Below are 144,179 nucleotides of genomic sequence, written 5' to 3' on the forward strand. Positions count from 1 at the left end.
GTCCCATCTACCTAAGCTCAGTAGGGAAGAGAAGAGCTCTTTCTGAAAGGGAGAATATTTACCAAAGAAAACTTAACTTTGTTTCAAAACCCTGGGTTCTTTGCAGTGATTCTCTATTTGTGACTTGCCACAGACTCCATGTAGTATCTAGTCAATCACAGGTACTTCAAGTTTAACTGGATCCATTGCCTCTTAATGGCTAGATGGCAGAGATGCTTTCTTCAAGTCTCCAGCTGGAGAGCCTTCTCTTGCTCAAGATCACTAAGAGCTGGCAGCCCAACGGATTCCTCAGTAAATAGTTTTTGGAGCAGCATGCTCAAATGTGGCATATGTTGCCTCCAAAACCCAAAGAAGCCCAACAACCACTCTTTCATCATAGCCCTTCCAGTTAGGAGATTATTTTCAGAAAAAGCAGATAGTCAATAAACATACAAAAAGATGCTCAATTTCATTAGCAATCACAGGAATGCAAAGCAAAGTCATAATGATATAAAATTACTCCCTTGTCAAGTTGGCAAAAATTTTAAAGTCTGAATAAAACAAGAATTGGAAAGGCTGTAGACTAGTGAGTATATTCATGCTTTGCTGGAGGGAGTATAAATTGGTAAATGACTTTGAAAACAGTATGTCATCACCTAGTGATGTTGGACACATACATAACCTATGAACAAGCAATTCTACTCCTGGTTACTTATCATAGAGAAACTCTTGCACAAGAAGTTTGTAACAAGACCTGTAAATAAGAATGTTCATCGTAACTTGTTTGTCATAATAAAAATCTAGACAATAACACAATTGTAAATCAACAGTAGAATGGTAAATGAATAATATAGATATAATGGAATAACACAGCAATTAAAATAAATGAAGTATAAATATCATTTAGTGCAATAGGCAGAATTCTAAGATAGCCCCAAGATTCCAAACCCCTAGTATACACACAATAGTCCCCTCCACTTGAGTGTTGATGGGACTTGTGAATATGATGGGATAGTCTCTCCCTTTATTATGGTATGTAATATGACTCCACTGTAGCAGACTGGTGAGAAATTCTCCTGCTGGCCTTGAAGAAATGAGTTGCCATGTTGTGAAAGGAGGGACCCACATGGCAGGGATGTAAAAACTGAGAGTTGTTTCCAGTTGGCAGCTAGTAAAAAAATGGGAACCTCAGTCCTATAACTGCAGTAAACTGGATTCTGCCAATAACCAGTGAGCTTGAAAGAGGATTCTGAATTTCAGATGAGACTGCAGCCCTGGTTGACACCTACATCTCAACCTGGTGAAACCATGAGCAGATGACTCAACTAACTCAGATGATCTGACCTATGAGATAATAAATGTGTGTTTTTAAGTTACTAAGTTTGTGGTAATTAGTTATAATGCAATAGAACACTAATACATTAAGGTAAAGAAAGAAATCACAAAGCAAAATATATAGTATGATTTTATTTATGTAGTGTTCAAAATACTATGTTCCCTGGAGGTACATATATGGAAAACAAACCTATAAAGAAAAGCAAAGGCATGATTGTCACTTAAGTCAGCATAATGATTCCCTCTAGGTTAGAGGGAAGGTTTACCATTAGAGAAGGACATGTGGGAAACTTCTAAGTTTCTAGCACTAGTTCATATACTATCTTGGGTAGTGTTTACATGGGGATACACTTTATTGTCACTGATGAAACAGTGCTTATAGAGTTTATACAATTCTCTGTAAGTATGATATATTCTACAATGTAAAATTTTAAAACGCGAGAGAAGGAATGGAGGAAAAAATGGGGTAGGAGAGAGAGAAGTGAGGGAGGCAGATAACCATTTTAGGAATGGCAACTGCAATTGAAATCACCATCTGATTAGATCTATTATAATTACAATGTGACTCCCCAATATCCATCTGATTTTTGCACAGGACATACAGGCAAGTTAAATGGGAGAGGTGGTAGAAATCAACACTTCTATATCCTTCAAGTTTTGGGTGGTAACACTAATCACCAACATTCCCATTGTAAAATGGCACTACTTTGGGTTTATGTTTTGAATCCAGGGTAGGTGCATATGTTTATATCACAATAGCCCCTCACTCCATGGGTCAGGGAGCTGATGTGAGAATCCTGCCAGATGACAAGCATGCTTATTACAACTGAGATTCAGAATCTGGAGAATTAATCTCAGGATGGCTTGTGGACCTACTGGAACCACTGAGAAATGATGCAGCATGGTGTCTTTCTAGGAAGTATGTTGTCTCTATTCAGATGGCATCAGTCAAGCTTTGGTTAACCAGAACTAACATTGTACTTACCAAAAAAGGCATAGTGGACTGCACAACTATTTCAGTCCTTGGTATTTTCTGACCAATTAGCCTCTGTTAAATATCCATGTAGGCCAAACCATTCAGGTTTCTATTCTAGCTCTTTTATGTAAGACTTCTTCTCTTAAGTTGGACTTTGTAAATGTCATCTAGGAGCCTTCTTAATGATACGGACAAAGAATCTCGGTTCATCAAAGTCTTTTTTTCAATACCCAATTTAGTCCAGTTGACTACAGGCTATTATTTAAGTAACTACTTGGTTACGAGCTGCTGTGGAGTACGGTCCCATTCTCTAACACTACCTAGTGTTCTTACTGCCTTCAGCCAACCATTTCAGACACTAGTCCCAGATTTCTATTTCTTTGAGGGTCTTTCTGGATCAATTCTGTGTCAGTAATAGTTCTTGATTGAAGACAACAGAATCCATTGTAACCAGTTTAGGCAGGTGTGTCAGAGCTTCCCTAGGCTACCCTCAGGCTCGATGATTTGCTACAAGGACTCACAGGACTCAGAAAAGCTGTTATATTCATGGTTACAGTTTATTGTAGCAAAAGAATACAGATTAAAAGCAGCAAAGAAAAAAGGAGATGGGACAAAGTCCAGGAGAAACCAGGCACAAACTTCCAGGTGTCCTCTCCCGTGTATTCACATGGAGATGTGCTTAATTCTCCCAGCAACGATGTGTGACAACACATATGAAATATTGCCAACCAGAGAAGCTCACCCAAGCCTTGGTGTTCAGATTTTTTATTCAGGGTCAGTCATGTAGACATGTAATGCCTTACAAGGCAGAGTGTTACAAGGGTTCAAAGATTATTTCCCAGGGTTCCAGTCAAGGGTTAGTCTTGAAGGCAGGCCCTTCTTTAGAATGTGCAGTGTTTGAAATACCCAGGCTTATTGAGTTAACCCATTCCTGCCCAGCAGTTAAAGATTTATAAAGAAATATTGCAAAGATCACAGTACAATCAGAAGGGACTGCCTCTAGGTTAGGTTTCTGAGAACATTTCTCAGAACCATATCATAGAAATGGCCTGCTAATGGAGATGCTGTCTCAGACAAGACTATTTTTGCTGCAAATGGAAGGCTACCACTATCTAATATGTACAGCCTAAGTCCCCCTGCACAGAAAGACAGAAGACTGGGGAATGTAAGATTGTTTCAATTCCACTTTGGGAGGTAGAATTCAAAATGTCGGAGCATATCAAAGTGACCGCAGGGAGTTCAAAAGAATTGGGGGCAGCCATTAATGATTAATGACAGTTGTTCTCTGAAGTGGGTTATGGTTGGGGAGATGAGTGGGGGAGGGGTGTCTGGATAATTACTATTGAAATCACCTAAAGCATTTGGCAACAATTCAGGTTCCTGGGATTCATCTAAAAGACCTACTGAATCCCAAACTATGGTGTTAAACTCCCCCATTCCCAAATATTTTAGTAAGTTAATCCAGTACTACAGTGCTTGAATTTCTGACTTCATTAATTCTCTGCTTTCACTCAGATAATTATTATAGCAAAATGATAAAGCAGAGGCAGAGTAGCAGCAACTCACTGCCAGAGACAAGGTGAGTGTGGAGCTACAGTACACAACAAGGCCAGAATGATAATTAGCAAGGCTTGCCCTACAGGGGCTCTTTGGTGTTGGGCAATCAGTCACAAGGTACATAAAAGCAAAATATAGGAGCAATCCATGAAGCAATTTAACTTAATCCATATTGCAAAAGGAATTCTTAGTTGGGGAACAAATACCATGAGGATTCAAAATCTTTCACCAAGTCCCAAGTTGTAGTTATTTCACAGACCCAGAGCCCCTTGAATTGCTTGAGGAAGCAATTTCTGATAATATCACGAGTACAAATGGTAAATATTCCTCCTAACATTTCCCAGTCTGAGTAGCAGACAATTACAAGGCCAATTGTGTGCTGAAGAAAGAGAAAAACCCAGGTCTTCTGTGGACACTTGGAATTAATTCTGTGGTTCACTAAACAGATAGGGAACACTAAGGGTCAAAAAAAAGAAAAAGACTTTGAGCCTGTGTCTAAGTCTCAGAGGATCATGAAAACAAGCTAACTATTATTTTCCTAGATCTTGAGAGTGTGATTGGACTAACCTTAGCACTTGACAGAATCCTCAACTGGCTCCCTAGTCAGTGGAGCAAAGCATATTATTGGATGAAAGACCAAAGGAAACTATGGAGCTGCCTCTCTAAAAAAACAGAAAAACACATGCCTGTGAAAATTTCAGAGATCATACCACATTCAAAGGCTTGAAATATATAGTAGTTGGTGATTCCTATCACATCTCTGGAGATCAAATTGTTAGGGGAACCACTGACTGAAACTGCCTACCCTGGCCAGGCCCACAGTAACCATCTGCGTGAGTTATCTTGTGACAGGAGGTCCTGGTAAGGAACGCGGAACTAAGAAGCCACTACCAACCGTAAGAATTCAGGAAAAGTCAAAAGGAGAGAGAAGAGGCCAGTCCATATGTCCTGCCAACCCCCCAGAATCCTTCTTGCTGGAATCCATCTTGCCTGAGTGATGTGCAGGTCACCAGGAAGGACCCTGAGTCAGAATGATTGGCCAGAGACAACCCGGAAACTAATCCCATCACCATAAAACCTGGGACTGCAAGCCATGTGACAGAGCAGTCCTCCTGGGTCCCCTTACCCTGCTGCTATCCACCTGGGTGCCCCTTCCCAACAAAGTCTCTTGCTTTGTCAGCACATGTGTCTCCTTGGACAATTCATTTCCGAGTGTTAGACAAGTGCCCACTCTCGGGCCCTGGAAGGTGTCCCCCTGCCTGCAACAAAATAGGTCTTGAAGAATGACAGCAGATTACTATAATGTCAATCAAATAGTGATTACAATTACAGTTGCTATCCCAGGTATATTTTCTTTACCAGAGCAAATAAATACAGTTCTTGGTTACTGGTACATAGTGATGAATCTGCAAGCTGACAAGTTCTGTGTCTCAATGACCAGAAAACATCTGAATGAATTCACTGTGTCTGGCAGGAGTAACCTCTACAATTCTGTGCCAGAACAATCTGCAGAGGATTTGCTTATCTTGTCATTCTACAGGAAATCATCTTTGTCTGCTACATTGATGACATTTTACTGAGAGACACTGGAAACCTGGGAGTGGCAGATACCAAAGATGCCTGGGTAAGACATAGAGATAATAGAGTAGATAAGTGAGATTTCATTTAAAAAGGAAGGCCTTTCCCAACATTTATCACCTTGGGAAGATGCATGTTCTCAGTCAGGAACTGTAAGCCATGGTGACTCTTGAGTAGACAGCAAATGATATTTATCCTATTCTGAAATTTTCCAATTAGCTTGCTACTTGGTTCTGAAAGAGACTAAATGCCTGATAAGGGGACATCAAGTGACTTCATGAACTGAAATTTGCATGGTGGACTATTATTTAATCTACCAAGCCATAAAGTTGGCCGTGCCCAGCTGCACTCCATCAGAAATTGGAAGCAATTTATATAAGATCAAAAGCCTGATACGGGCCTCCCTGGTGGCGCAAGTGGTTGAGAGTCCGCCTGCCGATGCAGGGGATACGGGTTCGTGCCCCGGTCTGGGAGGATCCCATATGCCGCGGAGCGGCTGGGCCCGTGAGCCATGGCCGCTGGGCCTGCGCGTCCGGAGCCTGTGCTCCGCAACGGGAGAGGCCACAACAGTGAGAGGCCCACATACCGCAAAAAGAAAAAAAAGAAAAAAAAAAAAAAAAAAAAAGCCTGATAAATTAATCTTCCTGCAAATAATAGCTATGAACAATAACAACAACAATACCAAAATGCCTGAGGGCTCTAGAGACTGAACAAATAGATTTGAGGAAAGAGCTGAAATTGGGAACAAGTGACATGAAGGGAGAGAGTTCCCACGTTTTCCAGCTTTGCCCCGAGGGCAGCCACAGTTAGGGAGATGACAATGTGGGGCAGGTTACATTTGATAGAAAGGTTGCTATCTTCTGGAGAGAGGAAACAATAAAAGGAGACCAAACTAATCAGGGTCATCAGAGAATAAGGGGGAACCCCATAAAGAAGAGAGAGAATGTGAACCGCAAATTCCATGTTTAAACTCAGCCAAACTTTCTTGCTGATCACTGAAACATGAATGGATGAAGCAAACTGAAAACAGTGTGCACATGCTCTTCACATCAGCTATGACAGCTTTCAGTTTGAGTATAACCAAGTTAAATGCCTGCATTATTCAGAACAATATAACATGAACCAGAGTCTCCATAACATAAGTCTTCCTGATGTCCAGGATATAATACAAAACTATTTGATACATGAAGTACCAGGAAAATATGACTTAGCCTCAGGGGAAAAGAAGTTGACAGATGCCAACCAGAGATGACCCAGATAATATCAAACAAGAATTTAAAAACAGCTGTTGTACCTTTGCTCAGTGAAGTAAAGGAAAATACACTTGCAATGAAAAAAAAATTTAATTTTTCTTTAGAAAAGAAAACTTTAGAACTGAAAAAGTATGGTATCTGAAATAAATTAACTACATGGGTTTAATAGCAGAATGGAGATGACATAGTAAAGAATCAGTGAACCTGAAGATAAATCAGTAGAAATCATCTAATATGAAGAAGAGAGATGAAAGAGATTGAAAAACAAATGGATAGAGTTTCAAAGAAATGAAGGGCAATTTCAAAAGGTTTAACAGAAATGGAAAGATATCTGGTGCTCTTGGATTGGAAGAATTAGTATTGTTAAAATGAACATTCTACCCAAAGCAATCTACAGATTTAATGCAATCCCTATCAAAATGACATTTTTCACAGAACTAGAACAAATAATTCTAAAATTTATTTTGAACCACAAAAGACTTTGAATTGTCAAAGCAATCTTTTTTTTTTTTTTTTTTTTGGAGCAGAAGGAATTCAGCAAGAGGCAAAGTGAAGGCAAGAAGTAGATATATTAATATAGGATGCTAGTGAGGGATAAAAGCAGGCAGGCGAGGGGGCTCTGCCTGCCAAAGCAACCTTGAGAAAAACAGAAGAAACCTTCCCAGACTTCAGACTATACTACAAAGCTACAGTAATCAAAACAGTATGGTATTGGCACAAAAAAGGACACAATGGAACAGAACAGAGAGCCCAGAAATAAACTCACACACCTATTGTCAATTAATCTATGACAAAGGAAGCAAGACTATACAATGGAGCAAAGACAGTCTCTTCAATGGTGCTGGGAAAACTGGACAGCCTCATGTAAAACAATGAGCAACCCAAGCACCCATCAACTGACGACTGGATTAAGAAAATGTGATATATATATGTGTGTGTGTGTGTGTGTGTGTGTGTGTGTGTGTGTGTGTATATATATATATATATATATATATATATATATATATGTATATATATAATCTCCAAATAAATATAGCTCTAGGCTGAGGCCATGAACCATTGAGATACAATCTCACTCTACTCTCAAAATGAAGGTTCTTTCTTACTAATCCAACCCTAATTATGTACCTGCTGGTGCCACTAGCAGTCTCAACTTCTCCTCTTGGTACTTGTTTCCAAATGCCAGTCCCTATGCATGTATCTTCTCAGCCCAACATTGTGGCTAAGATATTATGGTGTTTTCTCATACTATATCTCTTAGGAACCCAGACATGCCCAAATCCTGCCTTACCAATCTCCCTTGCCTGAATACTATTTTCCTACTGTGGTAATCAACAATGGAATCCTAACTAAAATAGAATCATAGTGTGTCTTTATTAACACACCAACATATTCCAAATAACTCTCAGTATAGATTCCAAAAAATGCTATATTAAAGCATGAAGCTTAGACTACCTATTGTCCTTTGTATTTAAACTCCTGTGACCAGTTTGGTCAGGCAATAAGCAAGCAAGTATAAAAGCAAGCATATATACAGAGTACGATGGCTGGGACCCCAGGGGATCCCCAAGTGAATGTATATACCCTGGCACATGGAATGAGACACAGAGAGAGAGAGAAAAAGAGAGAGAGAGAGAAGCAACTTTTAACATACAATGACCCTGGGACTTCCCTGGCAGTCCAGTTGTTAAGACTTCACCTTCCAATGCAGGGTGTGGAGGTTCGATCCCTGATTGGGGAGCTAAGATCCCACGTGCCTCGTGGCCAAAAAAACAAAACATAAAACAGAAGCAATATTGTAACAAATTTAATAAAGACTTTAAAAGTGGTCCACATCAAAAAAAATCTTTAAAAAGAAATACAAGGGCCTTGCCTACTAGTAGAAATAATCTAATGATTGTCAAATATTTTATGTTTTCATGTCTCTTTACTGAAGTATAATTTACATATGTGAAATTCACTCATAAGTGTCAGTTAAACAATTTTTAGTAAATGTATACAGTTCTGCAAACATCACCACAGTATAATTTTAAAACAATTCCATCACTCCATGAGGTTCTCTCATGTCCGTTTGCAACCAGTCCCTGCTCTCACTCCCAGCCCTAGGCAGCCTTTGATCATCTTTCTGTCTCTTCAGTTTTGTCTTTTCTAGAAACTTTATATAAATGGAATTCTATATAATTTATATAAATGGAATATACAGTGTTTTCTGTCTGGCTCCTTCCACTTTAGCATAATGTTTTGACATTCATCCATGTTGTATGTATCAGTAGTTTGATCCTTTTTATTGTTGATTAGCATTCTGTTGTACAGATATACCAACTGGGGGAGATTTGCACTGCTTCCAGTTTTTGCTATTATGAATAATGCTATAGAAGTCTTGGTGGGTATGTATGTTTTCATTCCTTGTGGATAGAAACTTAGGAGAAGTATTGCTGGGTTATATGACAAGCACATGATTAACTTTTCAAGAAAGTTCCAAGCTGCTTTCCAAAGTGACTGCACCATTTTATATATCCACCAGAAATTTTTCCACTTCCTGGGCAACAACCTTATATTATCAGCCTTTGTGATTGTAGTCATCCTAGTGGGCATGAAGTGATACCTCTTTGTGGTTTTAATTTGAATTTCCCTAGTAACTAATGATGTTGAATATCTTGTGTTAATTAGCAATTTGAATATTGTATTTGGTGAAAGGGCTATTCAAATATTTGGCCAATTTCAAATTGGATTGTCTGTCCTCTTATTGTTATTTATTTATTTTTTTGGCTGCACCACGGCATGTGGGATCTTAGTTCCCTGACCAGGGATCAAACCCGTGCCCCTTACATTGGAAGCGCAGAGTCTTAACCACTGAACCACCAAGGAAATCTCTCTGTCCTCTTATTTTTGATTTGTAAGAGTTCTTTATATGTTCTGAATATATCCTCTATTAGATAGATAATTTCCAAATATTGTCTCCAGTCTGTGGCTTTTCATTTTACTAATAGTGTATTTTGATAAAAAAATTTTAAATTTTGATGATGTTCAATCTGTTGTGTTCTTTTATGGATTGTGCTTTTGGTGTTGTCATATCAAAGAAATCTTTACCCATGCTGGGGACAAAAATTTTTCTCCTATGTTTTCTTCTAGAAGTTTTATAGTTTTAATTCTTACATTTAGGTCTATGATTCATTTTGAGTAAATTTTTGTATATGGTATAAGGTAAGAGTATAAGTTCATATTTTGCCTATGAATATCCAATTGACCCAGAATCCCCTTAGGTTAAAAGACTATGCTTTCCCCACTGAATTGCTCAGGCACTTTTGTTGAAAATCAGTTGACCATAAAAGTGAATTTATTTCTGGACTCTCTATCCTGATTCATCCATCTATAAATCTATCCTTCTATTAATACTAAACTGTCTTGTTTACTTTAGCTTTATCATAAAATTCAAAATCAGGTAGTTTACAAAAAAAACAAACAGAAGAACCATTTTTCAAGAAATTATTTTGGCTATTAGTTCCATACAAATTTTAGAATAATCTTGTTAATTCTACAAAAAAAAAGTTTCATTGCATCCATAGATTAATTTGAGAGAGACTTGACATCTTAGGAAGATTGAATCTTACAATCCATGAACATGATATATCTCTCCATTTATTTAGTTCTTGTTTAATTTCTTTTAGCAATGCTTTGTAGTTTTCAGTGTACATGTCTTGCACTCCTTTTGTTAAATTTATCCTAAATATTTTATTCTACGTGAATTTTAAAATCAGCTTGCTAATTTCCACAAAATAATGCTGAGATTTTAAAATCACACTTGCATTGAATCTGTACATTGATTTAAAGATAATTGACATCTTAAAAATAGTCAATTAATCTATAAAGATGGAATACATTTCTATTTATTTAGGTCTTTAATTTCTCCCAGCAATGTTTTGTACTTTTCTATGTTAAGGAGTAGTATATCGCTTATTACACTTATTACTAAGTATTTGTTGCTTTTTCAATGCTATAATCAATAACGTTTTCAAAATTTTTCATTTTCTAGTTTCTTGTTGCTAATGTTTTGGAAAAAAATTGATTTTTATGTATTGGCTTTGTTTCAAACAATCTTGCTAAATTCCTTACTAATTCTAAAGGTAGGCTTATAGATTCATTTGGATTCTCTTTATTATAGCAGAGTATATAATTTTGTCATCTATGAACAATAATAGTTTTACTTCTTCCTTTCTAATTTGTATGCTTTCTATTTCTTCATCTTGCCTTATTTCACTGGCTAGGACCTCCAGGAAAATATTGAATAGAAATAATGAGAGTGAAAATCCTTGTCTTAATTTAGAGGGAATGCTCTTAGTCTCTTGCTATTTAGAACAATTTTGTCTATAGCCCCTGCAATCAGCTAAGTCATTTGCTATTGCCCACGAGTCCAGGTGTATCTCTCTCCCCCAAAATGGATGACGTACCACCCAAAGCTCTACCCATTGAGAGGCTTTCCACTACCCTATACCACTGTTTTTCATTTTCTGATCATACCGACACCACTTGTTGACCCATAGTGAATCAAGCTCATGTCTTTTTCTTCTTTGTTAGCTGGCTATAGGGAATACTTTACTGGGTCAAAGGTGTGAGCTCAGGGAGTGGGAACAGTGCAACAGTGGTGAATAACATGGGGGTGAGAGACAGATGTTCTTTCAGCTTATTTGTGACGTTTGGATCTGCTTAAGACTGATCTTGGATGTATCACTTTCACTGTTCGATGAATTGATGCTAGTCCTATCTGATCCTATGACTACATTTCAAAAAAAATATTATGGAAATAAAAGATCTGAATCTGTATGTTGAAAAAGGCCTCACTGTGAACTTGGAAAACTGGTCATCTCCAAATCATATTTTAGTAAAACTTTTAGACATTAAAAATAAAGAAAAATCTGGACTCCACACTAAAAGACCAGACAAAGGACAGAAAATCCAGTTGCCATCAGATTTCTTAAAAGCAACAAAAGCTTAGAAGGAGTGGAGCAACATATGCATGAAGATCAAAGATAAAATGTGAACCAAGGAATTTTTTAGAGCCAACCAAGCTGTGCTTTGAATATCAAAGCTGTAGGAAAACAGTTTTAAACATAAACAAACTCAGGGAATACTGTATGCCTGATCTCTTCCTGAGGAATTTACTAAGAGACAGCCTTTATTAAACCAAGATATGACTGAGGAAACATCAGTAAAAGGACTGATTATAAGATTTAAATGTATTTAATTATCACTCTAACCCTAAAACAGTTTATTAGGTGAAAGAATAGTATGTAAAAATATGTTGTTACAAAGTAGAAATAACATCATTTTTAAAATAAGAAGAGAGGGGAGAGAGAACAGGGAAAGAAGAATATGCTCATTTATTGTTACATAGACAATAGGTAGAATTCAAAGGATATTGCATAGCTGTTGAATCAAATAGTAGAAATCTCAATAAAGGATCCTAAGGGGATTATATAAAGTATGAGTGTAAAGTTTTCTCTGTCATAATTTATGTTTCTTAGATACCAAAAGAGATAAACTTAGTAAATATAAAGGAAAAAGGGACAATAATTATAAGGATATATAATATATATTACATATACATATAAAAATGTGTGTGTTTGTAGGTTTATTTCTGTAAAAGGAAACTCAGGAAGGATAACCTTAAAAAATAAAAGTGGCTACTTATAGACAGTGGGTGGGAATGGAGTTGAAGGGGTGAGAATTAGAGTGAAACATCTCCAGGTGTATCTTTTATGTAGTTTTCATATTTGAAACATCAAAATGTTTTACATATTCAAAAACTAAAATTAAACTAATGTAGATGAAAGAATCAAGCCCTAAAATTCCTACAGACAGAAACAAAAAAATCTAATTATGTATCAAACTAATAAGAATTAATTCAAAAAACTTCTGAACATAATACTCTGAACATCTTTATGGGAATTTAGTTTAAGGACTAAAAGAATTGCAAAGAAATCTTGAACTTAGTAGATTTGTTGTTAATAGTGGTATTGGTAATTTGTGTGTATTGTAAGATACAGCATGTGATAAATATATTGGGTTCTTACTGTGGGAGAAGAGAAATAAATATGGAATGAGAGGAAATGCAAAAGAATCCAGCATTGGATATGAAATATCATTATGAATATATATATATATACTCCATAAGTATGGCCATTGAAGAAGTGACAAGTTAGATGCAATGACTAGTGCCCAGATTTACTAAAAGGAACCAGGTTTCTGAGAAATGACTGAAATGGGGCAGAATAAATCTGAACATTATATTGTGCCAAAATCAAAGAAACACTCAGGTGGATAGGGACATGTCAAAAGGATACACAGTTGGCTTAAGGGGCTCCAACTGGACAAATCTGGGACAATTTGAGCACCAAAAAGAATAATGATGTAATATATTATGTCATATGGATAAAAAGGGAAGCTATGAATCCATATTAATACTAAAGAAAAGTGGTGGTTAGGCGGAAAATTTCTTCTTTTCTGAAGAACACGACTAATAAACCTAGAAAGAATGGAGGAAAATTTATCATTGTACAATCACCAGTGTAAAGTTGATTTAGGCAATGATCACCCATGGATGCTAAAACTAGTGGGTAAAAATACTGAAATATTTACTCAATTCTCAAAGTATCACCACTCAGATTACTTATTAGTTACAAAATATACATACTAGTTGCCCATACTGGATGCTTGATTCATAATCCGCCCTTTATTGGTTGTATCCCTTACCTAACTTACTTCCTTACTTCCCTACTAATGGTTTTTTTGGGATCAGTTCCCAAATAAACTACTTGTATCCAAATCATTTTCTCAAGATCTGTTTCTGGGGCAATCCCCAACTGAGACAATTTCATCCATTCACCCATTTATTCATAAACATTTATTGAGCATTTATACTGTGCTAGGCACTGAGCCAAGTCATTAGCAGCACATTGTCTCTTTAATCATCACAATATCATCCCCTTTATAGATGAAGAAATTGAGGCTTAAAGAAGATAAGCAGCTGGCCCCAAATCACACAATTAGGACTGAGTACTGGAAGGGAGTGGTGGCAGTGCTGGCTGGCTGAGGCTCTCAGAAGCCCGGTTTTGAACTGAAGAGTATGGAAAAGGAGCTTTCTGTTCAGGTAACAATTCGAGAATATCGTTCTTATAATACTTTTAGAAAGCAATGAATAAAAGTGATGACTGGAAAATTGAGAAAACATTTCAATGAAACATATTTTTGAAATTCAAAAAACATATCTTTGTCTTCTGGGAAAGCAGCAACAAGCACACACCACCCCCCCACGCCCCGCCCACAGATTTATACCCTAGCTCTACTAGGTTTTAGGTGTGGGACATGGGCAAGTTACTTATTTTAAGCTCAATTTCCTAATCCATGAAATGCATAATAGCAAAGATTGTTGTCAGAATTAGTACAATTTATTTAAGCAACTAGCACTTAATTGGTGCAGAAATGCAATTTGTGGAAATGAATTCATTTTCAGGAACTTTGTGTTAAGTACTGAAATAAAGATGCAATCACTTTCATGCTTATCAGGGACTAAAAAAAGAAGCAATATAAAATATTTTATGTCAAGAATAATATCAGTGTTAGAATTTAAAAAAAAATTTGTCTTTTTATAGTATAATGATGGTTTACTGTCACAAAGAAAAAATAAAAACAACAAAAAGAAGGCAAGCTTTGTTTCAAGGAATACCAAAAAATTCCAATAGTAAATTTTATCATTTTGATAATTTTTTATTCTCTTGTGTCGAGCAAGAATAAAAAAATATTGCTTATCAATTGCAATCTATATTCATGATTCTTCCCTTGCTAGATATTTTTTTTTTTTTTTTTTTTTTTTTTTGCGGTATGCGGGCCTCTCACTGTTGTGGCCTCCCCCGTTGCGGAGCACAGGCTCCGGACGCGCAGGCTCCGGACGCGCAGGCTCAGCGGCCATGGCTCACGGGCCCAGCCGCTCCGCGGCATATGGGATCCTCCCAGACCGGGGCACGAACCCGTATCCCCTGCATCGGCAGGCGGACTCTCAACCACTTGCGCCACCAGGGAGGCCCTAGATATTTTTTTTTAGTTGAGGGATCCCAAAGAAAAACAGTAAGTATAGTTGTCTACACTATTTTTACTAACCAAGATTTTATTTAAACAACACACTTCCTTAGATTTAAAAAATTGTTAGAGTTCCTGTTAGGATCAGTATGATATGTCTTAAAAATGGTATTGGACGCATGAATTCCGTGTGAATGCAGCAACCGCTGTTCAATAAAACTCCTCTTTTCCATCTACCCTCCAGTTGGGTAAGGCAGGCACAAAGACTGAAATGACCATAGTCAAAGCATGATTTAATGACTTGCAGGTTTCTGCTTGAATGACTTTTTCTTTTTTTTTTTTGCGGTACGTGGGCCTCTCACTGTGGTGGCCTCTCCTGTTGCGGAGCACAGGCTCCGGACACGCAGGCTCAGCAGCCATGGCTCACGGGCCCAGCCTTTCCGCGGCATGTGGGATCTTCCCGGACCGGGCACGAACCCGTGTCCCCTGCATTGGCAGGCGGACTCTCAACCACTGCGCCACCAGGGAAGCCCTTGAATGACTTCTTAAGTAGTCTTGGATATATGTGCAATTAGTGACATTTAGTGGTTGAATAAGTTGTAGATTTAAGAGAATTTTGTAGGTTATCTTGCTCACTATCTTAATTTTATACATAATAATACTAGGGTCCCAAAAGATTAAAAGACATATTGTTGCTTACTTAGTTGCTGGAGTTCACAACAAGTTAAAATATCTTACTTTGATAATTTATCAAAACAGATTTATTTGCCTGATTTTTCTGTCCCCACTAAATTGTATAGGCAGGCACTTCTGCACCTTGTATCTCTGCTTGGCACAGTTGAAAAGTGAAATATCCAAAGATACACTACTTTACCATATATTAGCTCATTCATTCAAACCCTTTTTGAGGACTTGCCAGGTTTTAGCTACGGAGATAGATACTGGGAACAAAAAGCAAACCAAAGGCACTCTCCTCTCTTAAGGAACTTAAGGGGAGACAGAATTGTAAGCACAGCACATAAACCAACAGTATGTGCAAAGTGACATGATAGGAAGAAGTGGCATGAGCAACAAGCCTGCCTGGAAAGATTAGAGAGGCTTCTCAGAGGAGGTGCTTGAAGTTGTTTAAAAGACAGAACAAATTGCAGGCAAAAGGACTCCAAATGACTGTAAAGTACCACTCCAGGAAGGGATCCATGAGGGGAGTGGAAGGAAACGGGGCTGGGAGGCAGGGCCCACCTCCAATGGGCCTTGTTCTTGGAGTTTGAACATTTTCCAGAAAGCTATGAAGAGCCACTGCTATATTCAAGCAAGGGAGCAATGAGATTCACATTTGTTTCTTTAAAAAACATTCCATGATGAGATGCTTCAGTAGGAAAGTACTGGACCAGCATTGTGTCGGGTGTTGGGGATACAATACTGAGTAAGATAAAATGGCCCTGCCCTTCTGGAGCTTATCTGGTTCAAGTAAGAAAAACTAAGTGTCTAAATTATGGTAGCAGCAGTGGGATTATATAGAAGGAAATGGATGTTATAATAATAATGACAATAACAGCTACTAATAGTAATAGTATTGCCTATTCCCATCTATTGGACGCTTCCCATATGCCAGGCACTAAACACTTCACATGTACTGTCCCTGTTCACTCTCCACAGTAGCCAGATGAGGTCAGTACTATTATTTTTCCTGCTTCACTGACAAGGAAACAGAGAGATTAATTGAATATTTAATTGAAGTTTCTATGTCTGGTAAGCGGCAGAACTGGAATTTGCATGGGATTAAAAAAAAGCTTACCTTTACTGAGCTTGTACTACGTACGCAGCATTATTCTAAGTGCTTTTATGTACACTAACATGTAATCCTTACAACAACCCAATTTTACAGATGAGAAAACCAAATCACAGAGTTTATGATTTTGCCCAGCATTTTTGCAGTTGTTAATAAATTGTGAACCTATGCTCTTAACCACTTTGCTATGCTACCTAATTCTAAAATCAATTCTTTAAGGAATATGTAACTTTGCCTCCTAAGTGTCAGGAGAGTGAGGAAGAGGAAGAAATCTAGGATTACTAACATTATGACTGGGGACTGCCACAGATGGTACAGTCATCAATCAAGTCAAAGAATGTAGGGTGATTTGGCTTCATTCACCCCTAACTCCAGATGCCTACGTCCACCTGCTTCCTTGATTTCTTCATTTGGATATTAGGATACAAGGTCAGCTGCAGTGAAAGGTATCTAGAGTAACCATGGCAGATTATAGAAGTTAGTAGCTGTCTCACACCAAAGTTCACTGGTATACAAACTGTGACTCAGGAAGTGCTCAGGGACACATCTTATTGCTGTAGCTCACAACCCCACCACATTCCAATCATCAGAAAGGGACAAAGGGAAAGGAGCATCTCATTTCTTTTAGAGTATGATCTGGAAGTTGCTCACATCATTTCTGCTCACATCTCACTAGTCAGAACTTAGTGACATGGCCACACTTAGAGAGTTTATTACAGGCAACTGTGTATCTGGCTAGATATTCCATTATCATGGATGAAGAGTAGAGTAGAGTGCATATTAGGGGCCAACTAGCAATCATTCTGTACTACAGAGATATAGGCATCTCAAATTTAACATTTGCAAAAACCAATTCCTGCTTATTCTTCCAAAACCTGCTTCTCTCCACTATTATCCACATCTCAGTTAATGATGAAAAATGGGACACAGTCAGCAGTTCAATTTCAGACGTGGATGAATTTGAGGTGCCTGTAGGATATTCAATACAAATTTTCAATAAGGGGCTGAAGATACATGTCTCAAGTTTCTGAGTGAGGTCAGTGTTCAAGATTCAGATTTCATTCCTGACTTATATAAGTGATAGAGAAAGAGTATACATAAATAGTTCTGTGAGAGACTGTAATAATGGCGGGTGAAGAGAACCAAAAGCAGAGAGGACAAGCATTCTGTAAAGAAGACTTGAGAAAGAGTGGTCCAAGACACAGAAGATGGAGAATTCAGGGTGATGGAAGCCAAGGGAGCAGTTTCCAGTAGGTAGTGGTTAGCAGTGTGGAAGGCTGCAAAGTGGTCAGATACCATGAAAATTGAGAAGCAACTTTTAAATTTGATCATTATGCCATTACTGACACTAACACTAGCAATGTATATGTTGATAGTAAAATGGGGGCACATGCTAAATTTCAGTAGCTGAAGAGGGACTTGGAAGGAAATGGCAATCTGATAGCTTTTCCAAACAGAAAGGACAAAGTTAATAGGAGAATTAATGAACAGTAGGGGGAATGACTGAGGGATTAAGTCTTGAGGGGCACCTCTCCCCATATATACATAATATATATATTAGCTGTAGAAAGGAAGAAAGATGGCTCATACTTTAGGACAGGAGATCAGGGGGAGTACAGATTTGGGTAATCTGTAGGAATAAGGGTGAAGGTGTGGAGTTAATGCCTGAAGTCCGTAATGATAAACAATGATACAGATAATGCTAATATCACTACAGCTATTACTAAGCACTAACATTTACTGAGCACTTGTCATATGCCAGGCAATGTTTTTCATGGAATTAATTTTGCTACAACAGTATATCTTTTTTTTTTTTTTTTTTGCGGTACGTGGGCCTCTCACTGTTGTGGCCTCTCCCGTTGCAGAGCACAGGCTCCGGACGCGCAGGCCCAGCGGCCATGGCCCACGGGCCCAGCTGCTCCACGGCACTGGGATTCTCCCGGACCAGGGCACGAACCCGTGTCCCCTGCATCGGCAGGCGGACTCTCAACCAGTGCACCACCAGGGAAGCCCTTACAACAGTATATCTTAAATACTGAGAGCTACTCATATACTGAAAGCCTAGTCTTTTTCAATAGTTGAGTGTGTAACATTTTGATGCAACCTAAATATAGCAAAAGTAACTTTTATCCCACCATATCTGACCATTTTTTGTTCCATTCTTTAAGCTTCTTCCTGATCTCAGGGGCATGCTAGGTAATAAAAAATTGTGTTTTTGCATTTTGATTCATCTGTTGTGACTCACATCAAAAAGAAATCTTGAGCAACAAAACAGCCCTGTTGAAAAAACCAACTTCATCAGCAATTTGGGGCAAACTGTTCCATAAAAACTGTTGGGTTACTCTGAAATAAATTTCATTTTACTGGTGATTTCCTCTTGGACTGTGAGTTCTTGAGGGCAAGGATAGGGATTGTTGATCTTTTATTGTTTTCCAAAGCCTGGCACATTTCTGGGTAAATAGTAGAAGTTCAAAGTTTGTTAAAGGAATTAATGCACTATGCTAAAAAAAATTAAACTGCTCCTTTCACTTTATACCTGAAATGAGAAACTTAGAAACTACATTTTGCCTACAATAGTCTAACAAATTTACTACTTAACTTGGTAGCTACTAAGTTGTTTTTCTGGGAAAACGTACCTGAAGAAAAATATGGGTTTGACTTGGGAAAAAAATTATTCATAAAAACTAATATATATGGAGATGGATTATCATTAGTCCATCTATTAGTATTCTATTAGTATTCTAAGGATTCCTGACAATGTTCCATACTGGTAATTTTTACCAGCAAACATTTTGAAATTTGAACATGGACAAGGCAAACAACACAGTGGTTTCTTGAAACAAGTCTGACACTAGCATCACACATAAGAATGCCTATTTAATACTAACGAGCTAAAAGGGCTATGGGTAATTTCTCCAGATTTCAAGGAGGAATTGGGATCCTCTTTGATCTTAGTAAAGAACTGGCATTTAACTGACATTTAATTAAGAGGTTTATTTCTCATCTTTAATTTTCTTGGAACTCATGGTTTTCTGCCACATTTGATATACCAGGTTATTACAAAAAAAATTACATTTAATTATTCAGACAATTTTTACTTAAGAGGAAGTAGAATTGCTAAAAGAATCTTCATATGCTAGATATTGTAGTAATATTTTATTTTACTCTAATAAAGTCTTTAAAGATTTACACTTGCCTATTTTGATAATACGCAAAGGTAAATTCTTAAGAGACTGATGTTAACTAATCTTTCCCATAAAACATAACTGCAAAGTTTCCAAATGAGAATCTGTAAGAAAATGAAAAGAATAAGGAACTGAGTTAAAATTGGGCATGCTTTAATACTGTCATTTATCATCAGTTGTCCTAGAATAATTTAAATTCCACTAGCTTATTTTTTTAGTTGGGAAGCAGTATATATATATATGTATATATATATATATATATATGTATATATATATATATATATGTATATATATATATATATATATATGTATATATATATATATATATATATATATATATATATATATATATATATATCTCTGACTATATAGAAAAGATGTTCTAAGAATGACAGCTAATTTCACTGCTATGTATTATTGTTGATATAAAAAGTTTGAATACTAGATGAATGGTATCTCATACAGTATTCTATGGACTTATCAGCAAAAGCCGCAAACCGTAAGGATATGAATTGTTAGTGACCCCATTACAGCTTTGCTAGTAAGTGTTGCAGAGCCATAAAAAAATCCTTTTAAATAAGATGGTGACCTTGGTGCTAAATATGAAGGCGCACAGCTTTAAATGGATTCAGTCGTCATACGGATCAGAATTAGCCTGTATCCAGCTGGGGTCAACTAAGGGGCCACTTTCTCTTTATCGACAACCTACTGAAGGTCAAAATTGCAGGAGACAGGCTTTCACCTTCATGTAAACTAGTGACACATCGTGTGTTGGCAAAAGTCCTAAGCAGATGACCTTGGTCCCCTGAAAGCTGGTCTGCACTCTTGGGCTACCTCTGCAATGTTTACAAAGCAGCTCAGGGCGTAAAGGGGCTGGGATCGGAGACCTAGAATATGGAGCGCTCTGCCCCACCGCGGGGCTGGCAGCTATCAAAGCCCTCTTGGCGCAATTTCGGAGCCGATTCATTCCCCAACAAAATCGGGAGCGTACAAGTTCAGGCACGTTCCTCGGTTGGGTTGACCACGGGACTCGCCAACACTCCAGAGGGCTCCAGGGGGTTTCCGGAGTGTACCGCCTGCTTTCTGTCGGGCCACAGACCACGGTGGCTCAAAAGAGACATCGCCCCCTCTTCCCACTGCCAATATGGCGACCAACCTGGTGGGACTCCGAGGAGGCGCTAGCTACTTCCCCTTCCCAACAGCCCCTGCGCTGGCGACGACGGCAAGCAGGAGGGGAACGGAGCTGGCTGTGGAGGGCGGGCAGAGCGCGGCGCCCTCCCGCGCGCACACCGGCCCCGCCCCGCGTCCATGCGTCCAGGCCTGGAGCCCTCGCCCGGCCGGGTGGCGCGCGTTGCCTGCCGGGATACTCGGCCCGCCCAGCCAGTCCTCCCCGCTTGCGCCGCGGCCGCGAGATCCGCGTTTTTCCCAAGATGGTGGCACTGGGCTCGGGGTGACTGCAGGAGACGATAGAGCCTGACTCCCCATCGCCGGAACCTCGACACACCGCCCTTCTCTTGCTCGCGCACCCCGCCTCCGCGTAGCCTTCCGCCGGCTCGGGCGCCCGCCATCCGCCGCCGCGCCGACTTGAGCTTCACCTCTGCCGACCCGGCGCTCACGGCCGCGGGCGGCGGCGCCTCTCTCGGCTCCTCTTCAGGTCTGTGCTCGGACCACCTCGCACCTAGCCCCGGACTGGCGGGCCGCGTAGCCCCCCTGTGCGGACAGGCAGCGGCGGAGCGGCGGCTGGCGACGAGCGCGGGGTTTTCTGCGGCCCCTGCGCCTCCTTTCCCGGTCTCGGTCTCCGGAGAAGGAAGCGCGGGTCCCGCATGAGCGCCGGCGGTGGCGGCAACGAAAGAGAACGAGGCGGTGGCGGGCGGAGGCGGCGGGCGAGGGCTGCGACGACCAGTGAAGCGGCTGCTGCTGCGGGGGCCGCAGCCCAGGCGCGGGGGCGACGACAGGTCAGTGTGGCTGAGGACCGGGCCTGGGCCGGGGCGGCCGGGTGGCACCTCCCATCGTCTCCTCGGCCGCCCAAGTCCCCCTTCGGGGCAGGCTCCGGCGAGGGTAGGGACGCCCCCACCCCCGCCTGGCCGAGTGTTTCGGGGCGCGCGCGGTCTGGAGAGGCCGGTGCCAGAAGTAGGCCTCTGCTAGCAGCGGCTGCTGCTGCTCCTGCTCCTGCCGTGACTGTCAGTCCTGGCTGGGCGCCGCAGGGAGGGAGGGTTTTGTCGCCCGAGGGGACACGAGCGGGCCCGGGGCGGGGCGTGCTGGCGGTCGAGAGGTGGCCCTCCTTGGAGTGGGGCTCGCAGGGCCGGCCTGGGCCTCAGGCTGGGAAGGGCTGGCCTTTTCCTTCCAAGTGGAGCTCTTCCTCGCTGTTTTCGAGATTTTGGCCGCCTTGGTGAAGAAATATATAGAAGTGTGCTTTGGTGGGTTGGAGTTCTGGGGGTCGACTGATGGGGAGGGAGGACGGATGAAGTGGTAAATCAAGCCCAGGGGTTGTGTTCACAGATTACTCATCGCGATTCTGAAATTAAACGTGAGCTACTGGGTTTGCTGGAGACTATTAAATGCAAACCTGCAAACAGTTGGCCCTTTTTTTTTCCAGTTGAGAAAATGAAAAGGACTCGTCATGGTGTGGAGGATTTTGTTGATAAAGTCAGAATTTAATGCGACAGGCGTTTTGATCCATAAAATTGTTAAAAATAATTTTAATATGGACGCTGTTTGGTTAATCTTAGAATCCTTGAAAGATAATTTAGTTTCCGAATTTTTAAAAACGTTCTATGGATATGTTAAAAAACATTACAAAGCCTGTTTGTTATTATATTTATTAAGTGGCTAGGGTGCCGTCGAAAATGTCAGCTAATAGCATATGGGATTTACAGTCCGAAGTTAACATCCATCAATCAGAAAGGAATACAGGTATGACCCATAATTTCGGATCACTCCACTATCTGCAATATTGAGAGAAGCAGCAGATTACCCCAAAATTTTATCTGGGGGCAGGGGGGAGAAGGGGGATTGAAATGGAAACGACCTAAAGTTCAGAAGTACAACTGTTAAAAAGTTACTTGTGAAAGACACTTGAGATACCCAGTAAATGTTGTCAAGTGATTTGGACAAGAGGGCTGAGAAGTGTTATCTCACACCTCTGATGAGTAAGTACCCTTACTTAAGAGATTATTTTGTAAACCATGTAAAAAAGTTTAGAGTTTAGGAAGATAAAAAGAAGTGGAAATAACTTTGGAATTAGATCCTGCTTGTAAATCTGAACTGCTTATCACATTTTTAATGAAAAAATACAATATTAATGATGGTGCTGATAAGTCCAAAGAATGACCAGAAGCCCATTAAAGAAATTATTAATCATGACAAAAACAGAAACAAGAAGTAGCCTGAAGAAATAATGATTTCAGGACTTCCTTGGTGGTCCAGTGGTTAAGACGCTGGGCTCCCTATGCAGGGGTCGGGGTTTGACCCCTGGTCAGGGCACTAGATCCCGCATGCTACAACTAAGAGCCCGAATGCCGCAGCTGTAACCCGGCGTAGCCAAATAAATAAATATTAAAAAAAAAAAAAGACTTAAACTCCTGTGGCACGAAAGGAATGCTTTAAATAGCAAACCAAAAATAGTTAAAAAAATTAGAATGTAAACTATGAAAGTCTTATTGTGTCAGTATTTACTAAGTAGCATTAATGTGCCGAGTAACATGTACACCATCTTCTGACATTGCCGGGTTACTGAGGAGTTTACACAGAGACACAAATTACAATGTTCTGATTCCTTTTCACAGGTTTTATATGCTGCTTGTATTTCATATCTCTTAAATTTACACTTTTTTTCATGGCTTAAAAAAAAGCTTCTTAAGTCAGAAGTGAGAGAAAGACACATTCTCATCCCACTTGCCCAGTCCATTTAACAAGATTTGTTGGATACCTACAGTGTCTTTGACACATAACATTTAATGTTTTATTCCTTAAACCATAGGTCATTTCTAAATGACTCCTCCTCTCTCCCCTCCAAAAACAATCCTCTCTCCCCTTAAAAAAATATTTGGAATAATTTGCTGTTTCTCTCAATATGCAGTCAGTGGAATAATATAAAACTATGGATCATACCTAAATTTTTCAGCCCAAACACTTACAAGTAAGTGTCTGTTTTCTTAAATGATTACTGGTCACGTTCTTCAGTCATGTTGTGCCCTTTTGTTTAGACCTGTAGTTGTATAGGTCAAAATGTAGACACATGACATTGAGTATACATATGCAGCTGTTAAAAAATTAGTTTTATGATTTTTATGAGTGAAGACCAATTCTCAGAAGTGATTTTTCAAGTAAAATACTTGGGTAAAGTTTTAGATGCTCTTTTCATGATGATTCAGGACGACAAAGTTTTGGCTGATTTTGACAGTCCCTGCTCTCTCCCCACTGCAAGTGTAAAGGTAAAGTATAAAAACCAAAGACATTATGGTATGTATAGTGGAAATAGCTTTGGAGTTAGATCCTGCTTTTAATTCTGGCTTACCCTGGTTGTCTGACCCTTGGTAAGTTACTTAATCTCGAGCTGCAAGTTTTGTCATCTGTAAAATGGGGTGATGAGACTAACTTAGAGGTGTGAGGATTAAAGCATGTGAAATGCCTAACACATAGGCACTTAATAAGTATTATCCTTTGAAGTCTTCCTACCCAGTTTTTCTGAATGTTCTCAAAGCACCTTATAGACAGTGGACTCTAACATATTATCCTTTACATTGTTATTTTGCTTACTGGTTTTGAACTCACTTTTTAAGGACAAGGACTTATAGTGTTTACCAGAGAGTGTGTTACCAGAGTATGGATGACTTAGTTATCAGCTAACATTTATTAGGTATCTACTGTGGCTACTCTGAGCTGAGCTTGGTGTAAGGGCTATAAAGACAAGACTCATGTCTCTGTCTTTTGGAAGTGTATAGTCTAGTGACTTTCTCCATATAACACTTTTTGTGAAACCCTGTCAAATAATGGAGCCCTATTCTCCTGGTGCCCTTCCACTCCTCAGGCAGTTCTATGGACTCAACACCTCCTACTCCCATCTCCTGTTCTAAAGAATATTGTTTTACTGCTTCCTTTATACACTGTCTAGCACATGTTAGATACTTCATATCTTGGTCCCAATCCTCCACCCAATATCTGGCACATAATGTGTTATTGTTTGTGTGTATGTGTATGTATAAAAAAAATAAATTTACTTTGGCAAGTTGCCTGTAAATACTCTGGTATTTTTCTGGGACAGTCATCATTCTGTCTTCTGGTTATAAATTCACAGAAGTTGTGAGCCTGAGTAGGGCGATTCCTGTTTTACACATGAGGAAATTGAAGTGCAGAGCTTTAAGATGGTTTTCTTAAAGTCACCAGGTGGCAGAGCCAGGGCACATTTTGAGCCTCGACTCCAGGTCAGGACTCTGCACACAATGGTACATGTTCTGTCTTACCTGTTGGGAGGAGTGTTACTTTGCTTTGAGAATGCCCACCCACCTTATTGCAGTTAAGTGAGTGTTTTCTATGATATTAGTAGAAGGCAACCTTCAACAAGATGCCTTTTCTGACCATAGCAGTTACTGGAGGAAGTGGGGCTTTTTCTTCTAATAAAGAAAATAAAGTAAAATTACAGTAAGTGGAAATAGTGTTAATCTACAAGCCTATATCCTATGTCCAAAACATGAGATGTTTGAAATACTTAAAGACGCTACATAAATAGTTTTTTCTTTTTTCTTTCTTTTGGGCTGCACACGCAACGTGCGAGATCTTAGTTCTAGGGATTGAACCCGCGCCCCCTGCAGTGGAAGTGCAGCGTCTTAACCACTGGACCACCAGGGAAGTCCCTATAAATAGTTTTTTAATGAGATGACTTACAAATACATGATAAATTTCTTTGCCAACTTTTCATTTAATCTCAAAATTGTCACAGTGCTTTGATCTGAGTTATCTGTTACCTTTAACACATAAATACCATTATGGATAGTAAGTTAAAAAAAAGATCATTAAGTATAAGGTCTATCTGAAAATGAAATAAGGCTAGTACTTTTTTTTTTTTTACTGCTGTTTGCACATGAGATTTAGCTGACAGTTATTACTGTTTGATTCTAAGCCTTGTGACTGTGAACGCCCTAAAATTATATATAAAATTTTAAGTGCTTTAGAGTCTCAACAGGTTCTGTGAATGAAAGCCATGGAGAACCATTGATGTGGAGGAAGAAACACTAACTGTGGTGTCAGAAGATTGTGGGTTCATCCTCCTTCTCTAGCTTCCTAGCTAGGCATGCGTAGGCCATTTAGCTTTCTAAGCCTTGGCTCGGTTCCTTCTGTCAGGTAAAGGTGATACTTGCTTTGTTTCTGAGGAATGATTTTCAAATGAGATCATTCTTGAAAAAGTAAATTAATGGTACTCTATGAAGTGACCTTATAACTGATTTAGTGACTTGCCCAAGAAAACAGGTTGGTCGGGGTGGACAGACGGTTGGAACCTTGGTATATTTTCATGCTTTTCTCTACTAACATTTTTAACCTTTCCATAGAAATACTATTTTTGGAAATACTTAGTATGTGAATTTATTTTATATTTGGTAACTACATTTGAAATAAACAGTAGATCTTAATAGTTAGTGATGCATTATTCAGTATTATTAGTCCAAAGTCAAATCACTTCTGTAATTTGCTTTACTTTTGACCTCTCCTGTTAATGTGATAAAGGCAAGTGAATCATAAGGTTGACCTGAAAGGAAAAGAGGTTTTGGAGACTTAGAACCTTACTAGATAAAATTATTCCTGAAGTTCAATTTTAGGAAATCTTCTGGAATCTCACATAAGATGTCATATGTGGACTGGAAGAGAATCCTAAGTAAGACTTCATTAATTAAAGTCAACATCTGTGCTGCAAATAAAGCAAGGAGGTGGTGTACAAGCCCTGAACACTTAACCCAAGTAGGTTAAAAATCTTCTTTCAATGAAACTCTTGGCTTGCCAGTGTGGAGACTACTGTGGTGATTCTTTAACAGTTCATTGTGTTCCAGAAGTTGATCTTCTGTACCCTTTGGGAACAGATGAGGTTAGTCAAGCACAGATCCCTTTATGTTACAGAAATAAAACATGAAACTTTTTTTTTTTGACCTGTCTCTTTGTGGTATGCAGGCTTGTAGCTCTTTTTTAGGTCTTAGTAGGTGCCCATTTTTCATACTTTCAGTAATTCAGAATGTTCCTTTTCACATTTGAGACAAGTAGTGCTACACACAAATTACATAGCTAAGGGCTGAATGAAGATGCTACCAGTACTTTACACATATTCTTTTCATTTGTTGACTTTTGTCTCCTTGTATCAAAAAGAATGGCTTGATGTGGGAACAGATGTATATGTATGACTGATTCACTTTGTTATAAAGCAGAAACTAAAAAAAAAAAAAAGAAAAAAAAAAGAATGGCTTATCCATTTCAAGTCTCAGACTTCTACCTCAGCAGTCTCCTTCTTGAATGTGAGAAAGTAGTCTTAGGATTAATTGCCCTTGTGAGCTGTAGCCAATATGCTAACTCATTTATTTTTATATTCTTTGTGATGCAGCGTAAATTCTGAATTTTCCTTCCAAATTAAATATACAAACAGTAGAAAGAATAATATAACAACCGTGTGTGTACCACTCAGTATGGACAAATGTCACATTTTGTCACTTGTACTCTTTAGCACCCTCTCTAAAAGGGATGTTCTTTATTTTCTTCTGAGATGATAGCTCTAGCACTGCAGGTACCACTACAGCAATTTCTTCATACAACAAATACTTTCCTATCTTTTATCATATGTAAAGCATAATCCTGTTTTTTGGAAGGGAAAGGATGAGATGCCCAGCAGTGTTTTCTATATAAAGCTAATGGGTCACAGGGAGAAATCTGGGTTATTTCCAGCTTATTAATTACCTTAGTACTTTTTTCTTAGGAATTCTGCTTATTGTGCCTTGTGTGTGTATTTGCCAATATTGATAACCTTACAGTGTGCCATGAATAAGGATACTAAATATTTACCTTTGCTAAATAAAGTTTTTGTTTTGAGAATTAAAAAATACCTGTCTTTTGAACACCTATTTTATGTGACATGTATACTAATTGATAAATCCCATTTCACACAAAGAATATTTAGGTAAAATTTTTTCTAGTTTTCTGAAGTGAGCTGATAATGTGCCATATTCCATGTTGGTGATAGAAAACTATGCTGTTTAAGATAATCCAAATTTAGAGCTCCTAAGAAATGAAAAGCTTCCCTAATTAGTTAAGCTGCTTCATTCATATTCAATTTCTTACACATTTTGCTATGTCTGTAACATATTGTTATAGAATGTTTATGTCCCCCCAACCCCCAAATTCATATGTTGAAATCCTGACCCCCCCGCCATTGTGATGGCATTAGATGGTAGGGCCTTTGCGAGTTGATTAGGTCATGAGAATGGAGCCCTCGTGATGGAATTAGTGCCCTTTAAAAGATTCCAAAGAGCTCTCTCCTTCCCTTCTGCCACTGTGAGGATCTAGCCAGAGGGTGGCCATCTATGAAGCAGGAAGGTGATTCTCGCCAGACATCACATCTGCCGGTGCCTTGATTTTGGACTTCCTAGGCTCCAAAACTATGAGAAATTTTTGTTGTTTATACACCACCCAGTCTATGGTATTTTGTTATATAAGCAGCCTAAATGGACTAGGACACATATCAAACATGTTTAAAGAACAGAGAAGAAAAATAGGAAATTAAATGGATAAAGTTTGGTAGCTAATGTAGGGGTACATTGTGCTTGATAAAATGGAACTGTTTTTTTTGAATTTTATTTTACTTTTTATACAGCAGGTTCTTATTAGTTATCTGTTTTGTGCATATTAGTGTATATATGTCAATCCCAATCTCCCAGTTCATCCCACCACCACCACCGCCCCCGCCACTTTCCCCCCTTGGTGTCCATACATTTGTTCTCTACATCTGTCTCTATTTCTGCCCTGTAAACGGGTGGAAGTGCTTCTTAAAAGTTGACTTCAATGTTGACATGAAAACACTTAAGTATAATATATCAGAAAAGCTGAGCAAACATTAGACTTTCATATACATAAAACTAGATTTCTGTATTTAAAAATCATCTATTTCTTTAAATTTAATTATTACCCAATGTACTATATTTTATATTATCTTCAAAATAAAAAGTAAAATCTTAGGATTTCATTTAACTCAGTATGTGAGTCAGTCTCCTCCCTCCTCAAAATTCCTCTTCCATGTTTTGGGTAGATGAAGGGTAGGGAGGGGTGAACTTAAAAATAGATGGATCCCAGTTGTAAAATATTGATAGGTCACTTATCTCAGCTGAAATTAAACTATTTATTTACTCCTGGATTGAAGATTCTGTGTGAACACTAAATATTTGCTGTCTCTCTCTCTCTCTTTTTTTTTTTTCCCGTGTGCTGTTTTAGGTATTTATAAGTGCTGGATGAATGAGCTACTTTTTAGTTGGTTCAGGACTATTAGATATCTGCTGTGGTTTAATGAACTGTGATCAGGATATAATGAAGTATGATCAGGAACAATCCTCTAGGCCTCAGAACTTCAAGTAATTTTAAGTAAAGATGGACTAGGGGTCAGCCTGGACAGTGGGCCCGAGACCCACTTTACTGCCTATTCCTGTGCTGAATTTGACAAGGCACTCCTAGGAGAGTGTATGTGTGTGTGCGCGCGCGCATGTGCTCACACATGCCTTACTAGCTGACGCCAGATTTTGAGAAGATGGAGCTGATCGCTATTCAGTCTACCAAGGTTTTCTCTCCAGAGATCAAAGTCTAATCCCCTTAAGTGCTTTTTTTTTTTTCTTTTTTGCGGTATGTGGGCCTCTCACTGTTGTGGCCTCTCCCGTTGTGGAGCACAGGCTCCAGACACGCAGGCTCAATGGCCATGGCTCACGGGCCTAGCCACTCCGCGGCATGTGGGATCTTCCCGGACTGGGGCACGAACCCGTGTCCCCTGCATCGGCAGGCGGACTCTCAACCACTGCGCCACCAGGGAAGCCCCCCTTAAGTGCTTTTTTAGCTACATAGTATGTGCTTAAAATGGCGATGACTACAATAGTATTTATTTTGTGTTCTTATTTTGATACCTTTCCTTAGTTCTTTTATAAAGGAAGTAAGTTGGATTAGATGATCTCCAAAGTAATTTTCGGCTTGGATATTATATGCTCACTTTTTTCTTTTTAAAATATATGTATATATTTTAATTAAAAAAACATTTAAAACAATAAATAATATAGCAGGTACTTATTTACCCATCACTCAGAACTATAAATTATGCCAATTTTGATCCCTAGCGAACCAGATGCAATCTTACATATGCACTTGTAGCCACCTCACCCCCAAGTCCTATTACCTTCTCTCTTTACCCAAGGTAATAACTATCCCGAGGTTCTTGAATTTCATATCCTCGTTTATACTTTTACTGTATATGTGTACTTGTATCTGTAAATGCTATATATGGTGTTGGATTTTGTGTTTAAAAATTTTTACAAATGGTAATGTTATTGTACATATCTTTCATCAGCTTTTTTTTAACTTTTTTGGGATATGTATGTTGATGCATGTAGCTCTAGTTTATTTAGTTTAACTGCTGTATAGTACTCCATTGTATGATATATCAAATATATGTGTCCCACTACTAATGGATATTTTGAGTTGTTTCCTTTTTTGCTATTATAAACGATGCTGCAGTGATCATGTTGACACATTTCTTTGTGCACATATTTCTTTGGGAAGATTCATGGAAGTGAAACTGCTGGGAAATAGATTGTGAATAACTTTACTGGATGTTGCTAAATTCTCCTCTAAAATGGTTATGTCAGTATATACTTTATCAGCAGTGTACGGACATTTCTTTTTCCAGCATCCTAGCCCATACTTGAGATTGTCAGATTTAAAAACTTTTGCGAATTTGATGGGTGTGAAATTTTAGCAAAATATTACTCTCATTTTAGCATTTCCTTGATTGTTAATTCTGGGTGGTGGATATATGGATATGAATTTTATTATTTTCTGTATGTTTTAAATGTTCCATAAAGAAATGGTTTAAAAGAAAATAAGAGACACCGTGTTATACAACGTTTATATTGTAAAGGATCTTGGAGATCATCTCATCCAACATTCTTACCTTATAATGCAGCCGGGAAAGTTATCAGAATAAGAATAAAATATAAAACCCTACTTATTGTCCATTGTGATATTCTCTTTTGGGATATATCTCAGTTTCTGAAGTGAAGCTCACGAGTCTTTTCTTTTATGATTTCTGTTTTTTATTGAAGAAATCCCCTTTTAATATTGTCTGCAAATAGTTGAGAGGTTTTTGTTGTTTATTTTTTTGCATTTAGGTCCATCTGGGAGGGAATTAGGAATCAATTTTGTTTTTATATGAAAAACGAGTTATCCCAACATTAAGTATTGAATCTTTTCCCCATTAAATTTTTTTAAATATCACCTGTATCATCTGCCAAATGCTTAGGTTTGATTTTAATTTTTTTTTTTTAAACACTGGTAGTACATTGTTTTATTTCAAATAGCTTTATATTAAGCTTTGAAGTCTGAGTCAAAGCCTACTCCTTTATTCATTTTCAGAACTTCTATTCTTAGACTTTCACTCTTCCATAATAATTTAAAACCAGTGTATCAAGTTTTTTTGGGGATATTAATTGGAATTGCATTGAAACATAAATTAACTTGAGAATTGACATAGTTTATCTTGCCATTTATTCTGTATTTTACAGTTTTCTTCCTAAATTCCTTTTATACATACCTTGTTAAATTTATTCCTAGATATTTGATCTATACATATTTTTTTGCACTGTAAATAGGATCTTTTTTCTGTTACATTTGATCATTGCTGGTGTTAATTTTATATCCATTAACTTGGGTGAACTCCATCAGTTTTATTAGTTTATAATTCTTTTAGATTATTATAAACAACAATTCTGTCTTTTCCAGTGAACTTGTAAAAATACAAGTCTACCTTTGTTACTTTCCTTTTTTTAAAAAAATTTATTTATTTTATTTATGGCTGTGTTGGGTCTTCGTTTCTGTTCGAGGGCTTTCTCTAGTTGTGGCAAGCGGGGGTCACTCTTCATCGCCGTGTGCGGGCCTTTCACTATCGCGGCCTCTCTTGTTGCGGAGCACAGGCTCCAGAGCGCAGGCTCAGTAATTGTGGCTCACGGGCCCAGTTGCTCCGCGGCATGTGGGATCTTCCCAGACCAGGGCTCGAACCCGTGTCCCCTGCATTGGCAGGCGGATACTCAACCACTGCGCCACCAGGGAAGCCCCTGTTACTTTCTGTTTAAAATTATTCTTTGGCTTTCTGTGGCTTTCAGAATAAAATGCAGAATCCTTAATTGGTCTACAAGGTCACATCTGAACTGGATTCTCTCTGCCTCCTAAGATTTAATACACGCTCTCCTTTGTTCGGAACCACCTAACAATATTGGCCTTTTTTCAGTTTTTTGAACTATCCAGGCTCCTTGTTGCAAACCTTTTGCCCAGTGCATTTCAGTCTGCCTAGAACACAGTTAGTCAACAAATTTTATCCATCCTGTAGGGCTCAGCCTAAATATTACTCAGGGAAGCCTTCCTTTTAGAATCTCTTTGTACTTACTAGTATTAGGGCTTTCTTGTATGGTATGGTTATTGAATTCTGTGTTTCCTAAATAAGTACTTAGCTCAACTGATATTAAATAATTACTTTTGAATTGAAGATTCAATGAGAAAAATAAATGTCGGTCTCATTTTTTTTTTCATGTGCACTTCCAGGCATTTGTGAGTGTTGGATGTTTACTGATTGATCAGACTTGCATTTTTCTTCCAGTTAGAGAAATATTACTCTGGTTGGTAACTGCTCAAAAGAAAATTTGTAATTAGGCTACACTTTAGTATTTTACTAGACAGTAATAGAAAATTAAATGTTCTCAATGTTTAATATTTATGTCCTTTGAGTATGGATGGTCTTTAGAAAAACAATTTTCTGTCTTTTAACAGATGCAATCTAGTTCACTTAAAATTATGTTCTGAATTTTTTTTTTTTTTTGGCGGTACGCGGGCCTCTCACTGCTGTGGCCTCTCCCTTTGCGGAGCACAGGTTCCGGACGCACAGCCTCAGCGGCCATGGCTCACGGGCCCAGCTGCTCCACGGCATGTGGGATCTTCCCAGACCGGGGCACGAACCCGTGTCCCCTGCATCGGCAGGCGGACTCTCAACCACTGCGCTACCAGGGAAGCCCATATGTTGTGAATTTTTAAAAGCATTTTGAAGTTAAATTAGAAGCTAATTGTCTTTTATCCTTAATTCAGATTTTATGGCTTTAGATGCTACATTTGATAGACAGATGGAATGTAATAAATTAAACATAAAATAGTGTTCATGATTATTTCTAGGAAAACTCACCTACCTTTAGTTATTTTAGTATATTGAATTATAAATATTTTTTGTGTGTGCGCTGAATGCTAATGTAATTCTGTGTTTAATTTTAGATTAAGTTCTATGTAAGATTGAACTCAATTTAACTATTGTGCAGAAAGAACCCAGAGGAAAATTTCAGAATAATAAGTCATTGGGACTATGTGTGTGGCACATTGCTTCTGTTTTCAGATCATGGAATTGTTGATTGCAATAAGTGATTTATAATTAAAGTCCGGAAATTGAAATCTGGTAATTTGGAATTTTTAAAGGCTTTCCATAGATGACACTTGGGATCTACACTGAGATAAGATTTTCTCACTGCTAGTAAGTCACATAATAAACACTTAAGTAAACACTGGGGAAAGATAGCATTTTAGTGTTGGCAGATCATGCGTTTACCTTTTATAGTTTTTCAGACAGGTAAATAAGCATAGTTTGTTTACTTTTGAAAATGTTCACAGAACCCAGAGAGAGGGGAGGGCCAAGGGTCACATTAGAGAGTTCCGTTCTTTTCCAATGCACAGTGATTGTGATCCTAAAATTTTACTCCTGTATATAAACTGACCATACACCGAGATTTGCCAGCGTGGCCTCAATTTTAAATGTTAGGTTATTCCTGTAAATCATAAAACCAGAAATCCTAGAACTTTCATATTTCCAGAGAGCCTTTTATATGTCGTGGTTGGTTGCCCCTCCCCTTAAATATTGGTGTGTAGAATTAATTATTTTTGAGAATAAGGAAATACAGAAAAAATATGTATTTTTAAAGTATAAAAAGAAGTGAAAGTTTCCTCTTCCTTTCTTAGCCAATTCCAAAACTTAACGGTTGTTCAATTTAAATGTAGAAAAACAACACCTGGTGAATACCAAACAAATACATCTGTGTAAGTACCGATAGTTGTAGTTTTTTTTTTTGAGGTGGTTTATAAAAAATCATTCCATACACTTTTTATAATTTCCAACTTTATTGAGATATAATTCACATACCATAAAATCCACCATTTAAAGTGGGTTTTAGTATATTCAATTGGCAACCATCACCATTATCTAATTTTAGAACATTTTCATCATCCCCAAAAGAAACCCTGTACCTGTTAGCAGTCATTCTCCATTCTTTCCTTCTTCAGCCCCTGAAAAGTGGCAACCACTAATCTGCTTCCTTACTTTATGGGTTGCCTATTCTGGATGTTTCATATAAATGGAATCATAAAATATATGCCCTTTTGTGTATGTCTTCCTTTACTTAAATGATATTTTGGAGGTTCATATTACATTGTATGAGTATACACATACTGTTTGTTCAGTAATCAGTCGATAACTTTGGATTGTTTCCATTTTTTGGTTATTATGAATCATGTTATGAACATTCGTATATAAGCTCTTTTGTGGACATATATATTCATTCTCTTGGGTAAATACCTAGGAGTGAAACTGTTGGGTCTTAGCTAACTGTGTTTAACATTTTGAGGAACTGCCAAACTTTTTTTCCAAAGTGGCTGCACTATTTTACAGTTACATCAGCAGTATATTAGGGTTCTTTCTAATTACTTCCTTGCCAAACCCATTGTCTGTCCCTTTTATTTTAGCCATCTTGTGAACGTGAAGGTATTTTTGTGATTTTGATTTGCATTTGCTAAATGACTAATGATCATCATTTCATGCCCTGATTGTCCATCTTCAGAGATTTATTTAGATCCTTTGCTGTTTTAAAATTGGGTCATTTTTCTTTTTATTGTTGGCTTTTAAGCGTTTTTATATGTTCTGGATACAAGTCCCTTATCAGATGTATGATTTCCAAGTATTTTCCCCCCAAAAGGTTGTTTTTTCACTTTCATGATTGTTTCCTCTGAGGCACACAAGTTATAAATTTTGGTGAAGTCCTGTTTGTTTTTCTTTTGTTGTCTTTGGTGTTATTTATTGTGTTGGCCAAAAAGTTTGTTCAGGTTTTTCCATACATCTTACAGAAAAACCCAAATGAACTTTTTGGCCAACCCAATAAGAAACCATTGTCTGACCAGTTATATAGATTTATACCTGTTTGCTTCTAAGAGTATTGTAGTTTTAGCTCTTACATTTATGTTTGTCATCTGTTTTGAATTAATTTTTGCATATGGTGTTATATGAGGTAGGGGTCCAATTTTATTATTTTTACATACAGATATCCAGCTGTCTTAGAAACATTTGCTGAAAAGACTATTCTTTCCCATTGAATTGTCTTGGTACCCTTGTTGAAAATCAATTGGCCATAAATGTAAGAATTTATTTCTGGACTCTCAGTTCTCTTCCATTAATCTGTATGTCTGTTCTTCAGCCACTAATACACATTCTTGGTTACTGTAGATTTGCAGTAAGTTTTGAAATTGGAAAATGTGAATATTCAAACTTGGCTCTTCTTTTTTTGGCTGTCTGGGTTCCTTGAATTTCTGTGTGAATTTTAGGGTTAGCTTGTCAATTTCTGCAAAAAGGGCAGGTGGGATTTTGATAAGGTTTGTGTTGAATACTTAGGTCTATTTGAGGAGTATTGCTACCTTAGTATTACGTCTTTTGATCCATGAACATGGGATGTCTTTCTGTTTATTTAGGTCTTTAGTTTTTTTGTGTGTTGTGTAGTTTTCGTTGTACAGGTCTTACACTTCTTCTGTTCAAAAGAAATGTATTTTATATATTCCTATGATTCATTTTTTGATGTTATTGCTTATGGAATTTTTCTTAATTTTTTTTTTTTTTTTTTTGTGGTATGCGGGCCTCTCACTGCTGTGGCCTCCCCCCTTGCGGAGCACAGGCTCCGGACGCGCAGGCTCCGGACGCGCAGGCCCAGCGGCCATGGCCCACGGGCCCAGCCGCTCCGCGGCATATGGGATCCTTCCAGACCGGGGCACGAACCCGCATCCCCTGCATCGGCAGGCGGACTCTCAACCACCTGCGCCACCAGGGAGGCCCTTGAATTTTTCTTAATTTTATTTTCAGATTATTCATTGCTTGTGTGTAGATTTTTGTCCTGAACTTGTATTCTGTACAACTTGTTTTTTTTCCCTCTTAACTATTTGTTATAGAAATCTTTTCCATGTGAGTGGTTACATGTGCATCTATCTCATTCATTTAGCAAATATTTATTGAGCACCTACTATGTCATAGGCATTTTTCTAGGTGCTAGTGGAGACAGCAGTGTACAAAATCCGCCCAAACTCCTGTTTTCATGGAACTTATACTTAGTAGGGAAAGAGAGATCATAAACATCAAAAACAAGATATGTGGAATATATCGTATGTTGCATAGTACTTCTAAGGAGAAAAATAAAGGAAGTGGGATATGAAGTATTTGAGAGTGCAGGGGATGAGTGCAAATTTTAGTGTGGCCAGAGAAAACCTCACTGAGATGATAACTTGAGTAAAGAACTGAAGGAGATGTGAGAGCTAGCCATGTGGATGACTGGAGGAAGAGCATTTCAGGCAAAGGGTGTAGTGAATAAGGAAGCACTGAAGTGGGAGAGTGCCTGATGTGTTTGAGGAACAGTGAGGTGGCCTGTGGGGCTGTAGAAAAGTTAATGATGGAAATCGAGTCAGAAAGGGAATGTAGGATACAGATCATTTGGTCATAATAAAGAGTTTGACGTTTACCTTTGAGTCAGATGGGAAGCCATTGAAGGTTTTTGAGCAGAGTGGAAAGTTCTGACTTAGGTTTTAGCAAGATCACTCTGGCTGCCATGTTGATTGTAGATTGAAAGAGAAGGGCAGAATCAAGAGACCAGTTGGCAGACTATTACAGCAATACAGATAGGAGGTGATGATGGTGGGTTGGACAAGGTGAGGCCTATCAGGTTAGTGAGAAGTGGCTGAATTATTGATATGTGTTGAAATTGTAGTCTGTAGGATTTGGTAATAGGTCAGATGTAAGTGTGAAATAAAGGGAGGAGTAAAAGATGACACTGAGGTTTTGGCTAGAACAACTGAAAGTATGGAGTTGAACAGTACTTTTTAATTACTGCATTAAATCTATGTGTGGTATCACATGCCCACATAACTACAGGTAATTTTACCATATCAGCTTGATGGAAAGGGAAAAAAAAGAAAAAACCCAAGAAAGGAAAAGAATGCTAGATGTGGAACATATGTCCTGAAGTAAACTTGATAGAAGACTATCAATCTTTTGACTTCTATCAGTCTTTAGAACTGAACTAGGAAACTAACTCAAAGTTCATAATATATTTTGAAACTCTTTATTGTGGAATTTAGGTTGTTTTCAATTTTTTTTTTTTTCTTTTCGGTACGCAGGCCTCTCACTGTTGTGGCTTCTCCCGTTGCGGAGCATAGGCTCCGGATGCGCAGGCTCAGCGGCCATGGCTCACGGGCCCAGCCGCTCCACGGCATGTGGGATCTTCCCATACCGGGGCACGAACCCGTGTCCCCTGCATCGGCAGGCGGACTCTCAACCACTGCGCCACCAGGGAAGCCCTGTTTTCAATTTTTGATATTACATATAATGGTACATATTATTTCTGTAAGGTAGGTTTCTATAAAATGACTGTTAGACCATGAGGCTATGTCAGCTTAAAGATTTGATAGATACTGCCAATTACTCTTTAAAAAAATCTTTTTAAGCAAGTTTCATTCCCAACACATTGTGTAGGACTGCTGATTTACCATTGCTTATTATATAGTATCTAGTCATGAATTTAGAATTTTTTGATATAGGTAAATCTGTCTGTCCTTTACGGCGGCTTCTGAGTTTCACCATGCTTACAAAGGTGATAAAGAAATCTCATATTTTCTAGCCCTTCTATGTGGTTACTTTATAGGTTTAGATTTATAGATTTAGATCTGAATACATTCAGCAATTTTTTGAATATTGTATGATTTAGGTTTAGATTTGGATTGCATTTGGCATATGTTTGGATGTTGTGTGAAAATATCTAACTTTTCTAAGTTCTAATATCTAAATATCCCCACTTGGGCAGCTAATTCTCTAGACCAGCGGTTCCCAACCTTTTTGGCACCAGGGACCGGTTTTGTGGAAGACAGTTTTTCCACGGACAGGGGCTGGGGGTGGGTCGGATGGTTTAGGCGGTAACGCGAGCGATGGGGAGCTGCAGATGAAGCTTCTTCGCTTGCTCGCCTGCTGCTCACCTCCTGTTGTGTGGCCCTGTTCCTAACAGGCTGCAGACCAGTACCGGTCCGGGGGTTGGGGACCCCTGCTCTAGACCACGTAAGGGATCCTTTCCCCACTGATTTAAAATACCATCTTTTTATATATTGTTTTCATAAACTAAGAAAAAAATCATGTTTATTGAAGTACTGAATTTATAACCAGTAAAGTGCACCTATCTTTTTTATTTTTAAAATTTCTTTATTCATTTATTTAATTTATTTTTTTGGCTGCATTGGGTCTTCATTGCTGTGCGCGGGTTTTCTCTAGCTGCGGTGAGTGGGGGCTACTTTTCGTTGTGGTGGCTTCTCTTATTACAGGGCATGGGCTCTAGGTGCACGGGCTTCAGTGGTTGTGACACGCGAGCTTAGTAGTTGTGGCTCACAAGCTCTAGAGCGCAGGCTCAGTAGTTGTGGTGCATGGGCTGATTTGCTCCACGGCATGTAGCATCTTCCTGGACCAGGAATTGAACCCATGTTCCCTGCATTGGCAGGTAGATTCTTTTTTTTTTTTTTTTTTTGCGGTACTCGGGCCTCTCCCTGTTGTGGCCTCTCCCGTTGCGGAGCACAGGCTCCGGACGCGCAGGCTTAGCGGCCATGGCTCACGGGCCCAGCCGCCCTGCGGCATGTGTGATCCTCCCGGACTGGGGCATGAACCTGTGTCCCCTGCATCGGCAGGTGGACTCTCAACCACTGTGCCACCAGGGAAGCCTGGCAGGTAGATTCTAAACCACTATGTCACCAGGGAAGTGTGTGGTAGTTTTATGTTTAAATTTATAAGGAACTGATGAACTATTTTTCCCAATGGTTATCCATTTTGCATTCTTACCAGCAACGTATGAGAGTTCCATTTCTTCCAAATCCTTGTCAGCATTTGATACTCTCAAATAAATTGCAGACATTCTCATGGATGTGTAGTGGTATCCCACTGCAGTTTCTTTTTTTTTAATTGTAGTAAAATATGCATAACATAAAATTTACCATCTTAACCATTTTAACTGTACAGTTCAGTGGCATAAAGTATACTCACATTGTACAACCATCATTCTTAACCCATTTTTTTTTAAATGAAGGCAATTGTGCATAGGAAGATGCTGCCTTTTTTTAAATATTAATTAATTAATTTATTTTTGGCTGTGTTGGGTCTTCATTTCTGTGCGAGGGCTTTCTCTAGTTGTGGCAAGTGGGGACCACTCTTCATCGTGGTGCACAGGCCTCTCACTGTCGCGGCCTCTCTTGTTGTAGAGCACAGGCTCCAGACGTGCAGGCTCAGCAGTTGTGGCCCACGGGCCCAGCTGCTCCACGGCATGTGGGATCTTCCCAGACCAGGGCTCTGCATTGGCAGGCAGATTCTCAACCACTGCGCCACCAGGGAAGCCCCTTAACCCATTTTTGAAACTTGCTCGTCATCCCAAACTGAAACTCCCTCCCCATTAAACAGTAACCCCCCAATTTCTTCCTCCTCCCTCCAGCCTCTAATCTACTTTCTGACTCTACGAATTTGACTGTTCTAGGTGCTCATGTAAGTGGAATCATATGATGTTTGTCCTTTTGCTTTTGGCTTATTTCACTTAGCATAATGTCCTCAAGGTTCACCCATGTTACATCATATATCAGAATTTCCTTTTTAAAGCTGAATAATATTCTATTGTGTGTATATACCACATTTTGTTTAATCATTCTTTCATTGATGGAGACTTGAGTTGCTTCCTTCCTTTGGCTATTGTGAATAGTGCTGCTGTGAACATGGGTGTTAAAAATAGATCTCTTCAAGTCCCTGCTTTCAGTCCTTTTGGGTATATATCTAGGAATGTAATTTCTGGGTCTTATAGTAATTTTTGTGTTTAATTTTTGTTGAAAACCAATATACCATTTTCCATAGCAGCTGTACTGTTTTACCTTCCCACAAGGGTCCCAGTTTCTCCACGTCTTTGCTAATACCTTGCTAATATGTTGTTTTTATTTTTTAAAAAAATAATTGTCAGATAATGGGTGTGAAGTGTCATTGTGGTTTTAATTTACATTTCCGTGATGACTAATGATGTTGATGTTTTCATGTATTAATTGGTCACATGTATGTCTTCTTTTGTGAGCATCCAAATATTTTGCACATTCTTTTCAGGATACAGGTCCGTTTTTTAGACAGGCATGTATTCTGTATCATTACTGATTTTTTGGGGGACAATACTTAATTAATGAGAGGAGTGTTGAAATCTTTATAATTGTGAACCTACTATCTTTTCTTTCACTTCTCTTCATTTTTGCTTCCATGTATTTTCTTTATTTATTCTTTAATTTTTCGGCTGCGTTGGGTCTTCGTTGCTGCATGCGGACTTTCTCTAGTCGCGGCGAGTGGGGGCTACCCTTTGTTGTGGCACACGGGCTTTTCATTGCGGTGGCTTCTCTTGTTGCGGAGCACGGGCTCTAGGTGGGCTTCAGTAGTTGCAGCACACGGGCTCTGTAGTTGTGGTATATGGGTCCCTAGAGCGTGCAGGATGCAGTAGTTGCGGTGTGCGGGCTCTAGGGCGTGCGGGCTTCAGTAGTTGTGGCATGCAGGCTCAGTAGTTGTGGCTTGCGGGCTCTAGAGCTCAGGCTCAGTAGTTGTGGCTCATGGGCTTAGTTGCTCCACGGCATGTGGGATCTTCCTGGACCAGGGATCAAACCCATGTCCCCTGCATTGGCAGGCTGATTCTTTAACCACTGTGCCACCAGGGAAGTCCCCGTGCTTCATGTATTCTCAAGTTCTGTTATTAGACGCATTCACATTTAGGACTGGAAGATCTCCTTGATGAATTGATTCTTTATCATTAAGAAATGTCTCTGTTCTCTGGTAATGTTTCTTGTCCTAAAGGCTGCTTTGTCTGGTATCAATAGAGCTAATTCTCCTTTCTTACGATTCGTGTTTGCATGTTATATCTTTTGCTGTCTCTTTATTTTCAATTTATATGCCATTATGTTTAATAAGTCTTTTAGATAGTGTATAGTTGCATTTTTTGGATTTTTTACAATCTCTGCTTTTTAATTTGAGCATTCAGTCCACTTATATTTATTGTAATTTTCAATAGTAACACTACCAGGTTACTATTTGTTTTCTAGTTGTACCATTTATACTACTTTCTTTTTTTCTTCCTTTGCTGCTTTCTTTTGGATTGAGCATTTTTTCAGAAGTCTGTTTTATCTCCACTATTAGCTTACACCTACCTCTGTTTTTTCCCCAGTGGTTGCACTAGTATTTACAGTATGCACCTTAGTTTATCTCAGTCTGCCTTCAAAATTAGACCTCTTAGAGTATAATGTAAGAATTCTGATACATTATAAATTCGTTTACCTTTTTGCCATTGTAGTCTTCCATTAATTCCCCAGTAGAATTTCTGATTATTTCTTTAAACAGTCAATTGTTTTATAAAGAAATTTAAAAACGAAAAGCAGCATTCTTTGATGTTTTGCCCATATTTTCCATTTTCATTTCCTTTCCTTTGTGTAGATTTGTGTGGACTTTTTTCAGGGACCTAAGTTTCTATGTGGTGTTGTTTTCCTTCTACTTGAAGAATTAAAAAATTTCTAAAGCACCAGGTCTATTGGCCAAAAAAACATTTCAGCTTCTATTTGTATGAAAATGACTTTATTTCACTCTTCAACATTTTATTAGGAAAATTTTCAGACTTACATGGATGTGAAATAATTGCAGAATGTAATTCCACAATTAACATTTTACTATATTTACTGTCTTATATCTATCCATCTATTAATTTGTCTTTTTTTTGATGCTTTTCAAAGTAGGTTGTGGATGTTAGAATATCTCATCCTTAACTTCATCATATATAGTCAACTAAAACTTAGAAATTTAGTATTATTAACTGAATTTAGTATATTGTTCGGGTTATCTGTTGCTCCCTAACAGACCACTCCAAACTCAGTGTACCCCAAACATCAGCAGTCATTTATTTTGCTTATTAATCTGTACTTTTGGCAGAGACTGGCAAAGATAGCTTGTCTTGACTTCAAGCATGTCAGCTGGAGTTGTTTGATGACTGAGGTAACCTGATAAGTCGAGGCTGTTATCATCTAAAGGCTTGCTCACACGTCTGGATATTGATGCTGGCTGTCAGGACTTCAACTGGAGCTCTGGTCTAGAACACTTAGATGTTGCTTTTGTATATGGTTGCTTGGCTTCATTGTCAAGTGGCTGACTTCATGACTGTAGAGTGGCTACGTTCCAAGAGTGAGTATCTCAAGAGACCAAGGCAGAAGTGCATGGCATTTTTATAACCTAGCATCAAAAGTCTAGCTTATAAAAGAGCACACACTTCCACCGTACTTTCTTAATTGAAAGTCACCGAGGCTGCTCAAATTCAAGGAGAACGCACATAGACCCCACCAGCTGATGGGAGAATGCCAATGTTAAGCTTGTAAGAAGAACATGTGGGATGGGTTATATTGTGGCTGGCCATCTTTAGAAAATACAGTCTGCCACATATACCATTCCATGTGTTTTTGACAAATGCCTACATCTTTGCAACACGAAGTCCTATCAAGTTATGGAACCTGTACCCCTTCCTAGCCATTTCCTGCCCCCACGTTACCCACACCCCTAAGTCAATCATTGTTCTCATCACTTTAACATAGATTAGTTTAGCTTGCTCTAGAATTCCACATAAATATAAATCATGGTACTTATTTGTATAAGGTTTCCCTTAGCATAATGTTTATGAAATTCATCTATGGTACTGCATGTGTCAGTAGTTTGTAACTACATTCTTCTCTTAATAAGGACACCTGGGTTATTTTCAGTTTCTAGCTGTTATGAAAAGCCTTCAGTGAACAGTTGTGTGAAAGACTTTGTGTAGATATATATGGTTTCTTTGCTCTTGGGTAAATACCTAGGAGTGCAGTTTGGGTTATAGGATACTTGCCAGATCTTTTCCCCAAATTGTTTGTTTTTGTTTTATACTCTTAACAACAATTATATGAGAGTTTCCAGTTGCTCTACATTCTTGTCAGCATTTGGGACTGTCAGTCTTTTTGACATAGCCATTCTGGTAGATGTATAGAGGTTTATCTTCATATTTTGAAGGATATTTATCACTTGATATATAAGTGATATAACAAGTGATAAATATGTCTAGGTTGACAATTTTTTTTTTTTTCAGCATTTGTTTCTGATGAGAAGTCTGTGGTTATACTTATCTTTCTTCCCCTGTACTTAAAGTCTTTTTATTTACCTCTGGGTTTTCTTTAAGATTTTCTCTTCGTTGCCGGTTTTCTTTGTGATTATCCTGCTTAGGATTTATTGAGTTTTTGGTTTTGTTTTTTTGGTCTATGTTTATGTTTTCATCAAATTTGGAAAAGTGTCAGTCATTATTTCTTCACATGTATTTTTTAAAATTAGCTCTCTTCCTTGTACACTCTTTTTTCCAGGGTTACTCTGGTTATATGTATAATGTTAGACTATTTGACATTATCTTCAGGTCATTAACATTTTTTAGTTTTTTTGGTCTCTCTTGTGCTTTAGTTTACTTTGTCTTGTATTTCACTGTCCTTTTTTTTCCCCTGCAGGGTCAAATACTTTCAGATATTGTATATACTTATATAAATATGTATATATTTATTTACTTTTTGTATTTCTAGAAGTTCCGTTTGATTTGTTTTCATGTATTCCTTTGAATCCTTGAGCATATTTATAATAGCTGTTTGAAAGTTCTTGTCTGCTGATTCTATCAATTCTTTCATTTCAGGGTCTATTGATTGGTTTTTCTGTTGGTTATGGACTGTCTTTTCCTGCTTACATATTTAGTACTTTCCTATTGGATACTGAACATTGTTATAGTCTGTTGTTGAGTGGCTGAATTTTGTTGTCTTTTAAAGTGTTAAACTTTGTTTTGCCAGTGAGCTAAGTAACTTGCTGGTCAGCTTGATCCCTTCAAGGCTCTATTAGGGTGTATCTAGAGAAGGCTTTACTTTAAGGCTGGTAGCTACTACAAATGCATGGCCCTTCTTAGTTCTCTACTAAATGTCCCCAGTGTCAGCATATTCTCTTCACTCTGGTTGGGAGGAACTTAGGGATCTCCTAGTCCTGTATGAGCACTGGGGATATTTCAGCTCACAGCTCCTATTTCCCCAGCTTCATATAGTCTTTCCCTTTATTCATGCAGTTTTGTGTATAGTAGCAGACTCGAAAAGACCCCCAAGTGACAGATTTCTGGAGACTTTCCTCTGCATAGCTCCCCTCTCTGGCAGTCTGTCTTACTAAAAATTCCACCCACTTCAGCCTCAACTCTGACCTCTTGCTTCTTACTTCAGTGAGACTGCTGTCCTGTGATTGGGTTTCCCCTCCATTGACTCAGGTTGGAAAGCTGCCTCCATGAAGAAATTCAAGCATTGGAAGGGTTCACCTCATTTCTGTTCGTTCTCATGGATCAGTCTCACACTGCCTGTTATTCAGGGTCTGAAAACAGCTGTTTCATGTGTTGTCCAGTTTTCTTGTTTTTGACTAGAAGCAACTGTTAAATACTTTTGGATCTTTCTCTGGACTTAACTTTCTGTTCCACTTAAACATTTAGCTAATGCTCATACCGTACTGTGCTTTTTAAAATAAACTTTTGATTGAAGTATAATACACATACAAAAGTGTATAAATGTGCACGTGGCTTGTTTAACTTTCACACACTGAGCACACATGTTTAGCCAGCATTCAGATCAAGAAACAAGATCAGCTCTTCTGAAGCTCCTTGTGCTCTTTGTCACTACCTCTCTTTCCCCAAGAGTAACCACTATCCTGACTTCTACTAGCATAGATTAGATTTTCCTGTTTTTATATTTTATGTAATTGGAAACAGTCACATTTAGTTGTGTCTGGCTTCTCTCACATAACATATTTGTGAGATTCATCCACATTGTTGGTTGTAGTTGGTTGCTTATAATTTCTGTATAGTACACTTGACCCTTGAACTAGGTAGGGGGCTGGGGGTACCCATCCCCTGCATAGTCGAAAATCTGCATATATAACTTTACAGTAGGCCTTGAGAACTTTACATTTCTGTATCTGTGAATTCAACTAATTGCAGATAGTGTGGTACTGTATTAATGTATTTACTGGAAAAAAAAATCCACGTATAAGTAGACCTGCATGGGTCAAACCTGGGTTGTTTAAGGGCCAACTATATTTTGTTTTTCATTTTGCTGTTGATGGACATTTTAGTCATTTTTGGTTTGGGGCTACGAAGAATATTGTTACTCTCAACATTCCACTGAATGTCTTCTAGTGAACATATGTACTCATTTCTATTTGATGTGTACTTAGTGGAATTTTTAAGTCATAGGGTAAATGACTAAACTAAATGATTTAGTTTTAGTAGATACTGTCAAAGTTTTTTGAAGGGGTTGTATTGATTTTAATTATACTATTTAATATTTTATGCTTTAGTCCCTGGTAGCTGGTAGAACAAGTTCTTGGGAGAGAGACATTATTCTTTGAGAAAAATGAAAGTTTCATGGTTATTCTTACTTGTTTGAGCTTCAAAATAAACTTCTGTTAGATTGGCATTGGGTTAAATTTGTGTTAATTTGGAATTAAAGGATACCCTTGTTTGTGCATCCATGAATTACATTTGGAGCTAGTTTAGAATCCTTTGTCAGGCCATGATCCTTACTCCTTTTTTTTTTTTTTCCTTTTAGAGGGAGGTGTGGGGTCAAGGAAACAGTCCCCAGTACTATGAAAATAAACATATGGATGAGATGAGCACTACCCTCCACCAGCTTATAGCTAGAGGCACTGAGAAACGTATTCAGATAGCTATAATGTATAAAATAATAAATTTAGGGTGGAAATTAAGAAATTATAGTATTAGGAACATATAGTTCCCAGACAAGACAGTGGTTATTTACAGAAGAGCTTAGAGAACTCTGTGAGATACAGCCTTTAAAATGAGTAGAGTTTTTTTAAACAGGGCATAATAGGTGGGTGGGGGTGGAGGTTAGCAAAGGAGAGAGAAGTATTTCTGAGTGAAGTGTTGTGAGAAACAAAAACATTGAAATCAGAAATATAGATGGCCAGTATGTGATAGCCAGTAATCCAGTGATGGGACTAGGTCAAGTACTTGGTAATGATGTCATAGAGTGGGCAGTAAGGCTTGTATGAATGGGTGGAAGCCGGTGGCACGGACTTCATATGATGGTTTGAAATTTATCGTGTGGGCATTGGGAAAGTATAGATTTTGAGTATGAGAGTGATATGGCCAAATTTGGGTGTTTAGGAAGATAATTCTAGTGGCAGAGTCAAGGATAGAGGAAAAAGTAAAACTAGGTGAAGTAATGAGCATCTATAACATGACTATGCATGGGGAGAAAAGGATGCAAGTGATATTTCAAAGAGAAAATTTACAGGATTTGGGTATAAATTAGAAGTGTACAAGGGAAGGAGCATGGCCTTTACAATCAGAAAACTTGTTTTTAATCTTGTATTCACTAGTTAAATGACCTCTAAAGCAAGTCACGTAAAAGAAAACTTTCCTCTTCATAAGATGTTTACCCCGTGAAGTATATTTTGTGAACATTTTCAAGCACTGGAAGTGTAAAAATGAATGATACATATGTTCTCTAAAAGTGTGGTCTAGTCTGAGAGAAGAGGCTGGACTGGCAGGTTTTGGCCAAATTATGTATAGTTTCATCGGAAATGTTACTCTGGAACAAAGCCAACAAAGGAATAATTGGGGGCAATTTTGGAATGTGGGGGAATTTCTGAGGTAGAATTGATAGTACTGGGTGAACGGTTTGTTGTACTGCAAAGAGTGGGACCTTCTTTTTAGAATATGACTCAGAATTTTCTAATGGGTGACTGGACTGGTAGTGGTACCATTACCTTCCATGGTTTTTCTTAATATGTCTGGGATAAACCTTGCTCATGCCTCAAAGCTCAGTTTATATGTTACTTCATGAAGAACATCTTTCCTTTTTCCCCAGACTAAGTCAGAATACTGTATATGTACACTTACCATATCCTGGTTTCTTCTTCACAACACTTAACTATGCATTGCAGTTACCTAGTTTATTGTGGTTTTTATTGTGCGCATTTCCCCCATTACATGGGGATACAAGATTGTCTAGTTTCTTTACCACTATGTCTTCATCCACTTAGTAGACACTCAGACATATTTTTAAACTGAGTTATAATTGACATATAACATTGCATTAGTTTTAGCTAGTAGACATTCTTTGAATGACCTTTAGTATCAAACCATACATTGGTTAGGCTAAATAAAAATGAGGGGGAGAAAATAAAGAATGGCACCAATTTTTTCCATTCTGTAACTAGTAGGACAACAAGATTAGGCACATTCAGGGTGGAGTAAGTTTTTTGGGAATAATTGAGCTTGATTTTAGATGCTAATGAAACATCCAAGTGCATGTGTACTATTGGTAATTGAGAGCAGCAGGCTTATGACTCAAGAGAAGAAGGCTTAAAGATGTAGAGTTATAGGGATCCTAAGTATAGAGAGGTGCTTATAGGAATGGATGATGACATTGCACAGAAAATTAATTCTTAACCTACAAAAAGGGGCTATTGATAGAAACTTGGAGAGTGGCTATGATTGAGGGGTAGGAAGATGAACTAGCAGAAGACTTAGTTCCTGTCAGAGGTAGAAGAACACAGGCAGGTACAGCATTATGGAAGTCCAGGAGGGGTGAGAAATGGTTAGCAGTGTGAAATGCTGCAGAGAAAAAGTAGGATTAAGAGGCCATAGGATTTAGGACATATAAGAATGACGATGACTTTTGTAAGAAAACTTTCAGTATGTGGAAGGTTTTGTATGTTAGCATCTGAGCTAACGGTTTTCAGGCCTTTCTGGCAGTTAAAGGAAGGAGAGTAAGGAAATGGTACTGTAAAGAGGTAATGGAGTTGAGGGAATTATGTTGACAGTACTATATGAAAGCAGTGTTTTAAAATTTTAGTCTAACCGCAGAATGGACTAGAATGAGGAGAGCCTAAAGACAGGAAAATTTACACAAGAAAGTTATTGGAACAGTCTTTTGTTGTGAAATTTACAAATGTACAAAACTTAATGAGTTTCAACAAGTAGCTTTCCCATAAATTTAAGACACCATAAACATGGCATAAAGGAGAACATGATTGCTGAGTGGACACAATAAAAAAGAGATAGAAAAGGTAGTCTGAAATTAAGTTTGACCTAGGGTTACAAGGAGGTGAAGGAAATAGGCTGTTGGAGAGGAGATAAAGGACATGACAGATGTAATAATAATATGTATGCACCTGTGTAGAGAGGGAGAGAGAAAGAGTCAGAGCAGGCAGATGGACTATTTTAAGGATAAGTGAAAACATCACAGGGACAGGTGGATGTAGATTGGTATAGGCATTTCTTATTATTTGATCCATTTCTTATTCTTAGATTATTAGACTGAGCCCTCTGTTGGAGAGGAACACGGATATAAATAAAGGTACTAGGTCTGGTGTAAGAGTGCTAATGGTTAAATTTGCAAAGAGTGCAGGTAACATTTCTGGTGCTTACAGTTTCTGTTACTTATCCTATATCTTCGTAGATTTGGTACATTCTGTGATTATGTGTTCCTAATCTTCTAAGGCAAAGTTTCTCAAATTGAGGTATGCATATCACCTGAAATGTATGTTAAAAATACAGATTCACACACCCCCATTTTATGTACTGAATCACAGTCTCTGGAGGTTGATATCAAGTAAGTATCTGCATTTTTTTTTTTTTTTTTTGCGGTACGCGGGCCTCTCAGTGTTGTGGCCTCTCCCGTTGCGGAGCACAGGCTCCGGACGCGCAGGCTTAGTGACCATGGCTCACGGGCCTAGCCGCTCCGCGGCATGTGGAATCTTCCCAGACCTGGGCATGAACCCGTGTCCCCTTCATCGGCAGGTGGACTCTCAACCACTGCGCCACCAGGGAAGCCCAGTATCTGCATTTTTTACAGCTTCCTTAGGTGATTGTATTATAGAACAGAGTTTGAGACTCAGTCCTCTTAACACTTGGTTAATTAAAAAAAATATATTTATATGCAGTATAGTATATTCATTTTCTGCCATCAACCCGTAGGATGCTGGGTGAGTTTCCTGATTTGGTGGGAGACTTGGTTTCTTCATATGCAATAAAAGGAAATGTATTAAAAGACTTTAGTTCCTGTTCAACTGAGGAATGCTCTTATAATAGCTCTTATAATATACAGATGAGTTAAGAATTTACAGTGATTATTTGGATGCATGCTTTAAGCTTCAGAATTTGGTTTTTGATAAGAGTTAAGTTCTGATAGATATATTAAATGTTTGATTTAAGAAATAATATTTGCTACCATACACTGAGGCCCTATTATGCTCCAGGCGGCATTGTCCTACATACTTTAAAAATATTTTCTATAGGGCTTCCCTGGTGGCGCAGTGGTTGAGAGTCCGCCTGCCGATGCAGGGGACATGGGTTCGTGTCCCGGTCCGGGAAGATCCCACATGCCGCGGAGCGGCTGGGCCCGTGGGCATACCGCAAAAAAAAAAAAAAAAAAAAAAAAAAAAAAAATATATATATATATATATATATATATTTTCTCTATTACAACAACCTGACACCTAAGACTTACAGGTCAAGGGACCTGCCAAAGGCTGCTACTCCAGGAGGTAGTTGGGCAGATGCCCATATATATATACCTAATATAGCAGGTCCTCAGCATATGGAATTTAATTAAAAGCTTAATTGCTGTAGGTATCTGAAGGAATTAGAGGCATGTAGTTAAACAGTTTTCATATATTTTCAGCCCTTTTGGAGGGAGGGAAGAGTAGAGAAACGGCAAGCAGTAAGTTCTGTGGATGAAAATGGGTATCATGGTTCTGCCAGCTGAAAGCACTCAGACCACAGGACCTGCCTAACCACCTTTCCATGCATCCTGGCAACAGCATTAGGGGCATTTGTCTCTTAATATGTTTCTGGATATTCATAAGTATTACAAATGAATTTGCTTTTATAATAAATTTTAGAAAAAGTTTTTTCTGTAAAAGTTGTCCATCCAGTTGTCTGTGTAAAAAGAATTGAGTGAGGTGTTTTATATTTTAGGTTAAAAATCTGTAAGAGCCTGAGTTTAGAATTCACCAGCTCCTCAGAAGTTTGGCGAAATATGGTATGTTTCCGTTTTATTTTTTGGAATTCAAAATTGCATGTATATCTTAATGCCATGGTTAGAATAATGACAAATGTATTCAGCACATTTGGGTGTCTGCCATTTTTAAAGCATGTGCTAGGTGCTAGATCACTATGCTACCAGGTAGACTGTATGAGGAATCCAAGTGGGATTCTGAAGAATTTTAGAAGAGGTTAGTATGCTATGAGAAGTACAATAATTGCATAAGAAGGTTGAGAGGGTGAGTTTGGCTGTTAGGCTATGAGTTAATAATAGCTTCCATTTGTTGGACTCTTACTATGTGCCAGACACTGTTGTGAACAATATATATGTTTGTTCATCCTCATGACAGCCCTCTGAAATAGATACTACTGTTATATCTTAGTTCTGCATATCAGGATACTTAGGCTTGGAGAGGTTAAGTAACTTGCCCAAGATTTTCCATCTAGTGAGTGACCAAACAGGGACTTGAATCCAGACTGACTCTGGAACCTCTTTGCTCTTTGGAGCACTGGACCTCATGAAAACGGAGGTCTAGAAGAGAGGACTTGCCTCAGTAATTTTCACAATACACGTAGCTCTTTAATGAATTAATTCATCTCAGTTAATTAATTAATCAGTTAAAAGGTATTTTGACTTTCTCATTTTTATGTTTACAGGTTGGAAAGTTAGACTTGCATCTTTTAAATCCACATACACTATTAGTCTTATGAGGACCCCACAGGAACACTGTTCATTTCAGGGGCACCTTACCTCTTTCCCATATGACCTCCGGAATTTTCTAGGTTTTTATTAGAAAACATGCAACTATGATAGGAAAATCTGGGAAATTTGAATTATATCTTCCAGGGATTAAAAATCCCACTTATAGGCATACCTCAGAGGTATTTCAGGTTTAGTTCTAGACCACCGCAATAAGGCAAATAAAGCTAATCAGGTGAATTTTTTGGCTTTCCAGTGCATATCAAAATTTTGTCTACACTATACTACAGTCTATTAAGTGTGCCATAGCATTATGTCTAAAAATGTAATGTACATACCTTAATTACAAAATACTTTATTGCTAAAATATGCTAACCATCATCTGAGCCTTCAGCGAGTTGTTGTAGTAACATCAAAAGTTACTGATCACAGATCACCATAACAAATATAATAATGATGAAAAAGTTTGAAATATTGCAGGAATTACCGAAATGTGACACGGAGACATGAAGAGAGCAAATGCAGTTGGAAAGATGGCACCAATAGACACGCTTGATGCAGGGCTGCTACAAACCTTCAGTTTGTAAAAAACACAATATCTGTGAAGCACAATAAAATGAAGTATGCCTGTATTGGAGTCCCCTAAAGTTAATGTATTCTTAGGCAAACTCTCACACCCTTATCTGAATTTGAAGCCCAAGTTCATAGGCTGCAGAGGTATGGGCTCAAGCATTGATGTTTCATCCCTTCTCTTAGGGTTCTCAGATAACTTGCTATTTTATATAGGGCTCTGGATCCATGCTGTAAACCACCTTCTGTGGTTGTCTGTTGTCACTTGGAAGGTGTTAACTATCAAGGATCTTTTTTTTTCTTTCCTAATTTTCTCATCTTTCCTCAGTTCACTTTTCAGATTTGGCCTGGATATATAGTTTGGTAGGGAAGTCATCAGGGGAAAAACTAGTTGCAGGACATGAGCTCTTGATTCTGGGATATTTTGGATGTGTATCTTTACCTGAAAGTACAGTGTGATTAGGATGCCTGATAAATGTGAACCATGATAATCAGGAATCAGGAAAGTTCAGCTAGGGCCAAGTCAGAGGATCAAAAGATACTAGGTTGAAGGAGAAGGAAATGTTTTCATATTTTGCCATTCTCTCTCATAAAATTGAATATTAGTGGATTTATGGCTGATGTAGAGAACATGTTTTCATGAAATACCCAAGTAGTTTTGGCTAATGTTAGATTATCCTATTTAAATATGGAATAAGTAGGAATAGACTGAGGGGGGTGGTGTGTGTGTGTATCTGTGTGGGTGTGGGTGTATAACCATTCTATTAAGCATTTGACTACCTGGAAAACTCTACTACTATTAGTCTCATTTAAATTATTGTAATTGTGGGGTATCAATCCATATTTTAAATCTTTGTTCATATATTTAAATCATGAGACTCTATAGCAAAACTAAATGAAATCACAGAATACTAACTCTGGATAGGCAGTCAGTATATCTGGGTTTTTAATCCTAGTCCTGGCTTCAACGCTAATACTAAAATCTTGGGCAAGTCAATTAATCACTCTTAAGGCTGCTTGGTTTTTTCTTTTTCTTTTAAAAAATTCTTTCTATAGTATCTGCTCTGAATAGGTAGAGCCCAAATTGTCTTTAGACTTAAGATGCCGTTGACCAAAGTGCTTTGTAAACTGTAACACTTCATAAAAGTACAGGAGATTATTATATTTTCTCAAGTGAAGAAATCATTTAAGGAAAAAAAAATGCTGGAAAATAGTCCTTAAAAGCATTTCTGTAATTACTCTTCTGATGATTGTTGCATTGGCACCTAATTTGAACCTTTGAAGATTATTTTTGAACAATAAATTGGGTTTATATATTAAAGTGTTCTAACTAAAGATTTGTTTAATTTATTAGAGTTATTAAACCTACGCTCAGATCAAGTTAGCAGCTAGACTGGTGTGACAACCTGTTTTTAATCAGTGACTCAAAGCTGTGATCACCCTGATGTCACCGAATGGCCACAGCTTGTAAAAGGTAATTTTGAATGTTATTTTACAGCCTTTAAAAGGCTGTCATTGTAAAATACGTGCTGTAAAAAAATGAAGAAAATGTATAGTTGGCAGGAATACTGCCTGCTAAGAATAGTGGACCTAAGAGTTGACCTGTTTCTCCATTTAATCTCCATCCTAAAATATTTTGTGCCTTTTCCCCAGACCTATCTGTATGAATAAACAGGAAAGTATTTCTAAAAAGTTTCTAGTTTTTAAATAAACATTTTATTATGAACATTAAAAAAACTATGAAAAAAGTCTTAATATGCATTTTAAAGTGTGCTTTTTATGTGGTGAGAGTTTTAATAAATCTAGTATACTTGTCTCTCCTAGAGAGTTACAGTGGAAGGGCTTGCAGGCTAGATAGAGAAGCTGGACCTCATGGAAATCTCTTTTCTGATTTGTTATTCTGAGGAAATTTAGGTTAACCTAAGTCAATACTTTCTGGGGTTTTTTCTCCTTTGGTTACATGTCCTCAATTTGGTAAAATTACAATATGTACCAGATCCTTACTTCCAAGAACTTGAGAGTAAAGAATAAAGAGACTCTTCAGGGGCTAAATTAAAGCTTGGAAACTATTGTTAGATCTTAGGTATTTTATAATTTTGAGAGTTTGGATCCTAATTTTAGGATATTCTTTAGTAAATTATTTAGAAAATTAGTAAAATATTTAGAATAAATAATATTCTAATTATTTAGAATATTTAGAATAAAACAGACAGAATACAATAAGCAGAATGACTAGAAATTTATTCAGGCAGGTACTATTACTTATTGCTCACTGTAAGGTAAAAGGTGCTTCTATTCAGTGTATATTCACCTTTCTCTGATTAAAAAACAATTTTTGTTTTGAGTAAAAAACAATTATGCTAACTCTGTTTAAGAGACCTAGGATAGATTGTTTTAAGGTAATAATCTTCAGTCCTTATTCTTTTGTTCTTCTTGTTGACTGAATTGGTTTAAATTACTTGGTTTGACTTAAAGGTGGTTTTTGGTAGCTCACGTTAATATATGTTAATGTTAAATGATCTAGTTTATTTACAGTAATTTGATGACATTTTGGTGCTAATGTTTACATATCCTCTTGTTTAGAGAATAGACTTCGGAAAATAGAATGTAGTTACCATTTGATGTATTTAACCTCTATCCCATTTCAGAATCTCAAAACTTTGCAGCAGTTACAAATTGTGCTTCTGAGACTTGGATTTGTTTTTCCTCTTGCTTGTATCTTACCTTTTTGCAGTAGCAGTTTAATTTCCCTGTCATTGTGTCCTCATTTTTCCCCCTCTCTCTCTTTCCCTGTTAATTTTGAAAGTTTTGCCGCCTACATGTATGAAAGCTTCTAATCTGCCTCTCTTCCCTTAGTGCCAGCAGGTTTATTTTTTGTTTTGCAAGCCTGCTCTGCCTCCTTACAGTATGACATCTGATGCTGGAGGGTCGCACTTTCAAAAATGAGTCAGCTGGTACATGGGGTTATCATCACTTTTTAGCTCTTCTGTCTGAGAGATACAAGTTTGGAAGCAATCTTGGGGTACTTACCCACAAGGCTGGTGGAGACCAGGTGTGTCACAGAGGTGATTTGCTTGCTCCCTGGGGGAGAGGGTGGAGTGAAATTTTTGCATTTGTGTCACTGCCAAGTCACTGCCACCTCCAGCATGCCCCAGTTTTTAGTTCTAATATCATTTTGTGCAAAATTGAAAACGTAAATATACTGCAAAGAAGATCTAAAATAAATATTTGAGCTGCTGGATTTTTTTTTTTTTTTTTTTTTTTTTGCATTCTTGTCCTTGGACCACTGCAGTGAGGGGTAATTTTGAAAGTCTGATAAAGAAGTGAGTTTTTTTAAATCTAAGAAATACGGAAAACAGATTCTTTTCTTTTCTGGTGGCTCTGATTTTAAGATTCTCTTGTTAAAAGTTGTTTAGAATTTGAAGTCTCAAGTCAGTGATAAATTTACAAATCAAGTCCTTGTAATATCAGTTTGAAAATTTAACTTTTGACCTCTAAAAAATATTTTACCTGTTTTGTGAATTGAAAGTGTTAGAAATCAGTGTTATGTTGATTCACCTTAATACAATATATATTGACTGATGCTGGTTGTAAAAGTGAATAGAGTAACAGGAATTTATTTTTAACAGCATGATGGGGTAGGCAAAATTGGTTCATGCCCCAAAATGAAAGTAAAAGGCTTCTTAGTGTCTTAGAATTTTCAGTATTTCTACTTAAAATAGCAGCAGTATATTAAAAAAAAAAAAAAAGAAAATAACTGGCAACTATTTATAACTGAAGTCAATTCACAGTTATCCACAGCATAATTTTAATACCCTAGGATGGTACAATTTTGACAGGTAGTAAGTACATCCTGCCAGTGTATTTTCAGGGAAAGCTACTTTCATTGTTGAAATAAGGTAATCATGGTCAGAATGGTAAAACAGACTTAAGTGTCTCAAAATTCAGAAGGGTAATAGATTGAAATTTGAATTATCTACAGCAGAGGTTGGCAAACTTTTTCTTAAAGGGCTAGGTAATAAATATTTTAGGCTTTGTGAGCCACATGTCTCTGACAGAGTTTCTCAGCTCTGCTTTTGTAATGTAAAAGTGAGCATGATTCTGTGCCAGTACAACTTTACAAAAATAGGCGGCCAACCCAGGCCTTAGTTTGTCATCCCAGGCAGTAGTTTGCTGATCCCTCATCTAAAGTTTGGGACTGTTAATACCAGTGAATACTTTTGATATTGTGGATAACCAATACTTGGCTGTAGAAGGTTTCATAGTTGTGGGTTTTTATTATAAATATTTGCCTTTGTGAGTAATTATGGTTTATTACACTGGTTTGTATGTTGGTATCTAAATATAGTGTTTACAGTTTCCTTTCCTTAAAAAAAAAAAAGAGAGAACTGAGTTTTTATTAGTCTAGCCCTTACAATAAATGTGTTGTATGGCAATCTGATTTGATCACTTTTTTCTCATGTTGAACTTTTAAAACTGTTAACCATTAAATCTTGTTTTCAAATTTGTCTTTCAAAATAAAATGTTTGCCCCTTTTTGAAATATGGAATATTTTGCTTAACTTTACTGAATTGCATTTTGCAGATCATCAGGAGAACCTCAGTCTGACGACATTGAAGCTAGCCGAATGTAAGTATAACTTGGTTGAGGCTGTGGTATCTTTTAAGTTGAGCTAGATTGCTTTAAATGGTATCACATTATTTGAAAATAATTTCCAGTTAAAGAGAGTATAATGCTTTAAAAAGTAAATTGGAAGATAGAAATACGCATGTCTAATATTTTCCCTACCAAATAAATACCTCTAAATCTTGTTAACATGCTACTAGATTTCTACTTCTGGATAGATAATTGCATGCCCCTGGATTCTTATATATTTTTGTTCATGTAGCAGTTTTGGGGAAATAGATGGGGAAAGAGTTCAGCTTAACAATCATTTATTAAGTGCCTGCTGTGTATAAGATATTGGGTGCTGTGTTGTGGATACAGAGATGCATAAGATTAGTTCCTAACCTACAGAAATTTAGTCTACTCAGTGTGAAAGACCCAGAAGCAAATCATTTCAATCATTGTGGTAGAAGGATACCCAGGATGGAACATGAACATAAAGAAGTACCAGGGTACTCAAGTACCCTGATGCAGTAGGGCCCTAATCCAGATGGCAGGGAAATAGGGGTGATCAGGGAAGGCTGAGATAAGTCTTGAAGTGTGATTGGGAGTTAGGTAGCACATTCTAGGCAGAAGCAGGAGCAGAGTTATAAAGCAGCATAGTGAATGTAGGGAACAGTAGGCAGTTGAGGATTTTTAGATCATAGACTGACTGAAATGTAGGAAATTGAAGGAGATGAGACTTGAAAGAAAGGACTAGGTGCTTGCATGCTATGTAAAGGACCTTGGCCTGTCTCTCATAGGTATTTGGGAGTCAGTAAAGAATTTGCTAAGTAGGGGTAGTAACCTTGTTAGGTGTATATTTTTAATAACTTTGCCAACAAGGAAGCAGGATTGAGGAGAAATCATGTGGTGGTACGTTGACCAGGGCTTCAGTCAATGAGGGCCTAAATAAGGGCAGTGGTATATTAGGAATTCAAGATAAAGTTTGGATGAAAGAAAAATAGAAGGTGAAGTAGGTAAGACTTCAGTGATTAGTTGTGAGAATATAAGAAGTTTAAGATAATATGAGAAGTGGTAATTGTTGAAGCAAGGTTTTTAAGATAGTAAGGATTGGAATGAAGAATATAGGTGTAGGGATTTCTCTTGAATAAGAGCAAAGACCCTCATCTTACGAAACTAGAAGAAGGAGGTAAACATGGATATGTGATGTTAAATGTGTTGGTAGGTAAGAATGGGGAAGTCAAAGTCACTTGTGTCTGAACTGTCAATTTTCTTAGTAAATTAGGTCAGCTACACCACTACGTGCTTCTTGAAAAAGTGGTTGTGGATTAAGCTTGGGACATGCAGACTTAAACAGCAGATTTCTCTACCGAAAATGGTGGAAATCCTTTAAAATGCTGATGTACATTGTGCATCTCCAAGAAGGGACTATAAAATGTATTTCTCAAATTTATGTGTCCATGTAACCTTTAAAAAAAATTTTTTGTGGTAAAATGCACATAACAAAATTTACCATCTTTACTATTTTTAAGTATACAATTTAGTGGTATTAAGTACATCCATATTGTTGTGCAGTCATTGCCACCGTCATCTGCATAACTCTTTTCATCTTGCAAAACTGAAACTGTACCTGTTAAACAATCACTCCCCATTCACCCTTCTCCCTAGCCCCTGGCAACCACCATTCTACTTTCTGTCTTTACGATTTTAACGACTCTACCTCATTTACTGTGAGCGCCCACAATATTTGTCTTTTTGTGATTGGCTTATTTTACTAATGCAGCATGATGTCAAGGTTCATCCCTGTTGTAGCATATGTTGGAATTTTCTTCCTTTTTAAGGCTGAATAATCTGTTGTATGTATGTAACATATTTTGTTTATCCATTCATCTGTTGATGGACACAGGTTGCTTATGTTTTAGCTATTGTGAATAATGCTGCAATGTACAAATACCTCTTTGAGACCCTGCTTTTATTTCTTTGGGTGTATAACCAGAAGTGGGATTGCTGGATCATATGGTAGTCCTATTTTTAATTTTCTGAGGAACCTCTGTACTGTTTTCTACAGTGGCTGCACCAAATTAGCATTCTGACCTAGTAATGCACAAAGGTTATAATTTCTCCACATTCTCATCAGCATTTGTAATTATCTGTTTTTTTCATAGTAGCTATCCTAATGGGAGTAAGGTGATATTTCTTGGTAGTTTTGTGACCCTGTAACTTTTTTTTTGTAATAAATTTATCTATCTATCTATCTATGTATCTATTTATGGCTACGTTGGGTCTTCGTTGCTGCGTGTGGGCTTTCTCTAGTTGCGGCGAGCAGGGGCTATTCTTCGTTGTGGTGAGTGGGCTTTGCATTGCGGTGGCTTCTCTTGTTGCAGAGCACGGGCTCTAGGCACGTGGGCTTCAGTAGTTGTGGCATGCGGGCTCAGTAGTTGTGGCATGTGGGCTCTAGAGGGCAGGCTCAGTAGTTGTGGCACACTGGCTTAGTTGTTCGCAGCATGTAGGATCTTCCTGGACCAGGGCTTGAACCCATGTCCCCTGCATTGGCAGGAGGATTCTTAACCACTGCGCAACCAGGAAAGTCCTGACTATGTAACTTTTTAAGAAACACTTTCAAGTAGTTCTCGTGGAACATGGAGTTTGGTTAGGGGATTTGAGAAGACTGAAAACTTGGAAAGTTATTGGGGGAAATGGGTGAAGAAGTGGACCAAATATTATTGAGAGTCTCGTGCTACTGAGTGGCCAGCTAAGGTTAGCTTACTGCATACTTGCAGTTTAAAGACTTTTCTTTAATAGCTAGAAGAAGATGCATGGTATTTCAGGGTTGCCTGTTAGAGCATATGGGAAGTGGCATGTGTGTAGAGTGTTAACATTGGAGTAGTTGAACTTATATGTCATTGGCGATGGCCACTGTTGGAAAGGTTGTGATGCCAGGTGAAGATGTTGGGTTGGTTACAAAAAGCCTGATGGGTCAAAGAGATAGTTCAGTATAAGTGAAACTCTTACAAAGATAGATGATAATGATCAGAGCCTAAGGTAGTGATTGGCTGAAATTGAGAGGAGGTGAGGGACCCTCAAGTTAAGAAAGTCAAATATTTTGGGGGCTAGAGTGTTGGGATAGATCATGCACACAGACATTGAAGTCACAATGCCAGCAATATAACTCGGGAAAAATAGAGCCTTTAGTATATGGTTATAATTTACCAGACCAGAGAGGGAAGGAAGAAGGATTTCAGGTAGATACATGAGTTTCAAAGTTGTGTTTGTGCTGTGCTTTGTTTTGTTTGGGGGGATGGGCATTGTTTTTAATATAAGCAATTAGAATAATAATGGTGCACTTAGGGGTTTGAGTTGTCTGTGGAGCCCTCACCTAAAAGGATTGCAACATAAGAAAAGCCTTTGGGGGTAAATCAGGTTTTAGTGAAAGCTAAGAGATGGAGGAACTATTATATAAAGCAGTTGAAGATAGGTGACAGCCTATATCATAAATGTATTTCTAGAGATCTTGGTGGAGGAGGTTAGATGGATGAGTCAAGAGTAAAGAATGGAAAAGGAAAGTTGGAGGCTTGCGTTTTGTAGTAAAAACCAAGGATGGCAAGAATGTGAGGTTGATACAGTTTCTCAAATTCCTATACCTGTAGAAATTGTAACCAGGCATTAATTTAGTAAGATTTGTTCTACCTTAATCTTGTGGGTCTTGATTTACAAAATAGGTGATGAAGGAGTCTTGTTTTTACCTAAGAATTAGCTAGTGTGTTTTATTAATGGCAACATCTTAAATTTGTTAAAGCATGATTTTTTTTTTTTTAGCACTTTGAGATGCATTTGACATCCTTTAACTAGGGAACACCTTGAGTACATTTAAAATAGTAATATATATAAAATTAAAGAATATGCCTGTTTTTAGGAATTCCTAGTGTCACCCATTTCCTAGAGTGCAGAAAAACATAGTAAAAGTTTTTAAGAGCTGCATGCTAATTTATAGTTTAGCCTAGAAATAGAACTAACACAATAACCCAGATCTTTTTATTCAGTTATATGTATTATGTACTTGGATTTTGTTTAAATTTATATATACCATGTAGTAGTCTTTTTGCACATATTAGTTTAGACTCTTTAATTTTCTTAATGATTTCAAAGCAGGTTCTAGTAACTTCAGATTTCTTATCTTTGGTAGTTACTCCCCAACCCTATCTCTAACACTTAGGCTATGTTTTCAGGTATATAACTAATACAGTAAATGGAACCAAGGGTAAATGTATCAAGTGATTTATGGTTCAGTGTTTGGAAAGACTATTTTTTCTAAATGTTGGAATGACCAAGGACCTAGTTCTCAGGCCATCATTATCTATTCTCTCTAGGTAGGAACTTTAACATATATACTATGACAGCTTGCATATTTTCATCTTTAACTCCGACTTACCTTCTGAACTGTAGACATATATATCCAATAATTGGATGCCTGATTCTCACACTTAAGTCCAAAACAAAATGGAGCACTTGATTTTCATCCTCTCACATCTGCTTCTCTTGTAATCTTTTTGCCATTTTAATCAGTGGCAACTCTTTTTTTCTTCCAGTTCATCCAAAGTTTTGTTTTGGAAGCATCCTTGTTTTCTCTTTGTCTCACTCAACTCATCAGCAAATCCTATTGACTCCACCTTTAAAATTAATTGATACTTCAACAACTTTTTTTTTAAACACCATTTCCACCTCAACCACTCTGATTAAAGCCATCATTTGCCAAAAGAATGAAGGTGTTTCCCAGCAGTCTTGCTGCTTCCGTACTTACCCCTTACCAAGGTATTTTCTATGCAGCAGCCAGAGTGATCTTTTTTAAGATCGAAGTTAAACCATGTTACTTATACTCAAAACCTTTCAAAGGCTTCCCATCTCTCTCAGAGTAAAATCAAAGGATCTACAAGGCCCTGTATGAACTTCCTTTCACTTCTGTGACCTTTCCATTTTCTCTTGACCATTTTTGTCTACACTGGCTTTATGCTCTTGCCCTTAATGTTTTGGTGTTCTTAAGACTTGTGCCTGTTTTCTGTGACCCTTCTCTGTGATATCCACATGGCCTCCTTTCTTACTTGCTTTAGAGCTCTTAAATGATACCTTATCAGAGAGGCCTTCCTTGACCAACTTTCTTCAAAGAATGGTCATGCTCTATCTTCCCTATGCCCCTTCCTGTGCTGTATTTATCTTCATGGGATTTAATGTCATCTGACTGGTTTCATATTGATTTCTTTGTTGTCTGGCTCATTTAATACTGTCAGTAGCATGGAAGCCTAATGAGAGTGCCGGGCATACAAGAGGTAGTCAGTAAATATTTATTTATTTTTATTTATTTATTTATTTTTTTGAATATGCCATTTCTTTTTTTTTTTTATTTTACAAATTTAATCAGTTATACATATACATATGTTCCCATATCCCCTCCCTTTTGCGTCTCCCTCCCACCCTCCCTATCCCACCCCTCCAGGCGGTCACAAAGAACCGAGCTGATCTCCCTGTGCTATGTGGCTGCTTCCCACTAGCTATCTACCTTACGTTTGGTAGTGTATATATGTCCATGCCGCTCTTTCACTTTGTCACAGCTTACCCTTCCCCCTCCCCATATCCTCAAGTCCATGCTCTAGTAGGTCTGTGTCTTTATTCCTGTCTTACCCCTATGTTCTTCATGACATTTTTTTTTCTTAAATTCCATATATATGTGTCAGCATACAGTATTTGTCTTTCTCTTTCTGACTTACTTCACTCTGTATGACAGACTCTAGGTCCATCCACCTCATTACAAATAGCTCAATTTCGTTTCTTTTTATGGCTGAGTAATATTCCATTGTATATATGTGCCACATCTTCTTTACCCATTCATCTGATGATGCACACTTAGGTTGTTTCCATCTCCGGGCTATTGTAAATAGGGCTGCTATGAACATTTTGGTACATGTCTCTTTTTGAATTATAGTTTTCTCAGGGTATATGCCCAGTAGTGGGATTGCTGGGTCATATGGTAGTTCTATTTGTAGTTTTTTAAGGAACCTCCATACCGTTCTCCATAGTGGCTGTACCAATTCACATTCCCACCAGCAGTGCAAGAGTGTTCCCTTTTTTCCACACCCTCTCCAGCATTTATTGTTTCTAGATTTTTTGATGATGGCCATTCTGACTGGTGTGAGATGATATCTCATTGTAGTTTTGATTTGCATTTCTCTAATGAGTAAAGATGTTGAGCATCCTTTCATGTGTTTGTTGGCTGTCTGTATATCTTCTGTGGAGAAATGTCTATTTAGGTCTTCTGCCCATTTTTGGATTGGGTTGTTTGTTTTTTTGCTATTGAGCTGCATGAGCTGCTTATAAATTTTGGAGATTAATCCTTTGTCAGTTGCTTCATTTGCAAATATTTTCTCCCATTCTGAGGGTTGTCTTTTGGTCTTGTTTATGGTTTCCTTTGCTGTGCAAAAGCTTTGAAGTTTCATTAGGTCCCATGTGTTTATTTTTGTCTTTATTTCCATTTCTCTAGGAGGTGGGTCAAAAAGGATCTTGCTGTGATTTATGTCATAGAGTGTTCTGCCTATGTTTTCCTCTAGGAGTTTGATAGTGTCTGGCCTTACATTTAGGTCTTTAATCCATTTTGAGCTTATTTTTGTGTATGGTGTTAGGGAGTGATCTAATCTCATACTTTTACATGTCCCTGTCCAGTTTTCCCAGCACCACTTATTGAAGAGACTGTCCTTTCTCCACTGTACATTCCTGCCTCCTTTATCAAAGATAAGGTGGCCATATGTCCGTGGGTTTATCTCTGGGCTTTCTATCCTGTTCCATTGATCTATCTTTCTGTTTTTGTGCCAGTACCATACTGTCTTGATTACTGTAGCTTTGTAGTATAGTCTGAAGTCAGGGAGCCTGATTCCTCCAGCTCCATTTTTCGTTCTCAAGATTGCTTTGGCTATTCGGGGTCTTTTGTGTTTCCATACAAATTGTGAAATTTTTTGTTCTAGTTCTGTGAAAAATGCCATTGGTAGTTTGATAGGTATTGCATTGAATCTGTAGATTGCTTTGGGTAGTAGAGTCATTTTCACAATGTTGATTCTTCCAATCCAAGAACATGGTACATCTCTCCATCTATTTGTATCGTCTTTAATTTCTTTCATCAGTGTCTTATAATTTTCTGCATACAGGTCTATTGTCTCCTTAGGTAGGTTTATTCCTAGATATTTTATTCTTTTTGTTGCAATGGTAAATGGGAGTGTTTCCTTGATTTCACTTTCAGATTTTTCATCATTAGTATATAGGAATGCCAGAGATTTCTGTGCATTAATTTTGTATCCTGCAACTTTACCAAATTCATTGATTAGCTCTAGTAGTTTTCTGGTAGCATCTTTAGGATTCTCTATGTATAGTATCATGTCATCTGCAAACAGTGACAGCTTTACTTCTTCTTTTCCCATTTGGATTCCTTTTATTTCCTTTTCTTCTCTGATTGCTGTGGCTAAAACTTCCAAAACTGTGTTGAATAAGAGTGGTGAGAGTGGGCAACCTTGTCTTGTTCCTGATCTTAGTGGAAATGGTTTCAGTTTTTCACCATTGAGGGCGATGCTGGCTGTGGGTTTGTCATATATGGCCTTTATTATGTTGAGGAAAGTTCCCTCTATGCCTACTTTCTGCAGGGTTTTTATCATAAATGGGTGTTGAATTTTGTCAAAAGCTTTCTCTGCATCTATTGAGATGATCATATGGTTTTTCTCCTTCAGTTTGTTAATATGGTGTATCACATTGATTGATTTGCGTATATTGAAGAATCCTTGCATTCCTGGAATAAACCCCACTTGATCATGGTGTATGATCCTTTTAATGTGCTGTTGGATTCTGTTTGCTAGTATTTTGTTGAGGATTTTTGCATCTATGTTCATCAGTGATATTGGCCTGTAGTTTTCTTTCTTTGTGACATCCTTGTCTGGTTTTGGTATCAAGGTGATGGTGGCCTCGTAGAATGAGTTTGGGAGTGTTCCTCCCTCCGCTATATTTTGGAAGAGTTTGAGAAGGATAGGTGTTAGCTCTTCTCTAAATGCTTGATAGAATTCGCCTGTGAAGCCATCTGGTCCTGGGCTTTTGTTTGTTGGAAGATTTTTAATCACAGTTTCAATTTCAGTGCTTGTGATTGGTCTGTTCATATTTTCTATTTCTTCCTGATTCAGTCTTGGCAGGTTGTGCATTTCTAAGAATTTGTCCATTTCTTCCAGGTTGTGCATTTTATTGGCATAGAGTTGCGTATAGTAATCTCTCATGATCTTTTGTATTTCTGCAGTGTCAGTTGTTACTTCTCCTTTTTCATTTCTAATTCTATTGATTTGAGTCTTCTCCCTTTTTTTCTTGATGAGTCTGGCTAATGGTTTATCAATTTTGTTTATCTTCTCAAAGAACCAGCTTTTAGTTTTATTGATCTTTGCTATCGTTTCCTTCATTTCTTTTTCATTTATTTCTGATCTGATTTTTATGATTTCTTTCCTTCTGCTAACTTTGGGATGTTTTTGTTCTTCTTTCTCTAATTGCTTTAGGTGCAAGGTTAGGTTGTTTATTCGAGATATTTCCTGTTTCTTAAGGTGGGATTGTATTGCCATAAACTTCCCTCTTAGAACTGCTTTTGCTGCATCCCATAGGTTTTGGGTCGTCGTGTCTCCATTGTCATTTGTTTCTAGGTATTTTTTAATTTCCTCTTTGATTTCTTCAGTGATCACTTCGTTATTAAGTAGTGTATTGTTTAGCCTCCATGTGTTTGTATGTTTTACAGCTCTTTTCCTGTAATTGATATCTAGTCTCATAGCATTGTGGTCGGAAAAGATACTTGATACAATTTCATTTTTCTTAAATTTACCAAGGCTTGATTTGTGACCCAAGATATGATCTATCCTGGAGAATGTTCCATGAGCACTTGAGAAAAATGTGTATTCTGTTGTTTTTGGATGGAATGTCCTATAAATATCAATTAAGTCCATCTTGTTTAATGTATCATTTAAAGCTTGTGTTTCCTTATTTATTTTCATTTTGGATGACCTGTCCATTGGTGAAAGTGGGGTGTTAAAGTCCCCTACTATGATTGTGTTACTGTCGATTTCTCCTTTTATGGCTGTTAATATTTCCCTTATGTATTGAGGTGCTCCTATGTTTGGTGCATAAATATTTACAATTGTTATATCTTCTTCTTGGATTGATCCCTTGATCATTATGTAGTGTCCTTCTTTGTCTCTTCTAGTAGTCTTTATTTTAAAGTCTATTTTGTCTGATATGAGAATTGCTACTCCAGCTTTCTTTTGGTTTCCATTTGCATGGAATATCTTTTTCCATCCCCTTACTTTCAGTCTGTATGTGTCTCTAGGTCTGAAGTGGGTCTCTTGTAGACAGCATATATATGGGTCTTGTTTTTGTATCCATTCAGCCAGTCTGTGTCTTTTGGTGGGAGCATTTACTCCATTTACATTTAAGGTAATTATTGATATGTATGTTCCTATTCCCATTTTCTTAATTGTTTTGGGTTCTTTATTGTATTTCTTTTCCTTCTGTTGTGTTTCTTGCCTAGAGAAGTTCCTTTAGCATTTGTTGTAAAGCTGGTTTGGTGGTGCTGAACTCTCTCAGCTTTTGCTTGTCTGTAAAGGTTTTAATTTCTCCATCAAATCTGAATGAGATCCTTGCTGGGTAGAGTAATCTTGGTTGCAGGTTTTTCTCCTTCATCACTTTAAGTATGTCCTGCCACTCCCTTCTGGCTTGTAGAGTTTCTGCTGAGAGATCAGCTGTTATCCTGATGGGGATTCCCTTGTGTGTTATTTGTTGTTTTTGCCTTGCTGCTTTTAATATGATTTCTTTGTGTTTAATTTTTGACAGTTTGATTAATATGTGTCTTGGTGTATTTCTCCTTGGATTTATTCTGTATGGGACTCTCTGTGCCTCCTGGACTTGATTAACTATTTCCTTTCCCATATTAGGGAAGTTTTCAACTATAATCTCTTCAAATATTTTCTCAGTCCCTTTCTTTTTCTCTTCTTCTTCTGGAACCCCTATAATTCGAATGTTGGTGCGTTTAATGTTGTCCCAGAGGTCTCTGAGACTGTCCTCTGTTCTTTTCATTCTTTTTTCTTTATTTTGCTCTGCAGCAGTTATTTCCACTATTTTATCTTCCACCTCACTTATCCGTTCTTCTGCCTCAGTTATTCTGCTATTGATCCCATCTAGAGTATTTTTTATTTCATTTATTGTGTTTTTAATCGATGCTTGATTCGTCTTTAGTTCTTCTAGGTCCTTGTTAACTGTTTCTTGCATTTTGTCTATTCTATTTCCAAGATTTTGGATCATCTTTACCATCATTATTCTGAATTCTTTTTCAGATAGACTGCCTATTACCTCTTCATTTGTTAGGTCTGGTGGGTTTTTATCTTGCTCCTTCTCCTGCTGTGTGTTTTTCTGTCTTCTCATTTTGCTTATGTTACTGTGTTTGGGGTCTCCTTTTTGCAGGCTGCAGGTTCGTAGTTCCCGTTGTTTCTGGTGTCTGTCCCCAGTGGCTAAGGTTGGTTTAGTGGGTTGTGTAGGCTTCTTGGTGGAGGGGACTACTGCCTGTGTTCTGGTGGATGAGGCTGGATCTTGTCTTTCTGGTGGGCAGGTCCACGTCTGGTGGTGTGTTTTGGGGTGTTCGCGGACTTTTTATGATTTGAGGCAGCCTCTCTGCTAATGGGTGGCGTTGTGTTCCTGTCTTGCTAGTTGTTTGGCATAGGGTGTCCAGCACTGTAGCTTGCTGGTCGTTGAGTGAAGCTGGGTGCTGGTGTTGAGATGGAGATCTCTGGAAGATTTTCGCCGTTTGATATTATGTGGAGCTGGGAGGTCTCTTGTGGACCAGTGTCCTGAAGTTCGCTCTCCCACCTCAGAGACACAGCACTGACTCCTGGCTACTCAATTTGGGATGATTTGTTGTCTATTCATGTATTCCACAGATGCAGGGTACATGGAGTTGATTGTGGAGCTTTAATCCGCTGCTTCTGAGGCTGCTGGGAGAGGTTTCCCTTTCTCTTCTTTGTTCTCACAGCTCCTGGGTCTCAGCTTTGGATTTGGCCCCGCCTCTGCGTGTAGGTCGCCGGAGGGCGTCTGTTCTTCGCTCAGACAGGACAGGGTTAAAGGAGCAGCCTCTTCGGGGGCTCTGGCTCACTCAGGCCGGGCGGGAGGGAGGGGCACGGAGTGCGGGGCGAGCCTGCAGCGGCAGAGGTCGGCGTGACGTTGCACCAGCCCGAGGCGCGCCGTGCGTTCTCCCAGGGAAGCCGCCCCTGGATCCCGGGACCCCGGCAGTGGCAGGCTGCACAGGCTCCCGGAAGGGCGGTGTGGACAGTGACCTGCGCTCGCACACAGGCTTCTTGGCGGCGGCAGCAGCAGCCCCAGCGTCCCACGCCCGTCTCTGGGCTCCGCGCTTTCAGCCGCGACTCGCGCCCGTCTCTGGAGCTCCTTTACGCGGCGCTCTTAATCCCCTCTCCTCGCGCACCAGGAAACCAAGAGGGAAGAAAAAGTCTCCTGCCTCTTCGGCAGCTCCACAGTTTTCCCGGACTCCCTCCCGGCTAGCTGTGGCACATTAGCCCCCTTCAGGCTGAGTTCTCGCCGCCAGCCCCAGTCCTCTCCCTGCGCTCTGACCGAAGCCCGAGCCTCAGCTCCAGCGCCGCCCGCCCCGGCGGGGGAGCAGACAAGCCTCTCGGGCTGGTGAGTGCCGCTCGGCACCGCTCCTCTGTGCGGGAATCTCTCCGCTTTGCCCTACCCAGGTATGTGGGGAGTTTCTTGCCTTTTGGGAGGTCTGGGGTCTTCTGCCAGCGTTCAGTAGGTGTTCTGTAGGAGTTGTTCCACGTGTAGCTGTATTTCTGGTGTATCTGTGGGGAGGAAGGTGATCTCCGCGTCTTACTCTTCCGCCATCTTACCCGGAAGCCCAGTAAATATTTATTATGTGAAAGAGTGAAATGACTACATTTATGTAAAATGTTTATTTCTACCTTTTCAATTCCCTTGTAGAAATGTAGGAAGAATATTCTGGGATCAGTTAAATATTAATAAACTGATATATGTACATAGCCTACAGAACTTGGGTAATAACATCTTCTTGAGCACTTACCATATGACAAGCCATTGTGCTCAGTACTGTACATGCATTATATCATAGGAGAAGTAAGCCTTTTATCAGAGTAGACTATGGTGATATAACTTGTGTCCTCTGAAAGAGATTGTAGAGAATTGGTATAGTTTCTTCCTTAAATTTTTGTTAAACCCTTCTGGTAGTGGTGCTTTCTGTTTTGGAAGGTTTTTTTAAATTGATTTAATATCTTTAATAGATATAGGCCTACTCAGGTTGTCTGTTTCTTCTTGTGAGTTTTGGCAGATTGTGTCTTTCAAGGAATTGGTCCATTGCATCTAGGTTATCAAATTTGTGGGCATAGAATTGTTCATAGTATTCCTTTATTGTTTTTTTTAATGTCCATGTGATTTGTAGCAATGTGCCCTCTTTCATTTCTGATATTAATAATTTGTGTGCCTTCTCTTTTCCTTAATTAGCCTGGTTAGGGAATTACCAGTTTTATTATTGATCTTTTCAAAGAATCAGATGTTGATTTTTCTCTGTAGATTTCCTTTTTTCAATTTCATTGATTTCTGCTCTAATTTTTATTATTTCTTCAGCTTACTTTGGATTTAATTTGCTCTTTCTTCTAGTTTACTAAGGTGGGAACTTGGATGATTGATTTTTTTTTTTAAAGATCTTCTTTCCTAATAAATGCATTCAATGTTACGAGTTCCCTCTAAAGCACTGCTTTCACTGCATCTCACAAATTTTGATAAGTTGTGTTTATTTCAAAATATTTTTTAGTTTCTCGTGATTTTTTTTCTTTGACTTGTGTTACTTAGAAATGTGTTGTTTAATCTCCACGTATTTTGAGATTTTCCAGTTATATTTCTGTTACTGATTTCTAGTTTAATTCCATTGTAGTCTGAATGTAGACATTGTATGCTTTCTGCTCTTTTAAATGTGTTAAGGTGTGTTTTTTGGCCCAGAATGTGGTCTGTCTTGGTGAATGTTCCATGTGAGTTTGAGAAGAATGTGTAATCTGTTGTTGGATGAAGTAGTCCAGAGATGTCGATTATATCCAGTTGATTGATGGTGCTATTGACTTCATCTGTGTCCTTAATGATTTTCTGCCTGCTAGATCTGCCCATTCCTGATAGAGAGGTATTGAAGTCTCCAACTATGGTAGTGGATTCATCTGTTTTTCCTTGCAGTTCTATCACTTTTTGCCTCATGTAATTTCATGCTCTGTTGTTAGGTGCATACACATGAAGGATTATAATATCTTCTTGGAGAACTGACCCATTTCTCATTATGTAATGCCCTTTTTTTAACCCTGATAAGTACTTTGCTTTGAAATCTGCTCTGGTTGAAATTATTTATTTTATTTTAGTTTAGTTTTGGCTGCACTGAGTCTTTGTTGCTTGTTAAGGTGAGTGGGGGCTGCTCTTCGTTGCAGTGCACAGGATTCTCATTGTGGTGGCTTCTCTTGTTGCAGAGCACAGGCTCTAGGCGCACAGGCTTCAGTAGTTGCAGCACACGGGCTCAGTAGTTGTGGCTTGCGGGCTCTAGAGCACAGGCTCAGTAGTTGTGGCACACGGGCTTAGTGGCTCCGCAGCATGTGGGATCTTCCCAGACCAGGGATCGAGCCTGTGTCCCCTGCATCGGCAGGTGGATTCTTAACCACTGTGCTACCAGGGAAGCCCTCTGGCTGAAGTTAATATAGCTACTCCTGCTTTCTTTTGATTATTGTTAGCATGGTATATATTTTTTCTATCTTTTTAAATTTATATGTGTCTTTATATTTAAAGTATAGACAACATATAGTTGGGTCTTATTTTTTGATCCACTCTGACATCTCTTTTAATTGGTGCATTTAGACCGTTACTCTTTAAACTGATTATTGATACAGTTGGTTTAATATCTAACATGTTTGTTACTATTTCCTATTTGTTGCCCTTGTTTTTTGTTCCTATTTTTGTCTTCTTTTCTTTTTCTGCCTTTTGTGGTTTTTACTTGAGCATATTATATGATTCCATTTTCTCTCCTTTGTTAGCATATCAGTTATCCTACATTTTTGTTTTTTTTAGTGGACGTCATAGAGTTTGCATTTACATCTAATCTTAGTCCACTTTTAAATAATGCTATATCACATCACAGGGAGTGTGAGTACCTTGTAATAACAAAATAACCCTAATTCCTCCCTCCTACTCTTTGTATCATTGCTGTCATACATTTCACTTGGATAATAGCATATATACACATACATACATACATATATTAGTGTATATATACACATATATGAGCATATATGTACACACACATAAGTATTCGTAACCAAATACATGGTGGTATTATTTTGAACAAACTGTTACCTGATAGGTCAGTTAAGATTAAGGAAAATAAAAGGTTTTACTTTACTTTCCACTTAATTCTTTTTCAGTGCTCTTCTTTATGTAAATTTGAGGTTCTGATCTGTATCATTTTCCTTCTCTCTAGAGAACTTTTTTTAATAAGAAGGCTGGTCTACTGACAACAAATTCCCTGAATTTTTATCTGAGTCTTTATTTCTTCCTCACTTTTGAAGAAGAATTTCACAGGGTACAGAATTCTAAGTTGGTGTTTTTTTCTTTCTTTTTTCCCCCTTAATACTCTAAATATTTCATTTCACTCTCCTTTCATAGTTTCTGAGGAGAAGTCAGATGTAATTCTTATTTTTGATCTTCTGTAGGTAAGGAGTTTTCTTCCTCTGGCTTCTTTCAGAATTTTTTCTTTACCTTTGATTATCTGTAGTCTGAAAATGATATGCCTAAGTGTAGGGTTTTTTTGGGGGGCATTTATCCTGCTTGGTGTTTTCTGAGCTTCCTGGATCTGTTGTTTGGTGTCTGATATTAATTTGGGGACATTCTCAGTCATTGTTTCAGGTATTTCTGATGGTCTTTTCTCTTCTTTTTCTGGTATCCTCTGTATGTGTATGCTATGCTACACGTTTTATAGTTGTCCCACAGTCCTTAGATAGTCAGTTTTGTGTTTGTTAGTCTTTGCTCTCTTTGCTTTTCAGTTTTCGGTGATTGTATTGATATATCTTCAAGTTCAGAGAGTCTTTTCTCAGTCTACTGAGAAATGTTGTTTCCAGTCTACTATTAAGCCCATAAAAGACATTTTAAAATTCTGTTTCAATGTTTTTGATCTCTAGGTTTGTTTGTTTTAGTTCTTTCTTAGGATATCCATCTCTCTGTTTACATTGTTCATCTGTTCCTACATGCTGTCCACTTTATTCTTTAAAGCTAGTAAATTATATATTAACTAGCTCTTAGTTGGTTTAAAATTCTGGTGTGTTAATTCCAACATCCCTGCCATTTCTAGTTCTTATGCTTGCTCTGTGGTTGCAAATAGAGTTTTTTGCCTTTTAGTATGCTGTGTAATTTTTTCCTAATAGCTGGACATGATTTCCCAAGTAAAGGAATTGCTATAAATAGGGCTTTAGTAATGTGATAGTGAGCTATAAGGGGAAAGGAAGCATTTGATAATATCCCATCAGGGTAGGCTCTGGTAAACTAGTTTACCTGAGGACAGGCCTTGGTAAGAAGAATAGAGGGCTCTGGTGTGTCTCAAAATGGTTCCTTTCCTCCTACCCCTGCTGGAAGCATGAGGGGATTTTCCCCAGTACTTGCTTTGAGAACCTGCTTGAGCTTCTTGGGGTAAGTCTCATAAGAACTGTGGGGGCTCCCCTGTGACTGGGCCCCCCTAGAATTTTTAACTCTAGACTTACCTATGCTCAGTCTCCTGTCCTGTCACAGGTTCCTGCTTGTGGATCTCTGCTTCAGTAAAACTGTGACTCCCTGTATTTGTCTTTTCAGGATTAGGGACAACAGTTTGCAGTTTATGTTCTCCCTCCCTTAGGGATTCAAGAAGAGTTGTGGATTTTTTAGTCTCTTTAGATTTTTACTTGTTATTGGATTGGAGAAGTGACTTCCTAGCTCCTTACTTGTGGAACCAGAAATCAGAAGTTAAGATATAGCTTGGATGCTGTTTTCAGTATGGAGTGGGAGAAAATATTTCTATCCGACTTCCAACTCAAATATACTTACCTGTGTATAAAAACATTTATGGATTAAGTAACATCTTGAAATACATTCTGAAGTAAAAGATACAAATCTCTTCAACCAAATAAAGATAGCTCTTCTGTTTTCAGGTTTCTCTCCTCTGGGTTCTGATAGCATGTTCTTCTTCTTCAGACTGAGCCTTTGCATATTCCTTTGTGTGCATCTGATATACCTAAGAAACTGGAGGTATCCTGACATCTGTTTCCCTTTATGGTTAAGTTTAGAAAAAGATAGAGTTAATTGACACTGTTATCTAGACAATATCAGGAGAGAAATTCAAGACTCCTCATTGAGGCTCTGAAATTCACTAGGTTATTTATTAATTTATTAATAAATAAATTATCAGATCATGTGTCTCAGGGAGCTTACCATGTAATTAATAGGCAGTTATTATAAGGTGTACTGAGAATAGGTACAGGTTACTGTGGGAGCAGCAGTCGTGATCCTGGAAATGATAGCTAAGCTGAATCTTTGAGGACGATTAGTTATAAATGTAGAGATCATAGTATTCTAGGCAGGAAGAAAAACTTTTTTAAGACCTGGAGCCAAGGAAGACAGCAGAACAAATCCTCTGAACTGTTACGCTGGAATACAGAGTTACGAGACAAGAGAAGTGCTGAAAAATGTAGTTGGAATTAGAAAGCTAGAACCATATAGTGAAAGGCCTTGACACTACTGAAAAGTCCCTGGTTTTCTCCTGATAGACATAGGAACTAATGAAAGGTGTTAGGCATAGAAGTGACAAGAGTCATAGTCTGTCCACTTTTCTACCACAAAGCATTGTATAAACCTATACATTCTGTTTTAAATACAAGGAAACATGCTCCTGGTTCATGGTAGGGATGGATGAATAGATGAACTGCCTCTGACTGAGTATTCGCAGAAGGCAGAATGAGCAAAATTCTGCTATTCTGTTGAAATGCTCCAATGAAGCAGTTTTTAGAATCAATGTGAATTTTGTATTTTAATCATTATATCTTATGTGTCCTTAAAAAATTTTTAAGAAATGTTAGTGGGAATAGTTTACAGTCCTCGCTTCTAGGATAATTTGTGAGGATTAAAGGACATCATTTACAAAAACCACGCACTGTATGTTAATGAATGTTTATTGTTTTTGTTATCATTTCAGCTTGTAGCGCTACCTTCTACCCAGGTGCCCATCTTAGAAACCTAGGTATTCAGCTGTTCCAACTCATTTGCCCCTACATACTGCATCTTTTAAATGTTTCTTGCATCAGTTTCCTCTTCTTTCCTGCTACGTCTTCATTCTTTGCCTGGTGTATAATAGTAGTCATCACTTAACTGGATTGCCTGTCTCCAGTTTTGCCAACTTTGGTCCCAGTTTAGAAAATGGAATTATCATAAAGGCAGATTTGACTTAGTCACTGACCTGCTTAAAACCCTTTAGTGACTCCTGCTGCAAGTGTTCTTATCTAGTGGTTTATGAATAGTGTGTGAACATTCTGAAACTTTTTGCCAGATGGAGTATATGTGCATGAATTTTTATGTGGAGAAAGTTATTAGCCTTTGTAAGATTACTCCTCTGCTGGCTAAAATCTGAACTTCTTATCATATCTTATAAAATCTCCCATAATCTGGCTTCTCCTGCCTCTTCATATTTTTTGAGTCCTTCTTTGAACTTTTTACTGTTGAACTGCTTCCAGTTGTCATAAGACCATGTTCTTAGGCTCTTCTGCCTTCACTCACTCATTTCCGTCTTATCTGAACCCGTCTTCCCACCCTTTGTGTTGTCAGTTCCTAGCCATCCTTTGTGATTCATCTTGGCTAAATTGCCTCTCTTTATATTGCCATACCTCTTGAGTCCCTATGATGTTAAAATCTTCTGGCTTTTTCCCCCCCTTTAAACAGTAAGTTCCTTGAGGAAAGGGCCCATATAAAAATAGCCATAAGAGCTGGAATAGTACTAGGTTCTCAAGCAGAGTTTAAACTATACTGAAGGAGACATTTGGAAGTCATCAGGTATTTCTAAAGCCTTGAAAGATGAAACTGTCCGAAGAGAAATACAAAAGAAAAAGCGTCTAATGGCTGGTCCCTGGGGAATATAATAAGCATTTCTAGATTAGGAAGGGAAGTATCTGAAGAACAGCCAGAGAGAAAGGAGGAAATCAGGAAATAGTGTCCTGAAAGCCCACAGTCAACAATTTCCAAAAGGCCTACATTTCTCAGCAAGGTTAAGTAAAATAAGGAGTGAAAAGTGGTGACTTGGTGAGAACAGTCTCTACATTACTGGATACAGGGTGCTGTAAGCCTTGACTTTGTTTCCTACACACTGTTACTCTTTTTTTCCACTAATGCTTCTGGACTGTTTCTGTTATTTTCTCAGTATAAGAATCCCTGTTCCTTTGAGGCTGTGCTTTCTGGCTGTGTCATCTTCTGTCTTCATTATCTAGTTACCTCCCAGGCCTTTCTCAGTCTTTGAAGAACTCATACTTTTGTACTCTGCTGCAGATCCCCTGCTGTCTTTGTTTACATGGGTAACCTCTAACAACATCTCAGTTCCCCACCCATTTTATCTTCGAAAACCTTCACCTCTGCTTCCTGTTCCTTCCCATTCCCATAGGCATGTGGGTCTGAACTGTTTTACCCCTGAAACCTTTAATTAAAACACCCACCTCTGGTTGCAGACTTTGTGTGCTTTCTTACTTGCTTTCTCTCATCCCATCTGTCCTTCCTTGTCTTTAAGAGATGTCCCTTGGCCCCTCTACTATCTTCCACCCTTAACCCTCTGGTTCCTGTACTCCTGACCTAGACTGTTGAGCTCAGAAGATTGAATAGATTGTATTCCATAGGTTGCCTTTTCACTCTGTTGGTTGTTTCCTTTGATATTTCTTATTTTTAAGTTTGATATAGTCCCATTTGGCTGTTTTCACTTTCATTGCGTATGCTTTTGGTGTCATATCAAAGAATTCATTACCCAAATCCAGTGTCCTGAAACTATCCCACTATGTTTTCTTCTAGGAGTTTCATAGTTTCAGGTCATATATTTAGGTCTTTAATCCATCTTGGATTAACTTTTATATTGTATAGTATAAGGTAAGGGTCCAACTTCATTCTTTGCTTGAGGATATTCAGTTTTCTCAGCACCATTTGTTGAAGAGACTGTTCTTTCCCATGTGTACCCATGGCACCTTTGTTGAAGATCATTTGACCGTATGTGTAAGAGTTTATTTCTGTATTCTCTGTTGTGTTCCATTGGTCTGTATGACTTGTCTTTATACCAGTACCATACTGTTTTAATTACTGTAGCTTTGTAAAGATGTTTTGAAATCAGGAATTGTGAGGCCTCTGGCATTGTTTTTCTTTCTTAAGATTAGTTTTGCTATTTGGGGTCCTTTGAGATTCCATATGAATTTTAGGATTTCTTTTTCTGTTTCTGAGAAAATGCCATTGGGATTTCAATAGGGATTGAATTGAACCTGTAGATTGCTTTGGGTAGTATGGACCTTTTAACAACATTAACTAAGTCTTCCAGTCCATGAATACAGGCTGTCTTTCCATTTGTTTGTGTCTTCTTTAGCTTCTTTCAGAAATTTTTTGTCATTTTCACTGTAAAAGTCTTTTGCCTCCTTGGGTAAGTCTGTTCATAAGTATTTTATTTTTGATGCTGTTGCAAATGGGAATATTTTCTTAATTTCCTTTTCAGATTGTTTATTTTTAGTTTATAGAAGCACAACTGATTTTTGCAAGTTGATTTTTGTATCCTGCAACTTTACTGAATTCATTTATTCTAACATTTTTTTGTGGGATCTTTATGGTTTCCTGCATATTCATGTCATCTATGAACAAAGATAATTTTGTTTCTTCCTTTCCTATTTGGATGCCTTCATTTGTTTTTCTTGCCTGAGTGCTCTGACTAGGATTGCCAGTACTATGTTGAAAAGAAACGGTGAGAGTGTGCATCCTTCCCTTGTTCCTGATGTTAGAGGGAAGATTTTCAGTTTTACACCATTGGGTATAATATTGACTGTGGGCTTTGCTTATGTGGACTTTATTATGTTGAGGTAATTTCCTTTTGTGTCTAGTTTGACTTTTTGTTATGAAAGGGTGTTTGTCAAATGCTTTTTCTGCATCAGTTGAGATGATCATGTTATTTTTGTCCTTCATTTTGGTAATTTGGTGTATGACATTGATTGATTTTCATATGATGAGGCATCCTTACCTTCCAGGAATAAATCCCACCTGGCAATGGTGTATAATCCTTTTCAGGTGTTGTCAAATTCTACTTGCTAGTAATTTATTGATTTTTTGCATCCATATTCATCAGGGATATTGGCCTGTATTTTTCTTGTCTTGTAGCTCTGTCTCATTTCAGTATCAGGGTAATTAATGCTGGCCTCATAGGTAAGTTTGGAAGTGTATCCTTCTCTTCAGTTTTTGGAAAGAGTTTGAGAAGGATTGGTGTTAATTATTCTTTAAATCTTTGGTAGAATTCTCCAGTGAAGCTATCTTATCCTGGGCTTTTGTAGAAATATATTCATTTTTTTTCTAGGTTATTCAATTTGTTGGTGTATACTTGTTGTTAGTAGTCTCTTATGATTCTTTTTATTTTTGTGGCATCAATTATAATTTATCTTCTTTCATTTCTGATTTTGTTACTTGAGTCATTTCTCTTTTTTCTTGGTCTGGCAAATGATTTGTTGATTTTCTTGAAATTCTCCAAAAACAACTCTTACTGTCATTGATTATTTTTTCAGTTGTCTATGCTCTATTTCATTTCTCTATAATCTTTGTTTCCTTTCTTCTGAGTTAGTCTGTTTTTCTGGTTCCTTGAGGTCTAAAGTTAGGTTGTTGATTCGAGGTCTTTTTTCTTTTTTAATGTGGGTGTTTACCACTATAAACTTCCCCGATACTGCTTCTGCTGCATCCCATACATTTTGGTATGTTGTGTTTCATTGTTGTTTGTCTCAAGATATTTTCTAATTTTTCTTCTGATTTCTTCTTTGACCCATTGGTTGTTCAAGACTATATTGTTTAATTTCCATAAATTTGTGGATATTCAAGTTTTCCTTTTGATTTTGATTTTTAACTTCATTCCATTGTGGTTGGGAAAGATACTTGGTATGATCTCTGTCTTCTTAAATTTTGTTAAGACTCATTTTGTGGTACGACATGTGCTCTTTCCTGGAAAATGTTTTATGTGCAACTGAGAAAATGTAGATTCTGCTGTTGTTGTGTGGAGTGTCATTTATTTGTCTGTTAGGTCCATTTGGTCTATTACGATGTTCAAGTCCTCTGTTTCCCAAGTGATTTTCTGTCTGGTTGATATATCTACTATTGAAAGTGAGGTACTGAAATGTCTTACTGTAATTGTGTTGCTGTCTATTTCTCCCTTTGATTCTGTTAATGTTTGCTTAGTATGTTTCAGTGCTCTGCATATATATTTATAATTGTAGTGTCTTTCTGGTGAATTGACCCTTTTATTATTATATAATGTGTCTTTTGTTTCTTATGACAGTTTTTGACTTTATTTTCTTATATATAAATATTTTCTTTATTTTCTGATCATATGTATCTCTTCCCTCCTTCTGTTATATTTGCATAGAATGTTTTTTCTGTGCTTTCACTTTCTGCTTGTGTATGTCCTTGTATCTAAAGTAACTCTCTTGTAGACAACATATAGTTGAGTCTTTTCTTTTTAAAATCCATTTAGCTAATCTATGTCTTTAGATTGGGAGTTTAATCCATTAACATTTAAAGTAAGTACTGATAGGGAATGACTTACTGTTGCCATTTTGTTAATTGTTTTTTGTATATATTGTAGTTATTTTTTCCCCTCTTTTTCTCTGAGGTGCCTTCCTTTGTGTTTTGTTAATTTTTTTTCGTAGTGACATGCTTTGATTCCTTCCTTTCTTTTGTGCATCTTCTATAGGTATTTTCTTTGTGGTTACCATGGCAATTACATAAAACCTTACAGTTGTAATGAAGTATTTTAAACTGATAACAATTTCAGTTGCATACAAAAACTTCACTGCTTTACATCTCTCCCCTTTTTGTTGATGACACAAATCACACCTTTTTATATTTCATATACATTGACATATAGTTGAGTTTTTAAAATGTTTTTATATTTTAACTCTCTACCTGAATTAAAAGTGATTTACTCACCATTGTAATATTACAGGATTCTGTATTTGTCTACAAATTTACCTTTACCAGAAAGCTTTATATTTTCATATGCTTTTGTGTTGTGTTTTGTGTCCTTTTGTTTCAAGTTGTAGGACTCCCTTTTGCATTTCTTGTAAGGTGGGTTTAGTGGTGGTGAACTATCTCAGGTTTTGCTTATGCTAGGAGGTCATTGTATCTCCTTCACTTTTAAAGTCAGTTTGCCAGATAATAGTGTTTTGGTTGGAAGGTATTTTTTTCCAGCACTGTGAATATTTCATCCCACTCCTTTCTGGTGTGGAAGGTTTCTGCTGAGAAAACTACTGATAGTCTAGTGGTAGCTTCCTTGTACATGACCAGTAGTTTCCGTTTTGTTGCTTTCAAGATTTTCTCTTTACCTTTGGCTTTGGACAGTTTGATTATAATGCGTCTTAGTATGGGCCTCTTTGGGTTCTTCCTAGTTGGAGTCCTTTGAGCCTCTTAAAATTAGATACCATTTTTTTCTTCCTCATATTTGGAAGGCATTTGGCCATTATGTTTTCAAATAAGCTGTCTGCTTCATTCTCTCTTCTCTTGCTGGTATTCCCCTAATGCATATATTGGTCATCTTGATGATGTCCCATAAGTCCCTTAGGCTTTCTTCATTTTTCTTTTTCTTTTTTTTTCTTTTTTCCTTCTGACTCAAGAATTTCAAAGACCCGCCCATCAGGTTCATTGATTCTTTTCCTTTGCTTGATCAAATCTGCCATTACCTCTTGAGAATTTTTCAGTCCATTTATTGTATTCTTCAACTCTAGAATCTTTGGTTCTTTATATATATATATCTTTGATATTTTCATTTGTTCATGCATCATGATTTCATCTAGTTTTCTCTTTGTGTTCTCTTGTAGTACTGTGAGTTTCTTTAAAGCAATTAGGCTGAATTTTTTGTCATTTAATTCGTAGAGCTCTGTTTCTTTAGGTCATTTTCTAGAACTTTATTTTGTTCATTTGACTGGGTCATGGTTCCCTGTTTTTTTATGTGCCTTATTTTTTTTGTTGTTACTGATGTGGATTTTGCATTTGGAAAACAGCTTCTCTCCCGGTCTTTATGGTCTGGCTTTGTAGAGGGGAAGATCACCATCATTCAGCCTAGATAGAGATTCTTGGTACCTCTAAAACCTTTTAGGGAGTGCATCTTCTCTGGACTTGTGCTTGTAATTTTCCAGTTGAAGAGGTTTATTGGTTTTTTTTTCAAGAGCTTATAGTATTTTGCCTTCTCTTGTGTCTTTCTGTAGCACTTAAGGTTCTCTGAGGCTACAGCAAGCCAGATAACTGTCTTTTGTTTTCCCTAGGCATCCAGTGTATGCTAGTTCCATCAGTTTTCTGAGTTAGGCAAGACAGAAAGTAGTTCTTTGGGCAGCCCCCTTGAGAATGTTGGACATAATTCTTCTCTTTTTTTTTCTGTTCCCAAGGGTGATGCTGCAAGTTGGGCTTTTCATCACTATTGTGAACTGTGCCAGTTTGAGGAGGGGTTGAGGCAGTTGATATGAAACAACTTTTCTTACACATTTCTGGCTGGTTTAGGCTTTGAGCTTGCCTGAGGTACTGCAACTTTCTAATTGGTTTTGGAGGTTTCCTAAAAGGTTTTGGGATCACATATAAGTCAGAGTTTCTGTGGGGGAATCAGTTCTGGTGCTTCTTTTTTCTCCATCCTGCTGTCCTTTCTGGTTGGCTGGTTAGTTTTTTTATCTTTGTTCAGATAAATGTAGTAATTCTACAGTTCAGTTGATAGGAATGCACCTATAGGCTCATTTATCACCTATACAAAACTAACTTTGATGTGTATTGAATAATCTTTAGTATAAATTCAAAGTTAAGTCTTAAGAATTTTCTCACCCTAACACTGAAAGAACTCTAGGTGTTTCTGAACAATATATATAAAAGCTATTAAGTTTTTAAATAACTCCAAGGTTTTCTCAGCTCCCTAACCTCCTAGAAAAGATTATTTTATGAGTGATCCAGCTATCTAGAATGCAAAATAGTCAGCCAACTAGATCTTTATCGCAGAATTTACAGCATATTGCCTGATCCATGGTAGACACTCAAGTGTATAATTAGTCAAGGTACAAGTTTTGTCTTGATTGTCTTTGAATCAGAAATAAAAATCAAAGACCATTTTTCATGATCATCACAGAGAATTAGTAGTTGCTCTACACTAATGCCAACATGTACTTTGTATTCCTTTCCCTTTAGGATCTTAATTGGAGGGAGGTGGATGGATATATTTTGTATTTTGTTTATTCTTCACTCTAAAATGTCACACTGTTTTAAAAAACAAAGTTTTTTTAAGGTGAGTAATTTTTGTATAAATATTTAGTTCTACAGTTGTGTTTACTGTATAACAAACTCTCTAGGCACTGAGATTATAAGCCTCAATAAAAGAATACTCAGGAGTTACTACAGTAAACATTTCTAACAGTAAAAAAATACCAATTTAAATAAAAACTTCTTTGTGTGAAAACTGTATCTTATTCTATAGTTAATGGCTTGTTGCTTGGATCATGGTAATAATGAGTTCACAATTGAAATAATCTAATAATTCACTCAAATTGTAATAGACCCAACCTTAAACCTGATCGTGGCTGTGTCACAGATGTTTTTTTTGTCTGATCTATTTCTGTAAGGCCTAATACTATCTAGGATAACATTGGTCATTCTTAAAGTTTTTTTATGTTAAATAAAACTTTGGGGAAGGGGGTGGAGGATTTACAAAGGCAACATCCTAGAAGGAACAAAGGTATTCTACTTTCTTTGAGGCTAGTAAGCAGTGGTTATTAGCTTTATAGACTGATTATGTAAGCCTTGGGCCCTTTCTGTTTTATCTCTGGGTTCTTGATTCCTCACATCTTCATTTGACTTCATTTTCAATTAAAGCCCCTCTACTTAACGTTCACATGTTCTTCTGATCTTTGCCTTTTTATCTCCTTTCATTATTCTGTACTTCCTCCACCAATATAGTTCTTATGTTGCACATCACAGTTAATATTTCTTTTAAGTTCTGTCGTTTTGTATTATAATTACAGTCTTGTTTGCTCACTGTTCACTGATACATCTTCACTTTCTGATAGTTGCTTTTTTTTTTGGCCACACCATGCAACATGTGAGATCTTAGTTCCCCAACTAGGGATCAAACCTGTGCCCTCTGCGTTTGGAGCTCGGGGTCTTAGTCACTCGACTGCCAGGGAAGTCGCCTGACAGTTACTATTTTTATTTCTTCATTTTCTTCGTTCTTGTATTCATTGTTTATTTTCCAACTTCCTACTAAGTTCAATTTAAGATCATTTTCCACTTCCATCTCTTATGTTGTTGGCAGCTGTTTCAGTGGCTCTGATTCCAGTGATTTGCCATTGGTATAGGAACATTAAACATACTTTCCTAGTATTTGTTTCCTTGACAGGCAAATTAAGTTGCTGTACATAATGTGGTCAGAGTTTAACTCTTGTATTTATCATTATTATTATAGGGTTTTGTTTGTTTGCTTTTTTGTTTTTGTTAAGTACCAGACTGTTCCAAAAACAGAGTCGGCAAATGTGGTATTAGTGCCATTGATGATGTTGACATCAGTTTTCCTTTTCTTCCCCTGATGGCTGAAACCATTTCCTCTGCCATTTGATATGCTGTCTAAAAAGTTACAATACGGCAACAGTATTTTCCCCCAGTATTTTACTTTGAAAACTCCCAAACATGCAGGTAAATTGAAAGAATTGCACAGTTGATGCCATATGCCTGTCATCTAGATTCTACCTTTAATATTTACAGTGCTTTATCATATGTCCACCCTTCTATTTATCAATCCATCTCCCCCCCCCATACATTTCAAAGTTAATTGCTGACATGAGTACACTTCCCCCTAAGGTGAAACCATTTTTAAAAGATTTCCGCCAAGTTTTCTAGAGTAACTCTGGCTCTCTATATTATTATTCCACAGAACATTTATTTGTAGGACTGTCTCACTGATTCAGTCATAGAAATAAAATAAATCAATGGAAAGTATTACCTGTTTTCAATGTGTAAGTAATCTCAAGAGCGTTGAGAGTGTTATCACTAAATGTCACTTGACTTGATAAGAAAAAATCCCTTTATAAAAAATCAGTATATTATAAAGTATAATACTTGGTTTGTTTTTTACATAGAAGCAAAGGCAGTGAGATGTGAGGAAATTATAGAAAGTTAGCCATAGCCCCTCTTGGGGTAGTTTTGAACGACAGATAAGGTGTCACTAAAGGGGACCCCATTGGGAAAAGATGTCTCTTCATTTCTTTCCTTTTTTCTATTTCATTTTCTTCTTCTTTCCTCATCTCTTTATCTTTCTTTTTCCTTCTCTCCTTTGTTTTTTGAAATCATACTTGAGGGAGTTATACATTTTACTGCATAAAATGATTTGCTGAGGGAGAAGAAAGAGTAGGAGGCCATGTGATTGGATGGAAGTGTCACTGGAGGGCAGAAAGCACAGTCTCTAAATTAAGAGTTGGGAAATTTTTTCTGTGAAGGCCAGGTGGTATTTATTTTAGGCTCTGCAGGCTGTACAGTCTCTGCTAAAACTACTCAACTCTGCTGTTGTAATGTGAAAACAGCAGTAGACAATATGTAAATGAATGAGCTTGGCTGTGTTCTAGTAAGACTTCGTGGATGCTAAAATTTGAATTTCATGTAATTTTTACATGTCACAAAATGTTATTCTTTTACTGATTTTTTCAACCATTTAAAATTTAAAAACCAACAAGCTATAAAAAAAAATAGGTGGCATGGTAGATTTGGTCCATAAGCTATGATTTGGCAACTCAATGTATAGGGATTAATCTTGTACAGGTTATTTACCAAAATGTCATTATTAGTGTACATTGCCAATGTAGAGGCTTTTTTATGTGCTCTAAATTAGATGGGGATACAGAATTATAAACAGGTAATTCAAGGTGTCACTGAAGTGAGAAAAGAAAAAAAATGCTTGGTGTGGTTGATTCCACTAATAACACGGAGGTTCTGTCTTGGCCTCCTTTCAGTCCTGTTTCATCAGTCTAGCTGCCGTTTCTAAGTTTTGGGACAGCGAAGCAGGTCAAATAGAGGGGCCTACTTTTATATTAAATCTACCCTTAGTGGTATTAAAAGCCCAAGTTTTGAGTCAAACCTGGGTTCAGATCTCTTATTAGATATGTAACTTGTTAGGTAACAGCTCTGAGCATCAGCAGAATGCAGGTTAATATAGCTAATCATAGACTTGTGAGGATGCTAATAAAAATTGTAACAATAATGGTGGCTAACTATGTGCCATAAGTTAATGGTGCTTACTATGTGCCATGCAGTGTTCTAAGCACTTTTTATATATTAACTCATTTAATTCTCTCACAGCCATAATAATTCTTCTGTATGCCATCATTTTTAAGATGAGGAAACTGAGACACAGGAAGTTAAGTAAACTCATTCAAGGTCACATAGTTATTAAGTGGCAGAGCCAGCATGTGAACTTGGGCAATCTGGCCTCAGAGTGTGAGCTTTTAACTTCTAGGGTTTATTGTTGTCTAAAGTGAGAACATCTGTAAGCCTAGCACGTAGGTCTTCAACAAATTATAAATATATTAAATTTACAGAATATAGTGCTACCTGTTCCTCAAGAAACTTGTGTTCTTGTGTGATACCAGATATGCATAAATTTGAGATTCAAATTTTGATTTTTCAGAAGGCATTTTACTTTTTTCAATTACACATTATTTATGGGATTTTTTTTCCATAAAAGTTTTTAGTACTACTATTGTTAAGAATTATTTTGAAATGTATCACCTTCTGTAAGACAGTATAGTAGAAACGACTTAGACTCTGAAGCCGGAAGACCTCTGGACTCCTGCCGTCATCCTAGTTCTGCACTTTCCTTTGTGCGACCTTGGATACGTGATTTCACTCAGTTCTGTCTCCATTTTTGGCTGTGGACTGAAGATCATCCTCAAAGTCATGGGATTCAGATGAGATAACCTATGTCAAAGTCCCTTGCAGTGTGTCCAGTATGTTACCAGGCATTCAACAAATGATAGTTCCTTGCTCACCTCCCTATTAACAGATTTAGAACTGAAAGGAGTCTTAAAGATGGGAAACTGAAGCCCAGAGTTGTTCAGATAGTACAGCTACTTTGATTCTTAAAGCCGGTTTTCTGATTTCTCAGTCTTGTTCTGTTTTTAATGTTCACAGTTGTTTAATGTATTACATTCAGAAGCATTATATGTATGACCGGTATTTTTTGGTTTGTTTGTTTTTTTAGGACAATAAGTAAAATAGCTAGACTGTTTCTGTATTTTGATTTTTGAAACTAATCTTTAAAAACTCATACGGACAATTTAGTAAACCTTGAGGCCATTCAAATCATGTATATGAAGTTTTGAAACCACTAACATTTTCCCCTTTCATATTCATAAATTTTAGTATACAAGTAGCATGTTATAGAAAAAATAAATTGCAAGCAAAATGATATAATAATTTAAAAAGCTCATTCAGTCACATTATTCAGGGAAATGACTGTTAACACTTTATTGAAATAAAAATGGCTTCATATGACACTACTTTGTAACAGACTTTTACAATTAAAAGATCAATTAGTGATCTATGCCAAATTCAGATCTTGATAATTTTTGTTTATTCCATTGTGTGAATGGTTATCAGTTCATTTTAGTAATCTATTTTTGGGCGTGTCAGTTTTTTTCCAGGTTTTGTAGAAACAAAATTGTCCTATTATTTTCACCCAAAATGGGATCTTTGATTCATATGGTTCATCCTCTGATTCATTTTTAAGACTTTTGATAAATGTTCATAATTTTCTTCCAGAAAGGAAATACATACTTATTTACATTCTCACTAGGGAAAGCTATTGCATTTTGGAAGAAGAATAGCAGTGTATGGTATAAACCTTATAAATTCTGTATTTCTCTTTCTTTACATGTTGTCACTTTAGTATTTTGCACAGTGATATATCTGAAATAATATGTTTTAATTTTCAGGAGTGGAATTGTTTATAGCTACATATAATAAAATATCTAAGTGCATTTTGTGGGTTTTTCTTTTTTCTTTGTTGGCATGCATTGAGTGGTAAATTTGCATGGAACATATGAAAAAACAGAGCACCAGAGTGAATTGAATGTGTTTGAGTTATTACTGTTTGTCACTTACCTTGATAGTTTAGAGACAAAGTCCTACTTTTGAGACAAAATTGGACTTACTAGTGTATCCCTTATTTGTCTTGTTAGTTGTTCAGTTTCTCATGATTAACAAGATGTATCTCACGATTAACAAGATGTAAACTCTAATACCACTTGCCATTTAGTCCTACATGTTTGTGAGATCATTGTAGGAACATTTTGAGAATTAAATTAGGTAAATTATTTTTTAAATAGTTTTGATTATTTGTAGTTTTTAATTCCTGTATGTCTATTTGGAAACAAAAGGAATAGCTGTGAATTATGTTTTTTTGGATCCAGTAGACTACTCAAGTTATGGTGATCTCATATCATCAATAGTAGAAGTATAGATCTTAAGAGTTGGAATAAGCCATAGAGATAGAAATTAGTCCAGCTTCTTGCTTGATGAAATGACCCCTTCTTCAATATCCTTGCTAGGTCTGCTAGAACAGCCATAATGGAACATTAATTCACATACTTTATGTTCACAAAGTAAGAGTAATATAAGATTTTGCTCTAAAAGGAATTTAAAATATTCCATGTTCCTATGACATGGTATTAATGAGGAAGTTTAATGATACCTTTTGGGTTCAAAATTGTATGTTTTGAGCCACTTTCTTGTGATATAACACAAGGTTTGGATATTTTATTTATAAATTTCTTTTTAAATCTTCCGTATAGTAGATAATGGGGGGGGGCTCCTTCTTTGTTCCACATAGAAGTTCTATGTTAACTATAAGTCAAGTATTTACAGGCTGTTGAAACGAAATGGTGATTATATAAAGGAAAGCTGGATTGATACTTTAAATAGACTCTCATTTTCTTAATGTTAATTTTTAAAGTGATAAAATACTAAAACTCTTAGTCATAAAACTTGTGATTTTCAGCTGTGGTGCTAAACAATTGAAGCACATCAAACAAGCGCCCCCCCCCCCCCACTGTGCCCCAAACCAAAGGAAAGCATATTCTATTAAAACAATGATTTTTGACAAGAATTGATATTCTTTATCATATGTCTTAGGAAATAAGTATCAAATATTTCACCAGTTAAAAGTTTTGTGTAAATTGTGTATCTCCGTTTTCTATACCTCATCTTAATATGCAGGTTTATTACTTCAGCGCTTGACTAACTTCTGCCTTGTTGATGATCTGTTGAGCTTTGTACCTGAGAGCTCTACTAATCACTGTGCTTACTGTTTGAATGTTTGGTACAGGAAGCGAGCAGCTGCAAAACATCTAATAGAACGCTACTACCACCAGTTAACTGAGGGCTGTGGAAATGAGGCCTGCACGAATGAGTTTTGTGCTTCCTGTCCAACTTTTCGTCGTATGGATAACAATGCAGCAGCTATTAAAGCCCTTGAGCTTTATAAGATTAATGCAAAACTCTGTGATCCTCATCCCTCCAAGAAAGGAGCAAGCTCAGCTTACCTTGAAAACTCTAAAGGTGCCCCTAACAACTGCTCTGACATGAAAATGAACAAGAAGGATGGACAAGGAGCAAGAGATGATTTTAAAGGTAAGATGTTCTATTTTTAATTGATAATTTTGGACTGAAAACCACATTGGAGATTTTCAAAATGTGTGAGGGGGCCTCCCTGGTGGCGCAGTGGTTGAGAGTCCGCCTGCCGATGCAGGGGGTACGGGTTCGTGCCCCGATCTGGGAGGATCCCATATGCCGCGGAGCGGCTGGGCCCGTGAGCCATGGCCGCTGGGCCTGCGCATCCGGAGCCTGTGCTCCGCAACGGGAGAGGCCACAACAGTGAGAGGCCCGCATACCGCAAAAAGAAAAAAAAAAAAAATGTGTGAGGTGTTGATGTTTGCTTTTTTTGTCTCATTTTGTGACCTTAGGACATGTTAGTATAGTAGAATTGATTTTTTATCGTGATAGAGGACAGAACTAATAATTGAGTTAGTGATTTCACTCTATTTTACTGTTCCAATGATCTCTAATTAGAAGCAGATTATACTCCCAAAAGTTCCTTTGCTAATGGATTGATAAGAAATTTTAAATATTTTCCACTAGGAAAAATGTATTAAGTAGTAGTTAATAACCTAAACTAGGCCACAAAGTCATTTAGATGTTAAAATAGCTGGACTAAATATCTGGCATGCATTTTGGAACCCGAGCACTATATAGTGAAAGTAGCAGACTGATTAGTGGTCTTTTTCTGTTTCTGAAGGCAAGGCAAAATGTTGTTAATAGTTACCTGAGAAATAAATAATCAATTTTTCTTTCTAATGTATTCTTCCTGTATCCTGCTCACCTTCTCCCAGGCATTTGGCACTGCCAAGAATCATTACCTAACAATGGTAGTCTTACCCAAGCCTTATTTTTCTTTCTAAATGATCCTGTATTCCAAAACTTTTAAAACTTTTTTTCTTTTTAATAAACTTCAAGCTTTCTTTCTCCCAGTAAAGGCAAACCGGTATTAGAAATAAGTTAATCAGATTTTTGAATGACTGACAGTCCTGTATTTTAAAAGAGGAAGCTTTTTGTTCAGGATATATAGAAGTTAGATACTCCCTCTAAAGTTTTCAGTAACGTCATTTGAATCACGTTTAAATTAATTTAGTGAAATGGAATTGTGTTAATAGCTTCTACTCTCTTTCCATAATAAAGCTGTTTTCATAACTTTATTACAGCTTTATTGCATGAATATTTCTATTCCATGAATTAGCTCACACACTAGATAAATAAGTGAACGTTGTCAATATGTTAATGTGGAAGTTGCATTATACACATTTCCCCAGCAAGTGTGCACCATAAGAACAACCATTACTGTGAATGTATGATGTGCTGCCACAGTCGAAGGCAGCAAGCCATATGGGGGTTATAGTGCAGGATGGATGTACCCATCTTCTTTTTGGCTATGTGGTTCATTTTAGAGGTACTTATTGGGTGATTATCCCCAGTCTTTGTGTACTGTTTAAGCTCAAGTTTATATAATTTAGCAGTTCATTGTACTTTCTTCCAATATACTACACTCTTTCCCCCTGCCCCCTTTTTCCTGCAACATCTGTATTTACTATAGTATATTTTTACTAGGAATTATAAATATAGTAACTGCACTAGTACTTTTATTTTGAGTGTTAATTACATACGTTAGCTCTAGTTACAAAGTTTCAGGTGTTGAATAGTCTGCCCCAAACTCTCTTTTTGCATAAGAATTTAAGTTTAAAATTTTATAGATTATTTTTCAAATACATATATATCATAAAATATACAGGTATGTCATACAAAAATGTCTCATTTATTGTTTTCTCAGTAGAATACCTCCTTTTATTGATACCCAAACGTTAATGAATGTTTATATTTCAAAATGCAATGTTTTTTAACTAATTTACATTTATGTCTGAAAATTCAGGTTAACATTTTAAACAAAACACCATGTGAATAAAGTATTGGTACATTTTATGTAGAATTAGTAGAATGTCAGAATCACTTGAAGATGTTCTGAAGAGCATGTCATGCCAACAGAGGGTGCGTGGGTCTAGAACGCTGCTTATCCATAAGATAAGCCATATTTACTACATGCAAGGCAACTCTTTGTTAACAACTTTATTATTTGATGATTAGGAAACTAACTGGATAGTTATTTATAATAGATAGTTACTATGTTTTGGTTACATTTTAAGAAATTAGGTGTTTTTTGTTTTTGTTTTTGTTTTTTGGGCCTGGTCTCATAAGAACATATTATAATTTTTTCCAATTAAAATAGCGCGAAATAAGCTCCCAGTTAGCAGTTTCACACTCTTCAGGAAGAGGTTACTGAAGTTTAGCAGAATATGCCTAAATATCCTGAATAGAACAAACCTTAAGGATTCGTTCTTAAAGAGTTATGGCCCATAAAAGAAGGTGTTGACAGTCTGGTAACAAGGACCAAAGATTAGATTCGTGGTGTGATAAAATTTGGTATTTTTGTGGTTCAGTTTTTGGAAGCTGCTCATTCACTAACCATTTGCATTTTGTATTATCTTTTACTATGAAGCAAATATAAAAGCAGAGGTAGGAATCATATTAAGAAGTTTTATCTGTGTTCATTACAAGTATAAGGGTCCATTTGACACAATGAAGATAGGATTATCTACATGACTCTAAAATTATCCTCTGCTTAACTATTTGATGACAAGGCTGTCACTCTTTTGATTAAAGGGATTAAGGCTTTTGTCAGTAATATTGTTTTACTAGTACATCTTCTTAGAGTTAACAGACAAAATATATCATTTGTTCTCTTTCCTGTAAAATAACGTACCTGAAGTTAATTCAAAATGACAAAAGGTCTTTATTTGGGGTGCTATATTTTTATTTCTTCCACAGTTCGATAATTTTTACTGGCCTGTATGAAAAGAGGTCTCAAAATATTAGTAAACACTATTTTTTTTTTTTAATTTGAAGGACAGTTTTATAATTTGTAGAGACCTGTATAGTCTTTGCTTGGGTAATTTGAAAATGATACTAGTTAGCTTATTTTGTACATCTGCCAATAAGAATAAATGATCTTTTTTCTACTCAAAGTATGAGTCATATTTGTCTCATTTATCAGGAAAACAAATCCTCAGAAGTCCACCAATAGGCTCCACTTAGGTCACTGGCAGACCTGTGTCACATACTGTCCCCCAATGCAAGTGAGGATTGGAATACTAGTGTTTAGTTTTCAGTTTCTATCACAATGGCATGTCGGGGTAAAGGTGGTGAATAGATTTGGAGTTAGCCAGCCTAAAGTGTCTGCCCAGATACATTAGAGAGCTGGAGGTTAAGAGAGCAGTTTCAGAGGATCACATTTCAGATACAGAACAATGATAGCACTTGCTTTGGAGTTGAAGTAATCGCAATAGAAAATTTAAGTTGATATAGCCATGTAAACTAAACTGCTATCAATCAGGACACAAAAGTCTTGGGGTATTACCTAGCGTTACTCAACTTTCTGTTAGTTGAGAATGAGATCTTGTGGTTGGTCATTAGAGGTTTCATATCCTTTTGGTAATCGGTTAGTCTTACCTGTCAAACATTTGAGTACTTTGAGTAATGCCAGACATGTTTTATAGTCATTAGGGATCACACATGCACGCATGCGCGCGCGCACACACACACACACACACACACACACACACACACACACACACACACACACACACACACACACACACACACACACACACACACACACACACACACACACACACACACACACACACACACACTCCTAGCCACCCCCTTTCAGGGTTTTTGAATTATCTCTGCCCAGAGCATTCATTGTTTTCTTTGCTATTAGAATTGATTTATAAAGTGAAATTTGGTTATCTTCTGTTTAAAGGCTGTTTTCACTTCTTTTATTAATGTAGTTATTTGACTACAGGATTGAAATGTTTTTACTTCTGTATTTTCACTTAAAATACAATCGTTTATGCTCCTGTTTATTGTATGCAATAAATTGTTGACTGTTAAAACATTTTATTTTATATCTAGTAATCTAATATTCATGGAAGTCATAACAAAAAATAGTGTTATTGGGTTATATTTCTCAGCTTTGGTAGGTGAAATTTTGTGATTATATAGGTTTATCTCAGAAAATAAGTGAGAGAATGTAGGGTGGGTTTGGTTTTTTTGATAACATCATGAGGGTGAGTACATTATAGCTAAGCTAATTTTAATTTTAAAATTGATAGTTTTCTTCTTCTTTTTTTTTTTAGTTGAAACTCATGGTAAGTGCCAGGGAGTTTTATGGTATGAGGTGTTGAATCAACCCATTGCCTGTTGTATGATATTCCCAAGCATTGGGATTTACTGCTCTTTGTGTTTGAATGTTTTACATTGTTTTTCACTCCATTCATTGTACTCGGTAACTTCTTTGAAAAAAGTCAAACATTATGAAAGCTCATATTAAACTGCACAAAATAAATCAACATTTGAGTAAGATGAGAACTTGGAGTTTTAGAAAACAGCATGTTAAAATTCATTTTTGTGTGTATGCTTGTATTTTCTTCTCGAGTAAGGAAAGTGTAAGAGAAGGAACACATGGAGTTTTTCTTTCTTTTTCTAATGTATTTCATGCAGTGGCACTCACCTTAAGCACTCATGCATTCTGTAACCTCCAAACTTACTCTGTTCCTCTCAAGGGAGTATATGTATAGATTTAAATTTTGTTGTTAAAGAAAATGGGAGCTGTAGGTTTATCTGGTTTTGTCTGAAAGCGAATAGTAGCAAATGTAAAAAGTCTAATGGCAAAAGCTGACAGTGGAGGCCTAAGCCACTATATTTAAAGACAGATATGAGAAGGAAGTAAAATAACTTCCAGCAAACTGCAACAAACTCTTTCACCCCTGCAACTGTCCATGGCTCCAGAGATTTTTATCTCAAAAAGTCCTTGAAGTATTGTTTGTTTCTTCTGTGATTTCATTAGAATTTTAATTTGTTAACATTACAGTAACTCTGAAAATGTGTAGTAAGTTGATATTCAGTCTGGCCTTTCAGGGCCTGCTGTCATTTTTGCCTTTTATGATGTTATTTCTTTATGGGGAAGAATGGATATAATAGAAAATCATAATAAAACTCCCATGGATTTAAATACTACAGGCTGCAAAAACAGTGGTAATATATCAGCTCAGGGGGAGATGGTCATTACTTGTATTTTAAAGACTCTGAAGGCAAGATGGGGAAAATGAAAGGCTTCTCTACTTGTAAGGATCAGCTAGAATACAGTATTAAGTAGACCGCAGAAAGAACACTAGCTTATTACAAACAGTGGAAATTTGTTTCTAGCTCATCTAACAGCCATAATATTTTAGATTGGCAGAGAGTTCTTGTTCATGCAGTCATTCAGAGTTGCAGCTGTAATGGCACTCTTTTTTTTTTTTTTTTTTTTGAGGTACGCGGGCCTCTCACTGCCGTGGGCTCTCCCACTGTGGAGCACAGGCTCCGGATGCGCAGGCCCAGCGGCCATGGCTCACGGGTCCAGCCGCTCCGCGGCATGTGGGATCCTCCCAGACTGGGGCACGAACCCGTGCCCCCTGCATCGTCAGGCAGACCCTCAACCACTGTGCCACCAGGGAAGCCCAATGGCACTGTCTTTAACACACGATTTTCAGAACCATCCTGGAAGCATCATCCCATTAGCCAGAAGGAGAAAAGCATTAGCCTGAAAGTAACACTTGTCTCAAAAAGCTGGGAAAGCTGGAGAATGTGTCCAACTCTGTGCCCAGGAAGGAGAGGAAACAGATTTTGGTGACTGCGTAGTAGTCTGTTTCACTTGTCTGCTCATACGTTGCCTTCTTCCCACCCTATTGTTTTCACTGCTTTATAACTATTTCCTGTCACTGTGTAAGATTTATTCCAACCTGGCTGCAGATGGCAGTGTCTGTCAACTTCAGAGCTTATGGGAAATGATATATTAATCCTTCTTGGTCACCCACAGAATGGCCACCCTGAAAAAAAACTAAGACTTAGAAAGGAAGACTCAGAAAGGAACTAGTCTGGTTTTAGGACAAGGGCTGTTTCCAGAAGAGGACTCTGAAGAAATCTTTCTTAAAACCTTGCCTTCCTAGTCTTTTGAAACAGAGTAGTGAAATAAGGAAGAAACCTCTCAGAAAAATAGTGGTGTTTTCTGCTCTAAAGTAAAGCGAAGTTGTAAAAGGTATATTGTGATGAGTCGGCACATGATATCTTGGTTCATATTTACAGTTAAAACTGCACGTTAATATATACCATCACTGTGAAAAGAGCTTGAGCTCATTAAAAGCTATATATAAGAATACATATAGAATATTAAAAAATGAGTAAAGTTGTTAATATTAGTAGTACATTGAAAAAAATAGGTAAGCATATTTTGTTGGTTGAACCTAAGTATTAAGATACTTTTTAAAAGATTTGTAAATCATAAATGGTATTTATTACAAAATGTTTGGCAATTTTATTTTTCACTAGAACTTACTAAAAGAAAGCAAACATACATATATATTATGAAAATAAATGTTCTCTTTTTTCCTAATTTTCTAGATGTGACTTACCTAACAGAAGAGACGGTATATGAAATTCTAGAATTATGTAGAGAGAGGGAGGATTATTCCCCTTTAATTCGTGTTATTGGAAGAGTTTTTTCTAGTGCTGAGGCATTGGTACAGAGCTTTCGGAAAGTCAAACAACACACCAAGGAAGAACTGAAATCTCTTCAAGGAAAGGATGAAGACAAAGATGAAGATGAAAAGGAAAAAGCTGCATGTTCTGCTGCAGCTATGGAAGAAGATTCAGAAGCATCTTCCTCAAGGATAAGTGATAGCTCACAAGGAGATAACAACTTACAAAAACTAGGTCCTGACGATGTGTCTGTGGATATTGAGGCCATTAGAAGGGTCTACACCAGATTGCTCTCTAATGAAAAAATAGAAACTGCCTTTCTCAATGCACTTGTGTATTTGTCACCTAATGTGGAATGTGACTTGACGTATCATAATGTATACTCCCGAGATCCTAATTATCTGAATTTATTCATTATTGTCATGGAGAATAGAAATCTCCACAGTCCTGAATATCTGGAAATGGCTTTGCCACTGTTTTGCAAAGCCATGAGTAAGCTACCCCTTGCAGCCCAAGGAAAACTGGTCAGACTGTGGTCTAAATACAGTGCAGACCAGATTCGGAGAATGATGGAAACGTTTCAACAACTTATTACATACAAAGTCATAAGCACTGACTTTAACAATCGAAATTTAGTGAATGATGATGATGCTATTGTTGCTGCTTCCAAGTGCTTGAAAATGGTTTACTATGCAAATGTAGTGGGAGGGGAAGTGGACACAAATCATAATGAAGAAGATGATGAAGAGCCCATTCCTGAGTCCAGTGAATTGACACTTCAGGAGCTATTGGGAGAAGAAAGAAGGAACAAGAAAGGTCCTCGAGTGGACCCACTAGAAACTGAACTTGCTGTTAAAACTCTGGATTGTCGAAAACCACTTATCCCTTTTGAAGAGTTTATTAATGAACCACTGAATGATGTTCTAGAAATGGATAAAGATTATACTTTTTTCAAAGTAGAAACAGAGAACAAATTCTCTTTTATGACATGTCCCTTTATATTGAATGCTGTCACAAAGAATTTGGGATTGTATTATGACAATAGAATTCGCATGTACAGTGAACGAAGAATTACTGTTCTCTACAGCTTAGTTCAAGGACAGCAGTTGAATCCATATTTGAGACTCAAAGTCAGACGTGACCATATCATAGATGATGCACTCGTCCGGGTAAGTTGGGTTACTGTTTAAAAATTAGTACTAGATTGAATACCTAATGATGGGGAGACTGTGATACAGTTCAGTGAATTCATTTTATAAGTGACTCTTTGGGGGGAAAATGTATGTATATGATTATATAGTATAGGAACACATGGACTTTTTAATTGTAAATGTAAGTACTATATTTTTGTTGCTCCTGTCCAAGTTCATAAATGTTTCACAAAATATTGGTTGTCTTGTGTCATGATCACTCTCTCTTTGAAAAAGAATACATTTTCTAAATCTTGACAACTAACCCCCAAAGTTTTGTCATTCAGAAGAGAAATGGTTGTTGAAGAGCACAGAAGCAAGGGGGTTTTGGAGATACCCAATAATAAGTATGAATGTCAAGTCTTAATGGGAAGAAATGGTAGAATAAAACCACACCATGAAATAATAAGTGGTGTCTAAAAATGCCATCATGTGAAGTTGAGTATTGCATTATTGTGAAATTAATGAAGTGACCCGGGCAGGTGGTGCATGCTGCTGGTAGGAGTTCCTGCGGGGTCACGTGGAAGGTCCCTGTTTGGCACTGCCTGAGTGTGGTAGTTTCTTCCTACTTAAAATATACATATGGACTACACCAGGCCTTGGAGTTGGTTGGAACTTCTGGGAAAACAGTAACTATTCCAGGAATCTTGTAATTAGTGGTGCCTGTATTATCAACCCAATCCAGGGAGATTGAACTGGGAGAATACTGAGAACACAGGTACCCACCTTCTAGTTCCCTGTTTCTCCACATGGGTTGTTTTTTGTTCACTCCTTCCCTCCACAGAAAATAAGAATTTTAGTGCCCCCATTTAAGAATGTAAGCCTGGCCAGAAGACAGAAACCAATTGCCAATCACATTGTACCAACATTTACATTTGTTATAGGGTTCTTTATCACAGGATTTTATTGTATTTATAATATTAGATGTACCTGGCATTGCTAGTTCTTTTTCATCAACTTCAAGTAAAATTTAATGGCAACTAAAATTAAGATATAGTCAGTCTTCTATACTAATAAAGGAAAAGAACCCATGACACAGATAACTAGAAAGTAATGAAATTTATTTCAAAATATATTTTAGTTTTAGAATGGATTTATCTAAATCTGAGAATTTATAAAACTAAACCAGTGAAAAAGTTGTTTGACATCTTAGAAATTTAAAAGTTGCAGAGGTTCTGTGCTTTTCTTTGTTACTGTTTTTTTTTTTTTTTTTTTTTTTTTTTAATACCAAATAGGTTTCTGATGTTGAAAAAAGATTCTTCACTATTTAAGCAACTCAGGCAGTTTTTCACCAGAGACAGAAAGGGGCAGTAGTTGCTTGGAGTAATTATCATAGCTTGCTTGCTTTCTGGTGCCCTTTTAATTTTACTTTAGTAGTTTTGAGCTACATGAATAACTACTGACTTAATATACTTAATAACTGATCATCACGCAGCCAGCCAACTTATTTTCCATAGTTTAGCAGAATGATAGGTTATTGTATAAGGGTGTGATGATATTTTATGGAAAGCACGTTGAGGTCTATCTGAATTTCCATTGTTAGAGCAGAACTACAAATCCCCAAACTACACATTTTATCTTTGTCTTCTTGGGTTAGGATCTTTTCATCTGTTTCCAAGAGCTGTACCTGGCCTTTAAAAGCAATGAAATTACTCTCTCTGACATTCAATCCAGAGTTTTAAAAAATTATCTACCTTACTTAGCTGCCTTCTCAGAAATCTACTGAGCCTTACTGTCTTCCCCCACACCATCCTATTTTCCCCCGCCCAGTAAAGCAAGACTAAGAACCTACAAATGTTTAGGTGCTTCTTGTATACTTACTTTATTCTATTTTAAAAATTATCCTCTAGAATTTTGAGGAAACAACCATTTTAGTTTATAAGGATGTCCTTTGAGCAAGTGTTAGGGTAAAGTTAACTGTGAGCTTTTAAATTATGCTAACAAATTGTTTTTTTAGTGAGTTCAGCTTAATTATGTCAAAGCTAAATATTATCAATTGACCTGTGTATAAACTAGGATTCACTAGATAATATCTGTACCTGAATATTACCACTTCAGAAACCCTTTGTGTGAGGTACTTTGCTAAGCAATAGAGATGTAAAGATGAATTATGACCACTGAGGAGCTTCTTAGGGGTACACATTAAGCAGATTTTACTGCTAACTTTCTTCCTCCCTTCGTGTCCCTCCCTCCCTCCCTCCCCTTCTTTAATAACACAGTGAGAAAAGGTTAAAAATAAAAAGCATCAAAATAGGTCTTGGAAGTCAAATTGATAATCTGCCAATTTTTTTGGAAACATTCATAGCAGGTGATGATCATGATAAAGTTATAGTGTTTTAGTAATAAAAAGTAGTTTAAGGTGATCCTCTCAGGTACACTCTCAGAAGTACTAATGGATTTTCAACATCTTCTTCCCCAGTAAGATCTACTTTGCCTTTTTTTTTTTTTTGCGGTACGCGGGCCTCTCCCTGTTGTGGCCTCTCCCGTTGCGGAGCACAGGCTCCGGACGCGCAGGCTCAGCGGCCATGGCTCACGGGCCCAGCCGCTCCGCGGCATGTGGGATCTTCCCGGACTGGGGCACGAACCCATGTCCCCTGCATCGGCAGGCGGACTCTCAACCACTGTGCCACCAGGAAGCCCTACTTTGCCTTTTTTAAGCCTCATCTTTTTATATCACAGTTTGACAAACAAAATAAAGCCTATTGACCACTTTCTTATCACCTGCTAATTTTGAACTACAGAGTAGGGTCAGGAAGAGAAGAGGAAATGAGAAACATTGTGGTGTGCTCAGTATTAATAATTAAATAATCAAGGTTATAGGGCCTTAGACTTTAAGAGCTAAAAGGAGCCTTGGAGCTCATCTACTTGTTAGTTTATAAATGAGGCCTGGAAAATAGTGACTATTTCCTGGAAAATATGGCACTCTTTGAGTATTTCTGTTGGGTCTTATTTTTCAGTTATTAATTGTAAGACTGACTAGCTTGGAGGGAGCAGTAGTAACTTAATGATTATAGATTTTTTTTTTATTTAAAGAAAAATATATTCCTTGCTTTCATGTACCATATAATTCAAACCAGAGTAGCAAATTGTTTCCTAACTGGAGTTTTTAGAGGAACTGTTTTTGATGACAATAAGAGTATTAGTGTTTACAATATTTTATCAAACCTAAGATATCTTACTGGTTGTAGGACACACTATTATTTTATTACAGCTAAAAAGAACAAATGCTGCCAATTTAGTTTTGAGACGCTGTCAATTTTATGTTATATCCTGATTTCAGAGATGTTAAAATATGAAAACAGAAAAGCAAATTTTAAAAATCAATGAAGGGCCTCCCTGGTGGCGCAGTGGTTAAGAGTCCGCCTGCCGATGCAGGGGATATGGGTTCGTGCCCCGGTCTGGGAGGATCCCATATGCCGCGGAGCGGCTGGGCCCGTGAGCCATGGCCGCTGGGCCTGCGCATCCGGAGCCTGTGCTCCGCAACGGGAGAGGCCACAACAGTGAGAGGCCCGCATACCGCAAAAAGAAAAAAAAATAAAAAATAAAATAAAAATAAAAATCAATGAAATGTAATATATAAGTTGTCTTTCCACAAATAGATATCAGAATCGTTTAAAAACTACCCCTACACCCTTAAGTTACTGGAATATTTCTCCCTAGGACTTATTTTCACTACTTTTTGTTGTTCCGTAGGAAATAATACAGTGATAAACGGGCTCAGAACTCAGCTTTCATTTGAATGAGAACGATCCTAATGTGATGAGGTTTTTACAGTGTTTTGCTAATAACATTTATCTATTTGTGTGTTCTTTTAAATTATCTTTTAGATAATTTGTCATTTTTTTCTTAGACAAAACATCTTCAAGGTAAGAAGATGTAAAATTTTTTTAAATTACCTTTTATGTTAGGAAATTGAGTTGAGGGTATGAGTATTTTGGAAGACAGTATTGCTGTCTGTGAGGTGCCCCAAACTGCCTTCGTATCTGAATGAGAGATTTGTTTAAAAAAAAAAAAAAAATCCAAAGTTCTACCCTCTAGAGATTCAGATTAGGAGCTCTCGTGTATAGCCTAGGAATATATATTTCTGTTAGAAATATAGGTATTCTGATAAAGCCAGACTGGAAACCAGTATTTAGGAGATGGCTGTTGGTACAGTTTATATATACATATTTATTGAGGCCATTTTCATATACAATTACATGTTTAGGAACTGGCAGGCTTTAAGAGAGTGATGAGGATTGTAGGCATAGGGGTAAGGGGTGATGGTGGTATGAGACTTGGTTCAGATTAGTCAGGGTGTCCTAGAATTTTGAGTAGAGATCTAAAGACCAAAAGAAATGGCTGTGATGTAGAATTGGATAGGAAAGTCCAAAAATAAGAACTAGAACATATTAAAGGTGATAGGTACAAATGCAAGCCCTACTGCCAAGAGGTTATGCTCAATCTCTTCAAAAAATCACTCACTCATTGTTTTCTGGGCTCTGCTATACCAATACTGTCTAACCCAGTCCCCAGCATTTTCCTTGATAGACACCCTTAGTTATTATTGAAACAAAACTTGATTCCTTTACTTGTCAATTGAGCTACAGTGCTTTAGGAGTAAGATTATTCTGTGCTCCTTTAGGTATGTTTAATTGTATCGTCTACATTCACTTATATTGTGCTTAATGCAATGGCCATTATAGTTTCTTAAGATTTATTCTAATTGAATTGAAGAACTTCATACCTGATTTATGTCCTTTAAGTAGAACAAGAGAGTGAAGTAGATATACATAGATTCATCGTAAAATAATTTAAAACAATGAAACTTGTCAAACTCCTTAGTTGTTACATGTGAGGAAAATGAAACTCAGATTCTGACCTACAGAAATTAATAACAGAATTGGAAGTAGAACTCAGGGTTCCTGATCTCACAGGCAGATGTGATTATGTGATTTGGCTGTTACTCAGACATCTAAACTTTATATTTAACATAAACAACTTTTCCTCATCTCTTTATAGAGAAATGAAAAAAACTAAATATATCCAGGTAATCTAAAAATCTCATTCCAGTCAATAGTTTTAATGTACTCACTAGCAAAATATTTAAACGTAGATTCTAGTAAGTTGACTGAAGTAGTTTAAGCCAGCCATTCTTATGGATCCTAAGCATTCTTAAGTATTAGAGAGATCTGTTTTATCTGAATACTACTACTTCTACTTAAATATCCATACCATTAAGGTATTTTTTTTTCGACTATGAATCAGGATACATTTGACATAATCTGTCTTTTGCCAGTCTCCATATTAAATTAATACAAAGTGTACCCTACTTTAAGAAAACCTATATGTAAAAATCCAGGTCTGTGTACTAAATGAATTTAATTAAAGGATGCATGCAAATTCTCCTCTTTCAGACTGTTCATTGACATATTCTTCCAATTTCCAAATATTCTCCTGCCTTCAAGATAACTTTTGATTAAAAAAATTCAATTTTAAATGGTATGTGTCTATTACATAAAGTGATATGCCTTTACTATTTAATTCTTAAGTCTTCTCTAATTGAACAATGAATTAGAAGTGCTTGTTTTTAAGGAAAATAAAAATAAGTGCAGTCCGTTAATAATGGCCTTTGTCAAAATAATTATTGCTAAATTTTGTTATGTGTTTGTTACCACAAAAGTAATTTTTATAAAAGATAGGCTACTGATGTCATAAATTATACCATATTTTATAGAACCATGTAGTATATCTGAGAATGATAATCTAAAATAAATAATAATGGGAAATTTTCACCCACGGAATTTGGTTGCAGTCTATTTTTCAAATCATTCTTTCTACGAATATTTACATTTGAATATATCCTGATTCTAAAACTAATATATATTTATTGTAAAAAAAAAGATTGAAATATACAGAAGAGCATAACAATGAAAATCACTCAATATTTTAAAAAAGATTGTTGCTAGTCATTGAGGAGAGGCAGTAAAGCATAGTAAAGAGCTTGCTGCCTGGTCTAGAATTTCTGTTCTACCATTTACTGACTGACTTGAGCAAGTTTATGAATCTCATTACTTCAGGGTATGCATCTGTAAAATAGGGTTAATAATATTACCGACCTGATAAGATTCTTATGAAAATTAAGTGAGTTGATACGTGTAAAGTGTCCTGGCATATTAAGTGCTATATATTGTTTTGTTGTTAATACCGGAATATTTTTGTTCCATTATAGCTGAGTCGTTAAATTTTCAGCCAAGCCTGAAAAAAATTTGAGAGCCAATAAAATAAAAGTAATAATAAGAGCTAGTATTTATAAAGAATTGTTGTGCAGGGAATTCATCTTTGCTTCACATACATTAACTTACTGATATATTTTTATGCTCATTTTACAGATGAAACTAAAAGAGATAAAGTGACTTGTTTATAATTATAATAATAGAACATATTGCATTAAATTCTTTTGGCATTCAAGGTGTAGAATGGAGTGAAGATTGGTGGGAATGGACAGAAATGTAATATTTTATTAAGAGTGAAGATAAATTTGCTTCACTTGTGATACGAAGTGTCTTGTGTGGAGCTAAGACTAGAACACGGGGCCTCTGAATCCTTTAGAAACTACATCAGATCCTTTAAAAAGTATCAGTCACATTGACACAGAGTCAGCTCTCAGTTATGAATGTTAGTGAGGAAGAGATACAGGACACATAATTAAATAACAGATAATTATTTTTTTCCACCTTGGAATAGCTGTACCTGATAGAAGCAGGTTTGTCTTTGTGTTGTCAGGGTGTACATAAACATTGATGTACATTTCTATAACACCTAGGCAGGTGGAAACTGGGAGAAGGAAATTAGCAATGCGTTTCATGGCAATATGGGATATTGGCCTGATGGGTAAACCACATTTGAGCTAAGATGATAATTCTGACTTAGTCCTTGGAATTCTTTATAGCCAGTGACTTGATACAGGTTTCCAACTGGAACTATTTTTTTTCTCCTAAGTTATTTTCAAAATTTGAGACTAGGCTATAAAATCAAATTGATAATTTTTTGTTCAAAGAGCAGAGGTGTTTTAAAAGGTAACAATATGATGTGTTATCTTAACAATATCACCCACTCTAGAACTCTTCCTCATACATTCTTTCTTATTAAGCCTTCACAACTTTGCAGTGTGAAGAATACCATCCTAATTTTTTCCCCCTTTGCAGATGAGGAAACAGGCTCAACTGAATTCCTTGCTAAAATTTAAAGGTTAAAAAATTTTGTTAAGTGACAGTTGGGACTGACTCAATCTTTCCACAACGACACTGTCTCAAAGATAAATTATCTTAATGCAACTTGGCATAAAAATGATTTTGCAAATGGTAGATACCACTGTTATACGGGATAGACATTCCTTAAAGCTAAAGATTCTAAATTCACAGAATCATAGAATGCAAAAGTCGAAGATACCCAGGAGATCATTTTGACCTTTGTTCAAATGTTTTTGATTGCCCCTAGTAAGAGATATTTTACATAGCATTCCAGTACTCATATGCATATCTGCCTGTACATATAATTGAAGCAAAAGTTTCACAGAACAGTAGGTGCCAGTACTATGTGGAATGCATTCTGATTTTTTCCCTTATTTGGTTTGCATTAAATGGATTGGACTACCCACTAATGAATTGCAGTTGGCAGCTTGAAAAACATTGATCTAGGGCAACTGACCTGAATCATGAATTTGTGAGATTTTATTTTATTTTTTATAGACACACTAGAATGTACAAAACAGTGCTGTTACTTAAAGTAATTACTTTAGGACTGACTATAGTACACTTATTCTGATGATGTTTGCATTGCTCAAAACCATTCTAAAGATTCTAGTTGGAATAGTTGCAAAAACCTGAACACGCTTAAATATATTCTGTTTTGGCAGATTTAAAGTCACTTTAGCAAATAAGGTGGATCATCAGGCATGCTGTTAGTAAATTTCAGACACATAAGACAAATTGCAGTATAAATATTTCACATTAGAATACAGTGTTGATTTTATGATTAATCTCAATAACTGAGAGCAATCATATTATTCTATAGATACAAAAAGTATTTGGTAAAGATTTATAGTTGAAGAAATGTTGAAACTGGGGTTTGATAACTGTTAGTAAGAAGTTAAAGAGTAAGGATATAGGCAAGTATATGTCTCATCTGCTTTCAAAAAAAAGTGGATATAAAATATGTTCTAATCCATTAAAATGGTAATTTGTACCCAAGGTGCTATTAGGAGACCATAAACTGCTTCCCTAAATGTATTTTTCTTAATTGAAATTGTTTTATTTATGGTTTAATAGATATTAAGACTTAATTCTTGAGTTTCTATTCTAGTAAACATAAAGAACTACAAGTGAACAGTTTTGAAGTCAAACTTCTATATGCCGTTGTTTTCCCTGAAATAATTTGAGTAGTTACTTAGGCATTTTTGTTATCTTGACTTTTTTTTCCATGTCCTAATCTTACTGCCCAGGTTTGTTATATACATAATTAACAGAAAACCTAATTCTGATTTTCTACTGTATGTTAATTTCATTACAGATCAGTAGTTAGAAAGTAACCCTTTTAGAATTCTATGCCGGTTTTTCTTCTGTTCTATTTTTCCATTATCTATGAGACTGAATCTTTGCCTTCACTGGCTTTTTACCAGTTTGCTTTCTGTTTCCATTTAAAATATATCAAAAGTGTTATCTTTTATTTGCTCCCTACCCCTACACCTTATTTTTATTTTCTTTCATCCTAATACTGGCATTCACCTTTTCACTTTATCTTTTCACTCACTAGCTAGAGATGATCGCTATGGAAAATCCTGCAGACTTGAAGAAACAGTTGTATGTGGAATTTGAAGGAGAACAAGGAGTTGATGAGGGAGGTGTTTCCAAAGAATTTTTTCAGCTGGTTGTGGAGGAAATCTTCAATCCAGATATTGGTAAATATTTTAGTGATGTGATCATGGTGTCATATCTTTTTGAATTAAGAATTTATTTACCTAGGTTTATAAATATTTTCAGTTATGAAGAGCAACAGAAGGAGATTTTGGTATGGATTACCTAGAGTCACAGATAATGACTGAATTTGTGGACTTTGGGGATTGATCCTGCATCACTCATTTATTCAAGTTCTTATTTAGATAACTTAGACAAATATTTTATTTTCTAGTTTTTGGCCACATTGGGTCTTTGTTGCTGCGCCTGGGCTTTCCTCTAGTTGCGGCGAGCGGGGGCTACTCTTTGTTGCCGTGCGCAGGCTTCTCATTACAGTGGCTTCTCTTGTTGCAGAGCATGGGCTCTAGGTGCGTGGCCTTCAGTAGTTGCAGCATGCAGGCTCACTAGTTGTGGCACGCGGGCTCAGTAGTTGTGGCACACGGGCTTAGTTGCTCCATGGCATGTGGGATCTTCCCGGACCAGGGAGTGAACCCATGTCCCCTGCATTGACAGGTGGATTTTTAACCACTGTGCTGCCAGGGAAGCCCCTGGAAGGTGGATTCTTAACCACTGGACCACCGGGGAAGTCTGACCCATAGCATTTCTGAGACAAGAGTTCCATTGAATAATGGTCTGAAGACTGTTGAGATTGTCTCACAAGTGTATCATGCTTCAAAGTTTGGAAACACTGGCTGATATCAAATTAATTTGGTTTATTTGCTACAGGATTTCTTGGGCTTAATATTGTAATGTTTTTCCAAACTTTTGAACTCCAGAACCCTTCTTCCATCCTGCATCTAATAGTATTTGCTTCCCAGAAGAGTTTTCATTGAACACAGTTTGGGAAAGACTGATCTATAATATATCAGTCTAAAAGTGAAGAATTTGGGTTTCACTGATAGACAAAGTAATAGACAAACTTGGCAAAGTAGAACAGGAAAAAGACAACAGCTTCTTAGGTAGTATACTATTGTATAATTCTGATCTGATTCAATTTCTACAGTATAACTAGTTGATTACTGGGTTTGCTTACTTTTAAAATTGAATGCATGACAGTTACAGGAAAAGAATTTCTCAAAAGCTACCATCATAATTGTGAAGAATGTGGCAGAGAGTATACAGATCATTTCCCTTAAGCTTTGAGAATTGAACCATTAAAGTCTATTGATTCTCAGTATGTACAGTGAATTGACTTTTCTGTAATTGTTCTTAGTCTACTTGCAAATGAAAATAGACATTTTGAGTTCATGACATAAATATAATAGTTAAGACTTTGTATTTTAGCTAATGTTTGTTAATCAGAAAGCTATGCCATTTTGTATGTAATTCATTCAAGGTAAACCTAGACACATAGAACCATGCCCTTTTAGAGATAGAAAATTTATGAGCTTCATAAATTTGGTAAACTTTGGCTGTAGGTTCTGGTGTGTCTAAAAAAGTTAAACATTAGCTATAAAGTATATTTACATTATATGCAGAAATACTTTTAAGAAAAAACATACATTAAACAGTTCCACTTGATAGTAAAACAATTAAAATGATGACAATAGAAATATCAAAAAGGAATATTTTAGAAGAGCCACCCTTCATGGAGCTTTTCTTCCAGGGACCTGAAAATAAATGTGCCCCAAATGGTATCTCCTTGAACTTTAATATTATTATCTTTCACACAGAAAGATGAGAGTAGTGACCTGTGTAATTTACATTCTGATTAATTTGTAATTTATTGCCCTTGAGACCAAGGGCATGCATTTGTGATATTTCATCAAAGTTATTAATTGTAATTATTTTTAACTGTTCTGACTCTGTTAATACCATATTTATAATTAAATGAAGTTTTTAAGCACTTCAGTGGATGTTGTAACTTAGGCCTGTAGAAAAAGTTGGATGTAAACTGAAATTCAAGTATGAATTGGATAATTTATAAAATGTTATTTCATGAACATTAAATTGCATTAGAAAAATGTCTTAGTTTAATTCATGTTCTTATGATCAAGGGGACCGTTTAAATTTCCCTTTATATTTAACCTAAACTGAATGTGAAAATGAAGAAACATTTTCAAAGCTTTTAAAAAACTTATAAATTGATTTATATGCTCTGTTGATTTCTAAAGTTTGTTCTATTGGAACTTCCCCCTCTTTTCCAGACCTAATTCTTAAAATATTTTCATTCAGTTTCACAGTAGCAAGTGAAAAACATTTTTAGTAAAATGAAATTGTTAATTCAATTAAAATATCATTTAACTTTTATCTTAGATATTTCTTTAAAGGGAAGGAGATAAATCTACCTTGGTAATGGCTATTCAGATTCCTGTTTTTAAATGAGTGATATCAAAAAGGTTTCCAAGCTTGCGTTTAAAATAACGAAGACCATGTGAAACTGAAAGAAGACTACAAATACAAATTACTTTTGTTTTACTTGGCTCACAGTTAATGTGTGTATTAAATGGGTTTGGTTTTTGGGCATAATCTAAGTTTATCAAGTTTACCTGAGTTTAAGTACTTGGCATCTTTGTTAGAAAGGTGCTGGAAAAACTTCATGGAACCATTGTGCAATTTGGGGAAAACACAGACTTTTACTTAATGAAATTCAGAATTGTTTTTTAAAGCAGTATGTGTGGATTGAATATGTTTTTATAAGGGAAACATTTTCAAAGTATGATTAGCCTTTTTTCCTTTTGCATTTATTTTTCAACGATTGAGTGGATAAAGTGTGAATGCAGATTAACTCTCATTTGTGTTAGTAGAAGATGAAAGAACTTGAATTTAATGAACATTTTCCCTAACTTCTTAGAAAATGCCACCAAAATGCTTTATTACTTTATTTCTTTGGCTTCTTAAAAATATATGCTACCATTTGCCACAATTTATAACATTCATATGTATTTGAACTTTGTTTTCTCAAGTGCCAATGTAAGAGAAAAAATATTTCTATACGTAGTGCACATAAGCTTACATGTATAATTATTGTATATTTTTATATTTTATATGTATAAATATTTGTTCATCAGTCTGTAATAAAATGTGAAAGTAATGTATTTTTAAAAATCATTTCTTATAGGTATGTTCACATATGATGAATCTACAAAATTGTTTTGGTTTAATCCATCCTCTTTTGAAACTGAGGGTCAGTTCACTCTGATTGGCATAGTACTGGGTCTGGCTATTTACAATAACTGTATACTGGATGTACATTTTCCCATGGTTGTCTACAGGAAGCTAATGGGGAAAAAAGGAACTTTTCTTGACCTGGGAGACTCTCACCCTGTAAGTCTTTGGTCATTTTTTTCTTCTCTCTTTTAGATTTTATTTAAAAGCAAATATAGACTTTCATTTATATAAAAATTTTAAAGCTCTCATTTGGAACCTTTGTTAATATCTGTACCTAGTAAGATAAAGTTGCTTTAATCTGTCTGAAGTACCATGAACACTTAAAAAGTCGAAGGGGAACTTTTTTACATATTGCTGTCAGCAAGCTGGCTTTGTAAAGATTGATTCTGTAGGAAAGTGTTTTTAATTTTTTGTTTGTTTGTTTGTTTTTAATGAAATCATGAAATTGCCCAGTTAGAGCTGTGCTGAGTAAGGGGCTGGTGGCTACAGCCGCTCTTTAACCTTGAGACACCTCTAAAGTTTTCATAAGAGCGCAGTGTGAGATCCATTGCTAAGTAGCTGGTGTGGGATTTCTCAGCAGAGAATGGGACATCACCAATGACTGACAGCCTTTCTTTAGTTTCTACATATAAACTATTGGCAGGAATACTATCTATGCTTTAATTTTTATTGTTAAAGGTTTTTTTTTTTAAATCTTTTCCCAAGAAGAGTGATACAAACTGTTGTATTTTGTAGTTCTGTGGTAGGCTTAATTTTCCATTTCTGATTGTTAGGTGCTATATCAGAGTTTAAAAGACTTATTGGAGTATGAAGGGAATGTGGAAGATGATATGATGATCACTTTCCAGATATCTCAGACGGATCTTTTTGGTAATCCAATGATGTATGATCTAAAGGAAAATGGTGATAAAATTCCAATTACAAATGAAAACAGGAAGGTAATAAATGTTTTTATGTCATCCTTGTCTTTTCTCTTTATTAACAGAATTTTAAATCATATATGCTTGTAGTTTTTAAAGGAGTATCTAATACCATCCATACAGAGACGCAAGAAATCAAGTAACCACGTTATTATAAAGGAAATAACCACAGTTTCCTAAATTTTGGCTGTAAGCTGGTATGAGAGCACATGGTTGGGCACTAAGCCCCTTTTAGAGAAAGAAGGCATGCGTAGGAGGTAGTGAATGGCTTAGTGTGGCTGTGGTATAAAGCATGAAGTGGGGTGTTTCTCATATTAAGCTGTAGAGGGGAGGGAAACAGGGACCTTGTAATTAAGGTCCTTATAACCAAACAGATGATAATTGCATTCAATGTACTCGCACATATATGTGCCTTAAGTATACATCTGAAAAGTACTAAAGAATACTTTAAAGAAATCAGTTTCGTGTTTTCTGTTGACTAGAAAAGTATGCATCTGGAAACGGGAATAACCCAGAACATAACAGGGAAATTATGATATATATAAAACCTTTAGTAAGTGTGTGTTTATATTAATTTTTGATAAAATATTATATTCACTAAGGATACAAAAGTATATTTTCCATTTATGATTTGGTATAGTAGCTTGTGTATCAATGAAAACGCCAATATTTTTGTTGAACTGGATACAGTAGGCAGCTCCCCAAATATTCTAGAATAGAAAACATGAGACTTCCTTGTTTGCTTATACATATCCAGTACATTGCACTTTATTAAAAATGTTAGCTTTTATAAATTGATGTGTAAATGGTTTAAATGTCTCTTTGTTTGCATACCTAATTGAGAGAACTTTAAAATTGTATCAACTTACTTGTGCATGGCCTTTTTACAGTTCAGTATTGACTATAATAGAGAGCTGTGAAATTGTTAAAGGTATTTTATTAAAAGTATTTTCCTTTGTGTGTGTAAAGTTTGAATTTTAAAAAATATTCTTGAATGTTGTTTCTTTGGGAAAATAAAAACAGAAAAGTTATGCAGCCCTGTAGCTCGTTGTGTTTTGTTGTACTGCATATTATAAGATTCTCTTGTGGTTAATATTTTCTGCAGGAATTTGTCAATCTCTATTCTGACTACATTCTGAATAAATCAGTAGAAAAGCAGTTCAAGGCTTTTCGGAGAGGTTTTCATATGGTGACCAATGAATCTCCTTTAAAGTACTTATTCAGACCAGAGGAAATTGAATTGCTTATATGTGGAAGCCGGGTAAGAAAGCAAGGGTTTGCAAAAATATCTTCTGTTGATTAATTGTTTGTAATGGTGTGGTGTAGATGTTAAGACATGTTTTCTTGAATTTGCAGAATCTAGATTTCCAAGCACTAGAAGAAACTACAGAATATGACGGTGGCTATACCAGGGACTCTGTTGTGATTAGGTAAGGTTCTTAATTCTTAAAAGGAAGATTTAATTCACCAAAGGGATGTGTGCTTTATGCTTTAGACCTTTGTCTCCAGGTTTTACTGCCCAAATAAGCAAACTCACAAATTCTCAATCTATAAAATTGGAGGTATATTTGTAATATAATCAATCACCAGTTCTTATTGTTAATCTTGTGATTTATTTCCTGACTGATGTGTTTTATGTAAGTGGGATGTTTTTTTCTGCATTGGGGGTATAAAGTATCTAATATTCCTAGTAATTCTGGTTAGAATGTGCTTACTGCCAGTTACATGATGAGGAAAATAGAACTATCACTTCCGAGTATTTCTCCTTTCTTTTGAACTCTGTGAAATGTTACTTACCTACCCTATATGAAGCATCTTTTGTGTGAAATGGTACATTCTTTGATTTAATCCTTACAACATGGCAAGAGGTACATACTAGAATTGTTATTGTACATCTGAAGACTCCAAATTCTCACAGAAAGAAGCAGAGATTCCCAGTCTTAACTGCTTCCAAGCAAATGCTATTGTCTTCTTTTCTTTACTACTGTCCAGTCCTGAAAGATACAGATAGGCTTCTTCCTTTCCTGCTAAGGTGGGTTTAAGGGGACAAAGATGCCCTTCTAGCAGTCACTGGTGGAGTGAGGTGGGAAGGCATTCCTGGAGGTTGTCTCTGAAGGTTATTACTCTAAGACTCAAGTGTGTGAAAGCCATAATGAATATCAGTTGTATCTAGAAATAAATAATATTTTATGTTATTTTATGTTCTGTTATTTTCTTTTGTTCTGTTATTTTATTCTTCATTCTGGTTCGTGGGAGGTTACTGATATTTCTTCTATTTAGCACACCCTTGGTCGTTTCTAGCAGCAGTCGTGAGCTTTTTTACTTTTAGCAACCACGGTTCTGCTGTTTACTTGAAGTTCAAAGGTGACCCATAAAAGGGTTGAGATAACATGATGAAAGGATAACCTCACTTGTGAGTATTATCACAGCAGTATCTCTGTTAGTGATATTATTGATCACAGATAGTTATGACTGTGTAGCATCTTAATGTTTCCCTTAGAATAGTTGAAGATATCTTGTGCTCCTCCTTATGGAGAAATTACTTTTTAAGTTAAGGTCTTAATTTTATTTCTATCTTTTATAATAACATAATTCCTACTTGATACATATCTTAAGATCATATGTGAATGCTTTAAAAATTTTTTTTGAAGTATAGTTGATTTGCAGTATTGCAATGTTGTGTTAGTTTCAGGTGTACAACATAGTGATTTTTTTTTGCAGATTATATTTCATTATAGGTTATTATAAGATTGGATATAATTCCCTGTGCTGTACAGTAAATGCTTGTTGCTTATCTATTTTATGTATAGTAGTTTGTATCTGTTAATCCCATACTTCTAATTTGACTCCCCACTCCCACCCCCATCATTATGTAAGGTCTCTCTTTTTTTTTTTTTTTTTTTTTTTTTAAATAGTTTCTGCTTTATAACAAAGTGAATCAGTCACACATATACATCTGTTCCCACATCCCTTCCCTCCTGCGTCTCCCTCCCTTGTAAGGTCTCTCTTTATGTCTTGTAATTTTCTTTGCTCTGAATCTGATATGACTGTAACCATTCCTGGTTTTGTATTGCTTTGCTTTTTTGTTTGCATGATACATCTTTTTACTTTTCAACTTATCTATGTTGCTGAATTTGAAATGAGTTTCTTAAAAATAGCTGAGTCATATCTGTCAATCTTTGCCTTTAATTGGTATATTTAGGCCATTTGTATTCAAGGTAATTATTGATATGTTAGGGCTCAAGTCTGCCATTTTATTTGTTTTCTGTTTCTTTCTTCTTTATGGTTCCTTGTTGATATCTTTTTGCCTTCTGTGGGATACTTAGTTATTTAAACATTTTTAAGGATTTCATGATTTTAGTGTTCTTTTTGTGTGTGTGTTGCTTAGTATAGTGTTCTTCATGGTTGCTGTTGGTATTACATTATACATATGTGATATTGCTATCAAAATCTCTTCCTGTGAAGTATGGAAACCCCACTTTTAAATATCGTTGTCTTGAATATTAATGCTGTTATAATTTTTGTAGCAGTCATCACATATGATTTATAAAATTCATGAGGAGGATGGTAGTCTGTTGTATGTACCTGTATTTCTACTATTTCTATTCTTTCTTCTTTTTGCCTCAGAGTCCATCTTTTGTCACTTCCTTTAGTTAGTCTTCAAAGGCAGATTTGCTAATGACAAATTCTTTTAGTTTTCCTTTGCCTGAGGGTGACTTCCCCTTTATTTCTGAAGAACAGTTTTGTTTGTGCTATTTGGGGTTTCTTAGCTTCTTAAGTCTGGTTTTGTGTCTTTTTCCAAACACGGGATGTTTTCAGCCATGATTTCTTGAAATACTTTTTCAGTACCACTCTGTTTTTCCTTTTTTTTTTTTTTTAAATATTCCTTTATTTATTTATTTTGGCTGCACCGACTCTTAGTTGTGGCATGCGGGATCTTCATTGTGGATGTGGGATCTTTAGTTGCGGCTTGTGAACTCTTAGTTGCGAGATGCATGCGGGATCTAGTTCTCTGATCAGGGATCAAACCCAGGCCCCCTGCATTGAGACTACGGAGTCTTACCCACTGGACCACCAGAGAAATCCCTCTTTTTCCTTTCTTTCTATGCCTCTAATGATACTAATGTTCAGTCATTTGTCATAGTTCCACATGTACCTGAGGCTCTATTTATCTTTTTTCAGTCTGTTTTCTCTTTTGTTCAGATTTTTATCCTTGGTCATCTTGACTCTACTATTGAGCCCATCTCGTATTTTTCTCTTACTCTGTTTTTTAGATCTGTAATTTCCATTTGGCTCTTTTTTATTATAACTTCTAATTTTTGCTGAGAGTTTCTGATGTTTCAGTTTTGAAACACTAGAACTTGTAATTGCTTGTAGAATCATTTTTATGACGACCTCATTAAAATCTTTGTCCAGTATCTTATTCATCCGAGTGTTGACATTGATTGATTCTCTTTCTTTCATGTGATTTTCCTGGTGCTTGGTTTGACAGGTGATTTTGGATTGTATGCTGGACATTTTGGCTGTTTTATTAGGAGACCCTGGGCCCTATTACGTTTTTTACTTTAGCAGTAAAAAAAAAAAAGTGTGGCTGAATACTGTCGTATTGTGTAGACACACATGTTGGTTATTTCCAACCCTGTTAGGAGAATGTCACAGTGAATCATCTTACATACGGATTATTCCATACATATGTAGAGACATCATTAAATTGGGAATTGGTGCTAAAAGTGGGATTGGTGAACCAAATGGTAGATACATATGTAATTTTGCTAAATACTGCCAAATTCTCCTTCACAGAAATTGTGACATTTTGCACTCCCACCAGTAATATATGAGTATCTCGTTTCTTACAATTTCCCCAAACCCAGTGTGTTGTTAAACTCAGCTGTTTACCTGTCTGTTAGTTGAGAAATGGCATTTCAGTGTAATTATAATTTGTGGTTTTCTCATTATGAATGAGGGAGGTTGGGCATCTTTTCTTATACTTAAGAGCTGTTAGTAATTTTTATAGTTCTGCTCATTTTGCTGTTCATTTTGATTTTTAGAAACTTTATATTTATATTAGGGACATTAGCACTTGAATAAATTGGCAGATATTTTTTCCTAGTTTGTCATTTGTCTTTTGACTTTGCTTCCAGGGATTTTTTGCAAATGAAAACTATTATGTTTATGCAGTTAAATACTTTGTATTTCTTTAGTTTTTTTAAAATACTTTTTATTTTTGCTTTTCTGTTTCTGACCTCCTATGTCCATAGTAGAAATTTTAGTCATACTGTTTCTCCTTTAGTTACCACATAAATTAGCTTTATTTCCAAGTTTATTTTGCATATTTCTTGAGTACTTTAGAGACTTCTAATTTCTATTTCAGATTTGTCCCATCTGTCACTGAGTTCCATGTGTGTTTATGTGGCCCAGTGCCTTCTACCTGACTAGGGCCAATTTTCATCAGCTGCTTTCATCCCTTTACAACCAGAGGCTACCAAGGGATACCTCTGCTTTCCAGGGTGCCCCCTGTCCCTTTCAGGCATGATGTCTTCCTAAGACTGCCATATTTGGTCCAAGATACTTTCCTCTTGCCAGTGCTCTTACCTGCCCTTAGTAGTTCACTCTTGGGGTGGGGCTCTGCCCTTTTGGGGTGAACCCTAGCCCATGTTATTCTGCACACCCCATTCTTCCACATAGCTCCTGCTGGACTCTGCTAGTGTGGACTCAGGTGTATATAAACTCCAGTTTACATGTCAGTTTGAGTTTTCCACTCTGTTTTTCTAGTTAACTTAGGCATAGATTATGGGTGTTTTTATTGGACTTTGTCTCCTTTATGTACTGGATGGGTTTTAGAAGATGTGAGTGGGATGCAATCCATACAGCTACCACTTTAATGTAGAAACAGAAAAGCTTCTTTTTTTCATTTTCAGTTTTCTAAATAGTTGCATTCTTAGTTCACAGTTTTAATGTAGAACTTAACACTTACAGGAAAAGAAGAATTTTGTTTAGTAAGTGTTTTCATTATATAAATTGATAGTAGTAACCCTAATATTTTAAGTTCTAATTTTTTAGAAAGAACCAAAAAAACAGCTAAACTCATCACAGTGACCACTGCTGGTCTGCTACTTCCTTTAGGGTTTGTCTCCTCTACTCAAGGGCACCCGTTGGTCTGCCTCTTCAGGTGTGGCTAATTCAGTTTGGCTTTAGAACACTCCTGAAGGGTGAGGAAGCTTTTCTGCCCTGACAAAGGGCTCTGGGTTACAGCAGACTTGCTTTTTCTTGCCAGCCACCCAAAAGGAATGACCTAAACTGTGGTATGATTTCTCTCCTTCCTGAGAGATGTGCCTGTACGTTCCATGTCCAGTTTACTGTTGTGTAGTTTTTTTTTAAATTCTTTTCTCTAGGTGAATGGGGGGTTTGCAAGAACTGAAGGGTGGGGAGGATATTAGAGTGTCAGGGCAGGGAAGTGGAGAGAGCCAAGAATTTTAATAAAGCTGCTAAGCTATGTTAGAAATAATGGCATTGCACCAACAAAAATACTAGCATTTTGGTAATAGAAATTGTATACTGAAATACTAGAATATCAAAAACTATAATTGTAATTATGGACGTAGGAAGTATGACATTCTCTGCCAAATTTCTGGAAGGAACTTTCAAATAAATATTAAAATGCATTCTTCAGAAAACTAGAGCTTATCAATGAATTCGGTCAAGTTGCAGAATACAAAATTAATATATAGAAATCTCTTGCATTTCTATACACTAACAATGAAAGATCAGAAAGGGAAATTAAGGAAACAATCCCATTTGCCTTCGCATAAAAAAGAATAAAATACCTAGGAATAAATCTACCTAAGGAGAAAAAAGACCTGTGCTCCGCAAACTATAAGATGCTGATGAAAGAAATCAACGACAACACAAACAGATGGAAAGATATACCATGTCCTTGGATTGAAAGATTCAATATTGTCAAAATGACTATACTACCCAAGGTAACCTACAGATAATCCAATTCCTATCAAATTATCAGTGGCATTTTCTAGAACAAAATTTTTAAAATTTGTACAGAAACAGAAAAGACCCCAAATAGCCAAAGCAGTCCTGAGAAAGAAAAATGGAGCTGGAGGAATCAGGTTCCCTGACTTCAGACTATACTACAAAGCTACAGTAATCAAAACAGTTTGGTACTGGCACAAAAATAGAAATACAGATCAATGGAACAGGATAGAAAGCTCAGATACAAACCCATACACCTATGGTCAATTAATCTATGACAGAGGAGGCAAGAATATACAGTGGAGAAAAGACAGTCTCTTCAGTAAGTGGTGCTGGGAAAACTGGACAGCTATATGGAAAAGAATGAAATTAGAACATTCTCTAACACTAAAATAAATTCAAAATGGATTAAAGACCTAAATGTAAGACTATACTATAAAACTCTTAGAGGAGAACATAGGCAGAACACTCTGTGACATAAATTGCATCAATATCTTTCTGAAATAATGAAAATAAAAACAAAAATAAACAAATGGGACCTAATGAAACTTAAAAGCTTTTTGCACAGCAAATGAAACCATAAACAAAACAAAAAGACAACCTACAGAATGGGAGAATATATTTGCAAACGAAATGACCAACAAGGGATTAATCTCCAAAATATGCAAACAGCTCATGCAGCTGATGATCAGAACACAAGCTAGTCAGAAAATGGGCAGAAGCTCTAAATAGACATTCCTTTGAAGAAGACATACAGATGACCAAAAAGTGCATGAAAAAATGCTCAACATCGCTAATTATTAGAGAAATGCAAATAGGAAGTGCGACGAGGTATCACCTCACACTGGTCAGAATGGCCATCATCAAAAGATCTACAAAAAATAAGTGCTGGAGAGGGTGTGGAGAAAAGGGAATCCTCCCACACTGTTGGTAGGAATGTAAATTGATACAGCCACTATGGAGAATAGTATGGAAGTTCCTTAAAAATTAAAAATAGAAGTAACATATGATCCAGCAATCCCACTCCTGGGCATATATCTGGAGGAAAGGATAATTCGAAAGGATACATGCACCCCAGTGTTCATTGCAGCACTGTTTACAATAGCCAAGACATGGAAGCAACCTAAATGTTCATCAGCAAAGGAATGGATAAAGAAGATGTGGTACATATGTACAATGGATATTACTTAGCCATAAAAAAGAATGAAATAATGCCATTTGCAGCAACATGGATGGACCTGTAGATGATCATACTAAGTGCAGTAAATCAGATAGAGAAAGACAAATACCATATGATATCACTTATATGTGGAATCTAAAAAAAATGATACAAGTGCACTTATTTACAAAATAGAAACAGACTCAGACTTCTGAAACCAACTTAATGGTTACCAAAGGGGACAGGTGGGAGGAGAGATAAATTAGGAGTTTGGGACTAACATATACACACTACTGTATATAAAATAGATAATCAACAAGGACCTACTCTATAGCACAGAGAACTCAGTATTTTGTAATAACCTATATGGGAAAAGAATTTGAAAAAGAATGAATATATGTATAACTGAATCACTTTGCTGTATACCTGAAACTAACACAATATTGTAAATCAACTATGCTCCAATATAAAATAAAAATTAAATTTAAAAAATGCATTCTTTCACCAATTAAAAATGTTTTTAATTATTTTCCAAAATCTTAAAAATTTTTATCTGAGAAGTAGTATGTTTTTTAAATTTATGGATTATTATTCAAACAAGCATGCCAGGATTGCTCTTAATGTGCTTGCATTTTGTTTTTAGAGTAAGTTTAACAAGCATCATTATAACACGACTTTTATCACATAGGTTTTAGGAATGCCAGGGATTAAATTATTCTCTTAAAATAACTGCAGATGACAGATATATCAGAATAATACCCCATCTCCCCTTCCACAGCACACACTATTGATATTGATTATATAATAATTGTATACTTTTATATTAGTACTTTTAAGTGTGTGGGTTTTTTTTTTTTTTCTTTTCCTATTCTTTTGTCTCTAATCTGTATCACCTTCTCCCCCAAAGTTGTGTAAGGTATGAGCAGACAAAGGAAACAAAGGAGGGGTAAATAAAATGTATATACACACGTAGGCAAAGAAAATAAAGAAGGTGGGGTAAATAAAATACACACACACACACACACCCGAAGACATCTGGAGTTAAGTTTTCACAGTACACACATTTTGTCTTTTGTTTGTTACTGATTATATATTTACAGTTTACATAATTGTTTCCTTTTGTTGGACACTTAGGTTTACCAGTTATTACTGTTGTAGATAATGTAGTGATGAACAAAAGCTTTTATATTTTTAAAAACCGTTTCCTTAAGATAAATTTGTGTAGTGGAATTCCTAGGTCCTAGATGACCAGAAAAGAATCTTCAGGGTACTTGATATTAACTTCCAGGTTATCTCCTATTATGGTTTTAATGCAAATCATAAACTTACATTAGTGCTCATTATAATGAATGCCAAACTAAAATCAGTGTTTTATGTTTTCTCATTAGGGAGTTCTGGGAAATCGTTCATTCATTTACAGATGAGCAGAAAAGACTCTTCTTGCAGTTTACAACGGGCACAGACAGGGCACCTGTGGGCGGACTAGGAAAATTAAAGATGATTATAGCCAAAAATGGCCCAGACACAGAAAGGTAATTATTAAATTGTGACTGTATACTGAAAACCTTGCATTTCACATTACACATGTGTGATGTATCTGGAAGCTTCTGAGCACTTTTGCAATTTTATATAGAAATCTCCAAATCACATGAAACATTAGTTCAGAGAATATTTTGCTGTTAATGTTTGAGAAAATTTTTAAACACTGGCCAGGTTAAAAATTATTATGGAGTTCACTTGATTTGAAATTTTAAAAATTGGTGTGATTAGTTTTTGATTGAGAATTTTTTAATTGAAAGCCATATTATGTCATCTATTTAGAATGGTAAAGTTTGAGGCTCAGGAGATTGTCTATTCAGCCCTATATTACGCTAGAATCACCAATTTCATAGTCCTTACATTGTGTTTCCTCTCCATTGTGTAAGTTAACATTTGGTGCATAGCGACCGTATGTGAGCAGTAGTATATTTAATAGCTTGAATTATTAGTTTTCTATTAGTTTTCTACATTATTTGGTATTGTCTGTATTATTTGGCATTAATGTAAATTTATTGGTTATCAAATGAATTACATAATCATACAGAAATATTTCTAATAAGCATTAAAGAGCCCAGACTTTGAAATTTTGGAAACGAGGTTTGAATATATTACCTCCACCTTTGAGTAAGTTACATAACTTCTCAGTTACTTCAACTCTACAGTGGGGAAACTGACACGCAGTCTGTAGGTTTATTGTGAGAAAATTTAGTTAAACGAGCTCTCAGGGTTAAGTACCTAAAACAATATCCGGTATGTAGTAATAATTTTGTGGATGCAGTATGTTATCATCAACCATCATCATTATTAGCATTGAGTAATTTATGAGATAGAGACAAACTGCTGTTTAGTAGTTGTATGTCAAGAGCAGAAAGTTTATCCATGACTTCTATTAATGTATAGTCTGCATTGCAAACCATCTCAACATATATACCATCTAAAGTAGGATCATTTAATACTGAGCGTATTTCCCATGACTTATTTTCCTATTTTTCCCCTTTCTCTCTATATAGGTTACCTACATCTCATACTTGCTTTAATGTCCTTTTACTTCCGGAATATTCAAGCAAAGAAAAACTTAAAGAGAGATTGTTGAAGGCCATCACTTATGCCAAAGGATTTGGCATGCTGTAAAAAACAAAAAACAGGGGGGGGAGAAAAAAATTTAAAATTTTAATAAATATAACAAGAGGGATAAAATTGGTGGTGATAGTGACCCAGTACAAAAAGGCTGTAAAATAGTGAACCACAGTAGTCACCTATGTCTGTGCCTCCCTTCTTTATTGGGGATACGTGGGCTGGAACAGCAGATTTCAGCTACTTATATGAACAAATCCTTTATTATTATTATTATTATTTTTTTTTGCGTGAAAGTGTTACTTTTTCTTTCACTTGTATGTACAGAGAGGTTTTTCTGAATATTTATTTTAAGGGTTAAATCACTTTTGCTTGTGTTTATTACTGCTTGAGGTTGAGCCTTTTTGCATATTTAAAAAATATATACCAACAAACTACTCTCCCAAGGAAAATATTGCCACCATTTGTAGACCATGTAACCTTCAGGTATGTGCTATTTTTTTGTCCCTGTATCTAACTCAAATCAGGAGCTGTATTTTTTTTTTAAACAATTTGCTTTTGAAACTTGAAGTCTTGAAAACAGTGTGATGCAATTGCTGCTGTTCTAGTCCCCAAAGAGTTTTCTGTGCAAAATCTTAAAATCAATAAAGATGGAAGGGAGAACTTGGAATGTTTAACTGCAGCCCTCAGAACTTTACTTTAGTAACAGCACAACAAATTAAAAACAACTCATGCCACAGTATGTCGTCTTCATGTGTCTTGCAATGAACTGTTTCAGTAGCCAATCCTCTTTCTTAGTATATGGAAGGACAGGGATTTGTTGTTGTCGTCACTGTTGTTGTTGTTTTAAGTTTACTGGGGAAAAGTGCATTTGGCCAAAAGAAATGGTAGTCAAACCCTTTGCAAGAAAGGTAGGAAGTTTGTTGTTTATTATAAACATAAAGCATGTGAAAGTGCACTTAAAATAAATTTTTTATTAATTGCTTATTACCCGCATTTTAAATAGACAATCCAAAGTCTTCCCTTCATGTTGCCATCATCTTATCTAATCAGCCATTTTATCAAGGCACATGATCAGTGTTGGAACATAATGGAAAGGATGGCTACTGTGCCTTGTTTTACCTAATCATACAGTAAGCAGAGACCTGGAAGTGAATGGAACTATTACTCTTAAGTCCTATTTACATTGTTTATCCCCAAAGATTAATGTTTATTTCAAAAAGTAAGTGTTAAATAATACTTTCATGTACTATGGAAAAGTACAGGTTGGTTTAAATTACTGGACATTCAGAAGTAAGTAGTTTCTTCCCCTTTCTAGTCTTCTGTGTCTGTGTTGTTAATTTCTTTTATTGCAATATAAAATAAAAGGGTTATGTATTTTTAACTGAGAAGAGACATATTGTTATATCCTTTTACTACAAGTTACAGCTAATGTGCTGAGCTTGTGCCTCAATGATTCTTTTAACTATGACAGATCAATTTGATGATTTGTTTGAAATTGGCAGGAAAAATACAGCTTTCAAATCATTGGAGGGGGAAAGAGGATGTCTTTAAGAATTATTTTAATTCTTTTAGTAATTGAGACTTAACTGTTATGTACCATAATGCTAAATAAAAGTGACATTTTTCACCATAATTTAGTGGAAAAAGAAGACATTGCTTTCCATATTGTGATAAAGTAACATGGGGTTTTTCTGGGCCAGCCTTTAGAACACTGTTAAGGTATGTACACTACCTTGATGCAAGGGACCCTCATGCTACTACAGTCATCTTAAAAGGCCTCTCATTCCTGTGCTTCTTGTGTATAATGAAAGTGAGAATAAGAGAAATCAAATACTCTGGGGGTGTTTTGTATAATAAATTCATGAAGAAATTTGTGTTCTTTGGTTCTCAAGTTTTATTATCACTACAGTATTGAAGTTCTACAGTTGAAATAATATCTGTGTGAAGTTTTTGAATAGTAATTGAGTGTAGGTTATCAGACATAGAATTCACATCAAATAGACTTTTAACAAACAGTTGAAAATAAACCTACCCTTGAAAATATTTTAAGAGAAAAATTCATTGGTTGTCTAGACTAATTGCTCTCACTTGCTTAGTAACTAATTATCCTGGGCATGTTACCACTTCTTTTTATCATTGTCTCCTTTTCACTACTGTTTACAAAACTGTCACAGAACAATATCTTTAGGAAGAGGAAAAAAATAGAAATTTTGACTATAGTAGATATCTACCCCAGATGTCGTGTTATAAAGTACTCTTTTGCCTGGATCAGCAGGAAGCTCTGGAGGAAATAAAGAACCATAAACTAAAGTAATTGGTTTTCCAGATAAAATACAAACTTTCTCTTACATACCATTGTTACTGAATATTTCAAGCATACAATAAAAACACGGCCTGTAGCCAAACTTTTCTGGAGCCTGGCCGCTTCAGCAAATTGAGTTGGATTTCCTCCCCTATATACTTTCCTGGGCTGTGCTTAGTTGTGTGATAAAATCCAATGACAACTTCCGTAGCTTTATTTTGGGATACATACCTAAGCAGGGAGATACACGAAACGAGGCTTCAAACAGAACTTGTTGATGGTATTCATTTCCCCATTGGCACAGGTCCATCTTATTACAAAAGACATGATTGTAACCTGGCAACATGACTCCCTGTTCCCATAATACCATGACTGTGCTGGGATTTCAGGCCCCTTTAAGGGGTTTTCTCAAGAATTTCTTGCAAACTGTCATTGGAAGGAGTGTCTTCCCAAGGCTGCTCTATCTGTAGTCATGCTCCCCTTACCTGTTTACCTTAAATTTCTTTTTTGACCTTCCACTGGGTTCTAAGGACCATCTTTACCCTCCCTACCCCTTCCCTGAGCCACCAGAGAATTCAAAGCACAGCTTCCTCTGGCTCCCTTTCTTGTCTTCTTTTACCCACAGTGTTAGTGTATAATTTCCTGGGGAGGCTAGAGAGTGTTACTAGTGCAGAGTCTCAAAACTTTTTCTTTTCCCCTATTCAGATCCAGTAGTTGACTTTTGTTAACTAACCACTGTAGGAAGATTTTGGTGCAGATGTGTCCCTGTGAGAAATGCTGCTAAACTATTGCTGTGCCACTAAAAATGCTCTCCTGGAAGATGCTCATAGCCTCCTACTTGCCAGTGAGAACTCTAATAACCTTGGCAGCACCCTGAACTTGGTTCAGCTGCTACTGTCCTTTTTTCAGTTGGATGGATACTACTATAATTGTAAAGTTCTGGCGTGTACCTGCCCAATTCTGTCCGGTATTCCTCCACCACTCAAAAAGATCTTCCTCAAATCCATGTCTTTTGCTCAGTCTCTATCCCCAGAATATCTTTCTGGTACCTCAAAATCAATGCACTTAAAAATGAAACTCTTATGTCTGTACCTACCATTGTTTCTTCCTTAAAAGCATCATTTTCAACTCAGAATCCCTCATCCCTCAGTTATCACAGCTTGTATCATTTCTTTCCCCCTGCATCCTTCGGCATACTTCCTTTCAGCCCCTGATCCTCTGACTCACTTGGATGCTGTTAGTAGCTTCCTAACTCATCTGCCTGACTAACGTCCTCTTGCATTCTTTTTTCTGCCAAAACACAATTTTGCTAATTTAAATATCCTTTGCTTCAGAACTTGTGCCCCTTTGAATAAATCTGCAAGCCTGCATCCAAAACCCTCCATAGGCTCAGCCCCACCTCCTTTTCCAATTTTACCATCAGTTACAGGCATGTCTCCCTGCGTCCCCACCCACATCTTAACATGCTGTGCTTAATTATTTCATATTTCTCAAGTAACCTTGAAGGCCAAAATTTTAAAAGCCCCTCACCCATAAAGACTTCATCAACCCTCAGAGTGCCTCTGTAACCTAACAGCAACCCAAACTTCCATGGTAGTACATGCATGGTTGGGCACATCGAACAGTGAGGAATCACTGGGATTTTTCTTTTTTTCCCATAATCATTACCTGATGTGGGCAGATTAATGGGGAAGATTGTTTATCTTTGTGCCTCTGCCATGTAGTAGTTGCATAATAACTGTTAAAGGATTAGCTCTATTTTTCCACTAGCTTGTCAATCACTACCTGATGAATGGTTGAAAATGACTCAGCGTGCCGTAGAATGTTCAACGAAGCTTCTCTTTTTTCCACTAAAGATGGCCTCAGTCTCCTATCTCCTCTCCCTCCTCCCCCAAAAAGGTTTTTATTTTTAAATATTTGAATATTTAGTGGCTAAAGAACTTGCTTTTGGAGGAAGTGGCTCCCCAGAATAACCGACTCTGTCATTTCAGCCTGTGAAACTAGATTACTAAGAGGGGAAGGATGAAAAGAACAAAGTCCTTGAAGGCAAGATTTTCCTGCTTTATGGATGTGCTCTGGCAACCAGGAGCCTCTGTGCAGCCAGCCTCTGTGGCTACACTCCTATCCCAGTGGAGATGGGAGCGGGTGTCTTACACCATCCTGCTGTTGCCAAACCCTCACATCAAGGAGCTATCTTTGCTAAATACTGTGTTTTTTATACTAAATGAAGCACTCACCATGATGAATACCTGTTTTGCCAGAACCTTTTAACCATTGCTACAAATTGACCCTTAAATCAGGATTCTTAACGTTCAGCTGAACAGGATCTGGAATAATTATCCTATCTTCCAGTCTCCAGGAAACCATAGAAAATGTGATGGGCATGTGTCTAGTAAATAGTGCACAGATTGAGGGCACAACCTTCAGAGTTGGATGACTGGGTCTCAGTCCTGGCCCTGCCCTTCCTTCAGCTTGGATTATCATACAAGACTCAGTGAAGTTGAGATACAGATGCTAGGCAACCTGTTGCAAGACAGAAGAGGGAATCCATTGAGAGGTTGGAGATACTTTCAGTGATTTCTTTTGCAGGACTTGACCCTTCCTCATCTACCTCAAAATGGAGGAGGGGTGTTTTCCCTCATCTTTTTTTAATTAAGATAATTCACATAATAAAATTCACCCCTTTAAGGTATATAATTAGTGGCTATTAGAATATTCACAAAATTGTGCAATCATCACATAATTCCAGAGCATCTTCATCACTGCAAAAAAAGAAAAACTTGTACCCATTAAAAGTGACTCTCCCTGCTCTCCCAAGTGCTAACCACTACTCTACTCATCTACTTTTTGTCTATAGATTTGCCAGTTTTGGACATTCCATATCAATAGAATCATACAACATGTGGCCTTTTGTGTCTAGCTTTTTTCACTTAGAACAATGTTTTCAAGGTGCATCTATGTTGCAGCATGTATCAGTACTTCGTTTCTTTTTATAGCTGAATAATATTGTATTGCTATACCATATTTTTATTCATTTCGTAGATATTTGTGTAATTTTCACTGTTTGGCTATTATAAGTACCACAACCATGAACATTGTGTACAAGTTTTTATGTGGACATAAGCTTTCATTTCTTTTGGCTATGTACACAGGAGTGAATTCCTGGGTCATATGCCCAATCCTTTCAAGGAACTGCCAACTGTTTTCCAACGTGGCTGCACTATTTTACATTCCCACCATCAACTTGTGAGTTCTTATTCCTCCACATCCTGGCCAACACTTATTATCTGACTTTGATTCCAGCCGTCCTAGTGGGAGTGAAGCGGTATCTCAGTTTTGCTTTGCATTTTCCTAATGACTAATGATGTTGAGCATCTTTTCATGTGCTTTTGGCCATTTTTATCATCTTTAGAGACATGTTTATTCAGAACATTTCCCCATTTTTTGGTTGAGTTGTCTTTTTATTATTGAGTTGTTTAATTCTGATGCAAGTCCCTTACCAGATAAGTTATTTGCAAATATTTTATCCCATCCTTTGGATAGTATTTTCACTTTATTGATTGTGTTCTTTGAAGTACAAAAGACTTCAATTTTGGTGATGTCCAATTTATCTATTTTTTCTTTTGTTGCTTGTGCTTTTGGTGTCATATCTTAAAAAATCATATGTGTCTTGTAGTTTTAGCTCCTATATTTAGATCTTTAATACATTTTTGCATATGGTGTCTTGTAGGAGTCCAGCTTCATTTTTTGGCATATGGATATCCGTTGTCCAAGCACCAGTTGTTGAAAGACTTACTTCCCTGTGAATAGTGTTGGCACCCTTATGGAGAAATAATTAACCGTAAATATAAGACTTTATTTCTGGACTCTCAATTTCATTCCATTGACCTATATGTCAGTCCTTATGCCGGTACTACATTGTCTTGATTACTGTAGCTTTGTAGTAAGTTTTGAATTTGGGATGTGTGAATCTTCTAACTTTGTTCTTTTTCAAGGTCATTTTGGCTATTCTGGGTGCCTTGCAGTTCCATGTGAATTTTAGGGTCAGCTTACCAGTTTCTACAAAACAGGCAGCTAGGATTTTGATAGGGATTGTATTTAATCTGTAAATAAATATGGGGAATATTGCTAATTTGACAATATAAAGGTATTCAATTCATGAACATGGATGTCTTTGCATTTATTTAGGTCTTTAATTTTTTCATTGATGTTTCATAGATTTCAGTGTACAAGTCTTGGTTTCTTTGGTTAAATATTTTCCTAAGTATTTTATTCTTTTTGTTCTTTTGGACTTTCTATATGCAAGATCATGCATCTGCCAAATAGAAATAGTTTGACTTCTTCCCTTTCACTCTGGGTTCTTTTTATTTCTTTTTCTTTTCTAAGTGCCCTGGCCAGCACCTCTAGTACAATATTGAATAGAAGTGGCAAGAACAGATATCTTTATCTTAGTCCTGATTTTATGAGGAAAGCATTTAATCTTTCACCATTGAGTGTGATGCTAACAATAGGTTTTTCATAGCTGCTTCAGGTTGAGGAAATTTTCCTTCCCTTTCTAGTTTGTGGAGTGTTTTTTCTCAAGAAAGGATATTAGATTTTGTCAGATGCTTCTTCTGCTTCTGTTAAGATGGTCATGTGGGTTTTGTCCTTTATCACATTGATGGATTTTGGTATGTTGTACCAACCCTGCGTTCATGGGGTTATCCTACAGGTCCATGGTACACAAACCTTCTAATATGCTGCTGGGTTTGGTTTGTTTGTATTTTGTTTAGAATATTGCCGAATAAAGGGCACATTTACCAATGATGAGGCTGAAGTGTATGTTTCCTATAGGCCACATGGGGTCGTTGTAGGAGACTGGTCACGAGCCGTCTTGAAAATTACCCTGCACAAGTGGGCTTCCTGCTCTGGAGCAAGGCATCCAACATCTGAGTACCATCAAATGTAGAAGCTGTGCGAGGAGAAGAAATTGGAAGCTACCAGCTAAGCCAGAGGTTCTCATTTGGGGTTCCCTGTAGAGTCTACTTCATGAAAGAAAGACATCAACCCCCACCTCTGCCTGAAGGCTCAGTATCCTATTATAATTGCACCAACTGGATAAGGCAGGATTCTTTTCTCATTCCCTCCCTTCCAGAAGGGCCAGAAAAAGCTTTTGAGTGAGAAGGAAGGTAAAGTGAGGAAGAGCCTATCTTCAGGCTTCCCACCCAGAAGAAGGCCTGAGCAAGAGTTATGTTTTCAGGTAGGAGAGGGAGTGGCCTTTTGATGTTTTACTAGTGTGGACTTCATACCCAGAAAAATAGATGCTTTGTTTATTACCTGAAAGTGACCAGAAAAACTACATGACCTGAGATTTCATTCCTAGAAAAACAAATCCAGAGCCAGAGAGCAGACTTGCAAAAAGAAAAAAAGTTGTGTTCTGCTGCACCATCCCCTTTACTGTCTTCCTTCCTGACACACACGTTCCTCATTATGTAGTAAATCAGACCTATAGAAAGGGCTTAGGCACACTTAGGATGGTGCTAAGGAAAGATGTCCAAGGGAGATTTCAAACCTACCTCTAGTCCTATTCCAAATGAAGTGTGAAGTTTTTTTCTGTTCACTAACATTTACATGGCAAATACCAGTTGAATGCTAATCATGTTACAGGTTTGCTGAGGTTTCAGATTGATTTCAGAGCTGCTTTGTTCAATCAAGGAATCTTTTATGGGGAGACAATCTAGTGGGCCAGACATACATATAAACCACTAAGCCTAATAGAAGTATGTAGAAATACAGTTTGGACAGAGGATTCAGATCCAAAAAAATTTCAATTAGGAGGTGAAGGATTAGCTGAATCTTAACGGATGGGTAGGTGTATACTAGGCAGACAAGTGGAGGGTGTTCAGTATGCCTGAGTGTAGGGCTCAAAGGGGTCAAGACAGGATTGGAAAGGAAGGTCAGATCATGAAAGACCTTGTAGACTGTACCAAGGATTTTGGACTTTTATTTTGCAGATACTGTAATACAAAGATAATTCATTTTGCATTTTATATGTATTATAACATGGACTGGAGGAGCATAAGTGCCACATGGTCTTTGTAGTTAGGAGACCATTGCCATAATTCTAGAATGGTATATAGGAGACTGAGGATAGAAGGGAGGGTACAGTCTAAGATATATTAGGAACTGGGACTGGGTGACTGATTAGATATTCCTGGGAGAGAGTAGTCAAAGATAACTCCCACATTTCTGGTTTGGGTTAATGGGTTGGTAGTGGTGGTGTGGGGTCTACAGGGAAGAGAAGCAGGTTTTGGAGGGAACATTAATACTCTTGGGTCATGTTTCAATTGAAGTGTCTGAGAGATACACAAGTAGAGCTGTTCAGAGGCAGTTAAAAAATAAGGGTTTAAAGAAAAGCCCACACAAGATTAAAATGTATGGCTCTTCAGTATAGATGAACCCTTAGGTAATCACCAGGGAAAGGGAATAAAGGGAGGAAGAAAGAACATGGACAGAATCCCTGGAAAATGCTAGCATTTTAGGGTTACACAAGGAAAGTAAAGTAAAAAGCAGTTCACTTATCTGCTCATTTTTATCTGTGCTCCACTACAAACCAAGCCTGATGAGGCCAGGGACCTTGTCTTTTTTTTTTTTTTTTTTTTTTTTCTGTACGCGGGCCTCTCACTGTTGTGGCCTCTCCTGTTGCGGAGCACAGGCTCCGGACGCGCACGTTCAGCGGCCATGGCTCACGGGCCCAGCCGCTCCGCGGCATGTGGGATCTTCCCGGACCGGGGCATGAACCCACGTCCCCTGCATCGGCAGGCGGACTCTCAACCACTGCGCCACCAGGGAAGCCCAGGGACCTTGTCTTAATCATGGCTGTGCCCCCAGTGCCTAGAGCAGAATGTAAACAAGCTTTGTAGAACTACAGAGCAACCAGGTTGCCTCAGAAACCCCTTCCCATCCTCTTCCCTTCTGTCCCTCGCACACTTCTGGCTGATACCCTCCCCCACCTCAATTCTTACCACAGTTTTTAAGAAGGTCATCCCAGGAAATATATCAGCTCTGTGAAAATATTTCAAAACTTTTGAAATGTGACATAAACTTGAAAATCATCAATTACAGCAAACGTCCAGCTTTCAGGACTGATCATTGCCTAACACTGCTGGGTTCGGCCCACTTACCAGTGGGTCAAAAAGTTCACAGTAGTGAGATCAAGTCAGTTTCTTGAGGCAACTAAGAAGGCAGCCTTGCTCTGGAGGTAATTACCAAGGGCAGGAAAATAACCTCCAATGCTTCAAGCTGAGATTGAGCCGGAGAATCCCAGCTCACCACAACTACAGTGTATACTTGGGTCTGTCAAATGGAAGTTAGCCTATTACCTAAAAATGCATTTCAGAATTGCCCCCATGTGCTTGCATCCTGTACCCAGACCCAAAGAAAATGCCATTTGCTTTCAATATGTATTGTTAAAAGGACTGAAATATTTTTCAGATTGAAACTATAGTCCGTAAAATATTCATAATTCCAAAATGCCTTTCACAGTGTATTGTTTTGCTTACTTCATTATTGCCTAACTCTTTCCTTAAATTTTACTCCATGAAAGTAGGAATGTGTCTGTTTTTTTCACCCCAACGTTCAGAACGTATTTGTTGAGTGAATGAAATTATGCTTGTATGAATTAAATTATGCTTGTAAAACCAAAGGGCCTTATTTGTCAACTGGACTTCCAGATCTCCACAGAAGCTACCAGTAAAAGTAGTGTAAGAGCTGTCCCTGCATGTGAAGAGGGGGTCCTGGATGGAGCTTTTCTGGCATTCAGGTGCTCCTCACACGTTCCACTGTTCAGGGATAGGACAACCTTATACTGCTTCTATATATGTAGTGGTTTTGGAAAGCAATAAGAGGGAAACCAGTTTTCCATATATTCCTAAGAAGATGGTGAGTAAACAATCATGTTTTCCTAAGTAACTTTTTTATGTTTTTTAAGTTTTAACTTTTTTAAGTTTTATGAGCTTCTTTCTCTCTACTGCAGGTCTCCACCCCACTCCCCACTCTAAAATCATGCTTGTAATCCCATTATTTATATAAGGGTGGCTTTTTGTTTCTCATCACAACCACCTGTGTGCTTTCAATACATCTATGCAAGTAACCCATAAAGGAAATTAGTAAAATTCCCACTGAATCCACATGAAGTGGATGCAGTCATTTGGGACAGTGCAGACCACTGCAGTGGACAGGAGTAGCCTCTGACTGCAGATCTGATTTCAGGTGACATTAGCCTGCAATTATTTAGCCATGTGCTTTATAACATGAATTCCACTTAGGTTGCTGTCATCATGGGACTTAAGTATTTAGGAAATACAGAGAAATAACATTTAAAGAGAGCCCTACCATTATTCATTTTAATGTAAAATTGCCACTTCTCTATATGTTTACTTCATGACCATCTAATTGATAATGAAGACTTTAACTTCCTTATATTACCTCAGAAAAATGTCTGACATGTTAACCAACCACTGGACTGACCACTGGAAGGAAAAAAGACTGAAGATGTTTTATTTTGCTCAAGGGCAGTGACAAGTTAAAGTAATTGTAGAGGTGTAAGGGTAAAAATGACCTAAAAAATCATCTTCTTCAACCCTTGTTTTATAGATGAGGAAACTTAGGTCTCAAGCTGTGAAGCACTTTGCCCAAGATTACTCTGGTCATTACAGTTATATGAATTTATATGAAGCTAGAAAGTAGAACCTCTGCCTCCCGTTTGGTGCTCTTATCACATCATCAGGCCACTTGCTTGCTTAAGTCATCATTTCTTTGCTTAACTAAATGTAAGGAGGCTCCCCGTAGGGCTTGCCTGCTGAGGATGGGGTGCAGAGGGAGAGTAAAAGAGCTCTCCTAGTTTTCAAGTCGACTAGTTTTCATTGGTTTGATTTTATTGAAAAAGATCAAAAATTAGAGCCAGGTTCCTATTCCTGTTCCCTCCCCAAGCCACTGAAGAAACAAATTTGCTAACATTCCCCAAATTATTGTCTTTTACTCTCTTTTTACAGTAAGAGCATTACTGGCAAAAAGTTTCCCAGAATCATGTTCCTCTTAGATATTCCTCCTTGCTGTGGATATGAAGGCTTGCGTGGGAAGCTCCAGATGCGGGCCCAGCCCAGCCTGCTCTGCCTCTGCTGCTCGTGCTCGCTGCTTGTCTCCGTGTCTCCATTTGAAGGGCTGCAGGGCGAGTCGTGACCCAGGTCCACTTTCTTACTGTTAAATCCTGCCTTGGTTGTCATGTTTTTATAGAAGAGGAAAAGCATTTTCTCCCTGAGTTCCGGAGCAGTCTTGAGGTCAGGGGTAAGATTTTTCTTGGTAAGTATTAAGTAGTTGCTGAATGATAAAGGGGTGGAAAGGGGAAGGGTGCCTTAGGAAAAAGGTGTTCTTCTCGGTGATGGGATTGCTTCCAGTTTGTTTTCCAATCTCTTCAGGAATGATTTTCTGCCCTCTTCCTGCACCCTGTGTTCTGATTGCTGGAGCATGCAGTACTCCTTCACTTCCTTTCTCCCAGGGGCTGTTAGAAGAGTAACCTTGAAAGAGAAAACATGTGGGCTGTGGTAGACTTTGGATTCTGTCCTCCAGATACTTGGCTCTTTCACTCATGAGAAACTCCTGCCTTAGGCTGACTTGGATCTGGGTTAGCAGTGCCCAGTCCATTTGCACATCCTCTGGGCCATGTGGGCTGTTCTGGGGTCTTGACCTTTTCTTCTTGGGGTGATCCCCACTTCTGTTGCTATAGACTATGTAAGAAGCTTGCCTTTCAATTTCCTGCCAATGGCTGGATCTTGGAAATGACTCTGCACAGTGCTCAAGGGCCTGCTAGGGGAGTCTCTAAGGATCACTTCTCCCCTGAATGGTGGCCTGCTGTCCACAGGAAGCTTTCTCTGTTTTTCTCCCTGCTCTGGACTATCCAAAGACTCTAAAGATAAAACCAGAGCTGGTTTGCCCTCCCCTCTGGAAGGAGACCCCCTTATTTTTACAGTTGCCCTCCCATTCTTATCTTTAGAGTCTGCCTTTAGGGTTGCTCTGGAAGCTGTGGGTGGGTAGAGTCTGTCCTTGTCCAGGCTAAGTCTGAAGAGCATCTAATTCTTCTCCCCCTCTCTCCTGTTCTGGATTATTGCCTTCACTGCTGCCTCACTCTCGTCCACCAAGGTGATGGTGTAGTTACACAACATATTCTTGGAGGTGAGCTGTTTGACCAGGTCCTTGTAGCCTAGCAACCAAGCATGCACCAGCTCTGACTTTCAGAGCTTCGAGTGGCATCGTTTATAAAAGGCTTTCTGCTCCATTAGCCAGGCATTAGCTTCGTATTTCTTCATGGAGTCCAGAAAACTGAGTTTCTTTTTCAGGAGATTCTCTTCTTTCCAGTTGAAGGACAGAAATGAGTAGGACTTCTCTGTTTCCATAAGCTTTATGTTCTCTCCTAATATGGAATAGCACCTACGTCCTTGATTTTTGGTGCTAACAACTCTGATGGTCACTCTATTGGTGGCTTTTCCAGGAGATGCCCTGTTGGGTCTGGGGATCTGACATTTCTCTGCCCACTTGGAGACCTGGCAGCCAGTGTTCTGTCAGCAGACCTGTGAAGGAGCTTAGTGACGTGTGGGCACTATGACCAGAGGGTGCTATTCCAGGCTCCAGTGTTTGTTGTTAAGAACTCTGGATCATCAAGAGCAAGTTCTTCTCCCAAGGACAGAGGTCCTGGGAGGCTTCTTCATTGACCTGTTTAGCACAGGCCCAGCTTCTACCTGAGAACTGTCCCCATTCCAAGGGGAAGGAGACTTAAACGCCATCTGCCATCTCTGAGTGATAGGACCTGAATTGGCAATATCTCCCTGGCAGTTGGTAATGGGGAAGTATTTAATAAGATTAACAGCAGAGATGTGAGATTTAGAAGTATAATCTAATAGGAGAACTTTTATGTAGGTGGTTGAAAAAGATACTTTTCATAGTTTTATTGTATGAATATCTCAAGGATAGAGTTGGTCAATTGGTTAAAGTTGGGCCCTTTCTTTAATTGTGTTATATAAGAATTTTATTCAAAGATGAGACCTCCAAAAAGTTGAAAAGGGGGGCGGTGGGGAGGAGGGAGGTAGAGGAGGAGGAAGAAGAGAAGATAATAAATGAGGATACCTTTGCTGAGGGTGCATCAGCTGTTGACAGACTGTCCCTGGATCCTAAGCTCAAGAAATGTGGCCCTAATTGTAGACCTTCTCTAGATAGACTCAGAGAGGGCGACAACAGGGTGGTTCACAGAGCCTGCTAGAAGGTGCTTCTGCCAGCCTGCAGAAGTCCCAAATTTCCTAATCCTGGCTCTGTTATTCCTCAAACCATAGCTCCATTTACCTAAGCACCTTCAAATAAACTGCTGCGTTTGTTGTACCAGGAATTTAGTGCGTTAGTGACCCAGCCACTTTGCAACTCAGAATGTTACTTGTTATGGTTTCTTTTTTTTAACAACTGACCTTTTATCAACTATTATCTTCCTCTCCTTAGGGGTCCATTGATTGTTGCCCATGTAGTATGTAAATCATCTGTCCTCTTCCTCTTCCTCCTAGCCCTTTTACTCCTGTTTCCCAGTCTATCCTCAACTCTCCTCAAGAGCAGCAGACCCCAACCTCTTTTATGTAAACATTGTATTCCTGAAACAGTGCTGAGCCTTCCTTCAGCATACCAAACCTTCTCTAAATCTTAGACTTCCTCTGTGTTTGTTCCCCTTAAGAGTTACTCTTTGCCAAACCCTGCCATGTAAAATCACAAAGCTTTGATAGCTCCCACACCTACCTGGACCTTATCCTTTACTTATATTTAGGGTAAAAGTGGTATTTTTATTAGTAAAATTAAATTCTATAAAAGTGATTTCTAAATTAGAAAATATTATGTAAATCTAAATGAGTTTTCATGAATTCAGGTTGCCTCCCAAATATCCAGGCCATGTTTCTCCAACTGAATGGCTATCATGCAGTTTGGAGGGCAGGTGCAGCCACAGGGGTAGATAGGTCCATCTAAGCCAATCAGAATAATGCCACCTGCCTTGCCACAGTGATTGGCTTGGATTGGGTCCGACCAAAACCACTATGACAGAATGTTTACTATGGCTTGAGGAAAAGAGCATGCTTCTCTTACGTGGGTTTTAAGAAGCAACAAGCTGCCTGAACAAGGAAGCATATTGTTCCAGTTGCTATTAACGCCAGGTGCTGTCATGCCTTCCTACCAACATGCACACCCAGCCTTGAGATGATGCTGACCCATGGATGGTTGTGTGGTGGGACAAAACCCAGATTTTAAATCACATGGCTGAGCCATTTCATCAAATCATCCTGGAAGTCTTCAGCTAACGGTATTTTAACTGACATAAGAAAATTTTACTTCTTAGCAAAGTATCAGAACCCCTTTGTAGAGGTAAGTGGCTGTGGGAGAATAATGTTGACCCATTGCACACTGTACAGGAAGGTCCCTCTTTCACTTCACTGACTTTAAATAGCAGGACAACCATCACAATGGTTTTGGTGGTTTGGTTGTGTTATTGCAACTGGTGAAGGAGCTGAATTAACCCAGTTACTCGTTTATTGACTGTCTTTCCCTTCTCCATCAGAGTTGTTTTCCCTACTTTGGGCCCCTACAAATTAGAAGTGCTAGTTTGTTTTATAGTCAACAGAGCCCATCCAGGGATAATCTTCAAATATTTAACAATGTGGCACCAACCAATTGGAACAGATGGCAGCTGTAAACAACCATTGAAGCTGAGAACACTTCTGTACCTGAAACACTACTGCCTTTAATTATACATGTTTTATAAAAGTATATAACTTTTAATTTAAAAAGTATTATCAAGTATTATAAGGCTTTTAAACTATACACTGTGATAGGTATAATATCACTTGTAGGTAGACTGTAATAAAGAGGTATATAATAAACCCTAAGGCAACCACTAAATTAATAAAACAAAATTGTAATTAGTAAGCCAACAAAGGAGATAAAATAGAGTCATATAAAACACTTGTTATGGGTTGAATTGTGTCCCCCAAAAAGGTATGTTGAAGTCCTAACCCATGATATCTGTGAATGTGACCTTATTAGGAAATAAGATCTTTGCAGATGTAATCAACTGAAGGTGAGATCATTAGGATGAGACCTAATTCAATATGACTGGTGTCCTTATTAGAGGATGAGAACAGCACACACAGGGAGAAGATGGCCATGTGGTGATGGAGGCAGAGATTGAAGAAATGAATCTAAAACCTAAAGAATACCAAGGATTGCTGAAAAATATCAGGCGGTAGAAGAGGCAAGAAGGATTCTCTCCTACAGGTTTCAGAGAGAACATGACCCTGCTGACACCTTGATTTCAGATGACTAGCCTCCAAAACTGTGAGACAAAAAATTTCTATGATTTTAAGTAACCTGGCTTGTACTACTTTTTTACAGTAGCTCTAGGAAATGAATACAATACTCAACCCAAAAGAAGGCAGAAAAGGGAAAGAAAAAAAAAAAAACTGATGAGACAAATACAAACCAGATAACAAGATGATAGACTTAATATTAGCCATAACAATAATGATATTGAGTGTAAATCATATAAAAACTGCAGTAAAAAGGTAGAGAATACCAGATTGGATTTTTAAAAAAGATCCATATATATATATGAAGGGATAATAAAGTTTTACTTCATAATCATAAAGGAGTCAATTTAATAAGAGGATATAACAATCTGAAGTATTTATGTACCTAACAGGCTTTCAAAATGCTTGAAGTAAAAATTGATAGAAATGCAAATAAAAACAGATCAGCTCCGTGCTTTGTGACCACCTAGAGGGGTGGGATAAGGAGGGTGGGAGAGAGACACAAGAGGGAGGGGATATGGGGATATATGTGTACATATAGCTGATTCACTTTGATTGATACACAGCAGAAACTAACACACCATTGTAAAGCAATTATGCTCCAATAAAGATGTTAAAAAATCAATGGATAAATCCACAATTAAAGTCAGAAATTTTAATACATCTCTTTCTATTATTGATATAATAAATAGAAAATCAGCAAGGTTATAGAAGACCTGAACACTACTATTAATCACCTTGACTTAAGTGACATTTCTAGAGCACTCCACATAATAGCAGCGGAATACACATAATTTTCAAGTGAATGGGATGTTCACCAAGATAGATCATATTCTGGGCCATAAAATAAGTATCAATATATTTAAAGTTGAATACAGAATAGTGATTTCAGCAAAATGGTGAACAAGGAAGCTCTAAACTGTTGTTCTCCCGTGGAGATGTAAGAAAAGAACCAGAAACTGGCTAAAATAACTTTGTACGAACTCTGGAAAGCAGACAAAAGTCTATAGCAAACATGCAAATGCTCAATCAAGGAAAAAATCACATTCAAAACGGTAGAAAGTTTTATTGCTGTTTTACTCCCACATGCACCACTGACTCCCTCGTGTGGTGTGGTCTTGCTTTGATAAGGTGAAAGTTCAGTTCCTAATTCCCTCCTTTAAACCAGAGGGAGCAGAACAGACTTCTTTGCAGCTTTCTAACCTGCCTGGGGGCTTCCTGAAGGACTGCTGTCTGTCTCAACTAACTGAAATCTCAGATGGGGAAAAGTGGCAGCCACTGGTCGTGAAAGTTGCAATGATACTACAGCTGTGCAGACATCCAGAGCAAGAGATTATAGATGGAGACATACAACAGATCATTTAAAGTCCTGGGGAGAAGCCAAGGTGAGACTCTTTGAGATATTAAGACGTGAGAATTGAGAAAGTCATAAACAGGCATGAGCAAGGTGCATGCTCTAAGATGACCTTAAGCTTTTATCTCAGCTGATCCCTAGGTTCAGAACATGCCCACCTAATCAGTGAAGGACTGCTCTGGCACAGAAACAGTCTACAAAGACTGGGAAAGCTGGCTGTTTTTACAAATGCAAATTTTCAACAAAGAGAACTTACAAGGCATACAAAGAAACATGGCCAATTAAAAAAAAGAAAAGAAATTGGCAGAAACCACCTCTGAAGAAGCACAGACATTGGACTTACTAGGTAAAGACTTTAAAGGACCTGTCTTAAATATGCTCAAATAGCTAAAGGAAAACACACACACATAAACTAAAGGAAATCAGGAAATTATATATGAACAAAGTGAGAATACCTACAGAGAGATAGAATTATAAAGAGGGACCAAAAAGAAATTCTGGATCTGAAAAATACAATATCTGAATTGAAAAATTTACCAGAGGGGTTCAACAGCAGATTTAATAAGGCAAAAGAAAAATTGGCAAACTTGAAGGCAGGACAATTGAAATGAGTCAAGTCTGTCAGGCAGAAAGAAGAAATATTAAAGAAAAGTGAACAGAGGCTTAAATACTAGTGAGCCATCATCAAATAAACCAATATAGGCATTGTGGGAGTCCCCTGTGGAAAAGAGAGGAAGATTTAAAGAAATAAGGCTGAAAACTATCCAAATTTGTTGAACAATATGACTATAAATCTAAGACTCCTAACAAACTCTGTAGGATAAGTTGAAAGAGACTTATGCCAAGACACATTATAATCTAACTGTCAAAAAACAAAGACAAGGGAGCTTCAATAAAATTATCAGTTGAATTATTTCAACAGAAATTTTGGTGGCCAGAAAGCAGTGGAATTATATATTTAAAAGGCTGAAGGGGTGGGGCTTCCCTGGTGGCACAGTGGTTGAGGGTCCGCCTGCCGATGCAGGGGACACAGGTTCGTGCCCCAGTCCTGGAGGATCCCACATGCCATGGAGTGGCTGGGCCCATGAGCCATGGCTGATGAGCCTGCGCGTCCAGAGCCTGTGCTCCACAATGGGAGAGGCCAGAGCAGTGAGAGGCCCATGTACCACACAAAAAAAAAAAAGCTGAAGGGGAAAACAAAAAACAAAAACCTGTCAACCAAGATTTCTATATCCAGCAAAACTGTCCATCAAAAAACTGAGGGACAAATTAAGACATTTGCAAATAAACAAAAGCTGAAAGAGTTAATTATCATGAGACCTGCTCTATAAGAAATGGCTAAAGGCAGTCCATCAGGTTGAAATGAAAAGATGCAAATAATTCAAAGCCATATAAAGATATAAAAATCTCTGGTAAGAGTAGATACATGGACAAATATAAAAATGTCTATTCAGAATATCTAAAGAACTCTTAACAATTCTATAATAATGATAACAGTTAAATAATGGGAAAAGTACATAAATAGACATTTCTCCAGTTAATGTGTACAGTGGCCACCAAATGCCTGAATAAATGCTCACCATCATTATTCATTAGGGGAATACAAATCAAAACCATGAGATAACACTTCACACCCACAAGATGGTTATAATAATAAAAAAAGAAATTAACAAATGTTCGTGAGAATGTGGAGAAATTGCAACACTCATCCATTGCAAGTTGTAATATAAAATGATGCAACCACTGTGGAAAACAGTTTGGTAGTTCCAAAATAAACTAAATATAGAATTACCATATGACCCAACAATTCGTCTAATAGATATATGCCCAAACGAATTGAAGTTTTAAATAAAAACTTGTACACTAATTTTCATAGCAGCACTATTCACAATAGTCAAAATGTGGGAAAAACCCAAATGTTTATCAATTAATGAATGGTTAAACAATATGTGGTATATCCATACAATGTAATAGTATTCAATCATAAAAAGGAATGAAGTACTGATACGTGCTACAACATGGAAGAACCTCAGAAACATTATACTAACTGAAAGAAGCCATATGCAAAAGGCCACATTTTATATGATTCCATTTATAGGAATTGGTAAATCTATGGAGACAGAAAGCAGATTACTGGTTGTCAGGGGCTGTGAGAAAGAGGAATGAAGATTGCTTAATGGGTATAGGGTTTACTTTTACATTAATAAAATTTTGGGGGAACTAGATAAAAGTAATAGTTGTAAAAAGTTGTGAATGTACTAAATGCCACTGAATTGTGAATTGTACACTTTAAAATGGTCCATTTTGGTAATTCCCTGGCAGTCCAGTGGATAAGACTCTGCGCTCTCACTGCCAAGGGTGTGGGTTCAATCCCTGTTCAGGGAGCTAAGATCCCACAAGCCACGCAGTGTGGCCAAAAAAATTTTTTAAGTTCATTTTATGTATGTGACTTTGTACCACAGTAATAAAAATTAATTCTGAAGGCATACAAAGCATGTTTCCAGACCACAATGGAATTAAATTAGAAATCAATAACAGAAAAATCTCTGGAAAATCATGGATATTTGAAATTAGTTACCAAATACACACATACACAAAAATCCAAAGTGAAATTAAGAAAAATTTTGAACTAAAGAAAAATGAAAACACAACATATAAAAATATATCTTTTTTTTTTATATTGAGCTGCTTGTATATTTTGGAGATTAATCTTTTGTTTGCAAATATTTTCTCCCATTCTGAGCATTGTCTTTTTATCTTGCTTATGGTTTCCTTTGCTGTGTGAAAGCTTTTAAGTTTAATTAGGTCCCATTTATTTATTTTTGTTTTTATTTTCATTAGGAGGTGAGTCAAGAAAGATCTTGCTGCGATTTATGTCAAAGAGTGTTCTACCTATGTTTCTTCTAAGAGTTTTATAGTTCCTGGCCTTACATTTAGATCTTTAATCCATTTTGAGTTTATTTTGGTGTATGGTGTTAGGAAGTGTTCTAATTTCATTCTTTTACATGTAGTTGTCCAGTTTTCCCAGCACCACTTATTGAAGAGGCTGTCTCTTCTCCACTGTATATTCTTACCTCCTTTGTCAAAGATAAGGTGACTGTAGGTGTGTGGGTTTAACTCTGGGCTTTCTATCAAAATGGATGGAAAACCTAAATAGACATTTCTCCAAAGAAGACATACAGATGGCCAACAAACACATGAAAAGATGCTCAACATCACTAATTACTAGAGAAATGCAAATCAAAACCACAACGAGGGGTGGACAAGGAGTGCATTGAAATATATACACTACCATGTGTAAAATAGCTAGTGGAAAGCTGCTATATAGAACAGGGAGCTCAGCTCCATGCTTTGCAACTGATGTGGCTGACAATGGGTTAATATCCAAAATATACAGACCTCACAAAACTCAATATCAAAAAAAAGAACAACCCAATCAAAAAATGAGCAGAAGACCTAAATAAACATTTCTCCTAAGAAGACATAGAGATGGCCAAGAGGCACATGAAACAATGCTCAGCATCACTAATTATTAGAGAAATGCAAATCAGAACTACAATGAGGTATCACCTCACACCAGTCAGAATGACCATTGTCAAAAAATGTACAAATGATAAATGCTGAAGAGGGTGTGGTGAAAAGGGAACCCTCTTACACTGTTGTTGGGAATGTCAATTGATACAGCCACTGTGGAGAACATTATGGAAGTTCCTCAAAAAACTAAAAACAGAACTACCATATGACCCATCAACCCCACTACTGGGCATATACCTTGAGAAAACCATAATTCAAAAAGACACATGTACCCCAATATTCATTGAAGCACCATTTACAATAGCCAGGACATGGAAACAACCTAAATGTCCATTGACAGATGAATGGATAAAGAAGATGTGGTACATATATACAATGGAATATTACTCAGCCATAAAAAGGAATGAAACTGCATCATTTGTAGAGATGTGGATGGACCTAGAGTCTGTCATACAGAGTGAAGTATGTTGGAAAGAGGAAAACATAGTATATTAGCACATATATGTGCAATATAGGAAAATAGTACAGATGAACCTATTTCCAGGGCAGGAATAGAGATGCAGATGTAGAGAAAAGACATGTGGACACAGGGGAGGGAGGGGATGGTGGGATGAATTGGGAGATTAGGATTGATATATATATATACACTACCATGTGTAAAACAGATAGCTAGTGAGAACCTGCTGTATAGTGCAGAGAACTCAGTTTGGCACTCTATGATGACCTAGATGAGTGCGATGGGGTAGGGGGCAGGAGGGAGGTCCAAGAGGGAGGGGACATATGTATACATACAGCTGATTCATTTTGTTCTACAGCAGAAACTAACACAACATTTTAAAGCAATTATACTCCAATAAAAAAAATTGTTGAATTTCACCAAAGTAATAATTAGGGCAAAATTTATAGCACTAGCATCTATATTAGAAGAGAAAGATCTCAAATGAATGACATCAGCTTCCAACTCAACAAACAAGTTAAACCCAAAATAAGCAGAAGAAAGGAAATAATAAAGAGCAAAGCATAAATCAGTGAAATGTAAAACAAAATAATAGAGTAAAATCAATAAAATTGACAAACTTCAAGCCAGATTGATCAGGTCAAAAAAAAAAATGGAGAAGACACAGAATGGCCATTTTAAAGACTAAAAGTGTTGACCTCACTTCAGATTCTACTGATGCTGAAAGGAGAACAAGTGAATATTGTGAGCATTTTGTCAATGAATTTGACAACTTAGATGAAATGATCAAACTCACCCAAGAAGAAACAGATAAACGTGAAGAGCCCTATGTCTATTAAAGTAATTGAATATGTAGTTGGAAACTTATCCATGAAGAAAACTTCAGACTCAGATGTCTTCCTGCCTGAATTCTACTCAACAGTTAAGGAAGAAATAATACAGATTCTACACAAAATCTTCCAGAAAATTGAAGATGGTAGAATATTTTTCAAATTATTGAGTCCAGGGTTACCCTTATAGAAAATCCAGACAGATAGTTTTTAAAAGAGAGAAAATTATAGAACCATAACCCTCATGAATATAGATACAAAAATTCTTAGCAAAAGTCCATCAAATCGTAACCAATAATATATTAAAAAGGTAATGTATCAAGACCAAGTGAAGTTTATCCCAGGAAAGCAAGTTTAGTTTACCATTTGAATGTCAATCAATGTTATTCACCATATTAATATACGAAAAAGGAACCCACGTATTCATTTCAATAAGCACAGAGAAAGCATTTTAACAAAATCCACTTTCAATCCTCAGTAAGCTAGGAATAGAATGGAACTTCCTCAACCTGAAAAAGATTATCTATAAAAATCCACGGCTAACATCATACTTACTAGTGAAAGATTGAATTATTTCCCCCTGAGACTGAGAATAAAGCAAATAAGTCCAGTCTCTCAATTTTGATTTAGCATTTGTACTAGAGGTTCTGGACAGTCAAATAAAGAAATCAAAACAAGTCATTTAGGTAAGAAAGGAAGAAATAACAATGTCATTATTCACAGATGATATGATCATCTCTGTAGGTAATCTGACGGAATCTACAAAACTGCTATTAGGACTAATAAATGAGTTCAGCAAGGTTTCAGGATACAAGATCAATATAATAAAAAAGTATATTTTATATACCAGCAGTGAACAATCACAAGTTGAAATACAAGCTACCATTTACAATACCGTCAAAAATCTGGAATACTTAGTGATAAATCTGAACAAAAGGTGTGAAAAACATGTATAATAAAAACTAAAATCATCACTGAAAGAAATTTAAGAACAGCTAAATACATGGGGAAATATGCCTTGTTTATGGGTTGGAAGACTCAATATTTTTAGTTTCAATTCTCCCCAAACTGATCTAGAGATTCAATGAAATCCCAAACAAAATTGCAAGAAGTTTTTCATAGATATCAATTAGGTGATTCTAAAATTCGTATGGAAATGCAATGGACTCAGAAGAGCCAAAATAACTAAAAATAAGAAAAAAGTGAGTGGACTAAAACTGGCTTTGAGACTACTTATAAAGCTACAGTAATCAAGAATGTGCTTTTGACATAAATATAACAAAATGGAATAGATAATCTAGATATAGACATAAACAAATATGGACAGTTGATTTTAAACAAGGAATCAAAGGTATACTTCAGTGAAGAAAGGTTAATCTTTTCAACAAGTTGTACTGGAACTATTGGATATCTACATGCCAAAAAAGAAGAAGAGGAGAAGGAGAAAGAAGAACTTTTATCTGTACATTGTACTATATACAAAAATTAAGAAAAAAATGGATCACTGATCTAAATATAAAACATAAAATTCCTAGAAGAAATATTTATGACCTGGGGCTAAGCAAAGACTTAAACACGACACAAAACTCCATTGCACAAAAGAAAAATGTTTGATAAGTTGGAATTAATAAAAATTAAGAACTTCCCTTTGGAGACAGCAAGAGAGTGAAAAGACACTAGTTTCTTCTAGTTCACTAGAAGAAAATATTTGTGTATCACATATCAATAAAGGACTTCTATCAAGAACATATTTAAAAACTATTAAATCTCCACCGTAAGGAAACAAACAACCCAATTAAAAAATTGGCAAAAGATGAAAAAACATTTCACCAAAGAAGATATATGAATGACAAATAAGCACATTTAAAATACTCAAAATTATTAATCATTCAGGAAAAGCACATTAACGCACAATTGAATACCACTGCACCCTTACTGGAATACTAAAAATAAAATGACTGACCTTATCAAGTATTGGCAAGGTTGTAGAGAAACTAGTTCTCTCATACACTGCTGATGGAAATGTAAAATATTTCAGAAAACAGTTTGCCAGATTCTTAAAAATTTACACATACACCTACCATATACATAATCCAGCCATTCCCACTCCTAGGTTTTTACCTAAGACAAATGAAATCAGATGTCCTTACAAAGACTTGTACATGAATGTACATAGCAACTTGTATAGCTCCAAACTGAAAAAATCCAAATGTCCATTAACAGGTGAATGAATAAATAAATTGTGGTATATCTATACATAAAAAGGAATGAACTGCTGATTCTCATAACAACATGGATGAATCTCAAAATAAATATGCTGACTGAAAAAAGCCAAACCAAAAAGTACATACTGGGAGATTCCAATTATATAAAATTCTTCACTAATATATAGTGACAGAAAGTGGCAGTGGTTTCCTGGGGAGGGGAAGAAAGAGGAAACTTAGTGGAAGAAAAGAAGTTGTGGAAGAAAAGAAGTTGTGAAAATAGTGGAGTGATGGATGTGTTCAGTATTAAATATGTGTAGTTTATGATATGTCAATTATGCCTCAATTTAAAGAAAAATTTTGAGGTATCTTGGCCTTTGGCACAGCTGCGTGCAGGGCTTTCATGAGGTCTTCAGAAGTTTATCCCTCTGTGTTTTTTCCCACGTGGTGAGTAAGGCGGCCAGCAGCTCAAGATTTACCCCAGGAGAAAGAGAGTTTCTTCCCTGATGGTTTTTTTGGGTGGAAAAAAACCCCAGCGAAGACACTGAATGCTCTACCTTGTGTCATGTGCCTATCCCTAGACCAATCACTATGTCCAGGGCAGTGAGCAGACCTAAATAGCCTACCCCGTTCCCCTGGCTAAGGCTATGAAAGTGGATTGTCTGCTTTTCTCCTGGCACACACCTATATCCAACAAAGTAAGTATGTTTAAGGATCATGAAGAGGCACAGACCATAGCAGAGGCAACAGTCTCTCCTCCTCACACTCATTTCATCCAGAAGCTGTGGACCTGCTGCCACATGGCATCAAGAGTGGGTTCTTTCTAGACTGTATTTGTTCCCCACAAAGGGACCATGCTACAGTACTGAGTCCTATAGGTGTGCTAGACTGAGATAATCCTTGAGCCAAAAGCACCAGAAACTCACGCTATAGTCAATTATAGGTGATTTTGATTAAGCCACCATTAAAGATTATCTGTATTTCCATTAGGGAAGTTGTTTGAATACTGACCCCACCTAGCAATTTTATGTTTATGTACTTAGCACAATGAGGTCTGCATCTTAACTGAGAGCTGTTTTGCCTGTAAATAGGCAAATACAAAGGTCTGCTCAATTTAGAAGTTCTTGCAGTAGATGGTTAATCTTTTGCTTACACACTAGCAAAATAGGTGAGTGGCATTAACAATCCATCAGTATTTACAGAGCTCAGCTTGATTTCCGTCTCTGAATTCCATTCTCCCAGAACCTGGTTGATTAAATCACTTTTGGGGGCAAGTGTCTGCAAG

At 37.1% G+C, this 144,179-nt stretch overlaps 1 protein-coding gene across 3 annotated transcripts; it reads left to right on the plus strand.

Annotated features, from left to right (window-relative positions):
- The first annotated feature begins 21,065 nt into the window (after positions 1 to 21,065).
- Positions 21,066 to 120,716, plus strand: UBE3A (ubiquitin protein ligase E3A). 3 transcript variants are annotated; one of them, XM_060096928.1, is made up of 14 exons: positions 21,066 to 21,680; positions 50,406 to 50,469; positions 53,096 to 53,215; positions 54,598 to 54,793; positions 56,326 to 56,370; positions 87,074 to 87,378; positions 93,856 to 95,102; positions 103,917 to 104,061; positions 107,118 to 107,323; positions 107,941 to 108,105; positions 109,193 to 109,348; positions 109,444 to 109,517; positions 117,619 to 117,762; positions 118,780 to 120,716. In XM_060096928.1, coding segments are annotated over exons 5-14 (2,565 nt in total). In that variant the 5' UTR covers positions 21,066 to 21,680; positions 50,406 to 50,469; positions 53,096 to 53,215; positions 54,598 to 54,793; positions 56,326 to 56,368; the 3' UTR covers positions 118,901 to 120,716. The 3 variants fall into 3 exon arrangements, with proteins under 3 accessions (XP_059952911.1, XP_059952910.1, XP_059952912.1); XM_060096927.1 differs by lacking the exon at positions 54,598 to 54,793; XM_060096929.1 differs by lacking the exons at positions 50,406 to 50,469; positions 53,096 to 53,215; positions 54,598 to 54,793.
- Positions 120,717 to 144,179: the final 23,463 nt, after the last annotated feature.

Source organism: Mesoplodon densirostris, chromosome 4, assembly GCF_025265405.1.
Source record: "Mesoplodon densirostris isolate mMesDen1 chromosome 4, mMesDen1 primary haplotype, whole genome shotgun sequence".
Lineage (NCBI taxonomy): Eukaryota > Metazoa > Chordata > Mammalia > Artiodactyla > Ziphiidae > Mesoplodon > Mesoplodon densirostris.

Bases quoted from the DNA above. Each gene is read 5' to 3' on its own strand.
- UBE3A (XM_060096927.1), top strand. From the start codon at position 53,196: ATGGCCACAGCTTGTAAAAG. The intron at 56,371-87,073 runs GTAAGTATAACT...TGTTTGGTACAG, and splicing joins GACATTGAAGCTAGCCGAAT to GAAGCGAGCAGCTGCAAAAC. The intron at 117,763-118,779 runs GTAATTATTAAA...CTCTCTATATAG, and splicing joins AATGGCCCAGACACAGAAAG to GTTACCTACATCTCATACTT.